We start from the raw sequence: 122,509 nt of genomic DNA, 5'->3' as shown, positions 1-122,509 counted from the left end.
TGACAGATTAACTGCTGTCATTTTATTTCAACCTCTTTGTGTTTCAATTTCCAATCTCTAAAGGTTTGATATTTATTTGTACTTTAGATGGCGCTCTGAACATTTTTGAAGCATCTTACAAAACAAGTTTGCACAAGTGCCAATTCTACAACAACTTGTATTATATTCTCAGGAAAATAAAAACCTATCTGGGAATTTCCTGTCATTTACACAATAACAGAGGTTGGAATTAGAATTTATCAGGTCTTTTCCAGATCTGACATGCCAGCACTCTAGGAAAATGAAAGCTACTTAGAAAGGATCCACTATTATTTTTTTCCTTTCTATCAGCACAATTCATGATGAAGCTGCACTGAGAGTAGATGAAACTGAGGAGGTAAGTTCAAAGCATTGGGTAAAGCTTGAGCTCTAATAAAACTAGCAAGTGCTTGAAACAGTACCATATACCAGAAATTTTCAAACTTCTCTGCACATCAGAATCACGTGGGGAGCTGTTAATTATCTTTGATGTCCAGGTTATACCACAATCAGAAACTTGGGGTGTGACATCTAGGCATAATTTTTAAAACTCTCCAAGTGATACCAATATGAAGTCTAGTCTGAGAACCACTGCTATATCATACTGTTTCAAACAGTTAATTCTAGACTTTTACAATTGTGTGTACCTTAATATTAAGTGTCTTAGCAAAGGTATGTAATTAATATTGATAGAGGTATAGAAAAGGAAATTACTCATCTCTTAGGTAAGGAACATTTCAAATTTTTTCATGTGAATGAATGACAGCTGTGGCAAACCCAAAATTTAAAGAAGAGGAAGTACAGGACTGTTTCTAATAGAATATGGGTACCTTTAATGATTCATAGCAATCTTCCAACTTTGGGATAGGTGACTTTAACTTGGTGTATGTTCAAAAGGAATAAAAATTAATCTTAATATTACCCCAAGCAAAATAAATGAGACCTGAAATAAAATCACTTGATGTCAAAATTAAAATATGCCTAGGCCCATATGACAGCAAAGATACCTGAAAGTCATTTAATTTTATTTGAGTATTAAGATATTAGCTTTGTGATTGGGAAGGAAAATTTTTTTGTGCTATAATTTTTTTTCAGCGGGATTTGTTAAGAATTTGACCATGAGAATCAGGCAAGATGCCTAAATCTGTATTATAATGTTATCTATAAAATGTATATGGACTATAGCCACTTCTCTTGATCTCATTTGTTATCTAGCCGGTCCTCCTGATTTCACTTTTGCTCCCTATATTAGTAGGATACATGTTTGACTGTTGGTCAGAGACCCAAATTAATGATGGCATAAACAAGATAGAAGTCTATTTTCTTTTCATGTGACAGCCAAAACAGGTAAGCAGTGCTAAGTTGATATGGCAGCCCCACAGTATCATGGACCTGGGCTCCTACTAGTTGGTCGTGTGGACATCCCTAGAGTGTTGTTCTTCTCTTCATGATCCAAGATGTTTCACCGCCATCATATTCTCAGCAAAAAAGGGAGAAAACAGAGACCATTTCCTCATAATCTTTGAGAACAGTTCAGAAAGTGTATATATCACTTATGCTCACTTCCTATTGGCCAGAACTTAGTCACGAGACAATATATCTAGCTACAGAGGAAACAGGGAAAAGTATTCTTTATCCTAGATAGCCATGTGCTTGGGTAAAAATTAAGAGATCTATTACTATAGAAGAGGAGAATAGGTATTAGTGTATAATTTAACAATCTCTGCAAACCTCCTTATAATCTATTCTCCTTCCAGGAGAGAGTGGCCATTCTAAAACGTGAATCAAATCATGGCATGTACTGGCCACAAACCATTTAATGGCTTCTCAGTGCTCTGAAGATACAAACTAAAATCCTTACCATGGCCCCAAGGCTCTGCATAGTCTATAAGAGCCTTTGTCTATTGGCTTGTCTCATCTTGTACCCCACTTTCTGTTCTCCAGCCATGTCAGTTCTTTTTCAAGTCTACACACATCTTGTACTGCAAGGCCTTTGCATCTCAAGTTCACTTCCTCAGAAAAAACTTGTCCAGTGCTCCCTTCCCTGTCCTGGGCAGGCTTCCTTTGTTAAAAAGCTCTAATATAAACCACATATATTTCCTTCGGGGCACTTATATCACTTATTTGTGCACTTATTTGAACATCTTTCTTCTCCACAATACTGTAAGCTCTATGAAAACAGGTGCTATGACTGTTTTTGTGTGTAGTGTGTTGTGCTCCTAGTGCTAACCCAGTGCTTGCTCAAGTGGGCATATTTGGATATATGTTGCAATAATTCAGCTCATTCTTTTATGAGCTCCAGGATTTGGAAAAGTTTATCTCCCAGTGACCTGATACACTAACTGAAATTTTATTATTATTCAAACATTTTACTTTGTGCTCAAATTAGACATGAAAGAAACAGACTTTGGAGTTGTAAGCCTAACTATACAACTTAATTGCCTTGGCAATTTTACATTAAATCATTCATTCTTTTTCTGTTTCAGATCTCCCTCTACAAAATAGATATTAAAATCTTGTTAGGGGCAACATCTAGATCTTAAGCTACTAGGAGTGAAATACAATAATCTCAGAATAGAATCAGAAGTACTTGAATTCTTTAAAAAGAGTTGCTTGATTTTCAATGAAAATGTGCATGTGATTTAAAAAGTTAAAATATTTCAGATTTCTGTTTTGAAAAAATATATGTATCACTGAACAGGCAACAACTTAGGAGGAACGCTAGAGTAAAAATAACTGAGATTCAAAGATTTCAATTTTTTTTACAATGAGTTGCTGTAATTGATAATAGTATAATCATAACTTTAAAATATTCTTCATAGAAAACCACATTTTCACAAAACATTAAAATAATACAAAGACATTTTCAGTGTCCTAATAACATATTAATACACCAAATAATAATAGAACTGGATGGGACCATTATTTTTCAAATTTTACAAATAAGGAAATTAAGGCCAAGCAGTTTATGCAGCTTTTCTTAAAGTTCCACAGGGATTTAGGGATGGAGCTATTATAACCAGCTTTAAATCTGTTTTTCCTCCGCAAAATCTACTTTTTATTTCTTTAGTATAAAGAAAAGCAAAAACTTAGGGCTAAACGTGCTATCAACATAACAAAGTAAGAATGAGGGATAATATAGTCAGTAGTATGACCTGGACCAATAAATAAGTTTATATGTAATGTTTCTATTTTGGAGAGTTGGGTCAAATTAATATAATACAATATGACTTGACACAAATCTCAAATAACTGTAATTTTCAGATAGTCCACATACCTTGTTTTACTTATTAAATTTTAACATTTTTCCCTAAAATTCTTTCAGTACAAGCAGTTGATTATTGAAATAAACAGGAACCAGTAATAGATATTTCATCTCCCATCAATTTACCTTCAAATTCTTGGGTAGCAATGCATAAGGAAGGAAAAAGAGAAAGAAAAAAAGACAATGTACCTGAAAAGGTAACCAGTGAAATAGCAACCAGCTCGATTATAAACTTTATAAATAATTTTGGAATAATAGAATTGGTTATAATCTATAGTCCATATTAGCAGAAGGTATCTAGCTAAAAACATCAAATATTTTAGTGTTACCAGGTAAAGGTTTCAAGTTTCTTAAAAGTCCTTATCTTAATATGAGTAAAATGAATGCAGTATAATTCCAACAAAGAAATAAAAATGGCAGAGAGAACATGTGCTCAGATTCTTCCCTTCCTTTAATAGCTTACCAATGGATTTCAATGTGTATATCCCATGTGCCATATAAAATTAGAAACTTCAGAGAGAGAGACTGTGGTTCTCTGGTAGACTATGTAATATTTCTTAATTTAGTAATTTACTTGTTAGTGTGAAGGTGACATCACAGTAGTACATTTGTGTTGCTTTGGAATTAATGAACACATATTGCCACTTAAAGATAAGTTCTGATGGTAGTTTGCTATTTTTCTTAGGAAACTACCACAGTAGCTATCTAATTTTGTAACATCCAGAAATGTGGACAAAGATGTTTAACTCCAAATTTGGGTAGAAATGTTACTAGAACATAAAATAAATTGCCAGAGAATTTGTCTTTGAAAACCCTAAATTAAAAATAATGTTCATATTTCTCATTCAATATGAGAACAGAAATTATACCTGCTAAAGTGTATAGTTTTGAAATCTCAGCCTGAGGATTTAGTCAATAACCACTTAAGTATTATTTTTTCCCTTCCCCAACATTTATGTGGCACTAAAACTGAATTGTCTTATACAGTTTATTATAGCTAAATACAAAAAAAACCCAGATTTCTTGATAAAACAACATTCTTCAACCCATATGGAAAAATCATATTGGCTCATTTAGCAAGTACATGTAGGTCTGTTATAGGCCAAAAATATTAAAGACATCGAATTCATTCAAAATGAGATGGGTGACCAAAAAAGTTATTGTTTTAACTTCTTTAATAGTACACTCAAATTTCAACATGAGAAGGATTCATAGTTTTAATTAACATTTAAACCCACTTAAAACGAACAAAAGACTGAACACATTTATGAACAAACTGTAGCATCTGTCTTTAGGTTCGTGAGCTGCTCAACACATTTAAAATGTATAGCATGTGAAGTCACAGAACCATAGGGCTAGAAGGAAACTCCACAAGTTAACAGATTACTACAATCAGATTTATCTTAATACAGAATAGTTTTTAACTCATGTGATAGTCAAAGATGTACACAGATGTCAACCGCATAGATGTCACTTAAATAGACAACCAGAATAAAATCAATTCCCTTAGTTACTGTTTTATATTTCGAATATGAGCACTTAAATGTTAATTTGAGATAAAATTTCACTAAACTCATATTACATGTATCAAAATTATAAATGAATACAGCAAGAACATAGACATATTGTAGCTTTTGGCTTTAAGATCACACATTGGTCAATGCATTTAGAAATTTAAAGGGTATGAAGTCACAATAGGGAGTGGAAAACCATTAAGACAATTTAATTTAGCACTCACATTGTACAGCTGACCAAACTAAAGACCTGAGCAACTGGGCCATAACAACTAATGTGTGCTTTTGAAAATAACAGAAACTACCTTATTTATGAGAAATGCAGGTTTGCTACTTTAGAAGAATTTAATTGTCAAATTAGCAATTCGAAATTTCCCATTATAGGTGAATCAAAGTGGCAGGACGTTAAATGTTCATAAAAAGTTACTCTTCTAAGTCAGGATGCCTTATGCTGAAGCTTTATAACAAAAGTACACTTCACAAATAAAGCAGTGAACATAAATTATTATAAGTCAAGATAATAGTCATATCAAAGTTAGGTAAATTTTCTTGATTGACAAAAATTGTTTTGATGACTGTTTTAGTAATAAATTTAAAATGAAGTTTTTCAGCTCCAAATACAAGATGAACATAAAACCACTTAATAACTTTTGAGCTTAAGTGATATTTTTGCAGAAAAAAAGTTATTGATATTACCAACAAAATAATAAAATATCTTTAAGGCAGTGCTCTCTTTATAACCTGTAATAATTCCATTTTTCAATTTTTAATAAATATTATCTGGGCTATAAATTTTATGCAAACAGACTTCTACCTTGTTGTTACCCAAATTACAGATATCCAAGATACAGATGACATGCGTTCTATCCAGCTCAGTTACTGCTCTTAAAATATCACCTAAAAGTAAAAAGCATATGGTAAGTATTGTAAAATAGTTAAATATTTACTTGGATTTAGTATCATATAAGCTGACTTTTTTTTCCTCTTATAATATTAACACTGTCTTTCATCTTCTCCCTCTTCCCTCCACTCATCACACATATTCATCAAAGTTATGTTATAGTAACTTCTGCAGAAAATAGTGAATACATAAAACAGATGCTACTAATAATGTCAAGATATGGGATGGTACTCCAAAGCCATATTTAGTTATTTTTATTTTTATTTTATTTTAGTGGACCAAAGTAATATACACATTTTCATGGTAACAAAAAGAAACTAGTTTATAAAAAATGTTTAAAAGACGACACCACCAATGTTATCTTATAAGCCACCACATTACATTATTCTGTATCTATTTTTATATCTCAGTTTGGAATCACAGAAGGAATAAAAAAAGTTTTAAATCAGACAAATCTGTGTTCAAATCCTAGCTGTCATCATGCTGGTAAATCTGATCTTCCGTCTAATTATCTATAAATAGGAAGTAATGATGTTCACCTTGCAAGGCTTTTGTTAGGATTAGTTGTGACTTATGAAAATGCTCAGGCATAGTTGTTGGCACAGAGCTAAATGAATACCATTACTATTAATAATGCTATGTCATGAAAAACATGAAATGAATGACCTTGCTTTTGATTACATCACTCTTCTCCTCTACTGATTTTTGCCCTTCGCCTCCTAAATGTCAACTGCTTTGGCAGAACAGCACTAACAACTTGTAGGTGCCTGAGAATTTTGCCTTTTATTTTAATAATAACATATACATATAGAAGAAACGTAACAGAAGTGAATATTGTATGAAGCAAGAACATAAGTGAACAAATATTTAAACTACATATTAAGGCATGAATTAAGAAATGTGGAATTTCTGGAAGTCTAAGGAGCTGCAGTGTAAGAAGCAATACTGCAAGTGAGCTAATATGTCATTTCTAAAAAAGACTGGGGAAAAGAAACAAACTTCATCTCTTTAAAAAAAATCATTTTATTAGTTTCAAGTATACAGTACATTGGTTAGACATTTATATAGTTTATAAAATGATCCTCCTTATTGCTCTTTCTCTCCTCTGGCTTTCCACCTAGTCATTACATTAATGGTAACTGCATTCCCTATGCCATGCTTTCTTATAAAATTAGCTACTCATGTTCAGTTTGCAGTAACCATTAATGCTAAAAGTTAATCATCAGGCACAGCTCATAAAATCTGTTTAAAAACAACATACATCCAAGAGTTTCATCAGCATAGAAAGACCCACCACAAAATCCCAAGATAATAAAGGCTTTCTTAAAAGTGAATAAGATATATATACATACATTTGGTCTATTATGTATAAGCCTAAACAATTAGTTGGTTGAAGGGCTTCGCTATTGGGATTGCATACACTTTTAGCACTCCTCAAGGAATTTATTGCACAGCACATGAATAACTAAACGTTTACAAGAGAAAACAACTGTACTATGGAGGTATTAAAATTTTGGGCAATTATAAGGTGAAAGGACAAATTATCTCCCTTGAGTTAAAAGGAGAGAACAACAGAATCTGCACTGCTCCATATGCATACCACTTAGGTCTAACAAATACTTACATTTAGAATTGTATTATAAGAGAACATTCTTAATGCTTGCCTCGAATAGAAACCATTAATCCATTCAATTTCATTTAAAAATATATTCTCACTTATAGGTCTTGGTTATGTTTACCAAATGGGTAAACTGTATTAAATGTTAAGGTTAGAACTATTTATAAAATATCTTAAGGTTAGGAATGTTTACAATATTAATTAATTTTAATTTCTGAATGAAAAGAATAACAAGGTCGTCTTACCCGCAATTGCTCTTGGACCTGGCACCCTTTCATTACCATTTACTTCCTGTGGATATACACAGCTGTGATTCATGCAGGTTAATAACGTGTCTATTTGAGATGCTCGGATATCTTCTGGACAATACATGGGTAGGAATGCAACATCAATTGCTATCTCATGGTTCAGACCTGTTATTGAAAAATTACACTTTATTAAAAGTTCAGTGGGTTAGTACGTGGTGCTAAGGAGGACACATTTGCTGGTTTGATCCTAACATATGCCAAAAAGCTTCATACCTGTAACAAACTGTGTTTCAAAACTACAGACTAAACCCTTAGCTGTGCAAACATTTATGAATACGTGCTATTGGTTGAAAGAGGAGACATTTCAGCACAATGTATCGCTATTGCTGGAAATAACAATCCAAAAAATTCTCCCTACTGATGAGGAGTTGAAATCTTAATATCCAGAGGACGGCCTGGTCACATAAATGAAAACATGTAGAGTGCTTTCTTGGTCATTCTTGACAGATGCCATTACAAGATAGGCAAATTCAGAGAAGTATTGCTTCCCTTATTGCCATTTGGACTTAAATATATATGGTACAGTATGTATAGTAGCAACTAGGTTCCATCTGTCCTCAAATATACAAGACAAGTGTCAAACACTTATCATTAGGACTATTAAAAGCTGCAATAGAAAAGGGACTATTGGGAAATAACCAAAGTGAATCCTGACCTATGACTGTCGTCTCTTTACATGGGTCAATGTCAGATAAGTTGGATGAAAGGCAAAGGTTTGGGCTGGGTACTAAAGGCTGAGTAGAATTTAAATAAACAGGAGGGTATTTCAGGGAGTAGCCAAAATGGATGACCAGAGTAAGGAGCCCATTGTGGCTGGAGAAAGGGTAAACAAAAGAGCAAAGCTTTAAAACTCTATGAATTCCACCCAGTCACCCAAACCAGAAACCTGGGAGCTATCTTTAACTCCTCCCTTTTGTTCTTCTCTGACATTGTTCACCGTGTCCTATAGATTCCATGAACTTAATATCTTTCCTATTCATCCCTACAGCAATTCTTAAGTACTGAGTATGGGTCAATTATAGGTAAGAAAAGTCCTTCCTGTAGAGCTATAAACTAATTCAGGAAAACCAAGTTCATTCTTTCATTTTTTATGGGAAAACGATACTAAATTCCATAGCTTTAATGTGACATACAACTAAAGGCTACTTAAAGATTTCTAAAGTTACTAAAATTTGGTATTCATAAAATAAAATAGTCATGATATCTAGAGTTTATGGAGTATTATGACTCAGTATTATAGCAAGTATAATTACCCAATGAATTTTAGCAATGCTGCAAAACTCATGTGAATGTGCACATTCTGGTATCTTATTTCCTTGATTCCAAGACTAAATTTAACGCTAAGGTATATAATCTACTGAATAAGTTTGTTTTAATAAAAAGGAAACACTGAATTACATGTACCCACTGACCATAAGATGCATTCCAACTTGCAAATGTGAAAAAAATATATAGTATGCCTTATAATTGAGAAAATATCGGAAGTTGAAAATCCTGATATTTTCAGAAAGGTTTACTATCAGCATGTCATCGATGGTACTTTTTGAGTTGCTCTCTAAATTGTAAAATAAGGTGGTCTATATTCAACATTATTAATAACATTTGCTGTTAATAACATTTGCTGTTCTTTAGTTAAAACTAGAGTTCAGAGTTGTGTTAGAGAAAAAAATGTCAGGTTCCCATATAATTCAATTTCTATGTTTCCAGAAGATCTCATGATTTCAATGGTTACATTTTGTGATATATGGGAAATCTTTGCTGTAATTTTTGTTTCCTAGATATAAAACCAAGATTAGTAAAGTACCCAAAAAGAACAAGTCATTCAGTCTACTGCAAAGAAGCATTTGAAACTTAGGTCTAAGACTGTCTAACAAAGTCAGTGGAAATTCATACTTTTCATAGATTATACACATATACACAATCACACATATGTACATATTTATGTGTAAAGAGGGAGTAGGAGAGTGGGAGTAGGAGAGAGTAAAGGGGAAAAAGGAATCTTGATAGAGGTCAAGGTAATTCATGCCAGTAGTCTAGATATAAAAATCTATAAACTGCATTTTCTTTCAGGCAGTAAATTAATTTACAAATGATTTTTCCTCGTTCTTTCATTTTAAAACAATGAAACCTTCCTTTAAAGCACAAATACAATTTTTTTCCTTGACTTTGAGATTAGCTCATTTTGACTAAAATTTTGTTAAAATGATTTTTTGTGTACATTTTCCCTCATTAAAAACAAATTTAAAAATTAATATGTTTAAAAATGTGTTGACTCCTTTAAATTTCTGTAAGTTCATTAGCTACTTCTAGCTTTTGAACAACTTGAGAAAATCAGCTCATTTTCCCTTATCAGACATGAGAAGTTCATTCAGTGGCTTCTTTCTGTTGAACTTGAGTTACCTGAGAATTTTATTTTCTTCAGGGCTAAACAGATTTATGTTCACAGGAGCTTCTCTTGATTAGGACCCTTTCCTCTTTAACCTATATTTTACCTTTGAATGGTTCAGGTGCTCTGAGAAAGAGGCAGATAATATAGGCCGGAAACTGAAGGCTAATGGAGAACAGAATCAGTTTCAGTTTCAGAAGCAGTCAGACAGGGGTGAGGAAAGTTCTGTAGATTCCCAATCTTTTCTCCTCAAATACTTTCTGAGGACTTGCCAGTGTTCAAAAGCCCACAATTAGAGCTTAATGTACATTATTCCTTTGGTTTGAGCCAAATAGGAGTTCTTATTGGGCTTAATTTGTGTGTGTGTGTGTGTGTGTGTGTGTGTGTGTGTGTGTGTGTGTGCGCGCGCGCGCGCGCGCGCGCGCGCGCGCACGGGGGGGGGGTAGGGGTGCTTATTTTTTTTAATCAAAATATTACCGTCTCTATTTAAAATATGCTAAATTCATAATATTCAAAGAGAAGAACAGTTGACTTACCTAGGATGGTTATTTCAAAATGTCCAAGGCTTCGGGCACTTTTAAAATCATTAAGTTTGGGGGGCCTTTCTTTTGGTGGTATATATTTTGCAGGCTGAGAATTATACTGCTGAATAAGAAAACTTTTGTGTTCGACAGTAAATTTCCGTGGAATACTTTCAGGATAAACATAGCTGTAATGTAGGTGATCTAGTAAGCCAAATTTTTTCTCTCTCCACAGCTGACTTTCCCACCCATGACTTATAGTTTTTCTGGCTTTCCCCTGCATACTAGTGCTTATGCTTTCTCGACCTATTAAAGACACAATGAATAGACACAATTGACATATAAACTAACCAAGTCAAATTATTCACTTCAAAAAAACACAGATTAATGAGGAATAGTTTAACTTTAAAAATCAAACAACCACTCAGAAAAATGTAAATTGAATGTCCAAAAGATAATTCTTATTAAAGTAAGGAAAGAACTAAATTCACTTTAAAAATAAATATACTCCAAAGTATTAAAAAGTGATAGTTTTCTCTGTAAATAGCTTTATGGAGATTTGTAATTATCTTCTTTACACTTTTTCTATATTTTCTAAATGCTCTTAAATAAACATGTATTCTCTTTAGAGTCAGTGACGAATTCAAGTTAAGTCAAATTCATGAGAATAATACCCTTTAGAAATGGGACAACTGCTCAATGTTGGTGAAATTTAAGCTTAAAACAAAACTTTGTTAATCTTTGCTAATAGTAACCTGAATAAATACAAAACAGTCTTTTTCTTGGATATAACTCACATTCAAAAAGACCATTAATTTATTATATGTTATACTACTTTCAGATATAAATAGCATATGGAAAACAAAGAGGGAATTAAATTGAGATGAAAGATCAATTCTTGATTGTTCAATTCATTTATGTACAATTTATCTAACACATTTAATTTTTAAGGCAGAATATAATTTCTCTCCTACACATTATGACATATTCAGAAAATAATTATTGAGCACCTATTTTGTACAAGATACCATGCTAAGGAATTTTGTAAAATAATATTTTAATTGAGCAACATACCACAGGAACTGAATATATATGGTAGAATCAGAAAAAAAATAGGTTTTGGAACAAGACACTCATGTTGTCGGTTCTGCTAGCAGAGGCAAGCTGACAACAACTCTGTTTAAGAGTGTACCATGGTTGCTAAATTGCTTCCTTGCACGCTGCTTATTCTTTAGTGTTCATTAACAGAAAACAAAAACAAACAAACAGAAAACAAACAAACAAAAACTTGCTGAGGCAAGAGGGACCATCAACAGTAAGTTTTCAGTGTGGTTAATATACTACTTCCCCTTTCTTAACTTTAGTCCATATTCCCAGACTACTTTCTTGGTTCCTTAAACCTAAGAAGAGACTTACTGAAAATTTATTACAAGGTGAAATACTAGACTGAATTGTAAGAAAAGATGAAGCAGTTGAATACATACTTGTTACTCGCCAGGGATGCAAAATATTGCAATATTACAATTTAAACTCAAAATTCAGTTGATGAATGCACTTAATTTCCTATAATCATGCTTAATAACAAAAATAATAAAACATTTAATCACACATAAAAATGCAAGGAATCAACCAAAGCCAAGAGAAACATTCAAAGCTAATAAGACTAAACTAAAGATTGGGCAATGATTTAATCTTTCTATCTTATAGAAATAAATCTCCCTTCCCAAAACTAATAAAATAATATAGACCAGTGATAATTAGCTATTACAATGACCTAAGTTACACTGAGAGTTCTTCATCAATGTGTTGTAAAATATAGCATGCAAAGAACAAGTTAGAGGTTATTTCAATTTTTAAAAATTAAGTAATTATATTTAGCTTATAGGAAAAAATATCCTATGATTGACCCTGCCAGGAATAAGTTGAAATGCTTTCTACGCCTGTTTTCTTATTTGAGTGTTAATATTAAGAAATGGCAAGATATAAATGTTTATATGAAGAATTCCTCTGAAAAATCATGCTTTGTTTTTTTTTTAATTTAGTAACTTGGGATTGTAATTACCTATCCCAATTATATGTTCATAATTAATATAAATGAGTGTAAATTCAATACAAGAAATATTTGCAGGCACTCATTGTGACCAGCAAGATTTCAAAGGTAATAATTAGGAAAACGACAAAATATATTTAGAAATTGGGTAAGATGGAAAATCATGACCTAGAATTCTTTTATTTTTAAGCTTGAATACTACTAAATTACCATATAAAACACATTATGTTTTTAAGCCCAAGGCATAACTAAGATATAGGTTAATTACCAAGAAAAATTATACTTGTGTGTGTGTGTGTGTATATAATTATATATTGTAAGTATAATCACTGTTATTTTAATGATTCATTTTACCCTTATTTCTGGTGAGAACTAATTTATATTTTAATGAGGAAAAAAAACAGGAGCAGACCATATTTAGGTTGTGAGGTATAAAAAGACACCGTATAAATGCATGTATATAGGCAGTGATTTTTTTCTTCAGAAAATCTACTCTGAGCACTTTATTATGTAGATAAGACAGATAGGTAGGGGTGTATGGAACATGGGTGAGGGAGAAGAGACTTTTTCCCTCTTGCTTCCACTGACCCCACCATGGAGCAAGGTCTATAAGGCTAGAAAAGAACAGGGTATTCCAGTTAGTGATCAGGTCTATAATTAGCAGCAAGTAGATAACAGACTTTTTAAAGGATTGCATAAGTCAGAGGCTACCAATAACATCTTTTGATCTCAATAGTACTGTTATTGTTTATTGTTAGCTTTCAATGTATGTTTTATCTACTTATCTAAGTTACCAGATATAAAGAATAAGATTTTAAATTTTGTAGCCTTCAAAAAACCCAGCACAATCAAACCATTCACACAAATTCTATACTCATAAATGAGTGACTTTTAAGTTTACAGACCTAGTAATTTCCAAAACTATCATGAAACATATCTGGGAATACATGAGTAACTATGTTAACAAATATAAATCTAATTCATTCATTAAAATTGCAACATAATAAACAAGTGAGACTACATCAAACTAAAAAGCTTGTGCACAAAAAAGGAAACCATCAACAATATGAAAAAGCAACCTGCTGAACAGGAGAAAAAAAATTGCAAATCATATATCCTATAAGGGATTAATATACAAAATACATGAAGAACTCATTCAACTCAATAGTAAAAAAAAAATCAAACAATCTGATTAAAAAATGTGCAGAGGATCTGAAAAAACATTTTTCAAAAAAAAGACATGCATATGGCTAACAGATCCATGAAAAGATGCTCAGCATCACTAATCAAGGGAAATGCAAATCAAAACCACAATGAGATATTACCTCACAGCTGTCAGAATGGCTTTTATCAAAAAGACAAGAATTTACAAGTGTTGATGAAAATGTGGAGAAAAGGGAACCCCTGTGCACTGTTGGTGGGAATGTAAATTGGTGTAGCCACTACAGAAAACAGTGTAGAGGGTCCTAAAAAAGTAAAAATAGAACTACTGTATGATCCAGCAATTCCACTTCTGGGTATTTATCCAAAAAAAATACACACACACACACACACACACACACACACACACTAACTCTAAAAGATATATGCACCATCATGTCCATTGTAGTATTATTTACAATAGCCAAGACATGGAAACAAACTAAGTGTTCACTGATGGATGAATGGATATGTATAAATGATATACACACATAATAGAATATTATTTAGTCATAAAACAATTAAATCTTGCATTTCCAACAACATTGGGCAGACCTTAAGGGCATTATGTTACGTAAAATAAGCCAGGAAGAGAAAGAGAAATACTGCACAATCTTGCTTACATGTGGTATCTTAAAACGAACAAACAAACAAACAAAAAACACCCTGAGCTTAGAGATACAGAGAAAAGATTGGTGATTGCCAGAGGCAAGGATGGGGAGTGGGCAAAATAGATGAAAGGGTTCAAAAAGTACAAACTTCTAGTTATAAAATAAATAAGTCATGGGGGTATATATAATGTAAAGCATGGTGGCTATAGTTAATAATACTGTACTGTATATTTGAAATTTACTGAGAGCAGATCTTAAAAGTTCTCATAACAAGAAAAATGTGTAACTATGTATGGTAATGGATGGTAACTAGACTTATTGTAGTGATCATTTCACAGTGTATCTAAATATCAACACATGTATACTTGAAACTAATATGTTATATGCCAAATATACCTCAACTCAAAAAAGAAAAAAATAATGAATGTAAAAAAGCTTTGTAAATTAGGAAGGACCATTATAAATTTCATTTATCGGCTAATTCTTGAGAAACTATCTTGTAATAGAAATGCCATTTGGGAGCTTGGTACACTAACTGAATAGGTTTTGGCTTCTGCTCATTGAGGAAGATAACATGTAGTCTAGTTATATTTCTGTAGAAGAATTTTTAATAATTAGGACCATTTAATTATCAGTGTCTTCAAGATTTGCACCAAATCACTAAAAATTATCAATGTTTTCAATATTAATAGTCAAGGAAAAATGTAGAAAATGAGAAATGAAATATAAAGGCAATTATCTACATTGGTTGAGCAAAATCATTTAAAAAATCTACAGGAAGTTAAATTCATATTAGTATTGCTATACTACCTTTCCTTTGTTTAGTATATGTCCAGTGTACCTTTTGCCATTTCTTTATATTCAACCTTTTTATATAAATTTGCTTAAGTTTGTCTCTTACACGTAGCATATAACTAATTTAAAAAATCATATCTGAAAGTTTAACATGTTTACATTTATTGAAATTGATAATGTATTTGGAAATATTTCAGTCATGTTATTTTGTGTTTTAATGTTTTTTTCTTTGCATTTTTTCCTCTTTTTTCTGTCTTCCAATGCCCTGATCAAATTATCATAATTCTTTTTTTCCTGTGCTACTTTGAAAGTTATAACTTTTTTAACTGTTGTTTCAGTATGTCCTAAAAATTTTAACTTTCATGTTTAAATCTAGAAAGCCTATAATTTATCTTCCCACCCATCTCATTTTAAATTGCATTCCAGTTTTACTTTGTTTCAAATCCATGGAATTATTTATGACCACAGTTATTAATTTTTACTGCCTATGTTTATTTATATTTACCAATATTTTACCAACTTCATTGTTCATCATTTCTTCTTGTATTCTACTTTTTAATTTCATTTTCCTTCTTTCAAAACTCTTTTGTAGCTCATTCATTGAGACTCTATCAGTAATAACTCACAGTCTCTGAATATCTAAAAATATACTTATTTTACCCCACTCTTACAGTTTGTTAGTTAGATATAGAATTCTAGGTTGAAAAATATTTCCTTTCAACATTTTTAAGACATTATTCCATTGTCTAAGGCATCTATTATTGCTGAAAAGAAACTCTCTTATCTGATTATAATTCCCTTTGAAATAAATATGTATTTTCTTCTCTCTGGCAGATTTTAAGATATTTACTATCTCTGATGCCCTGTATATTCACTATGATACATCTGAGTACAAATTTATTTAATTTTTCTGTTCAGGATTCGTTGTGATCCTTCAATCTAATGATTTATATATACCTTTAATTTTGAAAAAGTATATATTCAAATATTGCTTCTTCCTGATTATTTTATTCCATCCTTCTGGAACTTATATTAGAAATAAATTGGGGACTGGAGAAACATGGCAGAGTGAGAGATACCCAGAACTCTCCCCTCGTAACATCAATAAGCTGAACATCTAAAACTCAACAAAAAACAGCCAAACAGCACACCAGCATGTCTTAGCATGGGATCTGTGCATAAGGGCAACCACAAATCAGAACTCTAGGTGACCAACGGTGGACTGGGAGAAACAAAGAAGGTGCCTCTCGCGGCTGCCAGAGCTCCCTGTAGGAGGAGGGGGAAGGGGGAACATGTGGTGAGTTTCCTGAACAGCCCTGCCTGCGAGTGCTGTGAGCTCCACATGGGTGGAGGCAGGGCCCAGTCATCAGGGCAGAAAGCAGTGAAACAGGACAGCAGAGAAACAACAGATGATTTTTACCAGCTGTGGTTTCAAAACTGAGACTTAGCCACAGCCCCAAACCCCCAACCCAGAGGGCCCCTCCTCCATATCCTCTGAGACTGAACACCATGAACCACCTGGGGAATCTGGGAAAACATTACCAAAACTGTTACTAACACTGACAGGGACTGAGACTGAGGGTAGCGAGTATGATTAAGAAATACCAAAAAAGGCATTATTATGGCTTTATATAAAGCAGGGATCCAAAAGGCTTAGATGCTATCGATGGAAACCAAAAGAAAAATGCCTTCTTTGCAATAGGCTAGACAGACTATTATATAATAAAGTTTCTTTCTGGAAAAACAGCAGAATACATTTCCATTAATGCCCAGGCAGAGAAATAGCCCATTAAACACCATGAACAACCAAGGTGACAAGGCATCTCAGAAAAAAATAGAAAAATCTCCAGAAAATAAGCTTACAGACATAAAAATATGTGACTTAAGTGACAGAGAATTTAGGATGTTACTTCTGAAAAAATTCAATGAGATGCCAAATGATTCATATCAACAATTTCAGAAACTGAAAACAACTAGATGAGCTGAATGAGTTCTTAAGCAAGGAGGTTGAAACCCTCAACAAGAAACAAATAGAACTTCTGGAAATAAATAATACACTGCAAGAAATGAAAAATGAAATAGCAAGCTTGGGAAATAGAGTTGATTAAATGGAGGAAAGGATCAGTGATATCAAAGACAGAAATCTAGAAATAAATCAGAAGGAAGAAGAGAGAAACTGAAGAATGAAAAATAAAGAAAGAGAAATACAAGAACTAGCTGATACCATCAGGAGAGAAAGCATAAGAATAATGGGCATTATTGGGGAGGAAAAGAAGCAGGGATTAGAAAGCATTTTCAGACAAGTAGATGACGAGAATTTCCCAAATATAAGGAATGAGCTGGAGCTTGGTATTCAAGAACTCAAAAGTATACCCAATTATCTCAACGCAAAAAACGCTTTCACCAAGACACACTGTATTATAGTTATCAAAAATCAATGACAAAGACAGAATTCTCAGGGTAGCCATGGAAAAGAAGACAGTAACCTATAAACAAAACCCACCAGGTCTTTGTCAGACTTCTCAGCACAAACATTACAAGCCAGAAAGGAGTGGAATCAAATATTCAAACTATTACATGAAAGGAATTACTAGCCAAAAATAATGAATCCAGCTAAGCTCTGTTTTAAATATGAAGGAAAAATAAAGACCTTCCCAGACATACAAAAATTGAGGGAATACTCTACTACGAGGCCTGCATTATAGGAAATACTGAAAGGGGTGAGCTTACCTAAAACAAAATGATTTAAAAAAATGCATAATTAGGAGTAAGGTGACTAGCAGGTTGATAGAAGTAGAGGGGTGCAAACCTTACTAAGAGCAGAATATTATAAGCTTAAAATATAAGAAGAAATTTGCTATACTAAGATACTAATGAACATTCAGCATACATAGGGACGAATTGAGACAATAATGACTGAAAAGGGGAGGATTCAAAGAGCCAAGTTCGCAAAGGGAGATGGAGATAAGGCACACGCAAAAGAAAATGGATGACTGTATATTTATAACTATACTTTTACATATTTGTAATAGTAATAATACACCAGAGATTCAGAACTGAAGTATATAACATAAAAGAAGAACCAGAGACAAAACCCACAGAAGCCAACCAAAGTAAACAAAACAGAAAAAAAGGACAAGGAAACAATGGAAACACCAAGCTACTAGAAAGGAAAAGATAAAATGGCTATAAGAAGACCTCATATTTCAATAATCACCTTAAATGTCAATGGACTGAACTCACCAATAAAAAGGCACAAAATTACAGACTGGATCAAAAAACAAAATCCAACAATATGCTACCTCCAGGAGACACATGTCAGTTCCAAAGACAAATACAAACTCAAAATGAATGTTGGAAGATGATATTTCAAGCGAACAGCATTCAGAGAAAAGCGAGAATATTAGTACTAATATCAGATGAAATAGACTTCGAAATAAAGAAGGTAAAGAAAGATGCTGAGCGACACTTCATAATGATAAAGGGAATCATGCGCTAAGAACTCATAACACTTCTCAATATCTATGCTCCCAATCAGGGAGCCCTGAAATATGTAAAGCAATTACTAACAGAACTAAAGGGAGAAATGGACCAAAACACTATCATAGTAGGAGACCACTGTTGGATAGGGACAGATCATTCAAACAGAAAATCAATAAGGAAATAACATCTTTAAATGACACATTAGTCCAACTGGACATAATTGACATTTTACAGAGCCTTTCATCCCAAAACAGCTGCTTACACATTCTTCTCAAGTGCACATAGAACGTTTTCAAAGACTGACCACATACTGGGACACAGAGATAGTCTGAACAAATATAAGAGGGTTGAAATCATATCAACCACATTCTCTGATCATTATGCTTTGAAATTAGGGATCAACTGTAAAAATGATGTGGGAAGGACAACAAATACATGGAGATTAAACAAGATACTACTGAAGAATAATCAGGACAGAGAAGAAATAAAAAGAGAGATCAAGAGATACACAAAAATGAATGATAATGATAGTACAGCGTATCAATACTTTTGGCACATGGCAAAAGCGGCCATAAAAGGAAAGTTCATATCATTACAGGCCTACATTCAAAAACAAGAACAGGCTCAAATAAACAAACAAATGTTTTATTTCTAAAAACTAGAAAAGTGACTACGGCCATGCTACCCTGAACAAGCTCGATCTTGTCTGATCTCAGAAGCTAAGCAGGGTTAGTACTTGGATGGGAGACCACCTGGGAAGACCAGGTGCTATAGGTGTAAAAAAAAAAAGGGATTGTAAGCTGACAAGGACCTTGCAATCTGTGTGGTAAACCAAGGGTTGCCTTGCCTAAAAATAAAATAAAATAAAATAAATAAAATAATAAAATAAAATAAAATAAATAAAATAAAATAAAAAATAAAATAAAATATAAAATAAAATAAAATAAAATAAAAACTAGAAAAGGAGGAACAAATGAAGCCTAAAGTCAGCAGAAGGAAAGAAATCATCAAAATTAGAGCAGAAATAAATGTAATTGAAAACAAAACAAACAAACAAAAACAATAGAAAAAACAAATGCAACAAAGAGCTCACTCTTTGAGAAAGTTAATAAAATTAACAAACCCCTAGTTAGACTCTAAAGAAAAAAGAGAAAGAACACAAATAAACAAAATCAGGGATGAAAGAGGTGAAATTACAACTGACATCGCAGAAATACCAAAGATCATACAAGAATACGATGAAAGAGGTGAAATTACAACTGACATCGCAGAAATACCAAAGATCATACAAGAATACTATGAAAAAGTATGTAACACCAAACTTAATAACCTCAAAGAAATAGACCAGTAATTAGAAAAATACAACCTTCGTAAACTGAATCAAGAAGAACTGGAACTGATCAGCATTATGGAAATTGAAGCAATCATCAAAAACCTACTAAAAAGTAAAAGTCCAGGACCAGATGGCTTCACCAGTGAATTCTAGCAAATATTAAAGGAAGATTTAATACCTGTTGTCCTCAAACTCTTCCAAAAATTTGAAGGAGGCAATACTTCCCAACTCATTTTATGAGGCCAGTATTACCCTGATACCAAAATCTGGTAAAGATAAAGCAAAAAAAAAAAAAAAAGCAAACTACAGATGAATATCTCTCATCAATACAGATGCTAAAATCCTAAATAAGATACTATCAAACATGTTCAAAAGATTATCCATCTCGATCAAACAAGCTTCATCCCAGGAGCACAGGGATGGTTCAACATACACAAATTGATTCCTGTCATACACCACAGAAACAAATTAAAAATAAGAATCATATGATTATGTCAAAAGATGCAGAAAAAGTACTTGACAAGATACAGTATCAATTATGATCAAAACACAACAAAATTGGTGTTGAAAAAACTTAACATAATAAAGGCCATATATGACAAACCCTCAGCCAACATTATACTTAATGGTGAAAAACTAAAAACCTTCCCTGTAAGATCAGGAACAAGGCAAGGCTATCCACTAAAACCACTGTTGTTCAACATAACTTTGGAGGTCCTAGCAAGTTCAATCAGGTAAGAGAAAAATATAAATGGCATCCAAATAGGAAACGAAGAAGTCAAACTGTCACTCTTTGCAGATGATATGATTCTCTATATAGCAAACCCTAAACACTCCATAAGAACACTACTAGAAACAATAAGTGAATACAGTAAAGTATCTGGATACAAAATCAACATTCAAAAATCCATAGCATTCCTATACTCTAATAATGAAGTGTCAGAAAAAGTGGAAATAATAATTCCTTTGCAATTGCAACAAATAAAAATAAGGTGCCTAGGAATAAATCTAACAAAACATGTGAAAGACCTATATAATGAAAACTACAAGACCCTATTCAAAGAAATGGAGAAGATACAAGGAAATGGAAGGATATTCTGTGTTCTTGTATTTAAAGAATCAACATGGTTAAAATGACCATATTACCTAAAGCATTATACAGATTTAATGTAATCTCCATCTAAATGCCATAGGCATTTTTTAAAGAAATAGAACAAAAAATCATCAGATTTGTATGGAAGCACAAAAGACCCTGAAATACCAAAGCCATCCTGAGAAAAAAAAAGAACAAGGCTGAAGGCATCACTCTGCCTGACTTCAAATTATATTACAAAGCAACGGTAATCAAAATAGCATGGAATTGGCAGAAAAACAGACACATGACCAGTGGAACAGAATTGAGAGTCCAGAAATAAACCCATATTTATATGGGCAATTAATTTTCAACAAAAACCCAAAAACATACAGTGGAGAAAGGAAAGCCTCTTCAATAAATGGTGCTGGGAAAACTGGAAAGCCACCTGCAAAAGAATGAAACTAGACTGTTGTCTATCACCACACACCAAAAGTAACTCAAAATGGATTAAGGCCCCGAACATAAGACCTGAAACAATAAAGTGCATAGAAGAAAACATAAGAACTAAACTGAAGGACTGTGGACTTAAAGAGGATTTCACGAATTTGACCTCAAAGGCAAGGGGAGTAAAAGCAAAGATAAATCATGGAACTACATCAAGCTAAAAAGCTTCTGTATGGCAAAAGAAACTGCCAACAAGATAAAGAGATAACCATCTGAATGGGAATGTATGTTTGCAAGCAATGCCTCCCTCTGAGGAGGGCCTAATATGCAAAGTATACAAAGAACTCATATAACTCAATAACAGCAAAAAAAAAAAAAAAGATCAAAAACTGGGCAGAAGACCTGAACAGACACTCTCCCTAGAGGACATACAAATGGCTAATAAATATTTGAAAAAGAGGCTCAATATTGCTAGCTATTAGGGAAATGCAAATCAAAACCACAATGAGATACCATCTCACACCTGTTAGAGTAGCTTTAATCAACAGGACGAGTAATAACAAATGTTGGAGAGGATGCGGAGAAATAGAAACCCTCATATACTGCTGGTGGGACTGCAAGTTGGTACAGCTACTACAAGAAACAGTATGGAGGTGCCTCAAAAAACTAAGAATTGATCTGCTGTATGATCCTGCAATTCCTCTACGAGGTATTTACCCCAAAGACTTGAAAACCCATGTCCGAAAAGATATTTGCACACCAATGTTCATAGCAGCATTATTAATGGTTGCCAGGACACAGAAGCAACCAAAGTGTCCTATGATAGATGACTGGCTAAAGAAGCTGTGGTTCATACATACAATGGACTATTACCCAGCCATAAGAAGAGAGAAATACTGCTATGTGTGACAACATGATAGACCTCGAGATTATCATCCAAAGTAAAATAAGCCAGACAGAAAAAGATGAAAATTACATAGTTTCACTTATAAGTGGGATATAAACGTAAAATCAACAAATGAACAGGACAAACAAACAGAGACTCATGGACATGGAATACTGATTATGGTTACCAGAGGGTTGGGGTTAGGGGAGGATGGGAGAGGTGGACGGGGTAAAGGTGGTCAAACATGTGGTGACAGAAAGAAATCCAACTATGGTAGGTGAACAACAGTTTAAGTATATATATATATATATATATATATATATATATATATATATATATATATATATATATATATGCCTTACTGTTAAAGTGTACAGGTGAAACTTATTGGATTTTGTTAACCAATGTCACCACAAAAAATAATTAATTAATAAAAATGAATGAATGAATGAATGAATGAATTGGACTTTCTTAGTCTATGCACTATGTCTCTCAACTTCTCTTTCACCTTCACAATCTCTTTACCAATCGTTGGTATGATTTTCTCTGTATTTATCTTCGGAATACATTAATTCTCTCTTTATCTGCATTTGCTTACTCACTCTTCAACTCATTATATATATTATATTATTTATTACTCATATATCATGTATATTTAAAATATACATTATACAGATATATTATGTATGTACACATATACATATATTCATATATGTCCATTTATAAATATGTGTAAATATGTATATATGTATATTACACAGTCCTGGAATTCCAATATGCAAGTACTTTTTCATATTGATCTGTTCCTAACTTATGGTTTGTATTCATTTATCTTTTAAAAAAAAATTTATTGTATTAGTTTCAAGTATACAGTACATTGGTTAGACATTTATATACTTTATAAAATGATTCCCCTAATTGCTCTTTCTCTCCTCTGGCTCTCCACCTAGCCATTACATTAATGTTAACTGCATTCTTTATTCTGTGCTCCCCATCCCTGTGACCATCTATCATCTACTAATTTGTACTTCTTTAACCTTTCAACTGATTTTCCCAGCCCCTGCAACCCCCCTCCCCTCTGTCCATCCCTAGATTGTCCTCTATATTTGTGAGTCTGTTTTTGATTAGTTTGTTCTTTTTGTTCCTTAGATTCCACATATAAGTGAAATCATTTATCTTTTAAAAATATTTATTGTAAAACCTCTTTCCAATTGGTATAGTATTTCTAGTTCTTGGTGTATAAATTTTCCCAAATATTACATCTGATCACATTGCCTCAAGGTAGTTCATTTCCCTGGAAAGTCTGTAATTTTTTTAACCATGAATTTATTTTCTGTAAATGTTTTCTAATGGAGTCCCAAATACCCTAGGTTATAAGCCTCTCTTTAAAACCTTGGGGGTTTCTCACTGATTTCAGACCAGTTATTAGCATTAATTCTTTAGCTCACTGTCCTTCTCATTTCATAAGTCATATGAACTGTGATCACACATCCATACTACACAGTCCTGGGATTCCAAATTTTCTTGGGTGACTTTTTCCTACCGATTGCCCAGGGGATATAGGAAGTGTTTTGATACTTTCCCACGCTGATGGGTATAAATTCTCTGGCCATCCACAACCTTCCAACTTTATATTAGTTCTATTTCACATAGGAGGCCTGTGGTCTGGACCCTCCTTTCCATGTCATTATTATACTTCAGCCTATAATCATTTAGGTTTACATGCAGTTTTAGTTTTAGTTACTAATCACTACTAAATTTAAATTATTTTGTTTCTGGCATCTAAGTATTGTTCATTCCTGTTTTAAGCTTGGTTACACATTTATACTATAATTATTTCCCCTTTATTTTCTTTATTTTTGGGGGGAGGGGAGTGCAGATTCCAGATACTTTTGTGAGTTCTTAATCTGTCAGAATAACTAGAGGTCAATCTCAAAATAAGAATAATTCTAAAAGCAAGAAGAACATAAAGTGGTAAAAAGTCTAGTCCAGAGAAATGACTCCTTATAAGATCTGATTCAAACCAAATAACTCTAAGGATAACCTACCAGAATTAAATTGTTTTATGAAATTACTTCAGAAGTGAACCCAAAATTTAAATCAGTCAACCTAATAGAGAAGAAAGGAACTATATATTTTGAGCTTTACCTGTATTTATTGTCGAATTAAAATTTTTCCAATAATTAAAAATAGTACATTTGAAGGAATATGCTACCAAAGACACAGATTGATAAGTATGTGTTTGTTCATATTTACGTTCGCTTTGCTGATACTACCATATTGTTCTAAAGTTGGGATTAGTATCTTTGATAAGGACCTAAGTTAATATAAATGAAAACCAGCAAAAAAAATAACTAGTTATATATCTATTTAAAGTACTTATATTATGCTAGTGGCAGGCATGACACAAAAATTGCAAAATCAAACAGTTTTCTGTATATAATAGTGTTTCATAAAGATTTCATTAATACTACTACCAGTAATAGTTAAAGCAACATACGTTGGAAGATGCTCGGAATGCCTGATTTATTTCCTTTTGTTTGTGAAGAAAAGTCTGACTGAGGTACAGGAACTCTATGAAAGATGAAAAAATAACCAATAGTTATAAAAAGAGACTTGGATGAAAAAAAAGTGAATTGGTTCCATTCAGAATTTATTCTAATTCAATAAATTTAGAAAATAGGCTTTTTTTCTTAAAGTAATGCATTAAACATATAAGGAAAATACATTCAAATTATGAACAAATATCCATATACAACATAATTCAAATATTGCAATAGATTTAAATATTTTTATAAGAAGTATTCCACAGAAAGAAGTATTCACTTTATTAAATATCAAATAAGATGGGTATATATTTTTTGTTCTCTACAATAGAAATTTAAAAATTAGTTCAGTGGCCTATTTTCATGTTTGCTCTATTCAAATTTTCTGGAAAATAACATGACTTAACTCTCCAACCTCATTTCAGCATTCTAGTTTTTTTTTTATAAGCCTCATGGTGTTTCAAATCTTCATTCATGCTTTTCTTTCTTCCTGGAACAATCCTATGCCTCTTTTCCTTTGCCTGGTTAACTCTCACTCATCTTTCATAATTTAACTCAGGTATTATTTTCTATAAGAAGCTATTACTGATCTTTAGTCAAGGCTCACTGCTCCTCGTATATGCTTTCACAGCACCATGAATACACTTCTATCATAGCATTCATCAGAGTGTATTGAAATCCAAGGTTTACTAGTCTGTCTCTTCTACCTGATTCTGCTATAAGCTCTACGTAAGTATAGACTTCATTTTACTTTTGTCTATCCACATAATATCTGTTAACTAACTTTTTATTGAACTGAAATGGATGGAGGAAAAGGGAAGTATCTTATTTTGAGGCTAAGGAGAAACTTGCTTCCATAAGGAAAGATTTCCATCTTATGGTCTTTTAGCATATTTCTATGATGAGTTTTTTTCTATTGTTGTATTCCAAAACTAAAAGCATAAAACAGAAATGCCATATTGTAGAATGCCACATATTGGTCAACTTATTTTATCAATAGATTGCTCTTATAAGAGTAGTATTTTTCATTTTACTAGTAGTTATTAATGAAATAAAAAGTAGGTTTCACAAAAAATGCATCCATTTAACTACAGAACTCCAGCAAATAAAAACATATTTTACGGTTGCAGTGTTAATTTTTCGATTATTGAAAACATCATATTTCTAGAAATTAGTAAATTAAAAACATCAATTTTGAGAGAAATGTAAATAACTAAAGTTAGTTAAATTGTATGTATTTTGAGATAAACAGTATATTTATACTTTTAAATGCATGTAATTAAAAAATAACTTTTTTTCATTTCTGAAATAAATTATAAGAATTAGTTTTCCAAACTCTAACAGCACCATTACATTGTACATAATTTTGAAATGTGCCTTAGGAGATTTTTACTGGAATCTGTAATCATTGTATGACTTAATGTCTTAAAGATGCTGAATGACGTATATAATGTCTACGGGTATCAACTGAGAAAACTGAAAAAAATTGGAGATAAAAAAATGAAAACATAAGAAGTTTTGAAGGATAACTGAGGACAGAAAGGGGTAAGAGGGCTAAAAGAAGAGAAGATAAAGATACATATGGTGGGTAGTGGCTGAAAGAGTTTTGAGATGCATAAAAGACAAAGCCTCAACTGTCTTGAAGAGAATTATGGTAGAAATATAGATTTTGAAGGAAAATCTGTTGAGGGCTCAGAAAGAAGAAAGCTATAGACAATAGCTGAAAGAATACACATATTGTCATGAACAAATTATTACTAGAAATATGAATGTAAAAGGAGCTTCTGGTGAGATCTCAGAGAGAAATAAAGAACATGCTATTGGAAACTGGATGAAAGGTGAGCCTTGCTATATAAAGCAGTAGAGGATTTGGCTGAATTGTGTTCTGTTGGATGTAAAGAAAAACTTATATGCAATGAACTTACATATTTAGTTGAACTTTCTAAGCAATGTTTTGAAGGCACAATCTGGTTTTTCCTTGCTGCTGATAGTAAAATACAAGAAGGTAAAGAGAGTTTAAAAGAGAAAAAAAGGAACGAGAATTTCAATACTTGAAAAATTCTCAGCTTATTCATATTGAGAGAGAGAGAGAGAGAGATGCTCTGGGGAGAATGCCAAGAGTGTTGTTGGACAACCATTAGCCCAAGAGGTTAGGCTTGTGACTTGTGGATCCAATAAACCAACTTAGGAGGCATGCTGCTCTCTTAGACTGAAAGGAACATAGGCGAGATGAAATGAAGAAAGATTGCTGGACTTCTGGAATTCTACAGTCAGGAAATGAGCCAAGAGAGATATCTAGCTGTGATCATGTGTTGTCCTTCAAAATAAGGGAAGAATGTCTATAGCCATGACACCCTGAACAAGCCCGATCCTGCCTGATCTCAGAAGCTGAGCAGGGTCAGGCCTTGTTAGTACTTGGATGGGAAGCCACCTAGGAAGACTAGGTGCTGTAGGTATAAACAATAAAAAATAAGGGATTGTAAGCTGGCAAGGTCCTTGTAATCTGTGAGGTCAACCAAGGGTTGTTTTGCCTAAAAAAAAGGGGGGGGGGAAGAATGACCCTGACACTGAAGCCTTTTCCTCAGGTCCAGAAGATGACAGGGTCACCTCCTCAATTCCAGAAGGCAGGGCCAAGGGGGTGGGGCTGCCACCTTGGTAGACCCAGAGAACATAGTATCATGTGAGAAAGAATGATTTTGGAGCCTGAAAATCTAATGGAATTAGCCCTGCTAGGTATCAGATTTGCTTGTGACCCATGATCCCTTTTCTCCTTCCAATTTCTCCCCTTTGGAATGCCTGTCCCACCATTGTATTCTACACAGATAACTTGTCTAGTTTCACAGGTTCACAGATGGAAAATAATTTTGCCCCAGGATGAATCACCCTGCATCTCATCCATACATGATTTAGATGAGATATAGATGAGATTTTGGACTTAGAGTTAATGTTGGTATGAGTTAAAACTTTTGGGGATGTCGTGATGGGTGAATATATTCTGCATGAAAAAATATGCATTTTTAGAGAACAGAGGGAGAATTATGGATTGTTATGGGTTGAATTATGTCCCCACCAAATACCAATATGACTACCAGTATATAACAAATTACATCTTCAAAGACCTTCAATCTGTGACCTTACTTGGAAATAAGATAGTCGAAGATGTTAATTGGTTAACAAAAGGTAATATAAGAGATGACCAGTACTCCAGTACAATATGGCTGGTATTTTTACAAAAAGGGGAAATTTGAATTGGATGTGTCCCCAGGGAGAATGCCATGTGAAGATGAAGGCAGAAATTGCAGTAATGCTTCTACAAGTTAAGAAATGCCAAAGCTTGCTACCACTAAATCAGGGAAAGACATGGAATAGATTCCACATTACAGCTCTCATAAGGAACTCATCCTGCCAATATCTTGATCTCAAACTTCGGCAGCCCTAAAAAACTAATACAGCTTTTAGTGCCATCACTTATTTTACAGGATAGAAACAAATCAAAAGATTAATCTGCTTTGTATACAATTAATACAACTGACTTACAGTTTGTCACATGGCCCTTGCACAATCCTTTTTTTCTTGGTAGGGCTCGAACTTGTGTATGTAGTTGGACAACATTGAAGACTGACAGGACCATCCTCTTGATGCTGTTTACCATCTCTTTCCTGACTCTGACTTTCTCTTCCAGCTGCTTGGGATGTTGAGGGTTGATTAGCATTCTAAAACCAAAATTTAGAGAAAATGTTTTAAATTTATAAAAATTACTTTTCTCTTAAAAAGGTTTACAATTTTAGATTACCGATTTTTCATAATCTTAAGAGTTGTGACAAAATGTTGCAACGATAACAGTACTTTTATGAAGATGATTTATACTAATTGATCTGCTATACAAATATTTTTAAAGGGAAAAATCCCTCTTATATTAGTATAGCTGAAAAATTGAATCAGATGCATATTTCCATATGAATAATAATCCAAGAAATAATTTTTAAAACATAGACTCATGGGGAAACATGGCAGAGTGAGAGACATCCCTGGATCTCTCCCTTTGAAACAACAATAAGCTGCACATCTAAAACTCAACAAAAACACCCAAACTAAACACCAGCATGTCTGAGTGTGGGATCTGTGCAAGAGAGCTACCACAGGTCAGAACCCCAGGTGTTGGGTGGTGGACTAGGAGAAATAAAGACGCTGACTCTTGCAGCCTCAGGAGCTCTCTGTAGGAGGAGAGGGAGGGGAGAAGATGCGGTGACTTCCCTGAACAGTCCTGCCTGGAAGTTCCACGCAGCATGTGGCAGGGCCCAGTCATCAGGACAGAAAGCAGAGAAGTGGAATGGGACTGCAGAGAAACAACAACTAAATTTTACTGGCCGAGGATGCAAAACTGAGGCTGAGGCACAGCACCCAACTCTCAAACCAGAGGGCCCCTCACCCTAAACCTCCAAGACCAATCACCGTAGAGCCCCAGGGGAATCAGCAAATGCTGCTGGAGACTGTAGCTGACACTGACAGAGACTGAAACTGAGGATAGTGAGTGTGATTAAATATCTACAAGAAAATTAAAATGGCATTATTTAGGCTTTATATAAAGCAGGGATCCAAAAGGCTTAGACGCCACCTAATGGAAACTAAAAGAAAAGCACCTTCTTTGTAGCATACTAAAGAGAAACCTTTATATAATAAATCTTCTTTCTGGAAAAACAGCAAAATGCATTTCCATTAATGCCCAGGCGGAGAAATAGTCCATTAAACACCATGAACAACCAAGGTGACAAGGCATCTCAGAAAGAAAGAGAAAAATCTCCAGAAAATAAACTTACAGACATAGAAATATGCAACTTAAAACAAAGAGGATTCGGGATGGTACTTCTGAAAAAACTCAATGAGATGCCAAATGATTCATATCAACAATTTCAGAAATTGAAAAAAAAAAGAACTAGATAAGCACAATGAGTTCTTTAGCAAATAGATTGAAATCCTCAACAAGAAACAAATAGAACTTCTGGAGATAAAGAATACACTGCAAGAACTGAACGATGAAATAGCAAGCTTGGGAAATAGAATGGACCAAATAGAGGAAAGGATCAGTGATATTGAAGACAGAAATCTAGAAATAAATCAGAAGGAAGAAGAGAGAAACTGAAGAATGAAAAATAAAGAAAGAGAAATACAAGAACTAGCTGATACCATCAGGAGAGAAAACATAAGAATAATGGGCATTCTCTAGGAGGAAGGGGAGGAAAAGGAGCAGGAATTAGAAAGCATTTTCAGACAAGTAATTGACAAGTATTTCCCAAATCTAAGGAATGAGCTGGAGCTTGGTATTCAAGAAGTCAAAAGTATGCCCAATTATTTCAACACAAAAACGCTTTCACCAAGACACATTGTATTATAGTTATCAAAAATCAATGACAAATACAGAATTCTCAGGGTGGCCAGGGAAAATAAGACAATAACCTATAACAAAAAAACCATCAGGTTTTCGTTGGACTTCTCAGCACAAACATTACAAGCCAGAAAGGAGTGGAATCAAATATTCAAACTATTAAATGAAAAGAACTACAAGCCAAAAATAATGAATCCAGCTTAGCTCTGCTTTAAATATGAAGGAGAAATATAGACCTTTCCAGACATACAAAAATTGAGGGAATTCTCTACTATGAGGCCTGCATTATAGGAAATACTGAAAGGTGACAGCTCACTTCAAGCAAAATGACAAAAAAAAAACATAATTAGGAGTAAGGTGACTAGCAGGTTGATAGAAGGAGAGGGGTACAACCCTTACTAAGAACAGGGCATTATAAGCCTAAATAATGAGAAGAGAATTGCTATAGCAAGATAGTAATGACTGTTCAGCATACATAGGGACAAACAGAGATAACAATGACTGAAAAGGGGAGGACTCAAAGATACAAATTTGCAAAGTGAAAGGAGATAAGGTATTTGTAGGAGAAAATGGACAACTGTATATATATATATATATATATATATATATATATACACATACATACACACACACACACACAGTTGTATATACATACTTCAGAATGAAAACTAGAAGAACCAGAGTAAAAATGCACAAAAGCCAACCAAAGTAAAGAAAACAGAAACACAAGGACAAGGAAGCAATGGAAACACTGAGATACCAGAAAACAAAAGATAAAATGGCTATCACCCTAAATGTAAATGGACTGAACTCATCAATAAAAAGGCAGTTGCAGAATGGATCAAAAAAACAAACCCAACCATATGCTGCCTCCAGCAGACACATCTCTGCTCCAAAGACAAATATAGACTTAAAGTGAAAGGGTGGAAAATTATATTTCAAGTAAATGGCATTCAGAAAAAAAGTGGAATAACAGTACTAATATCAGATGAAATAGACTTTAAAATAAAAAAAAATATGTAAAGAAAGATACAGAGGGACATTTCATAATGATAAGGGGAATCATGCATCAAGAACACATAACACTTAATATCTATGCTCCTAATCAGGGAGCCCCAAAATATGTAAAGCAATTACTAACAGAATTAAAGGGAGAAACAGGCCATCGCAATATCGTAATAGGGGACCTAATTACCCCACTGTCCGATATGGACAGATCATCCAAACAGAAAATCAATAAGGAAATAACATCCTTAAATGACACATTAGTCCAACTGGACATAATTTACATTTACAGAGCCTTCCATCCCAAAACAGCTCCTTATACATTCTTTTCAGTGCGTGTGGCATATTCTCAAGAATCATTGAACCACATACTGGAACACAGAGATAGCCCGAACGAATATAAGAGGGTTGAAATTATACCAACCATATTCTCTGATCATAATGCTTTGAAACTAGAGATCAATGACAAAAATAAATCAGGAAGGACCACAAATACATGGAGATTAAACAACATGCTACTGAAGAACAACTGGGTCAGGGAAGAAATAAAAAGAGAAGAAGAAGATATACATAGTAACAAATGATAATAATAGTACAACATATCAAAACTTTTGGGACAGGACAAAAGCAGTCATAAGAGGAAAGTTCTTATCATTACAGGCCTACCTCCAAAAACAAGAACGAGCCGAAATAAACGACCAAACGCTTCATCTTTAAAAGCTAGAAAAGGAAGAACAAATGAAGCCTAGAGTCAGCAGAAGAAAAGATATCATTAAAATTAGAACAGAAATAAATGAAATTGAAAACGACAACAAACAACAATAAAAAATAAATGCAACAAAGAGCTGGTTCTTTGAGAAGGTTATTAAATTGAGAAACCTCTGGCCAGAATCACTAAAGAAAAAAGAGAAAGGACACAAATAAACAAAATCAGGGATGAAAGAGGGGAAATTATGACTGACATCACAGAAATACAAAGGATCATTCAGGAATACTATGAAAAAGTATATAACAGCAAATTTAATAACCTAGAAGAAATAGACTAGTACTTAGAAAAATACAATCTTCCCTGACTGAATGAAGAACTGGAAAATCTGAATAGACCGATCACCAGAATGGAAATCGAAACAATCATCAAAAACCTTCCAAATATTAAAAGTCTAGAACTAGATGGCTTCACCAGTGAATTCTACCACACATTAAAAGATTTAATACCTATCATCCTCAAACTCCTCCAAAAATTTGAAGAAGAGGCGATACTTCCCAATTCATTTTATGAGGCCAGTATTACACTGATATCAAAATCTAGTAAAGATAACACAAAAAGAAAACTACAGACCAATATCTCTCATAAACACAGATGCAAAAATCCTAAATAAGATATTAGTGAACTGAATACAGCAACGTATTAAAAAAGATTATACACCACAATCAAGTGGGCTTCATCCCAGGAGCACAGGGATGGTTCAACATATGCAAATTGATTAATGTGATACACCACACAAACAAATTAAAAAAGAAGAATCATATGATCATATCAATAGATGCAGAAAAAGCCTTCAAGATACAGCATTCATTTATGATCAAAACATTTAATCAAATCGGAATAGAAGGGAAGTACCTTAACATAATAAAGCCCATATATGACAAACCCTCAGCCAACATTATATTTAATGGTGAAAAACTAAAATCCTTCCCTCTAAGATTAGGAACAAGGCAAGGCTGTCCACTATCACCACTGTTATTCAATTTAATACTGGAGGTTGTAGCAAGTGCAAGCAGACAAGAGAAAGATATAAAAGCCATCCAAATAGGAAATGAAGAAGTCAGACTGTCACTATTTGCAGATGACATGATTCTCTATATAAAAAACTCTAAGGATTCTACAAGAACACTACTAGGAACAATAAACAAATACAGTAAAGTCTCTGGATACAAAATCAACGTTCGAAAATCCATAGCGTTCCTATACTCTAATAACGAAGTGTCAGAAAGTGAATTGGAAAAAAATAATTCCTTTTGCAATTGCAAGAAAAAGAATAAAATACCTAGGAATAAATTTAACAAAACATGTGAAGGACCTATATATAATGAAAACTACAAGACCCTTTTAAAAGAAATTGAAGGTCTATGGCCATGCCGCCCTGAAAGTGCCTGATCTCATCTCATCTCAGAAGATAAACAGGGTCGGTCCTTTTTAGTACTTGGATTGGAGACCACCTAGGAATACTAGGTGCTGTAGGTGGTAAGAAAGAAAAATTATGCATGTTTAGTATGAAAAAAAATAATAAACTGGCATTTAACTAAAAAAAAAATAAAAGAAATAGAAGATACAAAGGAATGGAAAGATATTCCATGTTCTTGCATAGTTAAATTGGCCATATTATCTTAAGCATTATACAGAATTAATGCAATCCCCATCAAAAATCCCACTGGCATTTTTTTTTAAAGAAATAGAACAAAAACCCATAAGATTTGTATGGAAGCACCAAAGACCCCTAATTTCCAAAGCCGTCCTGAGAAAACAAAATGAGGCTGGAGGCATCACTTCCTGACTTCACATTATATTACAAAGAGACATGGTATTGGCAGCAAAACAAACACACGAACCGGTGGAACAGAACTGAGAGTCCAGAAGTAAACCCATATTTATATGGGCAAATAATTTTTGACACAAAAGCCAAAAACGTACAGTGGAGAAAGCAAAGCTTCTTCAATAAATGGTGCTGGAAGAACTGGAAAGCCACGTGCAAAAAAATGAAACTAGACTGTTGTCAATCACCACACACGAAAACTAACTGAAAATGGATTAATGACCTGAATATAAGACCTGAAACAATAAAATGCATAGAATAAAACACAGGAACTAAATTCAAGGACTTTGGACTTAAAGAGTATTTCATGAATTTGACCTTAAAGGCAAGGGAAGTAAAAGCAAAAATAAATGAATGCGACTACATCAAATTAAAAAGCTTCTGCCCAGCAAAAGAAACAAGGTAAAGAGACAACCATCTAAATGGGAAAATATATTTGCAAGCAACGCCTCTGATAAGGGCCTAACATCCGAAATATACAAATAACTCATGCGACTCAATAACAACAAAAAATGATTCAATCAAAAATGGTCAGAGAACCTGAACAGACACTTCTCCCTAGAGGACACACAAATGTCTAACAAATATTTGAAAAGATGCTCAACATCACTAGCTAGTAGGGAAATGCAAATCAAAACCAATGAGATACCATCTCACACCTGTTAGAATAGCTATAATCAACAGAACAAGTAATAACAAATGTTGGAGAGGATGTGGAGAAATAGAAACCCTCATATACTGCTGGTGGGACTGCAAGTTGGTACAGCCATTATGGAAAACAGTATGGAGGTTCCTCAAAAAACTAAGAATTGATCTACCATAAGATCCCGCAGTCCCTCTACTGGGTATTTACCCCAAAGACTTGAGAACTCATATCTGAAAAGATATTTGTGCAATGATGTTCATACCAGCATTATTCACAGTGGTCAGGACATGGAAGCAACCAGTGTCCTGCGATAACTGATTGGCTAAAGAAGCTGTGGTACATGTATACAATAGAATATTACTCAGCCATAAGAAGAGATGATATACTGCCATTTGTGACAACATGAATGGTTCTCAAGATAATCATGCTAAGCAAAATAAGCCAGACAGAACATCTCATGATATTACTTATATGTGGGATATAAACTTTAAAACAACAAATGGACGGGAAAACCAGAGACTCATGGACATGGATAATGGACTAGTGGTTACTGGAGGGTAGAGAGTAGGGAGGAGAGAGGAGGTAGACAGGGAAAAGGGATCAAATATAGGTGGGTAGGGGGAGGGTGAAGTGAGTAAAGGGGATCAAATATATGGTAGCTGAAGGAAATTGAACTTTGGGTGGTAAACACACTAGAATATACAGATGTCAAATTATAATGTATATCTGAAAATTATAGAATTGTATTAACCAATGCTATCCCAATAAACTTAATTGAAAAAATAAACTCATGAAAAATTAACTTATCTGTCTTAATTGTGCCTAGATTTCAAAAGTGGTGTCTTCTAGTACAGCATTTATTTTGAAGAGTCATTGCTAACTCTTATAGAACCTGAGTAAGACTGCCATGCTAGATATAGAGGTAAAAATTTCCTGCGGAAGTGTTTCTACAGTTCTGGTCTAAACAAGAAGTAGGAAAAGGATATACCGGCATACCTTGTTTTATTGTGCTTCACTTTATTGTGCTTCACAGATATGAGTTTTGTTGTTTTTTTTTTTGCTTTTTCCCCCCAGTAGGCTCAGATAATGGTTAGCACTTTTTAGCAATAAAGTATTTTTTTAATTAAGGTATGTGCATTTTTTAAAGACATATGTATTGCACACTTAATAGACTATAGTATAGCAGTAAAATAACTTGTATATGTACTTTTATATCCACTGGGAAACCAAAAATTTCATGTGATTTGCTTTATTGCAATATTCCCTTTATTGTGGTGGTCTGGAACCAAACCCAGAATATCTCTAAGATATGCCTGTAATCATATATACCACCTGGGAATTTAAATAATGACAATTATAATAGGCTCAAATTATGCGGAAAGCAAAAACAAGATACCAAGTTTTCTGGGCCCTGGAAATTATCAGAGACTGTGTAACCTTCAGCCCAGCCAGCTCCAAAATAAATGACAGAAAAGGAAAACTAACAAAGCAACAGTTTTTTTCCTCTTAGTTTTACATCAGTAAGAATCAATAAAATGAACAAGGTACCAATTGTAGTTATGATCACAGTGCTTTCAGAGATATACTGTTAATTCTCTGGCACCATACCTGAAGTGTTTCTGATGCTGAGGCACTTTCAGTTGCACTGCTATGGGGGATATACTTTATAACCGTAATTATCCCCTGAATTGCAATGCGCTTTTGTTCCCTATACTGCAAGTCTTCAATCTCCTTCCTCACTTCACTTATAGCTGTCAAGAGTGACTCAACTGCAAAAGAATAATTCCAAGGAAACTGTAAGTTTTAAAGAACTGAAATGATAAAAATAAGAATTAGATTTGCAATGTAATTTTACAACATGAAGTTATAAACTTGCTACATAACTCAAATTTGTGAGACTTTGTGTTTATATTGGGCATCCTCTTACGTAACTTCTGTAAAATATGCAAAACATATTTATCAGTTAAATGGTGCTAGTCTTCTAGTCTGGAATTTTAATTTAAAACAGAAAATTTACATATTGAATATAATTTATATATATTTCAGACTATAAATTGAAATAATTACATAGCCACTTAATACAAACACACATTTTAACATTTTCAAACATATACTACATATTGATGGCATTATAAAGTACAACAGATGCCAATATTTAGATGATAAAGGACAGTATTACCAAGTTTCTCCTTTTCTAAAATCATGCAATTATCCCATAGCTTCTTAAAAATAATACACTTACATTAAAATTTTCAACTGTCATATCTTAATTGTACTAAAATAATATTAGGTCTTTCATCAGTACTTATTCTGCATCTCATTTACCTTTGTGTCATTTTTATTTAAAGGTAGCACTCTATTATGTTACATATAATATATATCACTCTACAAGAGCAGCATAATACAGTTGTCGGCATCTTGATTGATATCAGATTGTTCAGTATCCCCTTAGATAGCTTTAATCTCTCTATGTAATGTCAAAAGAGTTGAAATCTACTAAGGTCAGATTTGATCTTATCGCCATTAAATCAAGATATTATCACTTGTCTTCATCTATGTTCAGTCTAATAAAATAAAAATATTAACCTTTAGGAGACATAACATGTATTTTTAGGTCTTCATAATGAGACAATTATTACCAATGAATGTTGACACACTTTGATTCAGTCCCATTAAACTCTTTAAAAGAATAAAGATGACTAACTGATATAGCATATACCATACACATAATATATAAACATCATAAAAACTAGCGATTGTATTCATACCTTTAACAGAATTTCTATACTTTGAAAATGTCTCTGGCACTGGTGGAAAGGGGTAATATCCACCAATAACAGCATTCTTCATTTCTCCAGAATCAGTCTTCGTTTTAATCCAGCGAATAATTTTTTTTACTTTGCTATCATTAGCACATAGCTGGCTTCTATGACCTGTTTGCAAGAAGGTTAAATAAAGTCAAGGGAAAAAAAGAAAAAAAAATTCACTGTAATAAACTGCATGAACTTTTTTGTGTAAAAACAGTTTAATATTAAAAGTTTCTTATGTCACCAAAAATAAGTCAAGTTCACTTATTCTCTATGTAGCATTAATATGCATACAAAAATTATCAAAAAGAGTAAGCAAATTCTAAGTCAAGAAGGAAATCAGACTTATTAGAGTTTTAGTGGACTAAATGGTAGCTGTCTACAGGATACTCAAAACCCAGAAGAAAAAGGAAACTCAAAATGGACTTTTTCTAACTATCCAAATGGTTGGCATCTTCTTAAAAAATTGATTTTTAAACCATGTATTATCTTGAAGCTATAGTATCGTGTATGAACTAAATTGCCTGTGAGTATAGCTCAGCATTTAAATTCATGTTTTTAAAACATACTTAAAAGTGCTATTTACATCTGATATTATTAGTATATATTTATATCTGATAGTATTAGTATTTATAAAATGAGGTATTGATGAAGTTGTGTGTTATACACTTGCTAGGACTCCTCTTTTGACACATTTCTTAATTATCTATATGGTAGCATTCTAGTTAATATACTGTTTCACAGTATTCCCTCACTCATCTGCAAACTTTTGTCTTTATTGTTTTGACCCTGTTATCAAAGAAAATAGAAAAAAAATAATGTACTGATAGGTAACTAGTGAAACCCTTCTTGTTCTATAAGTAAAATGAGAGATCCTGGGGCCAAAATTTGATTTACGTTTTTGTTCTTTCTATCTATCTATCTATCTATCTATCTATCTATCTATCTATCTATCTATCTATCTATCATCTATCTATTTTTGTTTTGTTATATTTAGCATTATTTTGTTTTATTATTTTAAAATATTGCTAATTGAATCCATATTGTGATATAGATCCTGAGTCTTCAGTCAAGCAACTTATGATTATGTACTTTACATAAAGCAGGAATTAAAGTTAGCCAAAGGATATAAACACAATTCTCCAATGAGTCACAAAATTATTGCTTCGATTACAAATAATATACTTCACAGGTTAAATATTCTTGGTTAAAACATTCTTATAGTGATAGGAATGCTATATTGTGGTTCAATGCTCTAATGTAAAAGTTAATTTAATGAAGAGAAAATATATTACATTTCCGATAAAGTATATGCAAAGAAATTGCTCACCAGTAATAACCACTCGACTCTCATTTGTAGTCGTGAGATAAAGCAGTTTAGGTACTCGAATGTTATTTCTGAGAACTTTCAACTGTGTACACATGAAATATGTCACTGTAGAAAATGAAAACACTCAGGAAATTACTTCTGTATTTCAAAGAGGACATATCAAGATCAAGATCTAACACAGGGCTCCTGAAACTTTAATAAACACAAGAATCAGCTGAATCAATTGATAAAATGCAAATTAAGATTTACTAGTTTTAGGGTGGGGCCTGAGATTATCCATTTCTAATAAACTCCTAGATGATACTAGTGCTGCCAGTCCCTTGACCACACTCAACAAGGATTTAACACTTACCTTTTCCTTTAGATAAAGGATCTAAAACTTACTTTTCCTTCAGAAAGTACCACGGATGTACCTAACTGAAGTCACTGTTTGCTACACAGTAGAAGAGTGCAAGAGTCTTTCTAATGGAACATACAATTGAATGTGAATAGTTATTTCCTACAGAGAAAAAAGCTTAGTTTTTCCATGACGCTTTCATGGATTAACTCAATCTAAGACTAATCCGTCAATTACTCTGACTTCTTCTACCGGATAGGGGTATGCAGTGTTAATTTGAATTTGCTTATGCAAGTTTTACATATGTTCATCTTAATTAGACTTTAGGCCTCAATGACGAGCTTATACCACCTATCTTTTTCTGTTCCCCTTGCTAAGCAATTTGATAGAATAAAAAGAATTCCTGAAAATAAGATAATAATGTCTTCAGACTTCAATTACTTTCAAGAGCTATCAATTGTTCTTAATTATCTATCAGGTTATTTGGGAACATTTCCTTAATCCAACAATTTTTAAATATTTCAACTCATTACATGCCAAAACAGTTATGGTCTTACAAACCAAGAAATGAAGAAATAAATGTAAAAAAATACTTGTAATCTCATAATAACGGTAAGTTCTCATTTGAGAATATTTCCCTAGAGCATGAAAATAATTATAAATTCATTTCCTATATCATTTCCTATTTACTAGACCTTTATTAAGAATAATTATCTTAATTTATATCACTTTTTCTTTATTTCCAAAACTACAAATATGTGAGTATTCATGGTTAAAGATGTTGATATAGGAAAATTAATGAAATCTCTAGTTCTAATATTATGGCTGTTAAAAATCAGACATTCATATCTAACACTTTTAGCTGTTTAACCCCCAGAAAAAATTACTTAACTCCTCTGGACCTCTGTTTCCTCACCTGTAAATTTGTAAAAACTCTTTAAAAGGGAACTGAGAGTATAAAATGAGATAACATCTATGAGCATCTGGCACATAGTAAACACTTGATATTAGTTTCCTTTAGTTTTTTACCTTCCTTAAAAGTAAAAAAGATAATGTATTACCAAAGGATTCTGGTATTATTCCAGAAAACCCTTGATTGTGTTTCTCTTCATAGGCCTGAAGCCCCTTTAATATCATTCATTTAATGATTTTTTTTCACTCTTCAAAAGATTAAAATAAATTCTGATTGTTGTCAACTACTGTATTAGAGAAAAATCTCACTAAAGTCCATGCAAACCTTTCTTAGAAAATTATTATTTCATATTATTGCAAGAAATAAAACATGCATGTTTGGCAACATTTCTGTGAAAAATAATTATCCTACATGTGTGTCAGTTTGTTGTTTAAAGTGGCTACAAAGAGAGAGGAACTTGGCCATAAAATCTATCTAAAATGAGGTAATGGGATTGTTGTCATCAGACGTCATTACTGCCATTCATTTATGCCCTCAGAAAAGTTATAAGAGGCCTGCTCACCTTGGCCTTGGTTTTGGCTAAAACTCTGCCCTTTACCTTAATAGATGGGGTGAGGTCTGGTTCTATTTAGATATATTTAAAATATTAATTTCACAAGTCGAGAGTGGAATCTAATGAGGTATTATCTGAATGGTGTTAATGCTGTATTGTAATAGAGAACAGCTTGGTATATAGTCTTTAAATCTTCTGATGTTCCATAATTTCTACCATGTTGCTGATTTTAAAGTAATTACATGTAGTCAAGACTGGGAGTTACCCCAATGTTGACAAGCATATAACAACTAGTATTTTATTCATATAATCATTTTGAAAATAGTAAAATAGCACACCATATCTAAAATAATTTTTGGTACAAATTCAAAGAAGGAAACAATTCGCTGAAGTTGTTAAAAAGTATTATGTACTTTTTTCTTATAATAAATCTGAAGACTAATGTGATATAAAATGTATAATAAGGCATACCTAAAATGTTTTCAAATAAGTAAAGTTAGTAGACAAAATAGCTATAAATCTGAATGAATGCAAGGGTAAAATGTCAATGGCAAAGTAGGTAAAATATTGCCCAGCTGGTATAACACCACCAACTTAATATCAATTTGATACTCAAATGGAATCATACTTATCATTGTCAGTATTTAATTATACAGCCTGCCAATTCTCTACCAATTAATTTTATATTAGTAAAGTCTTCATTGTCTTTTATGGGGTCTACTTAGTCAATTTCCAAGTGGATACAAAGGGAATCGGCTATGTATATTTTAGTTTCACTGAATCATAAGCTTTTATGCCTGAAATGCTAACAATGAGAAATGATGAACACCTGCTTTCTGAAAAAGTAGTTTCATTCCAAAATTAATTCTGAATAGAAAATCAGAAGGTGGTTAATGTCTGTAATACCAAATATAATATTAATGCAGAAACAATTTAAACATTATCAGAATGTTTATATTTGTTAACTCAATATCATAACACTCCATAATTAAGGTTTGCCATTTTTTTAAGTTAGTGTCCTCACTTCTAAAAATAAAAAAAAATAAAAATACTGGAACTTAGTACTTGGACAAATATTTTCAAAGATTTCTGGCTGAGATGTAGAAAATAGTTGCACTATAAATGGATGTTGTGAAGTCCCATCAGCAATGTGAAGCCAGCGATATGACCAAAAATCTTCACGGTTTTCTATATGGATAGAGAATTAGAATAAATGAAGGTAACTATGCATATATGGACACAGAACTAATCACTGAAATACTTTTTTTGACTTTCAATTTCAAAAGCTTACCTTTCTTTTTTGACCGCTGGACCCTTCCTACAAAAACTAAAATGCCAACAACATCACAGATTTGCTTTTCTGCCATATTATCCAGTTCTGATCTAAAAAAAACCCAAATTTGTTCAATAGATATTATATCTTTAACAGTGAAAAAGCATTTTGTAATTATGATTGTGAAATGTACATTTATGTAATTACTACAGCAAAATTTGGGGTAGATTTTGAGCAAATTACAATATAATATTTCAGTAACTAACATTGAAAATTCTTTAAGATATTTTACAAGAAGCTATTTTACCTTGTGACAAAGCGGTGATTTAGTTTTGGCAATCTCCATTCTGGTTTCACCTGCCTTTCAGGAATTATTATTATATTAGTTGGGGGATCTCGAAGGTTCAGGCAGACTTCTGAAAAACAAATATATTACTTTAATATTATATTTAGTACATATAAAATAATATTCATATGTATAAATTACACAGGAAAATAACAGACTGAATGCTTTTGAGCCCAACACTAAACCTAAGAACTAGACCATTATCAATAGCTTTCTTCCACCTGTTACTTACTACATTGTCATGTCCACTTATCTCCCCACCAATGGTTAACCGTACTTTAAATTTTGTGTTTTATCATCTACTGACTTAAAAAAAAATTAATTACTATGTGTTTTTGCCCAAACAAAATACTGTTAAGCTTTCTTTGTTTACGAACTTTAATGAATGGAATCATATCATACATAGTATTCTAGGGCTACTTTTTCCGCTCAACATTATGGTCCTAAAATTCATCCATGCAGCTATACTTATTTTTTTTTCACGTCCACTGCTGAATAATATTCCAGGGTGTTGACATACTTCAATTTTATTTACCCATTATCATGTTGACGGAATCTGAATTATTTCCAGTTTTTGGGTCACAAACACGGTCACTATGAACTTTTTGTACACGCCTTCCTGTGTACACAGGCAAGAGTTTTTTTAAGGTATTATACCCAGGAAAGAACCCTTGGATTGTACAATATGCAAATGTTCCACTTGACAGGATAATTCAAAACTATTTTAAAGGACCTATTTATAGTTCCATCAACAATGTGTAAGAATTACCGTTGATCTATATCTTCTCCAAATTTTGGTATCGTCAAATTTCTTTTATATGTCAGTCTAGTGACATAAAATCACAATTTGTCATGGTCTTATTTTACAGTGCCATTATTGCTAATTATGTTGAACACCATTTTATATACTTATGGTTCATTCATGTATCCTCTTCTGTTAAATACTGGATTGTGTCTTTTGCTCATTTTCCTATTGGATTGTTTTTCTTTTTCTTATTTATTTGTAGGGCTTCTTAATATAGATTGGATACTAATTCTTTGTTGATTATATCACTACAAATATCTTCACTCACTTTGTGATATTTTTTTCATTCTTTTTATGGTTAGCTGCACTCAAAGATAGATATATATATATATGTATGTATATATTTATATATATACACACACATATATATGTGTATATATATGTATATATATATAAATTACAGTTGACATTCAATATTATATTAGTTTTAGGTGTACAATGAAGTAATTAAGACTTTATATAACTTATGAAGTGATCACCCTGATAAATCTAGTAGCACCCATTTCATACCACATATTGTGCTTACAATATTATTGACTATAGCTCTTAATTTTAACGTGGTTAGCTTTATGAATCTTTGTTTTTAGTTACTATTTCCTGTGTCTTATCCAAGAAGTCCTTCCTTATTCCAAGGTCAAAAAGATACTTTTCTGTTAAGTTCTTCTAAAAGTTCTGTCTTTCATATTTAAGTATTTGATATACCTGGAATTCATTTTTTATATGGTATAATAGGGATATGATAGGGATATAATGTCAGTTTTACTCATATATATCATCAAGTTTCCCAACGCTATTTATTGAATGGTTCCTTTTTCCTTGATGATCTGTACAGCACATTGGTCATATATCAAAATTATATATGTCTAGAGTTGTTCCTTGACTCTGTATTGTGACTTGGTGATCAATTTGTCTATACTTATACCAATACTGCACAGTCATAAATACTTTGTAATGATTCTTTATATTTCTAGGATAAGCCTTTACTCTCTCTTCAGCCCTCTACTTTTTGTCAGAAGTGTACTGACTATTCTCAATAATTATGTGCTTACACACAAATTTTAGAATCTGTTTGTCAGTGCCCCCCCGAAAAAAAATCTGATACAATAGCATTAAATATACAGATCAATTTGGGGGATTTGACATACTTATGAAATGGAGAATGACCTCCTACATAGGGACATGAGAAATTTTTCCATTTAGGGATTATTTAAGGTCTTTCAATAAAGTATTACAATGTCCTCCAAACAGGTCTTACATATTTTCTGTTAGATTTATTTCTAGATACCTTATAGTTATCATTGACAAGGTAAATTATGTTTTTAAAATTATAATATCTAACTATTACTGGAGTATACAAAATGAATTTTACACTCCAATAACAAAGAGTTAGAAACTATTGACCTTATAGCTGGCTTTGCCAATATCTTATTATTTTTTAATACTTTGTGTTAATTTGTATTTTCTTTGTAGAAAAATCTAATTTGTAAATAATGACAGCTTTGTTTTTCTTTAAAATTCTTATGCCTTTAATGCCTTATGTCTTTGCACACGGCTAGGACAGCCAGTAGAATATTAAATAGAAATAGTAATAGGTGGCATCTGTGTTCCCCATTTTAAAAAGGAGTGTTTCTAAATTTTCCCCACTAAGAGTCGTGTCTGTTGGTTTGTTTTCATTTTGTAAATATCCTTTGTCAGGTTAAAGAAGGTTCCTTCTCTTTTTGTTTTCTATTTAAAATTTATAAATGGGTGTAAAATTTTAATGAATGCCTTTTGAGATTCTATTAGGATAACCATTATCTTCTTTAAGCTGTTAATGTGATGAGTAAAACTTATAAATTTTTACATGTAAAAGCAACTTTGCATTTCTGGAGAACAATCCAACTTAGTTGCAGTGTGTGATCATTTTTTACGTTTAACTGAATTCAGTTTGCCAATATTCTATTCAGAATATCTAAGTATATGTTCATGGCTGAAACTAGCCCTTTAATTTTCCTTTCATACATTCTTGTTTGGTTTTGATTATCAAGGTTATATTGGTAGCAAAAATGAGTTAGAGAGTATGCCCTCTTAGTCTTTTCTTCAGAATAGTTTTGGAATGGTATATTCCTTGAATGTTTGATAGAAATTGCCTGTGAAATGGTGCACCTGGTATTTCCTTTGTGGGGCGATTTTAAAACTCTGATTTAATATCTTTAATAGTTATAGAACTATCTGGGCTGCCTATTTCTTTTTTGCCAGTAAGTAATGTTTTACTATGAATTTTCTGTGTAGCAAACAAAGACTAAATCAGGAGGAAGATACTTGATTTCCCATCCTATTACTAGAAAATTTATTTTGTCCTTATGAATCTAGGTCTTTTAATACATGAGTAAGGCAAGTTTGTATTATATAATATTGTCTTGCCCTTAGAAAACAGTTTGCATTTTACAGTGCTTTTCATATTATAGTTACTCTATTATATTGAAGGTCCCTTCTAGTTCTGAAATGCTAGGATTTTGAATGAAATAAATAGCCTGTTCCCTCCAAAGTCCAAAACACTCACTGCTATTATCTCAATATGTATTATGCAATACAGTCTTAAAAGCTCAAGATTTAAAAACACTTATTATTTGGATATACTAACTGAATACCATTTCGTAAAAGGTAGAACAGAATGATATACAAAATGGCAATAAACAAAGTCATACATTACTAGCTAATAATTTGTCCTTTCTTTTAAAATATAATTATTTTCATAGGCTTCCATGTATTAAGTCTTTTAAAAAACACATCTTAGCTGGTTTCTGGTCAAGATGATGGAGTAGGTAAATGCTGTGCTTGCTTCCTCTCACAACTACATCAAAATTACAACTAAACTACAAGAAAGCCATCATTGGGAGTCACCCGAAGTCTAGTTGAACAGATGTTTTACAACTGAGAACACTACAAAAGAGGCCACCTCAAGACTGGTAGAAATGAAGGAGATGTGAAATGCGCTTGTTTCACACCTGCGTGTGGCAGTTGAACAGAGGGAGAATTATTTTGGCTGTTGACGACCCCCAGGAGAGCGACGGGTCCCAACACAATACTGGGCTCCCCAGCCCAGGATTCCAGTGCTGGAAAGAGAAGTCTCCATAACTTCTGCCTGTGAAAGCCAGTGGAGATTGCAACTGAGTAAGACGGATGGCTGAGGGAGTCTCAGACATTCCTCTTAAGAGGCCTGTGCACAGATTTACTCAGTGATGAATTCAATCGCTCTGAGCTTCAGCTCTGGGGCAACAGCTCAAAAGGTGCCAGAAATATACAAGGACAAACTGAGTCGTCTGGCTTCAGGGTGAGGGCTGGAGAGGCATTCTCCCAGACAAAAGTGCTGGCAGAGGGCATTGTTCCTTTGGTGATCCCTTTCTCACCTGGCTTGCAGACCCAGGCAGGCACCATATCAGAGTCTCTATTAACCTAACACTAGTCACCTAGCCCTGGTGATTCCCCTGGGACCCTGACCCTCTAAAAGTATGGGCATACCCAAGCTGCTGTCAGTGGGTTTTCCATACAAATGGCCTGTCTTGGCTCATGCTTCAAACTTTCCTAAAATCTCTCAGAAGTTCACAAAACCTAAACAACCAGCATCTGGCCTAGGGGTGCCCAGTAATTCTTGCTGAGAAGCCCCAAGACTGGCACAAGCAGCAGCCAGCTTCAGTTTGCATTTTGACCTCTCAAGGCACATCCAAGCCCAGTGTGGGTGGCGGCCATCTGCAGATTGCTTGATGGCTCATATCAGGTAGCCCTAGAAAGGGCACAGGCTGCAGGTGAACTTGGCCTGTGGCAGGGCCTGTCCCAGGAGGCCCTGGCCAGCATTCCCAGTAGCCAACTTTGGTCTGAGCCAAAGCACCACTTGGGAATGACAGCTTATGATAACACACCCAAAGGGCAGGCTAGGCAAGCACCAGAGCCCCGCTAAAGTGAATCCTGCTCTGTAGAGTAAGCCCTTGCACAACAGCTCCTCCATGAGTCATGGCCAATCATCATAACCAATCAGCCTGAGGGTCACTCCCTCTGATGAGCAAACAGCAACCCAAACTCAACTATAATGGGAGGGAACACACATCCCATAAAAGGGACATACTTGGAACACCTGGATCAGGTGACCAGGGAAGACTGTACCACTGGGACCCACAGCACACTTACTATATAAGGCCACTCTACTAAGACTGGGAGACATACCAGCCATATCTAACACATAGAAACAAACACAAGTAGGCAGCCAAAATGAAAAGACAAAGAAACATGTACCACATGAAAGAACAGAACAAAGCTCCAGAAGAACTCAACGAATTGGAGACAAACAATCTATCAGATGCAGAGTTCAAAACAGTGGTTATAAAGATGCTCAATGAACTTAGGAGAAGAGTAGATGAACTCAGTGAGAACTTCAACATAAAAGTGGAGATAGTAAACATAAAAACAAACCAGTCAGAAATGAAGAATTCAGTAAGTGAAATAAACAATACCTTAGGAGAAATTAACAGTAGATTACATGAAGCAGAGGATTGAATATGCAATTTAAAAGGTAAGGTAGCAGAAAATACCCAATCAGAACAGCGACAAGAAAAAAGAATCTAAAAAAAATGAGGATATTTTAAGGGGCCTCTGGAACAACATCAAGCATACAAACATTTGTATCATAGGGATACTAGAAAGAGAAGAGACAGAGCAAACGATTTAACCTATTTTAAGAAATGACGGAAAACTTCCCTAACCTGGTGAAGGAAATAAATATACAAGCCCAGGAAGTGCAGAGTCACAAACAAGATGAACCCAAAGAGGCCCACACCAAGACACATCATGATGAAAATGTTAAAGGTTAACGACAAAGAGAGAATTTTAAAAGCAGCAAGAGAAAAGTAGTTAGTTACCTACAAGGGAGCTCCCATAAGACTGTCTGCTGATTTCTCAACAGAAACTTTGAAGGCTGGAAGGGAGTGACAGGAAATATTCAAAGTGATGAAAAGCAAGAACCTACAACCAAGATTACTCTACCAAGCAAAGCTAACATTTAGAATCAAAGGACAGATAAAGAGCTTTCCAGACAAGAAAAAGGTAAAGGAGTTCATCATGACCAAGCCAGTATTACAGGAAATGTTAGAGGGACTTTTTTAAGAAAAAGAAGAAAAAAATAAAAAATATGAATAATAAAATGGCAATAACTTCGTATCGATCAACAGTTACTTTAAATGTAAATGGATTTGATGGTCCAATCAAAAGATAGGGTGGCCGAATGGATAAGAAAACAAGACCCTTACATATGCTGTCGATGAGAGACTCACTTCAGATCAAAAGACACACAGACTGAAAGTAAAGGGATTAAAAAAGATGTTTCATGAAAATGTAAAGAAACAAACAAAAAGCTGGGGTGGCAATACTTATATCAGACAAAATGGACCTTAAAACAAAGGCTATAATGGGAGACATAACCATAAAAAATAATGAAATCTTGCCATCTTCAACAACATGGAAGGTATTGTGTTGAGTGGAGTAAGACAGACAGAGAAAGACAAATGTCATATGTGGAATATAGAGAACAGGATAAACAAACAACAGAAACAAGCTCACAGATACAGAGAGCATCTTGATGGCTGTGAAACTGGGTGATAGGGAATGGGTGAAGGCGGAAGGAATTAAGAGATATAAATTGGTAGTTACCAAATAGTCATGGGGATGTAGAGTATAGCTTGGGGAATATAGTCAGTAATATTATAATAACTATGTATGGTGTCAGATGAGTACTGGATTTATCAGGGTGATCACTTCAAAAGTTATATAAATGTCTAATCACTGTGCGTTGTACACCTGGAACTAATATTGTTAACTATAATTGAAAAAAATAACAGTATAAAATATTTTTAAAAGAGTGCCTACTCTGTGTCAGACAATTATTTTGCAAACAGTAGTAATAACAGCACAGTTTTAGAATGGTAATTTCTTAGTTTAGTGAAAACAAAACTAAAGTATACTGGAAGTATAAGGACATAAAAAACTGGATCTTTAAAACTAAAAAATGCACACATCTTAGTTTCTATAACTTGGAACTACATATAAATATTAAAAAATAAACTAAGATAAATTACCACAATAGTTTGTCTTCCAACATCGAAACCTGGAAGGCAGCGATGGTATCACAAATCCATATTCTCTTACTAATCCACATCAGCACCAGTTGTGTACTTGCCTCATTTACATTGCCCATAACATTTAAACAGTCCTGTTATTATTCACGACACTCAATTACACTTTCTTTTATCCAACCCATTCTCCTACTCTCCTGGCCATTCGTCCTTTCCTCAACTAAATTTGTATTCATTTCCTCTCTCCTTTTGTACATCATATTTTCTTACTGTTTACTGTCATTAGTCTTCATTTTACTGTAATTTGTTCATCTTACATATCTATCATTCCATTAGACTAATTTTTAAAAGTAAAACTCTATATTACTTATCTTTTCTTATCTCCTGAGATTTACAGAACTGCTTTTTTTTTCTTCAAAAGATCACTAATCAGTTTGAGATGGGTCATTATTAAAAATCATAAATCAAAAGTCATCTGAGTTTTAATGACATACCAATGTTTTGGTTCCCTGACAGTAATTAAATCAGATTCTCAGAGGGTGGGGTGCCGGTGGTTCTTTAAAGCTCTCCAGGTGGTACAAATGTATAGCCAGGATTGAGATCTACTTATACATTTAGGCTCAGCAAATGACAGCCTACAGATAGCTGCCTGGTTTTTCAAATAAAGTTTTACTGTAATACAGCCATGCCCATTCATTTACATATCATTTCTGGCTTCTTTCACTCTACAAAGGCAAGGCTGAGTAGTTGTGACAGAGACCATATTGCCTGCACAGTCTATAAAATTTACTATCTGGCTCTCTACAAAAATAGCTTACTGACCTCTGATAAAGAGGGAAAACATACTATTACCTATCAAACAGTTACAGGATAAAATCGAGACTGATGCTAACACTAATAAGTAAAACTGATTTATATGCTAAAAAACATATTTTCAATATATTCTCATCAAGGCTCTCATTAAAAAATATTTTCTATATTTGCAGTTATTTACTTGAAAGTATAAATAGCCTCTCATATCTTAAAGAGAAAGTTACCATTATGGAAATCTAGCCATATAATTCTACATAGAAGAAGTAACACCAGTTCTTGAATCATTTCAGTGTTAAATTTTAGTAGCTGTTATTCAACTGACTACATGCTGTCTATTGTTTTGCTTTCTATGTTTTTAAGGTTTAGAAGCAGCTGTTAGTATCAAACACATTTATAGATTTTCCCACAGCCATGTAAAAACTCGTTCAAATTAATTCTTTTACAACAGAAAACAGTGTATCTAGTAGAAAGAATACTAGGTTAGGTATTAGTAAAACTAGATTTTGATTTCCATTATGCCAGTTATTTATTATGTGACATCTACAAAGTCACTTACCTTATCTGTTACTGACAAAGGATGTCTCAGTTTTTGCTAAGCTATTTTGTCGCCTGTATATGCTTAGTTGTGAAAAAAAATATAAATTGGTAGACATAACAATAGATGTTGTGAATGAGCTTCCACTTGCCAAATTTTATTGGATTTTCTTAAGTAAGTCCCGACATCAATATCGGTTTAATTTCTCAACTTTCTATAATAAAGAGTAATGAGATAAATGCACTAATTGTACCAAACTATCTAGGGTAATGACTTGTCCATCGAGCAAGATGTGATCGATGCCTACTAAATGCTGAAGATTTTAATACAGAATCACAGGAAGTTTTCCAAAATAACCATATATTTAAGGAAACAATGAACAAAGGCTACATTGTCTGAACATTCTCTAAGTAATTAAGCTTAATAGATTAGCTAGGGAATTTAGAATACATAAAAAAACAGTTCCAGTATAAAACTATTATAACCCCAAAACAATACTTAAACTTGCTGAGTGATGTAATCTATAATTTTGAAAATGGAAATGCAAAAAAATATCTTATCAATCTCTTAAATCAATCACTTAATATATTAATTCTAATGCACGCAAAAAAATTTAGGATGATGCCAAGATGTTAAAACTTTGATTTCAACAGTAATTAGAAGAGCCCTTTCAAAACTGCAGCAATTGGAAACATTTTACTATTAGCCATAGGTTAGATATAACGGTATTGTACAGTATTGTATTAAGTTTTAAATTTCCTGATTTTGATAACTGTACTGTGATTATGTAATAAAATGTTCTCATTTTTGGAAAATATAGACTGAAATTTACTGAAGTGTTTAGAGATAAAGGGGTATATATATAATGGCTACCATTTACTCTCGAATGGTTTAGAGGACAAAATAAAGAAATACATATACACACATATATGTAGATCAATGGAGAGAGGAGAAGAGAGAGAGGGAGAAAAAGAAAATGATAAAGCAAAGGTAAATGTTAACAATGGTTGAATATGTGCAAAGGGTATACATGAGTTTTTTATACTACTTTTACATTTTATGTAAGTTTGAAATTATTTCAAAACAAGATGTTGACCAAAGCCCTTTTGATCTGTAGCACATAGTGACAGACAACTATATTTAAGTCATTTACTTAATATTATAATACAAAAAAACAAAAGATAATAAAAATAAGTATACACCAAGTAGAGCTCATTTATTAATCCACAATAAATATCTCAGATAACTTTTTAATAATTGCAAAACAAATAAGTATATTCTGTAAGTGATTGTTTGAAATTTTTATAGATATAGGAATTTAAAGATTTGTCAGGTTCTAACAGCTTGAGTAATTTTTAAGAGCCTATGGCTGATATGGTACTTTGCAAATTTATACAAACAAAATAACAATAAAAGAAATAAAAAAATATCGAATACTTAACCCATAGTAGAAATTAGTTTGATCTGCGGATCCACAGGGAGAGGCTGCAACCTGAATGGATAACTCCTTTTAACAGAATAATCTTGAAGGAGAAGAACTAAACCAACCCGCAGACTTTTATACCACTCAGGACACAAGGCATTCCACATAACTACTGACACTGTGCCTGAACTGTCAGCAACTTCCAAAAAGGTCTAAAAAAAAAAGAGTAAAATTACATTCATATTTGTTACTTTTATCTATAGGATGTTAAAGTTTTACAAATGAGGAAGTAAAACTATCAGGGAATGACTAAATAACTTATGATATCATATGACAGAAACTGTAACTATAAAAACTATGAATGAAGAATTTTTAGTGATATAAGAAAATACTTAAGAAAATTTAAGTGATACAAAATCTTATGTACTATATATTTGCCAGTTTGTAAGATACTTTAATACATGACAAACATAGTCATATGAATATGACATGCATATATACACTAATGGATATGATATATATGATATACGTATGATATCATAGATATGTACACATATATAATACATATGTGGGTAGATATATGATATATACACACCAAAACAAGGAATAAAGCAAACAATGTTAAAAGTGGTTCTCTGATTGGTATGATTTGGGGTGAAATTATTCGTCAGACTTATTTGTTTAGCTTTCCATATTTTCCAAATTCCCTAAAAAAAATACATAGCTTTTATAATAAAACCTTAATAACTGCCTAAAGTAATTCTTGATAACATGTGAAAATACAGTAAAATGTTAAGTTAAAAAAGGACAGAAATCAAGAAAGTTCTCATCAGCATTACATGACAGAGAAAGTCAAGATAACAGAAAGGTAAGTGACATCAGAAACAGCAAGTGAGAGACATCCCCAGATTTCTTCCCTTGAAGCAACAAGCTGAACAACTAAAACTCAACAAAAACACACCGAAACTGCACAACATGTCTGAGCATAGGATCTGAGCATAAGAGCTACAACAGGTCAGAAACCCAGGTGTCAGGCAGTAGACTTGGAGAAACAAAGAAACTACCTCTCACAGCCACTGGAGCTTCCTGTAGGGGGAAGGAGATGGGAGAAGGTGCAGCAACTTTCTTGAACAGCCCTGCCTGGGAGTGCTATGAGTTCCCTGTGGCCAGAGGCAATGCCCAGTCATCAAGGCAGAAGGCAGAGAAAAGGCGATGACAGAAAAGCAGGCACGGCAGAGAAACAAGTTAATTTACACTGGCCGAAGTTGCAAACTGAGACTGAACCGTAGCTTCCACTCCCAATCCAGAGGGGTCTTCTCCCATACCCTTCAAAACCGAAGGCCATGGAGCCCCAGGGAAATCTGAGCAAATGTTACCGAAACTGTTGCTAACACTGACAGAGACTGAAACCGAGTGCGATTAAACATTTATAAGAACCAGAAAAGGCATTAGTAAGGCTTTATATAAAGCAGGGATCCAAGAGGCTTAGACTCCACCTACTGGAAAGCAAAAGAAAAACATCTTTACAACAGGCTAGGGCCTGTTTTATATTAAATCCTCTTTCTGGAAAAAAGAAAGTTAGAATATACTACCATTAATGCCCAGCCAGAGAAATAGTCCATTAAACACTATGAATGACCAAGGTGACAAGGCATCTCAGCAATAAAGGGAAAAAAAATCTCCAGAAAATAAACTACGGACATAGAAATATGCGACTTAAATGACAGAGAATTCAGGATGATACTTCTGAAAAAAATCAATGAGCTCTGAAATGAATTATATCAACAATTTCAAGAACTGAAAAAACAACTATATGAGTAGAATGAGTTCTTTAGCAAGGAGACTGAAACCCTTAAAAAGAACAGTATAGATCTGAAGATAAAAAAAACACAGTGCAAGAATTGAAAAAAATGAAATAGCAAGCTTGGGAAATAGAGTCAACCAAATGGAGGAAAAGATCAGTGATATCAAAGACAGAAATCTAGAAATAAATCAGAAGGAAGAAGAGAGAAAACCAAGAATGAAAAATAATGAAAGAGAAATACAAGAACTAGCTGATACCATCAGGAAATGAAACGTAAGAATAATGGGAATTCTCGAAGGGGAGGATAAAGGAACAGGGATTAGAAAGTATTTTAAGACAAATGGTGGACAAGAATTTCCCAAATCGAAGGAATGAGCTGGAGCTTGGAATTCAAGAAGTCAACAGAACACCCAATTATCTCAACCCAAAAAGGCCTTCACCAAGAAACGTTGTATTAAAATTATCAAAAATCAACGACAAAGATAGAATTCTCAGGGAAGCCAGGGAAAAGAAGATGGTAACTAATAAAGGAAAACCAATTAGATTATCGTCGGACTTCTCAGCACAAACATTACAAGCCAGAAAGGAGTGGAATCAAATATTCAAACTATTAAATGAAAGGAACTACCAGCCAAGAATAATGTATCCAGCTATGTTTTCCTTTAGATATGAAGGGGAATTTAAGACCTTTCCAGACATACAAAAATTGAGGGAATTCTCCACTACGAGACCTGAACTACAGGAAAGACTGAAAGGTGTCAGCTCACCTAAAACAAAATGACAAACAAACAAACAAACAAACATAAATAGGAGTAAGGTGACTAGAAGGCTGATAGAAGCAGAGGAGTGCAACCCTTACTAGAAATAGAACATTATAAGCTTACATAATAAGAAGAGAATTGCTATAGCGAGATAGTAAGGAATGTTCAGCATACATAGGGACAAATAGAGACAATGACTGAAAAGGGGAGGATTCAAAAATCCAAATTAGCAAAGGGGAATGGATATAAGGGACATGCAGAAAAAAGGGATGATTGTATGTGTGTGTGTATATATCTTTCTCATATTCATAATGGTAACAACACACAGAAGATTCAAAACTGATACATAATATAAAAGAAGAAGAACTAGAGGGAAAACCCACAAAAGTCAACATAAATAAAGAAAACAGAAACACAATGACGAGGAAATAATGGAAACATCACACTATCAGAAAGCAAAAAATAAAATGGCTATAAGAAGAACTCATATTTCAATAATCATCTTAAATGTAAATGGACTGAACTCACCAATAAAAAGGCACAGTTGCAGAATGGTTCAAAAAACAAAATCCAACCATATACTGCCTCTAGGAGTCATATCTCAGTTCCAAAGTTAAATATAGACTCAAAATGAAAGGGTGGAAAATAATATTTCAAGCAAATGACATTCAGAGACAAGCAAGAGTAGTGGTACTAATTAATATCAGACAAAATAGACTTCAAAATAAAAAAAAAGGTAAAGAAAGATCACTTAATAACGATAAAGGGAATCATGTACCAAGAAGTCATAACACTTCTTAATATCTATGCTCCCAATTAGGGAGCTCTGAAATATGTAAAACAATTGCTAACAGAACTAAATGAAGAAACAGACCAAAATGCTATTGTAGTAGCAGACCTAAATATCCCACTGTCAGATATGGACAGATCATCCAAGAGAAAATGAATAAGAAATAGCATCCTTAAATGATACATTAGACTAACTGGACATAATTGATATTTACAGAGCCATTTATCCAAAAACAGCTGCTTATACATTCTTCTCTAGTGCACAGGGAATATTCTCAAGGATTGACCACGTACTGGGACACAGAGATAGCCTGAACAAATATAAGAGGGTTGAAATCATACCAAGCACATTCGCTGATCATTATGTTTTGAAACTAGAGATCAACTGTAAAAAGAAATTGGGAAGTGCAACAAATACTTGGAGATTAAACAACATACTACTGAAGAATAACAGGGTCAGAGAAGAAATAAAAAGAGAAATCAAGAAATACATAGAAAAAAATGATGATAATACAAGATATCAAAACTTTTTGGACATGGCAAAACGGTCATAAGAGGAAAGTTCACATCAGTACAAGCCTACCTCCAAAAACAAGAATGAGCTCAAATAAACAACCTAACACTTCATCTTTAACAACTAGGAAAGGAAGAGCAAATGAAGCCTAAAGTCAGCAGAAGGAAAGAAAGCATCAACATTGGAGCGGAAATAAATGAAATTGAAAACAGAAAAACAGTAGGAAAAAAAATGCAACATAGAGCTGGTTCTTTGAAAAGGTTAATAAAATTTACAAACCCCTGGCCAGACTCACTAAAGAAAAAAGAGAAAGTACACAAATAAACAAAATCAGGGATAAAAGGGGAAATTACGACTGACATCACAGAAATACAACAGATCATACAAGAATACTATGAAAAAGGATATAACACCAAATTTAATAACTTAGAAGAAATGGACTAGTACTTAAAAAAATACAACCTTCCTAGAGTGAATCAAGAACTGCAAAATCTAAATAGACTGATCAGCAGTATGGAAATTGAAACAATGAAAAACCTACCAAACAGTAAAAGTCCAGGACCAGATGGCTTCATCAGTGAATTCTACCAAACATTCAAAGAAGATTTAATACCTATTCTCTTAAAACTCTTCCAAAAATTTGAAGAGGAGGCAATACTTCCCAAATTATTTTATGAGGCCAATATCACCCTGATACCAAAACCTGATAAAGATAACACAAAAAAACTACAGACCAATATCTCTCATGAACACAGATGCAAGAATCCTAAATAAGATACTAGTGAATCGAATACAGTAACATATTAAAAAGATTATATGCCATGATCAAGTGGGTTTCATCCGAGAGGCACAAGGATGGTTCAACATATGCAAATCAAATAATCTAATACACTACATAAATTAAAAAATAAGAATCATATGATCATATCAATAGATGCAGAAAAAGCCTTCAACAAGATACAGCATTCATTTATGATGAAAACACTTAAAAAAGTCAGTATAGAAGGAAAACGCTTTAATATAATAAAGACCATATACGACAAGCCATCAGCCAACATTATACTTAATGATGAAAAACTAAAAACCTTCCCTCTAAGATCAGGAAAATGGCAAGGCTGTCCACTATCATCATTGTTATTCAATTTAATACTTGAGGTCCTAGCAAGTGCAAACGGACAAGATAAAGATATAAAAGCCATCCAAATAGGAAACGAAGAAATCACACTGTCACTATTTGCAGATGGCATGATTGTCTACATAGGAAACCCTAAAGACTTCAAAAGAACACTACTAGAAACAATAAACAAATACAGTAAAGTTTCTGGATGCAAAATCCATGTTCAAAAATGCATAGCGTTCCTATACTCTAATAATAAAGCATCAGAAAAAGAAGTGGAGAAATAATTCCTTTTGCAACTACAACAAAAAGAATAAAATACCTAGGAATAAATCTAACAAAACATGTAAAGGACCTATTTAATGAAAACTATAAGACCCTGTTAAAAGAATTCAAGGAAGATATATTCCATGTTCTTGGATTGGAAGATTCAACATAGTTAAAATGACCATATTACTAAGGCATTATACAGATTAAATGCAATCCCCATCAAAATCCCATTGGCAACTTTTAAAGAAATGGAACCAAAAAAATCATCAGATTTGTATGGAAACACAAAAGACTCCAAATTGTCAAAGCCATCCTGAAAAAGAAGAATGAGGCTGGAGGCATTACTCTGCCCGACTTAAATTTTGGTACAAAGCAACAGTAATCAAAATGGCATGGTATTGGCAAAACAGACACAGGGACCAGTGGAACAGAATCAAAAGTCCATATTTATATGGGCAAATAATTTTCAACAAAAAAAGCCAAAACATACAGTGGAGAAAGAAATGCCTCTTCAATAAATGGTGCTGAGAAAACTGGAAAGCCACCTGCAAAAGAATGAAACTAGACTGTTGTCTATCGCCACACACCAAAAGTAACTTAAAATGGATTAAGGACCTGAATATAAAACCTGAATCAATAAAATTCATAGACGAAAACATAGGAACTAACTCAAGGCCCTTGGACGTAAAGAGTATTTTATGAATTTGACCTCAAAAGCAAGGGAAGTAAAAGCGAAAATAAATGAATGGGACTACATCATATAAAAAGCTACTGCACAGCAAAAGAAACCGTCAACAAGACAAAGAGACAACTATCCAAATGGGAATATGTATTTGCAAGCAACACCTCTGATAAGGGCCTAATGTTCAAAATATACAAAGAACTCATACAACTCAATAACAACAACAAAAAAAATAACAAATGATCCAATCAAAAAATGGGCAGAGGGCACATTACCCTAGAGGACATACAAATGGCCAACAAATATTTGAAAAGATTCTTAATATGAGGAAAATGGAAGTCGAAACCACAATAAAATACCATTTCATATCTGTTAGAATAGATATAATCAACTGAACAAGTAATAGCAAGAGCTGGAGAGGATGCGGAGAAATAGGAACCCTCATATACTGTTGGTAGGACTGCAAATTGGTACAGTCACTATGGAAAACAGTATGAAAATTCCTCAAAACTAATAATTAATCTACCATATGATTCAGCAATCTCTTTACTGGGTATTTACCCCAAAGGCTTGAAAACCCATATCTGAAAAGATATTTGCACAATGGTGTTCATAGCGGCATTATTCACAGTGGCCAGGACATGGAAGCAACCGAAATTTCCTACGATAGATGATTACCTAAAGAAGCTGTGGTCCATATATACAATGGAGTATACTCAGCTATAAGGAGCAATGAAATACTGTGATTTTCAACAACATGGGTGGACTTTGAAATAATCATACTAAGCGAAATAAGGCAGGCAGAAAAAGTTGAACATCACATGGTTTCACTTTTATGTGGGATATAAACATAAAAGCAACAAATGAGCAGGACAAACAGAGACTCATGGACATGGACAATGGACTAGTAGTTACCAGATGGTGGGGGTTGGGGGTAAGTGGGAAGTAGATGGGGGAAAATTTTAAATCATTTCTTCAATTGATAAATTAATTAATTAATTTGAAAAAGATAACAGAAATGTGTCAGATAGATTTGACAATTACCAGGTCTCTAGTGAGTGATCAGTTGAAGAGAAATACCAGACTAATTTGTCGAGAGGTAAATGGAAAGCAAGAAAGTGAAACCATCTAGTGTAGCTTGCCTGAAGAGAAGGAGACAGGAAATAGAGGGGTCCTCAGGTCAAAAGATATTTATTTTTTTTTCCTTTTTTAAAATGGAAGACCAGAGTATGTTTATATGTTGGTGTAGAAGAGTAGAGTAGAAATAGCTGAAGATATTTTAAAAAGTGGGAAGAAGACCAGCTGAATCAGGAAATTAAAGGTTGCCAATGTAGTAAAAAAATATTTTTATATAAAAAATTACATAGACAAATACCTTGAAATATAAATTTATAAATGTTATTTAAACATAAAGTATCCTAATATGGAGTCATGTCTGTAAGTTATAAGCTATAGCTGTTAAATTAACATATAATATTAATATATTATATGTTACTTATACCTGGTATGGCTCAATCATTTTTTTATCAGGTTTTCCATAGTATCGTAGTCTTGATTTGTGCAAGATTCTCACAAGCAAAGCAGGAAAATTCTTTCTATTATTCCAGGTCATTTCAAGATGAGAAAGGGAAATTATTCTGGTATCTAGAATACAAAAAAAAATCTTCCTTAAGATGTCATGATAATTCTAAAAATTTATTTTCACGGTTAAAAATAGTAGCCAGATCATACCCAAAGTAACTCCTTTTTGCCTATCTCTTCTTACATATAAAACTTAGTAATACACACTATGCCTAATAATAATGACACATATAGACATGACTTTCTATGCACCTGTAACATAGGTAAATACCTATATTAATTAACACATTGTTCCATCTAGAATGCCTGTCACCCTGTCGAACTGTGTAATTACTGCCTAGAAGACTTGGATCTAAACTCACCTCCCTCAAGAAATTTGTGGAAAACACTCAATGCTATGGATTTTCCCACTGTGAAGCACTTACCTATTTAATTTATAGAACTGTTTTATGATATATTTCTGTATTGTCCTCACCTTCTTCTGTTATGTATATGTTCTATCTTTCCCAAACATGCCAGACATGGTTCAGTATCAGGGTCTTTGCACTTGCTACTCCCTCTGTCTGGACTGTCTTCCTCTTAGATATCTAAGTGACTTCCTTTCCCACTCCAAGGTTTGCTCAAAGGCCACTTTCTCAGTGATGTCATCCCTAACCACCCTATTAAAGACCGATCCCTTTACTTTCCCCCCATTCCATTTTTTCTTTTTACATAGCACTTATTATCTTCTTATGCTATATAATTTACTTTGAAATGTTTTAATCTTCAAGCCTGCTAACGAGTACAAAAATTGCTTAAAAGCTATTTGCCATCTTTAAAAGATTAACTCGTATTTCTGATTTTATTCTTCCTTCATTTAAGAAAGGTTCCACCTTCAATTCTCTCCACATTTTGTTCTCTAATAGCCCAGTCTCAACTTATAAAACCTGCATTTTTATTTGTTTCAATATTTATTTCGCTAAGGCAGCCTCCATGTCCATTTTTATTTACATAATGTAGCACCTACTTAACATTTTGGCATGAAAACCATATTTGTAATTTCAGTATGAGTTTAAATGGTATTTTATCATTATACCTGTACCATTAAACACACACACAATTATTTTTAGTATTAGAATTTCTAGTGTAATTTTTCTTACAGATTCTCCCTGTACATTACTAACCCAGGATCACAGGTCCTAATATTTGACCTGATATAATTAAGTGATTTCCTTTTTAATATTGGTCAAATCATGGATCAGCTCTGAATTATCTGTAATGCATGTGGAATACTCATGAACAGTGAAGGCACATATGTCTCCTTTATTGGCTGGAATAAATTCGAGAGCTACATGGTTTTGTAAAACAGAGTTCTAAGAGCCATTATTTCTGCTATAATTAGGTCCAGAGAGTTAGCTGTGATCAGACATCTGGCCAGTTATTGTTCTCCCAAGTTTGGGTTTTTTACTCACAAATTTTATAGCATACACATAGCTCTCCAATCCAAAAAGAAACTACAGGCTATACATAGATAATGAAGAATCTGTAAATTCACAGAAAAAGAAAGAATGAATACAAACTAGATTTTCAATATAAAAAGTAAGTAAACAATAGAAGAGTGATTCTCAAACATTTTGGTCTCAGAACCACTTTACAGTCTTAAAAACTACTGAAGATCTCAAAAGCTTTTGTTTCTGTAGATAATATCCATATAATATTTATCATATTATAAAAACTAAGAAATAAAAATTATTCATTAGTCCCCTTTAACAATAAACCTATTATTATCATATAAACATGTATTTTTTGAAAAAATGACCATATTTTCCAAAATAAAAAAATATAGTGAGAAGAAGGGCATTCATTGTTTCATTCATTTGCTGGATAATCATATTTTCTTTGTCATTCTGTCTGCTTCAATGTCACATGTCATGTAGCCTCTGGAAAACTTCACTATATATTTTTGAGAGAATGAGAGTGAAAAAAGGTAAATAAGACCTTAGTATTATTAGTTCTGATGTTGTGAATTCCCTGAAAAGGTCTTGAGGACACCCCTAGTGGTCCTTGAACCATACCCTGAAAAATGCTGCAAAAGAATAAATATAAGGAATGCAAAACGGAATACAGATAAAAGCTGAAAAAAATTAGGAAACAGTAGAACTGCTAAATCTAATTCCCTTGAAAAATTAAGAAAAAGGTAGACCTTTGACAAGTACAATCAAGTACAATATTTAGAATGTGATCAACTGTAAAAATAGAGAAAAACTTTTATAAAACTTATAGCAATATCTAAATCAGAATATATAAGGAGAAATATAAGGAGAAATGAACAAAACCACAATCATAAAGAAGCCAGTATTTCTCTCCAAGAAATGGGCAAATAAAATAGATCGAAAATAATAATGTGAAATATTTTAATTAAAATTAAAAAACTTGGTACAATAAGAAACTTCATATCTAATAAGTAAGCTTTTTCTAAACTTCTGGGGGCTAAATGGGAAATCAAAGTTAAAATCACAAAATATGACTAATGAGTTAGAATAAAAACTCTATGTTTCAAAACCTGGGGGGATGAAGCCAAAGCAGTACCCATGGGGAATTTTAGAATTTTAAAGGCTTTTGGAAGAGCTAAACAAAGAAATAAATGAACCATATATTCAACTCAAGAAAGTAGCACAAAAATATAATGAAAAGAAGGAAAGGCATTAAAGATGATAGCAGCTATCATCTCTCCACTATAGACTTCTTAATTAGTAAAGCCAAGAGTCTTTTTTTTTGAATACCAATAAAATAGACAAACCTCTGGCAAGGCTGGTAATGGAAAATGGTGGACACAAAAAAATTAGGAATGTAAAAGGGTATATAACTAAGACAGATAAAAAAATGTAGACTACTATGCACAATATTCAGAACTAGGTGAAGTGAGATTTCCAAGTGAAATATCAACTCTCAAAAATGGACTCAAGAAGCATAATTGGTTTCATTACTTTTTTACATAAGAAATTGATAGGGAGTCATTCTCCCAATCCCCAATACTGGAACAAGGTCCCAGATTCACATACTATTAGGAGTAAATTCTACCAAACCTTCGATGAATACATGATTTCTGTAAACACAGAAAAATGGGAAAGCTTCCAAAGTCATTCTACTAGGCTAATATTAAATTAACCTGATAGCAAAATTGGACTGAAATAGTTCCCTCCTAAAAAAAAAGCAACAAAACCCATGGACCGAATTCATTTGAATATACAGAATAAAAATAACAATCACAACCAAGTAGAGATATAAAAGTGACTCGACATTAGAAAATCCATTAATGTAATTTATTTCACTTATTCTTTTAAGCAATAAATACTTACTAAATGCCTACTTTGTGCCAGACATTGTTCTGGGTAAAGGGGAAGTGGCCCACAAACAGTCAAAAACCAGAGCCCTTACCCTCATGGATCTTATAAACTAATGGGAAAACAAAGAAAAAAATTCAAGTGTTATCAATTTTATGTGTGGTGATGTAATAACAACAAATGGGTAGAAAATACATATTTAAATAGCTCTTTTCTAATATATTTTATATACTCGAGGATTCACTGAGGATGGAAGGATCTTTCCAGAAATATGAAACAGCAGGGGCAAAGTACCTGAGGCAGGGAAGAGTTTGGAGGTTTGAGTATCAAAAAGAAGTGTGGTATTGTTGAAACAAAATGGTGGAGGAGAGAAGTTAAAGGAGTAAGGGCTTGCTGTCTCTTTTTATAAATAAAGTTCTAAACGCAGTCAAATCCATTCATTTACATATTGTCTATGGCTGCGTTTGCTTTATGGTGGCAAAGCTGAATAGCTGTGACAAAGACTTTATGACTGGCAAGCAAAGACAAACATATTTATGATCTGGCTCTTTACAGGTGTAGGGCCTTGTGGGCCCTGGTAGGAGGTCTGGATTTTCATCTAGTTGCAATACAGAGCCACTGGAGAGATAGGCAGGAAAGTGGGATGATGTAATTTCCATTTTAAAAAGCTGTCTTTGAGATCACAATATTGGTTACCTTCAGAGTTGGGTATCGACCAGGAGAATGCATGAGGGAGCCTTTTCGGGAGCAGAAAATGTTCTAGATCTTGATCTGGGGGTATGGTTACATGGATATACATGCCCTTAGAATCCCCTTAGTCATTTCTCTAACTCCTCTCCACCATTTTGCTTCGGCAATACCATGCTTCTTTTTGATCCTCAAACCTCCAAGCTCTTCTCTGCTTCAGTTACATTGCTCCTGTTTTTTCGTATTTATGGAAAGTTCCTTCCCATCCTTAGTGAATCCTTGAGTATATAAAATATATGAGAAAAGAACTATTTAAATATAGATATATATATAAAGATATGTAAAAAATTTATCAAACTATTTTTAAGACTTGTCACTTTACCATGTACACATTATACCTTAATAGAAAAGTTTTAAAAGCACAAAAAATGCACCATAAACAAAGAGAAAAGGGACAGAGTATGAGAAAATAATTTACAATATATAGCAGACAAAAACTTAATATCCATTAGTAAAGAAATCCTTTCAATTAGAAAATTATATGCATATATAATTGTATATATAAAATTATATGTATATATAAATATAAATAAATATATGTGTTTTATGTGTGTGTGTGTGTGTGTGTGTGTGTGTGTGTGTGTAGCCCTTGGAATGTAAATTAGTACAATCTTTTCCGAAGATGATTTGTCAATATCCATTAAATAAAAATAAAATCAAACAGAAAATCGATAAGGAAATAAAATCCTTAAAAATTAAAATACTCTTTAAACCAGCAATTTTACTTCTAGAAATCCAACCATTCAAGAGAAATACTTAAACAAAGTGAACAAATATGTGTATATCCTAATGATGTTTAGCCCTGGATCTAACACAGATAAACAGTAACTGCCTAAAGTTATGAATTACCTATTCGGATGGGAATGATTATATAAATCACCGTACATTTATACCATGGACGAGTGTATGAACATTAAAGATGCTTAAGATAAGTGGAAAAAGCAAATCATGCAACACCATGTCATTAACTTTCTTCAAAGATACAATAAACGGCTGACAGTTTGTTGGAGTTTTGAGAAGAAAGCTGAAGGCATAGGAGAAGGTAAAAGGGATCTTTCACTCCACCCCAACATTTTATTATTAAAAATTTCAAACAGCAATCCTGAAAGAACACCATTATATTCACTTCTAAATTTTGTTATCAAAATTTTATTATACTTGGTTCTTACATTTTTAATACGATACAGTTTTCTAAACTTTTGGATTTTTTAGCACGCGGGCATTGCTTTTTGTAATAAATATATGGTTTCAGTAGTGAATGGATATTACTTTCATAATCAGAAAAAATAAAAAAAAAATATTTTTACAAATTATTATTCCCCTCTTAATTCTAAAGTAGCAAATTTTCATTTCAATATTCAATTCTAAAAATAGAAATGATAGAGTAGTAATGCACTGCAGTCTTATTCCACTCTTGAAATGAAAAAATCATTCCATTATTTCATCCCTGAAATTATCTTTTTTAAAGCTTATATTATTTAAATCATCCTTCACTTACATATCTCTATAACATCTTTTTCTCCTTACAACTGGATATTATTTTAATTGAATATTTTTGACTCAGTTATCTTAATTTTCAAGATTATTGCTTTTACATGTCATAGTAAGATTATCTATAGAATTATGATTGCAATGTTTAAAAAAACCTGAAAAGCAGTAATTGTAGAAAATAATCTTTCTCCCACCAGCACTTTCACTTTATTTTTTTGCATTTTATTTCTTCCCCATTTCATGCACATACATGCCTATAGTGCTATCATTTCCCTGACCCCATCTTTTGATAGGTAAAATATATTTTAGAGCAGTTGCTGATGACTAACAGGCATTTTCGGGTTAACTTCCTACTTCTGATACAGAAAAACTGAACTCAGGTCAGAATTGCCCGTGATAAGAAATTCCAAGCCTTCCCACAATATCGTCCATTCAAACAGCTATACTTACATAACTGCTACACTCAGACAAAAAAATGGCATTTCATTACTATAAATTATTAAGGAATAAATCACAAAATATCCCTTTTTGAATGAAGGTTAAAACACGCGAACCCACAAAGGTTTATAACTTTTACGCGGAATTCAAACCTATACACTCTTCGACCAACACAGAAAGTATTATTTCCACAACTGAAATAGGAGTGAAATTAACGCTAATTCCACTGTAGTCAAAAGTATAACAAACACATGATGAATACTGACTGCAACACCGGTATGTTTGTCAGATAAAATTTAAGATGCATTGAGACCCTTTCTGAATGGCCACTTTATACATTCAAAGCAAGACACAGGCTGTGCAAATTTCATTAAGTGTCTCTGTCACTCGTGAAAAATAGTCTACTATCATTCTCAATGAACAATACCAAAGCACCTTCGTTTCCTTTCCCATTATTGCAAGATCCCGAAAACTATTGTTTAACCCCTCCGTCTTTCCCTCCAAGTACTTACTATTAAAATTGTGTTCCTCAGGTTGCTTGTTGGTTAACCAGATATCTCCATATGGATCTTCATTATTCCACAGGGCCAGGTAGTGACTCTTCCCGCCTCTTAAAGGCCTCTCTGGTATCTCCTCGTGCGCACTATTTCTGAAGGGAGTTTCTACAGAAATAGTGTCCAAAGTCTCCCCACAGTGGACGTTATCTATGCACAGGATTCCCTGGCCTAGCCTTTTCTCATTGTAAATACATGAGACTCTGAAAATTTTCATTTCTATGCCAACTTTAAGAATATTTTTATATACAAGAAAGTTCAGGCTGGGGTCTAGGTAGCACTTCTCCTGGTACACCCCGTCCGAAATCGTCACATCATAGCAGTAAAAGGGAGGTTTGAGTATCCTGTCGCGGGGCTCATCCTCTAAAAGGTACCTTTGGACAGCAAGCACAGCGACGGGCACCACCTCCGAGGGGGTGACGGACTGGAGAGGTGAGTCCGTTATTTGCTCAAGAACCTTTTGGATCCAGGACGTGGGCCCTTGGGTCCCGGCCCTTCTGATCACTCCTCCCGGGACTCCAGTCTCATTTCTCTCAGGGTTCGGGAGGTTCAGTCCAGTACGTGAGGGGCCGGCCTGAGGCTGCTCTAACTCACCAGACATTGCGGGGATAATGCGTAGCCTCTTCACTCCCAAAAGCTAGTGTGCCCCGTCCAAAGCTGAAAAACTACGAAACCGCGTGCTTGAGTGGCGAACGTTACTCAACCCCCGCGGACTAGAAAGACTCCGCGCCTATCCAGACTGCAAAGACTTTCTGCGCGCGCGCACTTCGGCTCTCTCGCCCCGCCCCCCGCTTGGCGCTCTTCAGGCGCGGTTGCTAAGCATCGCACACGTGGTTACGTAGCAGGCTCTCGGACCCGGTGCTAGCGGGTTTGCCAGGGGAGGAATAGGGGGAAAAAAAAAAGCCTTGGTTGCCATGGTTCCCAAAGCGCAACAAGAGGGAGGGGAGGAGCACTCGTAGCTCTTCTAAAGAGGAGAGTGCCGAGAGGCAATGGAAAAGAGAGTGACTGGAAGTAGAATGTAAGTAATCATAGCTTGGGGGTTTGGGGGGTTTGGGGGGTTTTGGCCTCGGACCAGCAACAGAAAGTAAATAAGAGTTGGTTTATATACATGACTATAACATAGGTCTCCTGTAGTATAGATGAAACCAGACAATATATGCACAGCCTTCAGGACAGTCCCTAGAACAAAAAGTACCCCTATAAACGTTAGTAGTGATTGCTGTTAGTATTAGCATAATTGTAGTGGCTCCCTGAGTGCAGGGTGGGTGAATTAGTGATTAAGTGCAAATGAAAACAAAATTATAGAAATTGGTTTGGTTAAGAGCTGCCTTTAGATTATACTTCTTAAAACGTATTTATGTTTTATATAATACCTGGCTTAACATAAAACTCGGTTATAGAATTTCAGAAACTGCGTTTGTAAGCTGTAAGGAATGTAAAGTGGAAAAGCTGATAAGAAGCCAGAATCGAAAATAAAATATTTGTACCCAGATGTGTATATGTACCCAGATGTGCCAGTATACACAGAATGTAGTAATTATCGTTAATACATTTTAAAGATGGTTATAGGCTTGTTTTGATTATATTAATCTTACTTTGCTGTTTATTTCATCATTATTTATTTATTATTTATGAAGTCCCTACTATGAGGCAGCCACTGTTTAAGACCATTGGGGATAACAGTAGTCAGGCTCCTTTAGTCAAACTTCTTTACATTGCTTGGCCTGAAAAAAACCCTGCCATTATTAATATTTAACTAATTCACTCATTCTACACATATTTCTTAAATGTCTGCTCTGAGCCAGGTACTGTCTTGTTATGGAGACTAGAAAACAAAGGGAGAAAGGGAGCAGAGGAGGCAGGAATTGATATTTTATATGCAGTATGATTAGTGAATAACCTTGTTTTGGGTATCTTTATTTTGGTTATTTTTACTTGAACAACCTTATTTGATATTCTCATTTATTTAATTATCCTTTCATTTATTTGCCTCGGATAGGCAAATCAGCATCATTCCCTGGCCTTGGACATTGAGCATTGGAAGTACACTTTTAGGTTCACTGAATTCATAAGATTATGACAATGTGTGTAGAGATGTGAGGGAGGAGGAAAAAAGTGGCATGACTAGTTGGTGCTAAAAGGGTATGAAGTTCAGATGCTATCTCAAAGAGTATTTCAGTAAGCTCTCCAACATCACCACGGTAACAAAAGAGGGCCTGAGGTGGCTGCCTGGCAACCAGAGCACTACGACCTCCAGTTTAGTGCTGCCCTTTTCCAACATCTTTCTCTTTTAAGGTCGCTCTTGATGATTTCATTAACTAAATTCCCTTAATAGACAAGAGCGGATCCACACAGTTTATAATATCCCCCTACCTCTTTGGAATCAAGGATATTCTCATGTTACCTTTCTGTCAGATGTTGAACATGTTTTGATTAATTTGTTGGATGTATATAAACAAAAGTGTAACACAGGTTCACCATAACAGTGGTTCTGGACTCCTTAGTAAGTCAAACAAATGCTCATATTTTCCCCCATGCCTTTGCTGATCCTGAGAACATATTAGATGTATGGTGATGGTTGATTGATGCTATTTCCCCCACTTATCTTCTGTCCACTCAAATCCTATTTTTCATAAAGATCTCAGTGTGTTAGCTTTTCTCCTCTCTCTATATATATGTGTGTGTGCATACATATATATATATACACACACACATATATGTGTATATATAGGTATACATATATATGTAAGGTACTGGATTTTATATATATATATATATATATATATATATATGTAAGATACTGGATTTTAGAATATAGATGTGATCATTTTTAATTTATATATATGTAAGATACTGGATTTTAGAATATAGATGTGATCATTTTCAATTTATATATATGTAAGATACTGGATTTTAGAATATAGATTTGACCATTTTCAATTTATTAAATCTTTGTTTCCCTGATTATTAGAGAAATAGTGACTGCCAGTAAATTCCCAGGATTCTACACATTAATTTATTTCCACTTATCCTAATTTATCGTCCTAATATGATGTATTTAGCATGCTTCAGTATTTATATTCTTCCTCTCAAGAATTTTTGTTTGTTGAAATATGTGACTAAAATTTGGTGACTTTTTGGAAATCCAAAAACCAGTCCGTATACTGGGTTGCCTTACTTGAAATAAAACTGAGCCAGAAAGTTTGTTTCCAATAGGCTATTTATCTAAAGATGATTATGTTAATTTATTTTTAAAATAACAACTTTATTGAAATATAATTCACAGAAAATACAATGCACCTTTTTAAGTGGAGAGAATTCAGTTGTTTTTAGTATACTCAAAGAGTTGTGCAACCATCACTAGAATCTAATTTTAGAACATTTTAACATACCGTAAAGAAACCCTAAACATATTATCAGCCATTCCCAGTTCCAACTTCCCATCCCAGACACTGGCAACCACTATCTAATTTCTGTCACTGTGGATTTGCCTATTCTAGACATTTCATATAAATGGAAATGTACATTGTGTCTGGCTTCTTACACTTAGCATAATGGTTTTAAGTTTCATCCATGTTGTAGCATATTTCATTATTTGTTTTTGCTAAATAATATTTCATTTTATGATTCTATAACATTATGCTCATCAATTCATCAGCCGATGGACATTTGGGTTGTTTCCACTTTTCCATATTATGAAGAATGTTGCAATGAATATTAATCTATGAGATTATGTGTGGACATGTTTCCAAATCTCTTGAATAGACATCTAGGACAGATTGCTTGTTCATATGGCAACTCAATGTTTAACTTTTTGAGGAACTGACAAACTATTTCAAAGTGTTACACCGTTTTACATCCCCACTAGCAATGTACAAGAATTTCAGTTTTTTCACATCCTAGCCAACATTTACTATTGTCTGTATTTATTGTAATCATCCTAGTGGGTGTGTAGTGGTTTTTACTGTGGTTTTGATTTGCCTTTCTGTAATGACTAATGATTTTGACATCTTTTCATGTGCTCATTGGTAATTTTTAAGTCTTCTTTGGAGAAATGTCAATTCAGATCCTTTGCCTATTTTTAAATTGATTTATTTCTTTATTATTGAATCAAAAGATGCCTATATATAATTGATATATTATAGATACAAGTCTCTTATCAGATATTTGTTTTGCAAACATTTTCTCTGATTATGTGAGTTGTCTTTTTACTTTCTTGATGATGTCCTTCAAAGATTAAAAGTTTTAAATTTTCATATAGTACTATACATATACATACATACATACATACGTACGTATGTACATACATACGTAGTACATACATATATGTATATATATATATTTTTTTTCCTGCTTGTGCTTTTGGCGTCATACCTAAGAAACCAAACCATTGCCTAATCCAAGATCACTAAGATTTACTTCTATGTATGTAATGAAAAGTATTGTAGTTTTAGCTGTTCTATTTTGAGTTAATATTTTTATGTGGTGTGAGGTAGAAGTTGAACTTTATTGTTTGGCTTGTGGGTCTAGGTGTCCCATTGCCTTTTGCTGAAAAGACATCTTTCCCCATTCAATTGTCTTGCCACTCTTGTTCATAAATTAATTGACCATAATTTTAAGGTTTTTTTCCTGGACTCTCAATACCATTCAACTGATTTTCAGATTGATTCTTATGCTAGTGCCAAACAGTCTTGATAGCTGTAGCTTTGTAGTAAGTTTTGAAATTAGAAAGTGTCAGTGCTCTAACTTTGTTCTTCTTTTCCTTTATATTATTTTTAATTTTATTTATTTTTATTTTTTAATTTAATTTAATATTTATTTATTTATTTTTTATTTTATTTATTTTATATTTAATTTTTATGGTGACATTGTTTAATGAAATCCAATAAGTTTCATCTGTACATTTTAACAGTAAGACATATATATGTTTACACTGTGTGTTCACCTCCCATAGTTAGATTTCTTTCTGTCACCACATATTTGACCCCCTACCATCACCCCCTAACCTCTGGTAACCACTAGTCTATAGTCCATGTCCATGAGTCTCTATTTATTTGTTCTGTTCATTTGTTGCTTTTAGGTTTATATTCCACATATAAATGATATTATGTGATTTTCAACTTTTTCTGTCTGGCTTATTTCGCTTAGCATGATTATCTTGAGGTCCATCCACGTTGTTGCAAATGGCAGTATTTCATCTCTCCTTATGGCTGAGTAATATTCCATTATATAATATGTACCACAGCTTCTTTAGCCAATCATCTATCGTAGGACATCTATCTCTGTGTCCCACTATGTGGTCAATCCTTGAGAATGTTCCATGTGAACTAGAAAAGAATGTATAAACCACTGTTTTAGGATGAAAGTCTCTGTAAATGCCTGTTATGTTCAGAAAGTCTCTGTAAATGCCTATTATGTTCAGTCTGTCCATATCCGACAGTAGGGTATTTAGGTCCCCTAGTACGATAGTGTTTTGGTCTGTTTCTCCCTTTAGTTCTGTTGGTAATTGCTTTACACATTTCAGGGCTCCCTGTTGGGGAGCATAGATATTAAGAAGTGTTATGACTTCTTGGTGCATGATTCCCTTTATTATTATGAAACGCCCCTCCATATCTTTCTTTACCTTTTTTATTTTTAAATCTATTTAGTCCGATATTAGTACTGCTACTCCCACTTTTCTCTGAATGCCATTTGCGTGAAATACCATTGTCCACCCTTTCACTTTGAGTCTATTTGTCTTTGGAGCTGAGATGTGTTTCCTGGAGGCAGCATATGGTTGTTTTGTTGTTGTTGATGCAATCTGCAACTCTGTGCCTTTTTATTGGTGAGTTCAGTCCATTTATATTTAGAGTGATTATAGCCATTTTATCTTTTGCTTTCTAGTAGCTCAGTGTTTTAATTGCTTCCTTGTCCTTGTGTTTTTGTTTTCTTTACTTTGGTTGGCTTTTTGGGTTTTCCCTCTGGTTCTTCTTGTTTTATGTTATATGCTTCAGTTCTGAATCTTTGGTATGTGGTTACCAATAAGAATATGAAAAGGATATACATAGATATATACATATCTATAGATATAGATATATATACACATATACAGATACAGATATATCTATATATGTGTATATATATACACATATACACATGTATAGATATATAGATATATACATATCTGTATATGTGTATATATATGTATATATACGATCGTCCTTTTTCTTCTGCACATGCCTTATCTCCATTCGCCTTTGCTAATTTGGATCTTTGAATCCTCCCCTTTTAAGTCATTGTTGTCTCAATATGTCCCTATGTATGCTAAATGTTCATTACTATCTTGCTATAGCAAATCTCTTCTTATTCGTAATAAGGTTTGCACTCCTCTGCTCCTGAGGCTGAGAGAGTCAGCTTCTTTATTTCTCCCAGTCCACTGCCCAACACCCGGGGTTCTGAACTATGGTACCTCTTATGTGTAGATCCCACACGCAGATGTGCTGGTGTGTAATCTGGGTGTTTTTCGTTGAGTTTTAGATGTTTAGCTTATTGTTGTTTCAAAGGGAGAGATCTGGAGACATCTCTCACTCCACCATGTTTCTCCAAACTCTTTTCCTCTTTTTCAAGATTGGTTTAACTATTGTGTTCCTTGCATTTCCATATGAATTTTAGGATCAGCTTATCAATTCCTGAAAAAATGGCAGCTGTAATTTTGTAGATGTTAGTTCATTTACAGTTTTTCCAGCTTTATTTATATAAAATTGATACATAACATTGTTTAATTTCGGATGTATAATTTCATAATTCAGTACATGAATATATTGCAAATAATTACCACAATAAAGTGAGTTAACATATCCTTCACCTCATGTAATTATAATTTTTTTTATTGATGTTGTCTTGGTGAGAACATTTAAGATTTGCTCTCTTAACTTTCAAGTATTCAATACAATGTTATTATCTATAATCACATGCTGAACATTACATCCTCAGTACTTATTCCTATTATAATTGGAAGTTTGACCAACATCTCATATACCCCACCCCACGGCCACTGGCAACCACCAATCTACTCTCTGCTCTATGAATTTGGCTTTTGTAGATTCCACATATAAGTGATACCATATAGTATTTGTCTTTGTCTGTTTTCACTTAGCATAAAGCGCTCAAGTTTCAACTATGTTGTCGCAAATGACAGGATATCATTCTTTATATCTGTGTGTGTGTGTGTAGATATACATATATGTGTGTGTACATGTATATATACATGAATAATGCTCTGGTGAACATGGAATTGCAGATGTCTCTTCGAGATTCTGTTTTCATTTCCTTTGGATAAATACCCACAAGTGGGACGGCTGGATCATATTGTAGTTCTATTTTTAATTTTTCGAAGAACCACCATATTGTTTTCCATACTGCTGTAACAATTAGTAGTTTCACCAACAGTTCACAAGGGCTCCCTTTTCTCCACATCCTAACCAGCATTTGTTGTCACTTGTCTTTTTGATAATACCCATTCTTACAGGTGTGAGGAATACCTTACTGTGGATTTTTATTTTCATTTCCCTGATGGTTAGTGATGTTGAACACCTTTCCATGTGCTTCTTGGCCATTTGGATATCTTCTTTAGAAAAAAATAATGTTTATTTAGGTTATTTTCCCACTTTTTAAATGATTTTTTTTGCCATTGGGTTTTATGAGTTCCTTATGTATTTTGAATATTAACCCTTATCAGATACATGGTTTGAAAATATTTTCTCCCATTCTATAGGTTGCCTTTTCTTTTTTTTCTGTCTTTATTGAAGTATAATAAATAATTAGTTACTTGTATTTACATTGTACAATTCAATGAGTTTTTTCTTCAATTATAGTTGGCATATAATAATATACCAGTTTCAGTTGTATAGCATATTGATATGAGATGCACATACCTCACGAAGTGATCACCCCATTAAATCTAGTACCCTTCTTCCCTCTTACATATTTATTACCGCATTATTAACCATCTTCCCCATGCTACACTCTACATCTCCATGTCTGTTCTGCAACTATCCATTGGTACCTCTCAACCCCCTTCTATCTAGTATCCCTCTAAATATTCTCTGTATCTATGAGTTTATTTCTACTTTTGTTGTTGTTGATTTTGTTCTTTAGATTCCACATGTACATGAAATTATGCAATATTCAGCAAAGCTATCATTTAGAGTGGAAGGACAGATACAGGTTGCCTTTTCATTTTTTTTATCATTTCTTTTGGTATGCAAAAGGTTTTAGTTTGATTCAGTCCCACTTGTTGATTTTTGCTTATGTTGCTGTGAGTTTGGTATTATATCTAAAAAATCATTGCCAGGACCAATGTCAAGGAGCTTTTCCTCTATGTTTTATTTTAAGGAACTTTATGTTTCAAGGTCTTCCTTTGAAGTTATTAATTGATTTCAAGTTAATTTTTGTCAATGGTGTAACATAGGGGTCCAATTTCATCTTTTCTGCAAATAGGTATCCAGATTTTTCAATACCATTTATTTAAGAGACTATCCATTCCACCATTGAGTATTCTTGGTTCTCTTGTCAAATATTAGTTAACTTTATATACATAGACTTATTTCTGGGCTACATGTGTATCAGTTGTAATGTCTCCTCTTCTATTTACAATTTAATTTATTTGAGTCTTCTCTCTTTTTTAAAAAAATTAGTCTATGTGTTTGTCAATTTTGTTTATCTTTTCATAAAATCAGCTCTTAGTTTCGTTGATCTTCTCTATTGTTTTTCTAATTTCTATTTTATTTATTTCCGCTGAAATTTTTATTTATTTTTCTTCTGCTAACTTTAAACTTAGTTTGTTCTTCTAGTTTCTTGAAATGTGAAGTTAGATATTTAAAATTAGAAATCTTTATTCTTGATGTAAGAAATTATCACTATAAAATTTACACTTAGAACTGCTTTTGCTATGTCTCATAAATTTTCATACATTGTATTTAAATTTTCTTTTGTATCAATATTTTTTTGTTTCTCTTTTGACATTTTCTATGACCCATTGGTTGTTCATAAGTGTGTTGTTTAATTTTCATGTATTTATGAATTTTCCAGTTTTCTTCCTTTCCTCCTATTGATTTCTAGTTTCATACCATTTTGGTAGGAAGACAGTTGATATGATTTCAACCTTAAAGTTTTAAGACTTGCTTTGTGATCTAACATATGATCTATCCTGGAGAATGTTCTATGTGTGCTTGAGTAGAATGTGTATTCTGCTGCAGTTCTGTATATATTGTTAGATATATTTGGTCTAAAGTATAGTTCAAGTCCAATATGCTCTATTTTTAACTTTTGAAAATTTGATTATAATATGTTGCAGTGAAGACCTCTTTATCTTCAACATATTTCATATTATTTGGGCTTCATAAATCTGCTTTTTCTCTCCTCTTCCTTATTCATTTTACTCATTCTTTGCCATCTTCATCTTAAGATACTGAACCTCTTCAATGAAAGCATTATTATCATCTTTGATAAGTTTTCTTGTGTGATGTCCTACTGATCCTCAGACTCAGAAAATGTGCTCTGCTTCATTTGCAGTTAAAATAGCTTCAGCAGTAGCATCTAGGGATTCTTCCTCAGGAACTTCAAGAGGATAAAAGCAATTAAAAAGGGATTATATACTCACTTGATTGGAAAAAATAAAAAAATCCTAGGATGACCAAGTGTTGGAAAAGGTGCTGACCAATAAACTGCTGGTGAGAGTGTAAATTTGTTCAACTAGTTGTAAAGTTGAACGTGTGCACACCATGTGATTCATAAATTCTTCTCGTATACATGAGAATAGTGTTTGTCAAAGGGGAGAATGATACTAATACTTTGTGGGCAAATTACAGTGAAAGGGAAACATTGAGATGAGTCTTTCTCCCCTCAAAGAATTGTCCAATTCATAGTGTGTAGCATCAAGGCCAAATAAAAAGCAGCAATTAGAGCTTGTGGCACTTTTGCTGGACTAGGAAGACCAAAATTAGAGGTCACAGCTACCAAGTGGCTGGGATTTGAATGGCTAAGTCCCCCGATCCCAAAATAAAGGTAGCTGTAAGAACAGTTTGATCAACATTCTACATGAACTTTTCCCTTGAGGTATTAGCTGACTTTTAATGTGCGCCTGCTCAGGGTGAGAGGCAAAGAAATGGAGCGTAAGTCTGTTACTAAAATGCTACAAAGCTAAACTGATTCAGTAATATTACAGTGCTGGGAAGGCAAAAATAGGAATTCAGGAATCTTTCCAAGGGACTTTAGTGAACAACTTTGGTTTTTAGTTGAGCCCCAGGAGGGATTGCACCATATACGTAGGATTAAACTGGCAATAGACCAGCCACAAGTGCATGAAGATGATCTACCCACATTCTGTTTGTTGTTTAGAAAAAAATACATTTCATTATTTTCTTAGAAAGATAACATAATTCAGAACCACTATAATTTTCTATACACAAAGCACACAATTCAATAAAAATATAACAGATATGCTAGGAAACAGGACCAAATGACCAAAAATTGAGGAAACAAACAATAAAAATGCACTCACAGATGATTAAAAAGTTGGAGTTAATAGATATGGCCTTTAAAATAACTATGACTAATATGTTCAATAAATAAAGGGAATGATGAATAATTTTACCAGAGATAGGGAAATTATGAAATACAATCAAATAAAAATTCAAGAATTAAATAATAGAATAACTGAAACTAAAAATTCAACAGATGCATTTAACAAAGATTAAATAGAACAGAAAAAAAGAGGATTAGTGGACAGGATAATAGGTCACTATCCAGACTAATGCTTAGAGAGAAAAAACATTGGAGAATACAGAAAAGAGAATGAGAGACATAGATAACACAGTGAAAAGGTTTAACATATATGTAATTGAAATCTGAGAGGAAGAGAAAAAGAGGGCAAAAACACTATTTGAAGAAACACTTGCCAAGGATTTTCCCAAAAAAAAAAAATGTCTCAAGTTACATGTTCTAGAGGCTATACAAATCTGAAGCAGAATAATGACTGTGCAGGAAAAATAATGTACCCCTGAAGATGTCCATATTCTAATCCTCAGAACTGTGAATATGTTTTGTTACATGGTAGAAGAAAATTAAGATTGCAAATGGAATTAAGGTTGTTAATTAAATGAATCTAAGATGAGATTATTTAGATGCAGGTGGGCCCTTAAAAGTGGAGTAGGAAAGCAGAAGTTTTGGTTAGTGAAAGGTGTGACATGAGAATACTTGACCAAATTTTGGAGGCTTTAAATATGGAGGAAGGGGGGCATGAGCAAAGGAATTCAATAGTCTTCTAGAATTTGGAAATGTCCCTCAGCTTCAGATAACAAGAAAACTGGGCCTTCAGTCTGCAAACACAAGTAGTTAAATTCTGACAACTTGAATGAGCAAAAAAAAGTGGATTTTCCCCAATGCCTCCAGAATGAAATTCATCCTGTTGATACCTTAATATTAACCAGTGAGACATATCCTGGACTTCTGACCTACAAAACTGTAAGATAATAAATTTGAGTTGTTTAAATCACTAAGTAGTAACTTCTTATGGTAAAAATAAAAAAGCTACTATAGCAAGAAAGGAAACCAGACATAAATCCATCAAAGTAAAACTGATAAATACCAGAAACAAAGAGAAAATTTTAAAGTAACTAGAGAACAAAGATATGTTATTGTTGCAGGAGCAACAATAATCTTGGCAACTGAATTTTCAAAATAATGAAAAAAGACAATGGTCTGACATCTTCAAAGTGCTGAAGAAATATTTTCTAACCAGGCAAATTTTTTTTTTCAAAATAAAGGTGAATCGAAGAGGTTTAAGAGAAACAAAAATTGATGGAATTTATAACCATATGACATGCACTAAAAGAAATACTAAAGTGGGTTATTTAGGCAAAAGGAAATGACACCAAAAGGAAACAAGGTAATTCAAGAAGGAGTGAAGAACACTAAAAAGGGTTAATATAAGTAAATCTACATGAATATTAGCTGTTCAAAACAACAACAATAACTTCTGAAGCTTAAAATATATGTAATTAAAAGACATGATAACAGAACAAAAGGAGGGAGAGTGTAAATGGAATTCAAATGTCACAAAGTTCTTTTCCTGGGAAGTAGATACAGCACTATTTTAAGGTAGATTAAAATATATATATACACACACATATTTCAATTACAGTCGACATACAATGTTAGTTTCAGGTGTACAACATAGTGATTAGACATTTATGAAACACATGAAGTGATCAACCTCATGTCGAACCTAGTACCCATCTGTCATCATGCATAGTAATTACAGTATTATTGACTTTATTCCATGTGCTGTACTTTACATCCCAATAACTATTTTGTAACTACCAATTTGCATTTATTAATCCCTTCCCCTTTTCACTCACCTCCAACTCCACTCCCATCTAGCAACCCTCTAAATATTCTCTGTATCTATGAGTTTGTTTCTGGGTATTGACCCCAAAGACTTGAAAACTCATATCCATCTTGATGTTCATAGCAGCATTATTCACAGTGGCCAGGACAAGGAAGCAACTGAAGTATCCTACAATAGATGATTGGCTAAAGAAGCAGTGGTACATATATACAATGGAATATTAGTCATTAGAAAAGATGAAATACTGCCATTTGCAAAACATGGATGGACCTCAAGATAATCATGCTAAGTAAAATAAGCCAGATAGAAAAAGTTGAAAATCACATAATATCACTTATATGTGGGATATAAATGTAAAAGCAACAAATGAACAGGACAAACAGAACAGAGACTCATGGACATGGACTATAGATTAGTGATTACCAGAGATAGAGGGTGGGGGGAGGAGAGAGGTAGACAGGGTGAAGTGGGTCAAATATGTGGTTACAGAAAGAAATCTAACTATAGGAGGTGAACACAGTATAAATGTGTATATATATATATATATATATACACACACACACACACACACACACACACACACACATATATATGACTTACTGTTAAAATGTACAACTGAAAGTTATCAGATTTTGTTAACTAATGTCACCATAAAAATAAATTTAAAAAATAATAAATAAACAAATGATAATTGTGTGTTCTTATAAGAAACCTTAAATAAGAAATAGAAAGTTAGAAAGTAAAGGTTTTGAAAAATGTATATCATGTAAACATGAACAAAGTAAAGGTGCTATAGTTATACTAATATCTCACAGAATAGACTTTAACAGAGGACACAGCATGAGAGATATTAGACATTTCACAATGAAAACAGTGAAAATTTAAAGAAGTACAAATTAGTAGTTGATAGAGGGTCATAGGGATGGGGAGCATGGCATAGGGAATGCAGATAGTAGTAGGGTAATGGCTATGTGTAGAGCCAGAGGGAAGATGAAATATTCAGGGGGATTGTTTCATCAACTATATAAATGTCTAACCAATGTACTATATACTTGAAAGTAATAAAACACCTTAATTGGTATGCATAAAATAAAATAGCTCCAAAATGCATTAAATGAAAATTGACAGAACTCTAAACATAAATAGATAATTCTACAAACATGTGTGGAGATTTTATCATACCTCCTAAAATGACTGTCAAAATAAGTAGACTAATAGAAGGTATAGTTATAGAAGAATGGAAAATAAAACCAACAAATATGCCCTAACATATTTATAACATTGTTTGCAATAAATGTAGAACAGACATTCTTTTCAAATGTTCACGGACTATTTATCAAAATTGACCATATACTCTGCTATATAACAAGTCAACTTTTTTCAAATGGCAGAAATCAAAATATTTTCTCTGATCACAGAATTAAGATTAAAATCAATATCAAAAGATAATAGAAATTTCCAAATGTTGGAAAGCTAAGCAGTGTATTTCTAAATAACCAAAGTAGAGAGATTCAAAATTGAAATTATAAAATATTTTGAAATAAATTTTTATAAAAATATGACATTACAACTCATCCAATGCATCTAAAGCCGTGCTTAGAGAGAGCTTCAAAGCCTTTTATGTATATATTAGAAAAGAAGAAAGGCTAAAAATCAACAATGTAAACACCTACTGCAAGAAAGTTAAAAAAATAGCAAATTAAACTTCAAGAAAAGGATGAGGGAAATGATAAGACCAGAAACCAAAGAAATAGAAAACAGGCAATTGAGAAGCTCAACAAAGCCGAAAGTTGTTTTTTTTCAAAAGACTAAGGAAATCAATAAATCTGTAGCAATACTTATAATAAAAACAGGGAGAAGTCACAAATTATAAGTATCAGTAACAAAAAGGAACATCAGTACATAATCTATAAATAATAAAAAGTGAGGGAATAGTAATGAACAATAAAGTTGATAATTTGTATGAGAAGCACAATTATGTAAAAAAATACAACTCACCAAAACTGATTTCAAAGATGTAAACAAAATCCCAATAGTTTTATACGTATTAAAGAAATTAGAATTTCTTCCTAGTGAATTTTTCCTAATGTTTAAGGAATATATAACACCAATCTTACTTGAACTCTAATAGCAATTAGAAAAAGAAGAAATTACACATTTTCCTACTTGTTTTATAAGGTCATTAGAATCTTAATTCTAAAACTTGTCAAGGACATTATAAGCAGAAAATTCTATAGACCAAATCTTTTGTGAATTTTGCAAAAACCTAATGAAAAATATTAGCTATGTAAATCCATTATAAAGGTAATATATTACAACGAAGTTGGATTTATTATTGGAATGGAGGAATGTTTTGACATTTAAAAAGCGATAATATGATTAATCACATTAACAGAAAAGTAGAATATATGGTCATCACAATAGAGGTATAAAAAGTCTGTTATATTCAACAATTATTCATGTGAAAAACTCTCAGAAAACTAGGCATCGAAGGAAAAATTTTTAACGTGTTAAAGGGTTTAAAAAATCTAATGCATGGCATATTAATGGTGAAATATTGATAGCTTTCCTTTCAAGATCAGAAATGAGACTTTGTTATCTGTATTACCATTTCTAATTAACCTTCTATTGGATATTCTAGACAATAAATTAAGGGAAGAAAGAGAAACAGATCTTACAAAGATGAGGAAGAAAGAAGTGTTTCATTATTTATAGATAACAGTTGTGTGTTTAGAAATTCCAAATGTTTACGAATAACTTACTATAATTAATAAATAAATTTAGCAAGTTTGCCAGATATAAGATTAGTATATGTATTGGTCAAGGTTATCCAGAGAAACAGAACCAATAGTATAATATACAAGAAAGGATTTCTTATAAGGAATTGGCTTATGCAATTAGGGAGGTTGAGAAATTCCACAATCTGCCACCTGCATACTAGAAACTCAAGGAAACCAGTGGCATAATTCAGTCCAAGTCCCAAGGCCTGAGAACCAGGAGCAGCAAGGGCAGGAGAAGATTGATGTCCCAGCTCAGGCAATCAGGCAGGAAGAGCTGATTTCTTTCATCCTCTGCCTTTTTGTTTTATTAAGACCGTCAATGGAATGGATGATGCCAACTCATATTACGGAGGAAAAACTGGTTTATTGGTTCACCTATTCAAATGCTAATTTCATCCAGAAATGCCCTCGCAGACACACCCAGAAATACTTTTTAGCCAAATATATGACAACCCTATAATACAGTCCATTTGACATATATTAATCGTCACAATATAAAAAAAGATTTGTATTTTTATATATTAGCAAAGGTAGAAAATAAAATGAAAATACCACATGCATTAGTTTAAAAAATCATCAAATATCAAGGATTAATATTAATAAAAGATATGTAAGACAAAGAAAACTACAAAATGTTTGATATTAACGTAGACCTAAATAAAAAGATAACTCTACATGTCTGCTTTACACACAGAAGGTCCTGGGTTTGAGCCCCAGCTGAGTCATGGCGCATACCCCAGGTGCGCCAGGCCTTCAGTGCTCTGGGTCCTGGATGTGCAATGAGAGCGCATAAGAGTACACGCCCCGCCTTCAGAGATCCAATTCTTAAGGGGAGACGGCAACATCTGTAGGTCAGGGGTGGAAGTGGGAGAGGATTAGAAAAATAAAAAAATAAATAAGATAATTCTACATTGGATAAACATTGGAGGAATCTATATTTTAAATATGTTAATTTTCTTTGACTTGATCTTAGTTTCAAAATAATTCCAGTAGGCTTATTTTTTTATGGAAATTGACAAATTAATTCTCAATTTTACATAGAATTGCAAATGGAAAAAATAGCATAGAAAGGCTTGTAGAAAAAAGTTTGATGATTTATAAAAATCAAGATATTTTATAATGTCTACAGCCATGCCACCCTGAACGTGCTCAATCTCGTCTGATCCTGGAAGCTAAGCAGGGTCAGGCCTGCTTAGTACTTGGATGGGAGACCATCTTGGAATACCAGTTGCTGTAGGCATTTAAAATAAAAGATATTTTACAAAACAATAATAATTAAACCAATTTCTTAATGTTGCAAATATACAAAAATAGAACAATAGAAGAGTCCAAAAACAGATCCACACGTATACCATCATTTAAGTTGTGACAAAGAATCCATAACAATGCAGTAGTAGAAAATGGTCTTTTTGATAAGTGATTTTGGATTAATGGGGTTACTAAATTGATTCAAATGATTCTTTGTATCTATTTCAAACAAAATTTAATTCTAAATAGATTATAGATTAAAAGTAAAAGGTGAAAGAAATAAAAGTTATTGAAGATAACATAGGATAATGTCATAATGACCTTGATGTAGTCAAGCATTTCTTTAAAAGGACACAAAAAGCACTGATCCTAAAAAAAGTAAATTCTCCTTCATTAAAATTAAGACATTAAGAGAGCGGAAAGGCAGGCCACAGAATGGGAGAAAATATTTGTAATACTTGTATCTGAGAAGGGCTTATGTTCCAAATATATACAAAACTACAAGTCAATAAGAAAAAGTCTACTGAATTATTTTTAATGACAAATCTTGAACAACTCCATGAAAAATAGGATATCCAAGTGATCAATAAGACAATAAAAAGGTGCTCAATTTTGTTAGTTATAAAGTAAATGCAAATTGAAATCATGATCAAATAATACTCCACAACCATCAAGAATGCTAAAATTAAAGGGACACTCTGGATATTTCCTAGTTGTGTTGCCGGTTTGTAAACCTTAAGGCCCTTGAACAAATATCATTTATTTCTAAAAAAAATGTTAAAAAATAGACATGGGTACTCTAATACACTGCTGGTGGGAGTGTAAACTGATATAATTACTCTGGAAAACTGATGTTCTGTATATATTAGACCTTACCATATTCCTTAGTAGTTCTGGTCAGATATATAGGCACAACAGAAATGCCAAAAGAAATGTATGAGAATGTTCATACCAACATTATTTATAGTAAATAACCCAAATATCTATCAACAACAGAGTGAACAAATTATGTTATATTAAAACATTAAAATTGTAGCAGCAATGGAAATGAATGGAGTGCTGTTACAAAAAAAACATAGATATATTTCACAAATATAATATTGAGCATAAGAAGCTAGATACAAAAGAATATGCATATATGATTCCATTTATATGAAGTTCTAAAATAGGCAAAACTCATGTATGGTGATAAAAGTCAGAATAGTGGTTTACATCATGGAACTAATGAATGAAAGGGACATAGGGGAGTTTCTGGGGTGCAAATGATGTTTTATATATTGATCTGGGTGTTGGCTCAATGGGTGCACTTATTTTGTAAACAAAAATACAAAGCCGTACATCTAATATACATACACTTTACCATATGACTGTTATAGTTCAACAAAAAATATTTGTACAAAAAACTGGTAATATCCAGAACCAGAAAGGATGTGTAGAAATAGGCATTCTTGTACATTTTTATTGAAATTTGATTGCTATAATCTTTTTGAACATAAAGAATTATATTTGTGGAAATTTCAAATATGCCTATCAATTGGCCAAGCAGTTTCACTTCTGGGAACCTGTCTGTGGTAGTCAGTGTCATTGTTTGCCTAATATTTCTGGTTCCCACTCTAGATGTGTGGTTGGATTATTCTCAACCTTTTTGGATTTAGGCATTGCCATTGACTGGTTTTGGCCAATGAAATTTGAATGGAAGTGACATTCCCACAAACAAAATAGAAATGACCAATGGTTAAGTAAAAAACGGCCCCTCCCTCCAATAAAAAACAAAAAACAAAAAACAAAACTTATTAACAGTTAGGTAAATCCAAATAATAATAATAACGCAATTTCATTTTTCACCTATTTGGATTTACAATTTAGGAAAAGAAAGACCTAACACAATGTCAGCCATGGGGCGAAGAACTTGGCACTATTGGGCTCATGTCCCAAGTCACAGAGCTAGGAAGTATTTCGGGGAAGCCCACATCAAAACCTACATGTTTGTATTCACGGCAGATGGGCCTGCTCTCCCTATCATTCATTCTCCACTCATGGTCTACCATCTTTGTGGCAGACTCCTTGAAAGTTGTATCTTCATAGACCATGCTATATATTGTGTCATGAGCTACATATCAAATCACTAATTCTCTCTCTTCCAGCTTTCTGTTTGAAAAGTAGAAATTACAAATATGTTGAAGCCATACCTACAGCTTGCCTTGCTAGCTGGCAAGAAATCAGACTCTGAATCACCAGTAAGCTAAACCACCATGTCTATAATGCAGTCTTTTGGGATTCAGGGAAAGTTCTTCTACCATGAGTGAAAAATAAGGAGAGTGGTGTGCAACACAATGGGGGCAATTTTTAGTGCCATTATTTTTTTCCCACAAAAGGTATCATTTAACTATGATATACTTGTTTTTGTTTCTTTTGTATAATTTGATATCACTCCATATCACTTCATAGAGTTCAACCTCAATTATTTTATCAGCCAACTTTAGTATGTGTGTATGTATATAGGTAATATACATCATGCAGTATCATAACTGCATGATGTATGTATGTGTATGTGTGTATGTATATAGGTAATATACATCATGCAGTATCATAACTGTTAAGAAAAGAAATTTAATATCTTCTCTCTCTCTTTCCTCCTTATTCTCTCTCTTTATTTCTCCCTTCCCCTCCACAGTCTCTCTTATCTCTACTTGAAAAGCATAGAAATACTGATAAGTAGCATTTGCTGAGCAGGGCTAGTCATCTACATAGGTAGATGACAAGGAAAACACCCCCAGGAGAGTCAGACAAGTAGAGACAAAAGATATATAGATTGTACTGCTCAGCTATGGAAAATTTCATTCGTAACTAAAGACAAGGATGTATATGTATGTGTTCACGTGTGAGAGGCTATGGTGTGTCTAATACAATGAGATATATCATTTTCAGTTCCTTTTCCTATAATTATAATACTGTGACCTGAAGAGAGAGACGATAAGAGAAACACACTCAAAACAGTTATACAACTCTTGATATGAGTTACATATGCATCACTTTACTCCCCAGCCCCATGACAACTTCCATCCTCACCTAATGATAAAGCTGTGTGTGTGCACGTACACGTGCATGCACATGCACGTGTGTGTGACAAAATGGGGTAGGCTATTTTCAGCTTCAATTTTTTTTCTGATTATATTAATGCTTATTGAAAAATCTTTAAAAATCTGAAAATTATAAAGAAGGAAATATTTGTAAGCAGTAATCATATCACCTGAAAACATTTGGTGTCAATGTTTAGGTCTATAAAGTTCAACATATCTATTCTATTTGTTGTGGGTTCAATTGTATCCCCTCAAAGGATATGTTGAAGTCCTAACCCCTGTTGACTGTGAATATGACCTTTGTGGAAATAAGGATTTTGCAGCTATAATCAAGTTAAGAAGAGATAATTTTAGATTAGGATAGACCCCGATTCAGTATGACCAATGTCCTTATAAGGAAAAAAGAAGAGATGCAGAGATAGAGAAAAAGAAGTGAATGCCATGGGAAGACACAGATGCAAAGAGAGAAGGCCATGTGAAGACAGAGGCAAGAGATTGGAGTGATGCCTTTACAAGCCAAAGAATGCCAAGAATTGCCAGTAACCACCAGAGACTAGAAGAGGCAAGGAAAAATTCCTTCTCTAAAGCCTATAAAAATAGCATAATCTTTGGTTTTGGACTTCTCGTCTCTGTAACTGAGAGAATAAATTTTTTCTTGTTTTAAACCACCTAGTTTGCTGTGTTTTGTTATGGAAGCCCTAGGAAATGAATACACTATTGATAGATTTTTAATAAATGATTTGAAAATGATTAACCCCTCCAACATATTTAACATCTTTCCATGCTCACATTGTTATAGCATTATTTTGTTAATCAGTTACAGAGGAATAATTTCTGCATATCTTCAAATTTTAAATTTTATTTACTTTTCTGACCACAAACAGTATATGTTTTAGATATGCAAATAGTAGGAAAAATGATTGAAATAAGATTTAATTAACCTATGACCTCATTCCTAGGTTCCTTTCCAAAATATTATCTATACCCTGTTTTAGTATATATTATTTAAGAAATTTTTTCACATCAGATACAGTACCAAGAGAAATTTAACTCTCTTTTTCTCTCTTCTTCTGTCACTGTGAAGTGCATATGTTTATCGATATAATATATTAGCATGAGAATGCTTATTGAAGCATTAGCTATAATGGCAAAATATTCTAAACTAATTGAATGCCTGCCAATGTGTAGAAGCTTAAACAAATTGTATATTCGTAATAGAGTTTTTCTTCAATTAGTAGAGAAAGAATAAATTATATCTATATTAATGACTTGAAGAGCTATTTATGATATATTAAGTGAAATAAGCACTTAATATTGAGAAAAGCATGTAATAATACATAGTAGGTTATCTGGAATTTGGAGATGAGGAAGGAAAAGGTGTGTATGTATGTGAAATTATGTATATATATATATATATATTTTAATGAAATCATATTATTTCATTCTATTGTTTTTAGTGAACAATTTAACTTAATAATTCTGGAAGAATATTTAATCACGGATTGAAAAGTATATAAATTTGGAAACTTTTAGTATGGATAATCAGTTGAAAAATATGCTATTACTATCATTTATTATAAGCTTAAAACTTATAATAGACTTGTTACCTCAAAGAAAATATAATATATTATATGAACCCTGAATATTTAGTGCCATGGACATTAAAATATGTTTAACTTATGACTCCTTCCATGGAACTCTCTATTTGTAATATACACTTCTTTCCTTACAAGGGCAAAAACATCATTCTAATAATGTGAATTATGGAATTTTATTCATTCAAAAATCCTCATTGATTACAGATAAAGTTCAGATAAAATTACTTAGAAAGTGTTGTAGTATCATACATAGAAACCAGATAAAAGGATGTTACAAACAGCGCTTTTGAGTGGCTGACTCTTCAGGGTCATCTACTTGCTCTTGCTGTGCATTTCCTTTCCAAATTTCTATTTCAGCATGTAATTCTGGACCAGTGCCTGATTATAATAGTGACCATTTTTCTACAAAATGTGTGACATTTTAGCAAAATGAAATAGCCTCTCTCACATTAATTTTCTTCTTGTCAACACATTGCTCTCATCATGCTCTTCACCCTCATTTAATGTGGGGACTATAAAATTGTCAATATTTTCCCAGTCTGTTAAAGACTGGTAAATTCCAGAGGACTATCATAACGTGTATGTTGCAACTGGTACTGCCGTGATGTCCCTGAAATTATCTGTAGCAGACTTTACTGTTTGTGATCACAGCTTAGTGGATCATAATGTCTTTATGCAACACACATTATATAGAGTAATTAATTGAATGCTTTCTGTGTGTCAGAAGCTGTGCTAAGCATTGAACAAGCATAATATCATTTAAAGTAAATAATTATCCAATTAGATATTATTATCAGTACTTTAAACCAAGGCTCAGGGTTTAAGCCATTTGTCAGGTAGCAAGTAGCAAAGCTAGGGCTTGAATTTAGGGTTTGTGACTCCAGGTACACTTTTTATCTATAAGTTATACTACTTCCAATAGTATCCGAGGTATACATTCCTAGACTTCAACAATGTCTAGTTCTCTTCCATTTTATGCACTTTGGAAGGGTATATATTTTCTAACCCTCTTATAATTAGTCAGGACCTTTTAAGTAGTTCTTGCCAAGGGGCTGTGAACACAAGTGACACACTTTGTTTCCAGATTGAAATATTTAATTACTAACATGCAATGTGCAACTTTTTTGCCACCTCTCTTTCCTAGCTGCAGCAACAGAAGAGGCCTTGTGTTAAGATGCCAGAGCTTCAAGTTTGAAGCAGCTTGATTACTTAGTCACATATACAAGGAAGATATTCTGGAGAGTTATCTGAATTCACAGTGTAATTCATGTGAGTCAGAAGTATGCGTCTGTTACATTAAACCACTGATATTGTAGAACTTTTTGTTAGTATAGCCTAACTTAACCTATCCTGATTAATACATAAACTGGTACTGAGAGTGGAATATTGCCATAACAAAAACTTTAGATATGACATTGGTTAAATGTTTTTGTGGTTGGATTTTTCAGTGACAAAAATTTGGTGAAACTAACTTGCAATAGAACAAGATAATATAATTAGGGGATTTGTAATTCTAAGAGAAGAGGTTAGAAAACAATGCTTATAGGGAAATATTATAGGGGAAGAAGCTAGAAAATAAAATTTTAGTACTGTTCGTAGTAGTGATAGTAGTGTTTGTTGATTGCTGATGGCTTTGATTGCTGTGATGGTTGATTCTATGTGTCAACTTGAATAGGCTAAGAGATGTCTAGATAACTAGTAAAACATTATTTCTAGGTGTGTCTGTAAGGAAGCCTCCAGAAGAGATTAGCATTTGAATCAGTACACTAAGTAGATTGCTCTCATCATTGTAAGTGGGCATCATACATTCCACTGAGGGCCTGAATAGAACAAAATGGGTGGAGAAAGGGCAATTAATTCTCGCTGCTTGGGATGAGACATTCATTTTCTCCTGACCTTGGATATCCTGGTGATATCCCAGTTCTTGGGCTTTTAGATTCAGACTGGGAATTATACCATCACCCTCCTACTCTTACGCCTTTAGACTAAGACTAAATTATATTGCCAGCTTTCCTGGTTCTCCAGCTTGCAGATGGAAGATCAAGGGACTTCTTGGCCTTCACAATAGTGTGAGTGAATTCCTATAATAAACCTACATTTATGTATATCTATATATGTCTTATTCTGTTTTTCTGGATAACTTTGATTAATACAATTGGCAAGAATAATACAAAAAAGAGGTGAGCTTAGGAAAGAATTAGCTGGTTTGTAAATCAAAATAAAAGGAAATGGAGAGCACAAGAATTTCATGTATTTTATGGTTGGAAAAGCCAACTGGGTTTTAACCTCAAACTATAAAAATAAGATTGAGAGAGATTTGGAGGGACAAATACCCAATAAAATGTTCCAGCATATTAAAATTAGACTAATGGTGTGAGACTCTGTAAAACTTTTCAATTAAATAAAATAGCCAGGGCAAAGATTACCTTAGTGATGTGGTCTTTTCACTGAAGAATGACAACCTCAAGTTAATCCTCATTAAAAAAGAGGAAGATATGGGACAAGAAAGAAAGAAAAAAAACAAGGTACAGTAAATCTGAGAACTATGCCTGCAAAAGAAGTGTAGGTATGGTTATTGGAGCATGTTGCTGGTTGAAACCAAGCCTAAGTTTTTGAGACAATTTAACTATTAAACAAACCACAAACTGGAACTAAGAAAACCTATGAAAAAGACTGAAACCAATCCTAGGGTCAACAAGATTAAAATAATCTAGGCCATCAGATTCAATTTAGGCCATAAGCCTTAAAATAGTCCTTATATGCCACTGAAATTCTATAAATAAGAAGCAGGCTGAGAAAGATGTGTACCCCTAAAGAAAACATATTTCATAATTCTCATTTCAGATATAATTGAGGAAGACAACAGAAAAAGGTTAGGGTGAATCATGGGGCCACATAAAACAGTGAGGAAGAGAACTTATATAGAGAAAAGAATCCTTGAAAGTAGCCCTAACCATGCTACAAAATGTGTCATGAGCTATATTTCAAGTCGCTACTTCTCTCTCACTCTCCCTTCAAATTTCTACTTTAAAAGTAGAAATAACAAATGTGTTAAAGTCAGAACTACAGCTTGCAGTGTTAGTTTTCAAGAAATCAGACTCTGCGCCACCCTTTAACTAATTATGAGGTCATGTGAGCCCATAGTGAGGTGGCAGCTATCTGCAAGCCAAGAGAAGAAGCCTCAGAATAAAATCTACCTTCATGATCGGATATTTCCCAGCCTCTAGAACTACAAGAAATACATTTCTGTTGTTGAAGCTACCCAGCATATGCTATTTTATTATGGCCCAAGCTAAGACCTTCAGATAGGCACACATTAGTTGCACTGACTGGAACAACTTCACCACCAGTTAATACAACTGGCCCTTGGCAGCTACCCACATTCCGGTCAACCATTGGGTATCAAATTTGAGCTATGTAATAGTGGAGTCTATTTTAACTAATTGAAAAGAATACTGGTATATGGAAGGGGCAACCTCGATTCTGGTAGGAGGGGCTAAGACGTGAAATGGGCTGGTCCCACACCTGCGTATGGTGGTTAAAAATCAGGAGGAATATCTTGGCTGTGGAAGTTCCCCCTAGAGGAGCGAAGGATCCCAGCCCCACACTAGGCTCTCCAGCCCAGGTTTTACTTCAGGAAGAGAAGTCCCCACAACTTTTGGCTATGAAAACCAGTGGATTGTGACTGAGTAAGATAAAGGGCTGCTGGAGTGCCATGTAGCAGCCCACAAATGAACTTACTGATGGACTCACTAGACCTGAGCTCCAGCACTGGGAGAGCAGCTTGAAAGATGCTAGGGAGATATGAAGAGGAACTGAGTTGTCTGGCTTGGCTGGGCAGCATTCTCACAGATAGAAGTGTGGGTAGAATTCATTGTTCCTTTGCTGAACCCCCCACCCATCACTTGGAGTACAGACACAGGTGGCTGTAATATCTGAGTCAACATCAACCTGGCTAACTGTGGTTGTCCTACTTTGGTGACTCTGAGACAATGCCCAACCCAACTTACTGGCCCACCCAAGCTGCTTCCAGGGGTTTTTCCATACAAAACAGCCTGTCTTGGCTCATGCTATGGACTTTCTTAAAATCTATCAAAATTTCACAAAACCTGAACAACCAAAATCTGGCCTTGAGGTGTCTCATACCTCTTGTTGAGCAGCCCAAAATGCAGCACTAGTGGCAGCCAGCCTTGGTTCACAACTTGGCCTATCAAGGCATGTACAAGACCAGCGTGGGTGGCAGTGATCTGCAGACTGCTTGGTGTCTCATGCAAGGTGGCCCGAGGCAGGGCAAAGGCTGTGGCTTAAATAGGCTTGTATCAGGGTGACTCCCAGGATACTTTGGGGCTTGCATGCCCTGTGGCCAGCTTCTGACCAAGCCAGTGCCCCACCTGGTCCCTTCTGTGGACAACACATGCAAAGGGCAGACTGCGCAGGCAACAGAGACCTGCTAAAGTGAATCCTGCTCCTTAAGGTCAGACCTTACACAACAGCTCCTCCACTATAGTCATAGCCAGTCCTTGCAACCAGTGAGCCTGATGGTCAGTCTCTCCCACTGATGTGCAAACAGCAACCATGGCTCAACTAAACAGTAGGGCACTCACAACCCATAACATACCTGGAGCACCCAGTCCAGGTGACCAGAGAAGACTGCACCATTAGGCCTCACAGAACAATGACTATATAAGACCCCTCTACTAAGACCAGGAGACATAGCAGACCTACTTAATACATAGAAACAAACCAAGTAGGCAGCCAAAATAAAAAGACAAAGAAACATGTCCCAAATGAAAGAACAGAACAAAGTTCCAAAAAAAGAACTCAACAAAATGGAGATAAGCAATCTACCATATGGAGAGTTCAAAACACTGGTTTTAAGGATGTTCATTGATCTCAGGGAAGATTAGATGAACTCAGTGAGAACTTTAATAAAGAAATAGAAAACATAAAAGTTGAGATAGAAAACATAAAAAAGACCTAGTCAGAAATGAATAATACAATAACTGAAATGAAGAGTACCTTAGAAAGAATCAACAACAGATGAGATGAAGCAGAGGATTGAATAAGCAATTTAGAAGATAAGGTAGGAGAAAATACCCAAACAGAAGAGCAACAAGAAAAAGGAATCCAAAAAATGGGGAGAGTTTTAGGGGTCTCAGGGACAACATCAAGTATACCAAAATTAGCATCATAGGCATACAAGAAGGAGAAGAGAGCAAGAAATTGAAAACTTATTTGAAGAAATAATGATGGAAAACTTCCCTAACCTGGTGAAGGAAATAGACATACAAACTCAGGAAGCACAGAGAGTCGCAAACAAGATGATTCCAAAGAGGCCCACACCAAGAGGACCTGAACAGACACTTCTCACTAGAGGGTATACAAATGGCCGACAAATATTTGAATAGATACTCAGATTGTTAGCTATTAGGGAAAGGCAAGTCAAAACCACAATGCGATATCATCTCACACCTCTTAGAATAGCTATAATCAACAGGACAAGTAATAATAAATGTTGGAGAGGGTGCGGAGAAAAAGGAACCCTCATACACTGCTGGTGGGACTGCAAATTGGTACAGTCATTATGCAAAACAGTATGGAAGTTTCTCAAAAAACTAAGAATTGACCTACCATATGATCCAGCAATCCCTCTATTGGGTATTTACCCCAAAGACTTGAAAACCCATATCCAAAAAAGATATTTGCACACTGATGTTCATAGCAACATTATTCACAATGGCCAGAACATGGAAGCAACCAAAGTGTTCTACAATAGATGATTGGCTAAAGAAGCTGTGGTATATACATACAATGGAATATTACTCAGCCATAAGAAGAGATGAAATACTGCCATTTGTGAGAACATAGATAGACCTTGAGATAATCATGCTAAGTGAAATAAGCCAGACAGAAAAAGTTGAAAATCACATGGTATCACTTATATGTGGGATATAAACCTAAAAGTAACAAATGAACAGGACAAACAGAGACTCATGGAGATGGACTATAGACTAGTGGTTACCAGAGGGTAGGAGGTGGTGGTAGGGGGAGATAGACAGGGTAAAGCGGGTAAAATATGTGGTGACAGGAAGAAATCTAACTATGGGAGGTGAACACACAGTGTAAATATATATGTGACTTATTGTTAAATGTACAGCTGAAACTTATTGGATTTCTTAACCAAGGTCACCATAAAACAAACAAATAAACAAACAAAAACAAAAAGGCCCACACCAAGACACATCATCACGAAAGTGCCAAAGGTTAAAGACAAAAAGAAAATCTTAAAAACAGCAAGAGAACAGCATTTAGTTACCTACAAGAGAGCTCCCATAAGGTTGTCAACTGATTTCTGAACAGAAACTTTACAGGCAGTAAGGGATAGGCAGGAAATAAATAGTCAAAGTGATGAAAAAAAAGGAACCAAAATCAAGATTACTCTACCCGGCCAGTCTATCATTTAGAATCAAGGGACAGATAAAGAGCTTCCCAGACAATAAAAAGCTAAAGGAGTTCATCACCATCAAACCAGTATTACAAGAAATATTAGAGAAACTTTTTTAAGAAGAAGAAAAAAAGATCAGAAATAGCAAAAATTACACATTTACCAACAATTGCTTCACATATAAATTGATTAAATGCTCCAATCAAAAGAGAGGGTGGTTGCCCATTGACACCAGTGGACAGAACTTCCAGACTAAAAATCAACAAGGAAACAATGGGCCTAAAATACACATTAGAACAGATGGATTTAATAGATATTTTCAGAGCATTTCACCCCAAAGCAGAAAAATATACATTCTTCTCAGGAGCACATGGAACATTTTCGAGGATAGACCACATGTTAGGACATAAATCTAGTATCAATAAATTTAAGAAGATTGAAATCATATCAACCATCTTCTCCGATCACAATGGTATGAAACTAGAAATCAACTACAAGAAAAAAAAAACTGGAAAATACGGAAACACATGGAGGCTAAGTAACATGCTACTAAACCATGAATGGATTAACAACAAAGAAGAAATAGATATCTAGAGACAAATGAAAATAAAAACACAACTTAAAATCTATGGGACACAGAGAAAGCAATCCTAAGAGGAAAATTCATAGCAATACAGTCCTACCTCAAGAAACATTAAGAAGCTCAAATAAAAAAATCTAAACTCATACATAAAAGAACTAGAAAAAGAAGAGCAAAAAAAGCCTAAAATGAGTAGAAGGGAGGAAATAATACAGATTAGAGTGGAAATAAACAAAATAGAGTCTAGAAAAACAACACGAAAAATTAACGAAACCAAGAGCTGGTTCTTTGAAAGGATAAACAAAATTGGTAAACCCTTAACCAGACTCATCAAGGAATAAAGAGAAAGGACTCAAATAAATAAAATCAGAAATGAAAGACGAGAAATAACTGTGGACCCCACAGAAATACAAAGGATCATAGAAAAATACTATAAGCAATTATATACCAACAAATTGGACAATCTGGAAGAAATGGACATGTGCCTAGAAACATACAATCTCCCAAGACTGAGTCAAAAAGAAACAGAAAATCTGAACCGACCAATTACCACCAAGAAAATTGAATCACTAATCAAAAAACTCCCAAAAAACAAAAGTCTAGTATCAGATGGCTTCACAGACGAATTTTACCAAACATTCAAAGAATTAACTCCTATTCTTCTTATACTACTCCAAAAAATTGAAGAAGAGGGTAGGGTCTCTAATTCCTTTTATGAGGCTATAATTATCTTAATTCCAATACTGGACAAAGACATTACACAAAAAGAAAACTATAGGCTGATATCTCTTATAAATATTAACACAGAAATTGTCAACAAAATATTAGCAAACTGAATTCAGCAATACATTAAAAATACCATACGCCATGATTAAGTTAGATTTATTCTGAGATGCAATGTTGGTACAATATCTGCAAATCATTTAATGTGATACACCACATTAACAAATCAAAAGATAAAAACCATACAATGATATTAATAGATGAAGAAGAAGCTTTTGACAAAATCCAGCATCCATTTATGAGATAAACTCTCAGCAAAGCGGAAAAAGAGGGAACATACTTCAACATAATAAAGGCCATATATGACAAACCTATAGCTAATACCATTCTTGATGAGGAAAGGCTAAAAGTGTTTTCCTCAAGACCAGGAACAAGACAAGGATGCCCATTTTCACCACTCCTCTTCAGTATTTTACTTGAAGTCCTAGCCACAGTAATCAGACAAAAAAGAGAAATAAAAGATATCTGAATTGGAAAGGAATAAATAAAACTCTTGTTATTTGCTGATGACATGATACTATATATAGAGAACTCAAAAGATTCCACCCAAACTGTTAGAACTGATCAATGAATTAAAGTAGCAGGATACAAAATTAATATTCAGAAGTCAGTTGCATTTTTATACACCAATGATAAACTTTCAGAAAGGGAAATTAAGAAAACAATCCTATTTAAAACTGCATCAAAACTGCATCAAAAACAATAAAATACATGGGAATCAAATTAACCAAGGGAGTAAAAGATTTGTTTTCAGAAAACTATAAGTCACTGAAAAAAGAAATTGAAGAAGATATAAATGGAAGCATATACAGTGCTCATGGATAGGAAAAATCAACATCATTAAAATGGCCATATTACCTAAAGCAATTTGTAGATTCAATGCAATTCCTATCAATATACCAATGACATTTTTCAGAGAGATAGAACAAATAACCATAAAACATATGGAACCATAAAAGATCCCAAATAGTCACAGCAGTGCGGAGAAAGAAGAACAGGTATCACACTACCTGATATCAAACTATACTAAAAGGCTATAGTAAACAAAACAGTATGGTACTGCCATAAAAACAGATACATTGATCAATGGAACAAAATAGCCCAGAAATAAATCCACACCTATATGATCATTTAATATATGACAAAAGAAGTACAAATATACAATGGGTAACGACAGTCTCTTCAATAATTGGTGTCGAGAAAATTGGGCAGATAATTGAAAAAAATGACAATGGGCCACCTTCTTACACCATATACAGGAATAGACCTTAAATAGACTAAAAACTTAAATGTAAGACCTTAAACCACAAAAATTCTGAGGAAGATTTAGGCAGTAATTGCTACTAGGAATTTCTTTTCAGACATATCTACTTGGTCAAGGGAAACAAGAAAAAAAATGAACAAATAGGACTCCATCAAACTAAAATTTTTTGCAAAGGCAATCATCAACAAAACCTAAAGACAATTTACTGAAAGGAAGAAGATATTTGCTCATGATACATCTAATAAAGGGTTAATATTCAAAATATATATAAAGAACTCATACAACTCAACAACAACAAAACAATCAATTTTAAATATGGACAAAAGACCTGAATAGAAATTTCTCCAAAGAGGAAATACAGATGGCCAACAGACACATAAAAAGATGCTCAAGGTCACTAATCATCAGAGAAATGCAAATTAAAACCACAGTGAGATATCACTTTACACTTGTCAGAATGGCTATCATCAATAAATCAAATAACAACAAGTGTTGGTGAGGATATGGAAAAAAGGGAACACTCATACCCTGTTGTTGGGATTGCAAATTGATACAGTCACCATTGAAAACAATATGGAGGTTTCTCAAGAAATTAAAGGTGGCTCTACCTTTTGACCCAGCAATTACAGTTCTGGATATTTCACCAAGAAATTTCAAACAATAATTCATAAAGATCTATGCATTCCTCGTTTCATGGCAGCACTATTTACAATAGCCAAGATATGGAAGCAACCTAAATGCCTATAAACAGACGATTAGATAAATAAGTTATGGTTCATATATGCAATGGAATATTACTCAGCCATCAAAAATGAATTCCTACTATTCACAACGACATGGATGCACATAGAGGTTATTATGCTGAGTGAAATAAGTCAGACACAGAGATAAATACCATATGATTTCACTCATATGCAGAATCTAAGGAACAAAAAGAACAAACCAAAAATAGACTCACAAATAGAGAAGAAAATATGGTGACTGCCAGAGCAGAGGGGTTTGGGGCGGGGAGAAAATGGTGAAGCATTAAAGAAGCACAAATTAGTAGTTGATAGATGGTCATGGGTATGGGGAGCACGACATAGGGAATTCAGTCAGCACCAATGTAATGGCTAGGTGAAGAGCCAGCAGAGAGAAAGAATAATCAGGGAAATTATTTCATAAACTATATAAATGTCTAACCAGTGTACTGTACCCTTGAAACTAATAATAAAATAAAATTAAAAAAAAAGATATTGTGGTTGAATGGATAAGAAAACAAGAACCTTACATATGCTGCCTTCAAGAGATTCCAGATTGAAAGACCCACACAAGCTGAAAGAAAGGGATGAAAAAAGGTATTTCGTGAAAATGGAAATGAAAAAGCAAAAAAGCTAGGGTAAGAATACTTGTATCAGAGAAAAGAGACATTAAAGCAAGGGCTATAACAGAAGACAAATAAGGACCCAGTAATCCCACTTCTGGGTACTTACCTGAAGAAACTCAGGATACTACTTTGAAGCGACATGTGAATCTATATGTTCATTGAAACATTATTTACAATAACCAAGATATGGAGGAATCCGAGCTGTCCATCAATGGATGAATGGATAAAGAAGGGATGGTATATATATATACACACACACATACATATATACATATATATATATATATATATATATATATATATATATATATATAAAATGGAATGTTACTGAGTCATAAAAAAAAAGAAATCTTGACATCTCCAATGACATTTATGGGCCTAGAGGTTATTGTAGTGAGTAGAGTAAGTCAGACAGAGATAGACAGATGCCATATGATTTGATTTACATGTGAAATCTGAAGAACAAAATAAACAAAAAGAGATACAGAGAACATTTCAAGGGCTGCCAGATGGGAGTGGAACTGGGGGGTGGGAATAAAGGGGAAAGGATTACACAGTACAAATTGGGAGTTACAAAATAATCATGGGGATGTGAAGTATAGCAAGAGGAATATAGTCATATATGGTGTCATATGGGTGCTAGATTTATTAGAGTGATGACTTCATACATGTTATACATGTGAAATTAACATATTGTATGTCAACTGAATTGGATTTATGAAATAAAAATATGATTTTTTGGTATTTATTTATTTATTTATTTATTTGAATAAATGATTTAAATTTTTCCCCTGTCTCCTTACCCCCTTCCTTTCACCTCTGCCCTGTAAAAAATATTAAAAGGGGAAAAAGGTACTGAGTGCATTTGTCATGAGTTTTTAAAAATGAAATCACAATTTTATTAATAATTTTGATTTAATTGATGCAGAAAAACATAACATCATCAGGAATGTATCATATATTTTACTTCATTTAATCTTTAAATGAAGATTATAAGTTAAAAGTAATGAAAATTTTATATTATTGGGAGATTTGTGAAGATTTAAAGGAATAATATAGAATTGGTTATCAAAGACTCAGTCGGAATCATTAAATAAATGTCAATACAAATGGCCAACAAATATTTGAAAAGATGCTCAACATCGCTAGCTATTAGGGAAATGCAAATGAAAACCACAATGAGATACCATCTCACACATGTTAGAATAGCTATAATCAGCAGGACAAGTAATAACAAATGCTGGAGAGGATGCGGAGAAAAGGAACCTCATACACTGCTGCTGGGCCTGCAAATTGGTGCTTACACTATGGAAAACACTATAAAGGTTCTTCAAAAAAAAACTAAGAATGAATCTACCATATGATCCAGCAATCCCTCTACTGGGTATTTACCCCAAAGGCTTGAAAACCCATATCCAAAAAAGATATTTGCACACTGATGTTCATAGCAGCATTATTCACAGTGGCCAGGACATGGAATCAACTGGAGTGTCCTACAAGAGGTGATTGCCTAAAGAAGCAGTGGTACATTCATACAATGGAATATTACTCAGCCATAAGAAGAGATGAAATATTGCCATTTGTGACAACCTGGATGGACCTCGAGATAATCATGTTAAGCAAAATAAGCCAGACAGAAAAAGTTCAACATCACATGATATCACTTATATGTGGGATATAAACTTAAAAGCAACAAATGAACAGGACAAACAGAGATTCATGGACATGGATTATAGACTAGTGGTTACCAGAGGGTAGAGGATGGGAGAAGAGGGGTTAGGTAGACAATTAAAGGGGTTCAAATAAAGGGGCTTAGGGGGAGGGTGAAGTGGGTAAAGAGGATGAAATATATTGTAGCTGAAGGAAACTGGACTTTGGGTGGTAAGCACACAATAGAATATACAGATGTCAAATTATGATGTACATCTGAAAGTCTATAATTGTATTAACAAATGTTACCCCAATGAAGTTAATAAAAATAAAACTTGGAAAACGTTAAAACTGTAAAGAAGAAAAAATTTCAATAACGATAATTTAATATTATCCTTATATTTAATATTTTAATAATCTTTTAAAGAATGAAAACATTGAAAATATAGAATACTTGTCTTTTTTGACATCCTACATAAGGTGAGTGAAGTAAATTTGTTTCTATATTTTTTGGTAGACATTGTTTTTCCAACCAACTTTTAATGAAATCACTATGGTTCTCATTCTATAATTCATTGTCTTGTATGAAAACAATCCTACATTCCATAGCTATGCATTAACAAAATTAAAGGCCATCCACTCTAATATTAAAGTCTTTCCCATGGTCCAACAAACATATATTAACCCTTAATAGAATAGGCAAAAATATGTTTTGTCGTATGTTGGTACACGCATGTGTTTGCACATTTCTGTGTATGGTTATGAAAAGGTAGGTTCTGATTTTATTTTATTTTTTATTTTATTTTTTGAAGTATTTATTTTAATTACTTACTTAACTAATTATTTTTTTAAATTTATTTTTTATGGTAACATTAGTTTATGAAATCCAATATGTTTCAGCTGTACACTTTACCAGTAAGGCATATATTTATTTACACTGTGTGTTCAACTCCCATAGTCAGATTTCTATTTGTCACCACATATTTTATCCCCTTTTTCCCGTCTGCTTCCCCCCTTCTCCCACCCTCTACCCTCTGGTAACCATTAGTCTATAATCCATGTCCATGAGTCTCTGTTTGTTTGTCCTGTTCATTTGTTACTTTTAGGTTTATATCCCACACGTAAGTGATATCATGTGGTTTTCAACTTTGGCAGCTGGCCTCAGTTTATGGTATAGCCTTTTGAGGTAACTATAAGCACAGCAACTGTGGATTACTTGCTGATTTTTAACAGGTGGCCCTGGAGAGGCACAGGCTGGGGCTAAATTTGGTCTGAAGCTAAACTCTCTCAGGACTGTGCCACTGCACACCTACCATACAAAGAGACTTAAGAGCTGTGCTTAGTAGATAGAAACAGACACAAAAAGGCAGCCAAAATAAGAAGACAAAGAAGCAGAAACCATATGAGAGAACAGAACAGAAACCCAGAAATAATGCAGTAAAGCAATCTAACAGATGCAGAGTTCAAAACACTGGCTATGAAAATGATCAACGAACTTATGAAACGTAGAAGAATTCAGTGAGAACTTTAACAAAGAGATAAAATAAAATAAAAATAGAAATGGAAATTTAAAAAGGGAATCAGTGAGAAATGAAGAACACATTATCTGAGATGAAAAGCATGTTAAATGGAACAAACAGAGGGACTAAAGAAGAGGATCAAATGACCAATCTAGAGGATGGGAAAGCCAAGCACACTCAATCAGAATGGCAAGAAAAAAGTAGCCAAGACTATAATAATAATTTAAGGAGCCTATGGGACACTATTAAATGTAAAAATATCTGTGTCATATGGGTACCAGAAAAAAAAAAAAGATGTTGAAGAGCTATTTGAAGAAATAATGATGGAAAACTACTTCCATCATTTGGTGAAAGAAATAGACATAAAACCCCAGGAAGCTCAGTGAGTCCCCAAAACCAGGAACCCAAAGACACTCACACCAAGACACATCATAATTAAAATGACAAAGGTTAAAGACAAAGAGAGAATCTTAAAAGCAGCAAGAGAAAAGCAGTTAGTTACCTACAAGGGAGCACCCATAAGACTGGCAGCTGATTTCTCAAAAGAAATTTTGCAGGACAGAGGGGTTCGACACAAAACATTCAATGTGATGAAAACCCAGGTCTACAACCAAGAATACTTTACCCAGCAAAGCTATTGTTTAGAGTTGGAGGACAGATAAAGAGCTTCCCAGACAAAAATAAGCTTAAGGAATTTATCAATACTAAGCCAGTATTATAGGAAATATTGGAGGAACTTCTTTAAAAACAGGAATAAAGAATGGTAATAATTACATTTCTATTAATAACTATCTCAAATGGAAAATAATTAAGTGCTCTGACCAAAAGACAGAGTGGCTGACTGGATCAGAAAACAAGACTCCTACATATGCTGCCTACAAGAGACTCACCTCAGATTAAAAGACACACACAGACTAAAAGGAAGGGGATGGAAAATGATATTGCCTAGATGGACCTAAAGGGTATTTCACTCAATGAAATGGGTCAGGTAGAGGAAGACAAATATTGCATATCACGTACACGTGGAATCTAAAGAACAAAAGTGGAAACAAACTCATAGATACAAATAATATTTAGAGAGATTCTAGTATGGAGGGGGGCTTTGGGAGGACAAAAAAGGCAAAGGGATTAAGAGGGACAAATGGATAGTTGCAGAATAGACATGAAGATGTAGAGTGTAGCATGGGGAAGATGGTTAATAATGTAATAAATATGTAAGGGGAAAGAGAGGAACTAGATTTAGTGGGGTGATCATTTTGTGAGTTATGTGGATCTCTGATTACTGTTTTACAACTGAAATTAGTAAATTATTGTACGCCAGCTATAATTGAAAAAAAATCTCATTATATTGTACAATGTAAATCCAAGCAACTAATTGTCTATTATATTTTAATAAAGATGTAAAAAAAGCTAGTGAAGGAAAATTGAGAGATAACAATGACAGAAACTACTCACTACACAGTTCTGAATGAGTTGCAATATATTATGTTCCTTTAAAGTTTGTTTCTTATTTTTCAAAAAAAGTTGGAATTTTTATAAGAATTGCACTGAATCTGTAGAGCAATTTTGGGAGCACTGCCATCTTAACAGTATTAAATCTTATAGTACATGAACATGACTGTCTTTCCTTTTATTTAGACCTTTAATCTTTTTCAACAATTATTGGTAGTCTTGAGTGTACAGTGTTGTACTTCTTGGGTTAAAATTCTTCCTATTATCAAATTATTTTTGATTCTATTGTACATGGAATTGTTTTTTAATATTATTTTCAGATTGTTCATTACTAGTGTGCAGAAATGCAACTGATTTCTGTACATTTATCTTTCATCTTGCAACTTTGCTGAATTTTATTAGCCCTAACAGCTTTTGGAGCTTCTTTAGGTTTCTTCTATATATATTATGCCACCCGTGAATGAGATAGTATCACTTATTCCTTTATAATTAAGACACATTTTATTTATTTTTCTTATGTAATTGCCTTAACTAGAACTTCTAGTATAATGTTGAATGGGAGAGGAGATGATATCAGCATCACAGCAGCATAAGGCATCTCTCCTTTTCATCTCCTCTTTTAACAATTAAAATTTGGTATCCTTCTTTGAATAAAATGTCTCTGTGGGAGCTGTGGGATCCATTTCCATATGCTAAGGGAATAGGAATGAATCTCACCATCCTTTGGACTGGATAATATGCATATAGACCACAGAATGGGCTATGAAACCAACCAGAACCTGTGAACCAGCCTCAGACCCTCTTGGCTACTGTCAGGGAACACCTGGAGAACACTGACTTGGGGAGACCGCAACGGAGAGAGCCTTTGTAGTAGCCCAGGTTTCCAGAGCAGTTTCAGCATTCTTCTGGAGGAAAAAAACCCAAACAAACAAACAAACAAACAAACAAACAAAAAACCCGTAACAGTTTGGATGTATTGGAGAAGGCAAGGGAATATTTACCAGGACTGCCCCTCTTCTAAGGTGGTACAAGATGGGGCTGAACTAGCCAGCAGTAACTTCTATGAAGAGAAAAGAGAGTAGTGCACAAGTGCTGGCTTCCCTGTTGTGCAGACCATTGCTGGGGAAACTCATTTTTATCCCATGACACCCAGAGTATTGAAGTGGGACCTACACAACTAAGGGGGAGGGGATCAGAAAAGAGGCAGACAAGAATATCAGAGGTCATTAAAGGGACACGATTCTTCCTGACTGTGTCCTGAACTCCAGGAAGAAGTCTGCCCATGAACTACAGGAAAAATCTCATTGGAGGATCTCCCACCTGGCTTGTGAATACTCCCTATGCCCTAAGTGCCAAACCCACACCTGTTATACTCTGAAGCCATTTCCTTATGTGCACTCTAAAGGGGGGCCTTATGTGCACTCTAAAGGGTGAAAGCAAGAGCAAGCTCTGGTAAACAGGGAGTATGCTCATAAAAGAGGCCATGGACTATGGCAAGGGAAATACCACAAACTTGAGCTGTAGCACCATCTATGGGGATAAAGAGAAGCTATCAGCAGCTGGCCTAGAGTGTTTCAGAATTGAGACATGACATACAAGGTTAAGAATTTATCCACAAGAGGGAGCAAGAAGTGTGGAGCAGGTATATTCACCCAAAGTCTGAGAAAGCCTCAGAATCTGTAGCAGGACTGAAAAATGGTATTTTCCCATGAAAGCAGTAAAATTAGAGGAGGTGTCTGCAAATGTGAAAATAACAACACAAAACTCCAAGGTACATGAAAAATCAAGGAAACATGACATTACCAAAAGATTACAATAATCTTTCATCAACAAACCCAAAGACATTGAGATCTACTATTACCTGATCAAAAACAAAACAAAAAGCCTTAAAATAACTGTTTGGAGGAAACTCAATGAGCTACAACAAAACACAGAAAGACAATTCAATGAAATCAGGAAAAGACTACATGAACAAAATGACAAGTTTGACAAAGAGAAAAAATTATAGAAAAAGAACTATATATGGAGCTGAAGAATTCAATGAATGAAATAAAAAATAAAATAAAATAGAGAGCATCAATAGCAGAATAGACCAAACAGAAGATAGAATAATTGAGTTAGAGAACAGAAACTTTCCAATAACTCAGTCAAAGGAGAACAAAGAAAAAAGAATGCAAGAGTGAAGGAAGCCTATATGAGCTATGGAACAATATCAAAAGAACAAATATCAGAATCATTGGAGGTTCAGATGGAGAAGAGAGAGAGATGGGGGAAGAAAATTTATTTTAAAAAATCATCGCTCTGAATTTCCCAAACCTAAAGTTAGACTTGAACATCCATGTTCATGAAGGTAATAGATCAACACATTATCTCACTTCAAAATGACTTTCTTCAAGACACATTATAATGATACTGTCAAAAATTAAAGACAAAGGGAGATTTCTAAAAGCAGCGAGAGTTAAAAAGATTGTAAAACACAAAGAAACCCCTAGTAGGGAGTCAGTGGATTTCTCAGGAAAAACCTTATAGACCAGGAGAGAGTAGCATAATATATTAAAAGTGTTGAAAGAAAAAAAAAGAAGCCAGCCAAGAATACTCTATCTGTTAAAATTGTCCCTCAGGAATGTAGAATAAATAAAGACTTTCCCAGATAAACAAAAGCTGAGGGAGATCATCACTATGAGATCTGCCTTACAAAAAGTGCTAAAAGCAGTTCTTCAAGCAGAAATGAAAAGAGAAAACACTAATTAGTAACATGAAAACATACAAAAATATATACAGTCAGGAAAGTAATATACAGCCATATTTAGAAAACTCTAATTTGGTAATATATTGGTGTGTTAACCACTTAACTATAATATAAATTTTAAGGAAAAAAAGTATTAAAAATAACTACAGCTATAATTATATAAAAATTACATAACTATAATTCATTAATGAATACACGATATAAAAAGAGGTAAATTGTGCATCAAAAACATAAAAGGGGGAGTATAATGAGGGAGATTTTCTATGTGATCAAAGTAAGTCACTATCACCTTACAGTAGACTGCAATAAATAAAATATGTTTTATGTAAGCTGTATGGTAACTACAAAGCAAAAATCTATAGTAACTTCACAAAAGATAAAGAGAAGGGAATCAGGACATACCAACATGTAAAAGCAACAATTCACAAAGGTGACAGGGAGAGAGAGAGAGAGAGAGAGAGAGAGAGAGAGAGAGAGAGAGAGAGAGAGAGAGAGAGAGAAAAGAAACAATGGAACTATAAAACAGCGAGAAAATAATAACATGACATTAATAAGTCCTTACATATCAATGGTTACTCTAAATGTAAATGCACTGACTTCTCCAGTCAAAAGGCATGCAGTGGAAGGATGGATATAAAAAAAAAGACCCAACTATATGCTGCCTACAGGAAACTCACTTCAGCTTTATGGACACATATAAGTTCAAAGTGAAGGGATGGAAAGTGATATTCCATGTAAGTGGAAACCAGGAGAAAGTAGGGGTAGCTATACTTACATCAGACAAAATAGACTTTATGCACTAAATGGTAACAACAAACAAAGAAGGTCATTATATAATGATAAAGGAGTCAACTCATCAAATAGATATAACAATCGCAAATATATATGCAAACAGAATACCTAAATATAGTAAACAAACACTAACAGATCTGAAGGAAGAAATGGAGAAAAATACAATAGTAGGAGACCTCAATAACCCACTTTCAACAATCAATAGATCGAGAAAGAAAATAAAGAAGGAAACATTGGGCTTGAACCATACTTTTTACCAGTTGACCTAATAGACAGATATAACACATTCCATCCAACAGCACCAGATTACAAAATCTCTTCAAGTGTACACAGAACAATTTCCATAAGACAAAGGTCCCCACCCTCACGACTCTTATTCAACATAGCACTGGAAGTCCTAGCTAGAGTAATAAAGCAAGATAAAAAAATAAAAGAAGAGTAAAATTGTCATTATTGGCACATAATATGATCTCATATATAGAAAGCCAAAAGACTCCGCAAAAAAACTATCACTAATTCATGAATTCAGTAAAGTTGTAGGATACAAAATCAATATACAAAATCAGTTGCTTTTCCATACATTAACAACAAAATATTTGAAAAAATAAAACACTTCCATTTACAATAGCATCAAAAGCAATAAAATACTTAGGGATAAATTTAATCAAGGCAGTGAAAGTTCTGTACAATGAAAACTAAAACATTGAGAAAAAAAGGGAAGAAAACACCAATAAATGGGAAGATATTCTGTGTTCATGGATTGGAAGAATTAGTATTGTTAAGATGTACATACTACTCAAAACTATCTAGAGATTCAATGCAATTCCTATCAGAATTCCAATGGCAAGTCTTAAAATTTGTATGGAATCACAAAAGACTCACAATAGCCAAAGCAACCCTGAGAAAGAACACAGCTGGAGTCATCACACGTTTGATTTCAAACTATTCTACAAAGCTATAGTGATCAAAACAGTATGGTACTAGCATTAAAAATAGATATGTAGACTCATGGAATAGAACTGAGAACTCAGAAATAAATCTATGCATACACAGTCAACTAATATTTGACAAGGGATCCAATAACACTCAATGAAAACAGGATAGTTTCTTCAATAAATAATGTTGGGAAAACCACATGCAGAAAATTGAAATTAGACCTCTATCTTGCGCCACTCACAAAATTTAACTCACAGTGGATTAATGACTTAAATACAAGACTTTAAACCATATTACTCCTAGAAGATAAAATATAGAAGAGAAACTCCTTGATATTTGTCTTGGCAATAAATTTTTGAATGTGACACCAAAAGCACAAGCAACAAAAGCAGCAATCAACAAGTGGAACTCCATCAAACTAAAAAGCTTTTTCACAACAAAAAAAGACAATCGATAAAATGAAAAGGCAACCTATGAAATGGGAGACTATATTTGCAAACCATATATTGGATAAGGGGTTAATACCCAAAATATATAATGAACTCATACAACTCAATAACAAAAAGCCAAATGCCTTGTGCACAGTCTTTTGCCTCAGATGACTGTGGGTAGTAAACACTCTTAAATGTTTTTTATCAGTGCTGCTTGTGAGACTGCTTCAGCCTTGAGAGAGTTCTGAGGGGGGGGGGTCAAAAAAAAGGCAAGTCTCTGAGCTGATATTTCAAGTAAACATCAGAGAGGTCAAAAGGCACAGCTACCATTCTCTGAGAAACAAGTCTATATTTATCCCTCTGGTACCAGCAAGCTGCACCAGGAAGACGTCTGCCACTCCCACAACCATCACCAAGCAGTGGAATATGGATGACACAATTCTTCCTGAAATTTAAAAACTCTTTTAACATCAAGCAGCCTTCTGTTTATCGAAAGTTTTTATTTTATTTTATTTTTTAATTAGAATTCAGAGTTCCAAAAAAATTGATTCTGACAGGTTTGACATTCTTAATGTTTGCTTCAGTGGAAGAATACATTCTTGGAGCTCCTTACACTACATTTTTGGTGACATCAATTTTTAAAATTAACTTTTAACACTGATTCCATCCACACTTATTCTAGCCTCTATTGTGTGGCAGGATGCCATGATAATATAATTCACTCCACTCAAATTCCCAATGTTTTTTGCCTCTTCACCAGTGAGAAGCCCCAGATATCCAAGTGGCAGTCTTAGCTTCCAATTAGATGAAATACTGTCTTCTTGAGAAATCATTTCTTCTGTTTGTAAAAAAAAAGTCTCTAAAAACAAACAAACAAACAAAGGCCTAGTATTATAGGATATTAGCAACAACTTCTCCTTTCCTTTATGGAAATCTTGTTTATTCTTAAACTGGACCAATGTGAATACAGCCTAAAATTAATTTCTGCTCTGGCTTTTACATTTTTTTCCTATGTAACATTTTTCAAATCCTGTAGCTTTTTTCAAAGCCTCTATGTTCTAATATATGAAATGGCGAAGTAATTCTTAGCTTAAATTATTGTTCTGAAGAGGCGGCTAGTGCAATACCCATTACCAGGGCTTAATATAAGTTAATTTACCTTTCATAAATCCCTCATATAAAAGTTCCCCAATGATTCTCATCTAAGAATTCCTATCAGTAAAAATGCCCTAAAAGAACTCAACTGATCCAGGCATCTAAAAGAAGAAAACGATATGAATTGTCTTGTTTAGTAAGAAGTGTTAGGAGGGCTCAGAAAGGAATACCAGATGGCAATGTCATTTTGCAGGTAGACAAAATTTAGAGATTGGAAGTCTCGAAGCAGATACTTTGCAGAGAACCAGAAAGATCAGCAACTAATCCAACATATCTTCCTGATGTCTTTTCACCTATTCTATCTTTTTACTAGCTATTTCTTAGAATTGGTAGTATGAGGAAAGCAAAATAGAGACCTAGAAAATGAAAATTAGGTGTAAGGTGGCAACAGAAGCAAGGCAGAATTCCTTAGTGAGTCAACATCTAGCAGATATACTAATGATAAAGAGTCATCAAACTTCTAAGCTAGGGTTTCTTAGAGTCCTATAACCAGGAATAGAGTGGATCTTAAGCCTTGGTACAGGTCCAATGCCTCTGACTCCAGATCGCAAGACAGGTAAATCTTCAATGGGACGGCTGGCCTTCTCATATGTGGGCAACAGGCCCCGCAGTTACTATCTGGCTAGCAAAGCTCAGGTGAGTCGGTGCAGCAGAAAATAAGTTGTGCCATTGTTTAACTATGCCACCAGGGGACACAGGTTTGGAAGTTTTATTTCTACACAGTCTTTTCCTGTTTCTTCTGCAGCGACTGTCTATAGCTGAGAGCAGACCTTGCTCTGTGTGGTATACCAGGAGTGAGTATGGACTGAAATCAGTGTCGGAAGATCTGAGCTTTCCACTGCCTTGCTGCAGGACATGTGCGCCTGTGACTATTCCATGTGTAAGCTGTGCCCAGTCCTCTTAAGTCTGAGCAGTGGGTGTCAGGCAGTTAGAACAATCCCTTAGGTTCAGGACTGGCATTTAACATTCATCTCTGAAATCTCAGTCCTGAGTGTGGTACCTTCCACACAGTGGGAGCTCTGCCTACGTTGTTTGGTTGAGAAGAAACAATGTCACAGCACAATTACCCTCTATCAAGTCACTGTCTGTCAAAATCTCCTAGTGGCTTTCTAGTTCTCTCAAGGTAAAGTTGTACTATTTAACCTGGCTTCCAAGCTCCACCATAGACTGTAGTCTAGGCTTACCTTAAACAGCCCACATTCCCCCAACCCCCACCCCTCACTTAACACATGCACATTCTTAATGTAGTCCTGAAACAGTCAGTGTAAGGAATCAGATTCTTCATGTTGTGCTCTGCACACAGTAAATATTCAGTCAGTGGAATTGCTGTTACTACTACTACTACTGCTGCTGCTGCTGCTGCTACTCCTCCTCCTCCTCCTCCTCCTCCTCCTCCTCCTCCTCCTCCTACTACTACTACTACTACTACTATGACTATTACTACTGGAGCTAGGAACTGGCAAAGACAAGATTGAACTCAGCTCCTTTGCAGCACATAGTTCGGTATACAGTGAATACTGAACAGTGAAATCTTTGATTCCACTCTCCTCTGCAGCTTCTGTTCTCTTTTGGAGTCCTGCAGTGCAGGAGATGGCACAGGAGATTTTAGTAACCAGAGGACAGGACTGGTTATCCTCTGAGCAAACATAGATGTGTGCAGCATCAGTAGTCTAGAGTTGGAAGCTACTTTTAACATCATATTCTCCAAGCCAATGTACAAATAATTTCTACTGCATCTGATAGAGATGCTCACCCAGCCTCTGCCTGTATGCACTGTTCCCTCAAAAGGTTCGCAACCCAGCACTGTTTGACCCTGATGAGGAGAACAGTCTTTTCTTGCTGCCTTTTGGCATTTTTGTTTCTGATTTTCATTTTGTCTGCTGAAAAGACACATTTTCTAGCGTGAACGTGGACGCTGCCAGCTCTGGCAAACTTTTTTCTTTTGTTATAGATGAAGGATCTGGCAGCTAAAGCAATCATTCAAAGTCCCATCCTTATCATTTTTTACTTTGTTCCTTTTGGCCTTGGTTTAGTGCATCAGCTTTAAAAATATCATCCCAGGGTTGATGCTGGGGGAAATGAGTAACTAAGAGTGCTTTGCTTTTGTAACACAGGGCATACACAGAAGGAAAGATTTTGCTTTCTGAGAGATGCAAGTGGCTTCTTGGGTGTGGCCCATAAATACTTTTTTTTCTCTTTGGGAACTTTGAACATCTTTATCAGTAAGCCAGAATCCCAAATGAGCTCCTATATCTGGGAGCCAAGGTCTAAGTGTCGCCATCCAATAATTGACTTCCTACTAGCTTCCGTGACTTTTAAAGAAAGAGGATTCTGTTGACAATGTGGAGATTGGGTAGAGCGGTAGAAACAGTGGGGTTGGGGTGGGAGAGATTGGAGGCAGCGTGATCTGCTAGGAGCTGATGAAGTAGTTCAGGGCATGCATTGAGGCAGTAGCAGTAGAAAGGGAGAGAAAAGGGTTTTGATTGTCATTTGAGAGTTAGTACTTATAGGGAATCATGGCTCATGAGATATAGGGAATGAGATGAAGGAAGTCCCTAGGATGACTCCCAGGTTTCTGGCATGGGAGTCTCAGTGAATAGTGATGTGATAGACTGAGATGTTGAATGAAGCAGAAGGAGTAGGCTTGAGATGACTTTACTTTTGGAAACTTTGAGATCGAGATATGTGCAGAAGATCCTGGTGGATGTATCTAATAGGCAGCTAGATAAATGGCTGGGAATTCAGGAGAATAATCTGGAATAGAGTATGTAGTTTTGTGAAATTCCTGGAAGTAGATTGTATTCCCCGGAAAGAGGATTGAGGGCTGAAGAAGGAGATTTGTCATGACTTCATGGATCTCTTCCTTCTACCTGCTCATATTCACAATCATTCACGATTCCACAACTGACTTCCTTACTCCGTTGCCTTGTACTCTTCCTGCCTCAGAACATCTTACACTATATCTTTTTGGATTCCTCTCTAATACTTAGAAAATAATACACATGGATATAAGAATAATAGTGTTAAGATACCTTCAACTTAGTAATGACTCGTTTGATGATATAATGGCTAGAAAAATCTTCTTATTGTTTAGAAACACTTGTGGTTCCATGCATTGGACAAATGCATGAATTTCAGCCCATTACCTTGTACAGGGGTCCATAAAGCACTACCCTTCTATTTCAATTAAACGTAGCTTGTGAAAATTATTATTTTTCCTTTTAGACAAAGTACAGAAATTCTCGTCTTATCTTGTATAGGTTTTATTTTAAAAAACCACCAAATTAAAAACACAAACCAAAATTCTAATCTATAAAAAATAATGTATGCAGATGAAGTGCTAGCTTTACCTAAGGATTTCTCCCTCTCCAAAAGGCTGATTCCAATAAAAAGTAGTTTGATTTTTTAAAATTTTTAATTAAGTTTATTGGGGTAACAGTTGGTTTATATAATTATATATTTTTCAGGTGTACATTATCATTTGACATCCATATATTCTATTGTGTGTTTACCACCCAAAGTTTGGTTTCCCTCAGCTACCGTGTATTTGATCCCCTTTACCTACTTCACTCTCCCCATAACTCCTATATTCGATCCCCTTTACCCTGTCTACCTCTCCCCTCATCCCCTGCCCCACTAGTAAACACTAGTCTATAGTCCTCTGGTAACTAGTAGCCTATAGTCCACATCCATGAGACTCTGTTTTTTCTTTTTGTCCTGCTCATTTGTTGCTTTTAGGTTTAAATCTCACATATAAGTTATATCATGTGATGTTCAACTTTTTCTGTCTGGCTTATTTTGCTTAACATGATTATCTCAAGGTCCATTCATGTTGTCATAAGTGGAAGTATTTCATATCTTCTTAGGGCTGAATAATATTCTATTGTATATATGTATCGCTGCTTCTTTAGTCAATCATCTATCATAGAACACTTTGGTTGCTTCCATGCCCTGGCCACTGTGAATAATGCTGCTATGAACATCGATGTGCAAATACCTTTTCAGATAGATTTTCCAGTCTTTGGGGTAAATACCCAGTAGAGGGATTGCCAAATCATATAGTAGATCAATTCTTAGTTTTTTGAGGAACCTCCATACTGTTTTCTATAGTGGCTGTACCAATTTGCAGTCCCCTCGGCAGTGTAGGTGGGTTCTGTTTTCTCTGCATCCTCTCCAGCATTTGTTATTACTTGTCCTGTTGATTGTAGCTATTCTAACAAGTGTGAGATGGCATCTCATTATGGTTTTGATTTGCATTTCTTAAATAGCTAGTGATGTTGAGCATCTTTTCCTATATTTGTTTGTCATTTGTGTGCCCTCTAGGAGAAGTGTATGTTCAGGTCCTCTGCACATTTTTTGATTGGATCGTTTGATTTTGTTGTTGTTATTGAGTCATATGAGTTCTTTGTATATTTTGAATATTAGGCCCTTATCGGAGGCTTTGCTTGTAAATATATTTCCCCTTTTGAATTGTTTTCTTTTTACCTTGCTGACAGTTCCTTTTGCTGTACAGAAACTTTTTAGTTTGATGTAGTCCCATTCATTTATTTTTGCTTTTACTTCCCTTGTTCTTGAGGTCAAATTCATGAAATCCTCTTTAAGTCTAAGGTCCTTGAGTTTAGTTCCTATGGTTTCTTCTATGCATTTTATTGTTTCAGGTCTTATATTCAGATTCTTAATCCATTTTGAGTTACTTTTGGTGTGTGGTGATCGACAGCGCTCTAGTTTCATTCTTTTGCAGGGGGCTTTCCAGTTTTCCCAGCACCATTCATTAAAGAGGCTTTCCTTTCTCCACTGTGTTTTTGGCTTTTGTGTCAAAAATTATTTGCCCATATAAATATGGGTTTACTTCTGGATTCTAGATTCTGTTCCACTGGTCCATGTGTCTGTTTTTCTGTCAATACAATTCCATTTTGATTTCTGTCTAGCCTTGTTCCTTTTGCTCAGGATGGCTTTGGCAATTTGGGCTTTTTTTGCACTTCCATTTAAATCTGATGATTTTCCATTCTATTTCCTTAATAAATGCTGATGGGATTTTGATGGGGATTGCATTAAATCTGTATAATGCTTTAGGTAATCAGGTAATTTTAACTATGTTGATTCTTCCAATCCAAGAACATGGAAAATATTTCCATTTCTTTGTATCTTATTTGATTTATTGTAATAGGGTCTTATAGTTTTCATTATATAGGTCCTTCACATGTTTTGTTAGATTTATTCCTAGGTATCTTATTTTTATCTGTTGCAGTTGCAAAGGAATTATTATTTCCACTTCTTTTTCTGACACTTCATTATTATAGGAATGCTATGGATTTTTGAATGTTGATTTTGTATCCAGATACTTTACTGTATTCACTTATTGTTTCTAGTAGTGTTCTTATGGAGTGTTTAGGGTTTGCTATATAGAGAATCATATCATCTGCAAAGAGTGACAGTTCGACTTCTTCGTTTCCTATTTGGATGCCATTTATATTTTTCTCTTACCTGAATGAACTTGCTAGGACCTCCAAAGTTATGTTGAACAACAGTGGTTTTAGTGGATAGCCTTGCCTTGTTCCTGATCTTACAGGGAAGGTTTTTAGTTTTTCACCATTAAGTATAATGTTGGCTGAGGGTTTGTCATATATGGCCTTTATTATGCTAAGTTTTTTCAACACCAATTTTGTTGTGTTTTGATCATAATTGATACTGTATCTTGTCAAGTACTTTTTCTGCATCTATTGACATAATCATATGATTCTTATTTTTGATTTGTTTATGTGGTGTATGACATGAATCAATTTGTGTATGTTGAACCATCTCTGTGCTCCTGGGATGAAGCCCACTCGATAGTGGTGTATAATCCTTTTAATATGTTGCTGTATTTCATTCACTAGTATCTTATTTAGGATTTTTGCATCTGTGTTCATGAGAGATATTGGTCTGTAGTTTTATTTTTTTGTGTTACTTTACCAGGTTTTGATATTAGGGTAATATTGGCCTTCTAAAATGAATCGGGAAGTCTTGCTTCCTCTTCTATTTTTTGGAAGAGTTTGAGGAAAATAGCATTAAATTTTCTTTGAATATTTGGTAGAATTCACTGGTGAAACCATCTGGTCCTGTACTTTTCCTTTTGGTAGGTTTTTGATGATTGTTTCAATTTCCATATTGCTGATTGGTCTATTTAGATTTTCCAGTTCTTCTTGATTCTGCCTAAGAAGGATGTATCTTTTTAAGTACTGGTCCATTTCTTTGAGGTTATTAAATTTGGTGTTATATACTTTTTCATAGTATTCTTGTATGATCCTTTGTATTTCTGAGGTGTCTGTCATCATTTCTCCTCTTTCATCCCTGATTTTGTTTATTTGTGTTCTGTCTATTTTTTCTAGCCAGAGTGAGTCTAGCCAGAGGTTCATAAAAAAAACGGTAAAGGTTTTATTAAACTTGAGAAGTTTTATTAAACTTCTCAAGTTTAATAAAATGCAGCTTTAATAAATGAAGCACTTTGTTGCATTTAGTTTTTATTGCTTTTTGTTGTTGTTGTTGTTGTTTCTAATTTCATTTATTTCTGCTGTAATTTTGATTATTTCTTTTCTTCTTCTGACTTTAGGCTTCATTTGTTCTTCCTTTTCTAGTTTTTTAACATGAAGCATTAGGTGGTTTATTTGAGCTCAATCTTGTTTTTGGAAATAGGCCTGTAATGACATGAAGTTTCTTCTTATGATCACTTTTGCCATGCCCAATAGTTCCGATATTTTCTAATATCATTATCATTTGTTTTTATGTATCTCTTCATCTCTCTTTTTATTTCTTCTTTGTTCCAGTCATTTTTCAGTAGTATGTTGTTTAATTTCCATGTATTTGTGGTTCTTTCCACTTTCTTTTTATAATTGTGCTCTGGTTTCAAAGCATTATGATCAGAGTATGGTTGGTATGATTTCAACTCTCTTATATTTGTTGAGGCTATCTCTCTGTCCCAGTTTGTGGTCGGTACTTGAGAATGTTCCACGTGCACTAGAGAAGAATGTGTAAGCAGCTGTTTGGGGATGGAAGGCTCTATAAATGTCAATTATGTTCAGTTGGTCTAATGTAGCATTTGAGTATGTTATTTTCTTATTGATTTTCTGTTTGAATGGTGTGTCCATATCTGATAGTGGGGTGTTTAGGTCCTGTACTACGATAATATTTTGGTCTGTTTCTCCCTTTAGTTCTGTTAGTAATTGCTTTACATATTTTGGGGCTTTCTGATTGGGAGAATAGATATTAGTAACTGTATGTCTTCCTGGTGCATGTTTCTCTTTATCATTATGAATTATCTCAGTATCTTTACCGTTTTTTTTGAAATCTATTTTGTTTGATATTAGTACCACTATTCCTGCTTTTCTCTGAATGCCATTTTCTTGAAATACCATTTTCCACCCTTTCACTTTGAGTCTATATTTGTCTTTGGAACTGAGATATGACCCTTGGAGACAGCATATGGTTGGGTTTTGTTTTTTGACCCAATCTGCAACTCTGTGTCTTTTTATTGCTGAGTTCAGTTCATTTACATTTAGGGTGATTATTGAAATATCATGTCTTATAACTATTTTATCTTTTGCTTTCTGGTAGCTCTGTGTTTCCATCGTTTCCTTGTCTTCGTGTTTCTCTTTTCTTTATTCGATTGTGTTTTGCGGATTTCATGCCTAGTTCTTCTTGTTTTATATTATATACTTCTATTCTGAATCTTTGGCTTGTGGTTACCATTAAAAAATGTAAAGGAGAGAAGCGCTGATATATGCTCCAACGTGGGTGAATTCTGAAAACATAATGCTAAGCGAAACAGACATAGCCGTCCATTTTCTTCTGTGCCTGCCTCATGCGCACTCCCCTTTGTGAATCTAGATCTTTGAATCCTCCCCTTTTCGGTCATCGTTTTCTCAATTTATCCCTATGTATGGTGAACATTCATTACTATCTTCATATAGCAAATACTTCTTATTGTTTAAGCTTGTAATTCCCTGTTTTTAGTAAGGATTGCACTCGTCTGCTTCTATCAGCCTGCTAGTTGCCTTACTCCTAATTATTATTATTTTTTGTCCTTTTGTTTTAGGTGAGCTGACATCTTTCAGTATTTCCTGTAATGCAGACCTCATTTTTTGAGTGGAGAAATCCCTCAATTTTTGTATGTCTGGAAAGGTCTTTATTTCTCCTCATTTCTGAAGGAGAGTTTTGCTGAACACATTATTCTTTGCTGGTAGTTCCTTTCGTTTAATAGTTTGAATATTTGATTCCACTCCTTTCTGGCTTGTAAGGTTTGTGCCGAGAATTCTGACAATAATCTAATGGGTTTTCCTTTATAGATTACCATTGTCTTTTCCCTTGCTGCCGTGAGAATTCTGTCATAGTCATTGATTTTCGATAATTTTAATATAATGTGTCTTGGTGAAAGCCTTTATGGGTTGAGATAATTGGGTGTTCTGTTAACTTCTTGAATACCAAGCTCTAGCTCATTCCTTAGATTTGGGAAATTCTTGTCCACTATTTGTCTGAAAATGCTTTCTAATCCCTGCTCCTTTTCCTCACCTTTGAGAATGCGCATCATTCTTATGTTTCCTCTCCTGGTGGTATCAGCTAGTTCTTGTATTTCTCTTTCATTATTTTTCATTCTTCAGTTTCTCACTTCTTCCTCCTGATTTATTTCTAGATTTCCGTCTTTGATATCACTGATCCTTTCCTCCATTTGGTCCACTCTATTTCCCAAGCTCGCTATTTCATTTTCAACTCTTATAGTTGTTCTTTATATCTAGAAGTTTTATTTGGTTCTTTTTGAGGGTTGCATTTTTCTTGCTAAAGAACTCATTCTGCTCATCTAGTTGTTTTTTCAATTCCTAAAATTGTTGATATAACTCATTTCAGAATTCACTCAGTTTTTTTCAAAAGTACCATCCTGAATTCTCTGTCATTTAAATCATATATTTCTATGCCTGAAAGCTTATTTTCTGGAGATTTTTCTCTTTCTTTCTGAGCTGTGTTGTCATCTTGGTTGTTCATGATGTTTAATGAACTATTTCTCTGCCTGGGCATTAATGGAAGTGTATTTTTTTTCTAGAAAGAAGATTCATTATATAAAGGTCTCTCTTTAGCCTGCTGCAAAGAAGGTGTTCTTCTTTTGATTTTCAGTAGGTGGCCTCTAAGCCTCTTGGATCCCTGCTTTATATAAAGCCTTAATAATGCTTTTTTTTCTTATAGATGTTTAATCAGGCTCTCTATCCTCAGTCTCAGTCCCTGTCATTGTTAGCGATTGTTTTGGTAGCATTTGCTCAGTTTCCCCTGGGGTTCCGTGGTGTTTTGTGTTGGAGGATATGGAGGAGGGGCCCTCTGGTTTGTGGGATGCTGGCTGTGGCTCAGCCTCCGTTTTGCAACCGCAGCTATTAAAAATCTACTATTGTCTCTCTGCTGTCCCTGCTTCTCTGCCTTACCCACTTCTCTGCTTTCTGCCCTGAAGACTGGGCCCCGCTGCCAGTCATGTGGAGCTCACAGCTCTCCCTGGCAGGCCTGTTCTGGGAATCCACCACACTTTCCCCCCTCATCCCTCCTCCTTCATGGAGCTCTGGCTGCAAAAGGCAGCTTCTTTGTTTCCCACAGTCCACCACCTGACACCAGGGGTTCTGACCTGTGGTAATTCTTATGTGCAGACCCTATGCTCATATGTACTAGTGTGCAATTGTTTGTTTGTTCGTTTGTTGAGTTTTAGACGTTCAGCTTACTGCTGTTTCAAGGGGAAAGATCTGGGGACATCTCTCACTCCACCATGTTTCTCATAGTGTATCTTTTTGAAACAATTATAGATGAGATTATTTACTTAATTTAAACTTCTGATGGTTTATTAATATATAGAAAGACAACCAGTTTTTGTATGCCGATTTTATATCCTGCAAATTTACTAAATTAATCAATCATTCCCAACATTTTTTGAAGGTGTTAGGATTTTCTATATATAATGTTATGTTGTCTGCAAATGGTGACTGTTTTACTCCTTTTCCAATTTGAATGCCTTTTCTAACTTCGTTTTTTGATGATTGACTGCTGCCATCTTGTAAGCCTCAGTTCTCCCTCTTCCCTTTGTGCTACACATCTTGGCAATCTGATAAGAAAATCAAGAAGTTCTATCTTCTGATGCCAGTAATAGGTTTAAATCATAGAAGCTTCTGCCGTATCCTCTTCTAACTTCCTCATGACCACATAGACTCAAACTGAGTCTTCTTTTTCTGTTTTATCAAGCTGTTTCAAAGCAATTTTGAAGTCATGCCCTGCTCTCACCAAAAAGCCTCATTATGTTAAGTAGCTCTGTGGGTGCACATTATTATCAGTTTTGTCATCTGAACCAAATTTTTGTGGGGTCAACCCTATGTCTACAAGATGTCCAAAACAGATTACTTCTCTTTTTGCCTGCTATATCCTGATCACAAGTCTATGAAGTTTCCAAGATGCATCTGCAGCTTATTGATCAATAAGACTTTTGCTGAGTTTCACGGCACACATTTGTTCTTTGGGGATCATGGCCTGCACACTACATAGTTCAGAGTTGTGGACTTAGTAAGCACTAAGTCCCTTAGTGGGTTATTGAGAATAATGTGACTGGGGTCACTTTTGTTTCCAACTTTTTTGTGACCTATAAATTCATCTTATTGGGAACCCACAATCACATAGAAATCTCTTAATTCAAGTCAATATACTGTGTCTTGGAAGAAGCAACCTATTATTTAAAGTATTACTTGTGAGCTGTTGCTTCAGGTAAACCTTAAGCAGGCCTATCCCATGTCATTTCATGATAACAGCTTCCAAGTTGCACTATATGTTTTATGATTTTTGAATCTAATGATCATGTGCCCAATTTTGTACTTCCTTTTATGTGAAATAGATTCCCCGGTCTAAAGTGATATTATGTGAGGTTCCATGGTGGTAGTAGATGAGGCCCTGAAAGCAAAAAAGGCAAAATATGTGTCTGTTCCAGTTAGAAAATGTCACTGGCCCTTCCAGAGTGTAAAGGCCTAATGCAGTCAACTTGGCTCCGGGTGGTCAGTTATTTTTTTCAAGGAATTGTGCCTTATTATGGTCCTAGTGTTTGGTGTTTGTTACCTGTAGCTTAGATATTTGTCAGTGGTAATAGCCAGATCAGTCTTGGTAAGTGGCAGCCCATGTTGCTGGTCACATGAAGAGCCTCTGTCTCTCCTGCTTTGGCTATCTTTTTAATGTGTACATCGTACTGGTATTAGGACACATGATAAGAATACGGCTGACATCATGTGGCCTAGTTGTTTTGTTTACTTGTTTGGTATTTTTCCATGTTACGTGCTTTCTAGTGGGTACTAACATGTGATACAAAGATTTTCACATTTCATACGTACTCCCATATGTTCATCCACTTGCTTCTACACTAGACCTCCTTGTTCCTGTTTTTCTAATCTTTCTTTTAACATGTTCTTAACTAGACTGATAGACCATTCACCGCTGCACATAAGTCTGTATATACTGTAACCATAGTCAATGCAATAAGAAAATACAAATGAGAAGTGTGAAGTTTGAAAAAGAGAGGCAAATTTATCATTTGTATTCAACATGATTTGCCATGTTAAAAATCCATTAAATCTACAAATACATTAATAGAATTAAAATGAGAGTTTGGTAAATTTGCTAGATACGAAATAAAAATATGAAAATAAAGCATCCTTACACCAGAACAATAAATTAGCAAACTCAATTTAAAAATGTAATTTACTATAGCAAGAAATGTATGAAGTATCAAATAACATATATCAAGATATTTATGGAGACAATTTTTTAATGAGATAATTAAAGTTAGATCAAAATAAGTGGAGAGATATACAGAGTTTTTTGAATTAAAATATTATTATAAGAGTGTAATTTCTTCCTAAATCAATCTATAAACAGTACAATTTCAATCAAACTCCCAATAGGAATTCTTATACACCAAGTAAAATTGACTGCAAAATCCATATGGAAAAATAAAAATTCATGAATAGCTAAGAAAATTGGGGGAAAGGGCAAGAGGGAACTTATGATTAAGTTATAGAAATTAGAAGAGTGACATATTGGTATACAGATGAGTTAGTGAAACAGAATAGAAATCTCAGAAACATATACAAATATAAAAAGAAATTTGGTATATGATAGTGCTATAAAGACAAATCTGTGGTGAAATGATAATCGGATCAATAATGATGGTGGGACAATGCATTCATCATGTGGAAAATAGTAGAGCCCTACCTCTCACCGTATAACAAAATAAATTTCAGATGGATCAGAGACTTAAATGTACAAATACTTTGACAGTATTAAAAACATAGGATAAACATAGGATACATTATTATATGATGGATGGGGAAAGGTTTTTTAAATAATAACAAAAGCAAAATACATACAGATAGATATATACTAGAAAATTTTACCTCAAGAATAAAACCTTATAATGACAAAATACATCTTAAACAAAGTGAAAATAAAATCATAAATAAGAATAGTATATTTGCAATAAATATATCAGGCATGGTGATATAATAAATGCCTGCAATAGTAATAAGAAAATGAATACAATCTGAGAGAAAAAAAGGGAAAAAATTTGAAAAATCATTGCTTGGAGAAAGAAAAAAGACTGTCTAATAAATCTATGAAAACTCCTGGTAACTGGATCCACCAAAACTATTAAAACAAAATTCCAGGAGGTAGGCCCTGTACACATATGCTTATTTGTTTTATTTTGTTTAGCTTGTTTTATCTTAATTTTAAAATCTTTTTTATTGCAGTACAATACATATACAGAAAGTGCACAAATCATAAGAATTTAGGTCAATGAATTTTAATCAAGTAACATATCTTTGTAATCAACACTCAGAGAACATTATCTATACCACAGAAACCACCTTCCTGCCCCCTTACAATTACTAACCCCAAGGTTAACCACTATCCTGACTCTTAACATCACAAATTAATTTTACCTGTTATTTTATCTTTATATAAATGGAATCATATAGTTTATACACCAAAATTCTGGCTTTTTTTCAGCACTGTATTCATGTTTATCTGCATTTTTTGCATGTAGTTATAGGTTATTCAGTCTCATTATTGGATGATATTTTGTTATATGATAATACCACATTTTATATGCCCATTGTACTGTTGATGGATATTTGGGTAGTTTCCAGTTTGGGGCTATTATGAATAGTGCCTCACTAAACATTCTTGTACAGGTCTTTTGGTGAACAGATGTAAACCCTCCTGTTGGATATACACCATGGAGTAAAATTGCTGGGTCATGGAGTGTGCATATAATCATCTTCCATATACATCCCTTTGTCTTAGCCTGAACATTGATTGTTGGCATTTTGCTGCATTTAGATTGACAAATTTCCCCTGGTAAAGATGTTGCACATTGTTAACATTGATTCCTCGTCCTCTGTAAGGCTTCCAACTCCTGCTTCTTGAATACATGATATAGTTTCAGCATCCCCTCCCCCTAGGAAGCCTTTATTTCCTATACCTTGAAAGAGTGTGGGAAATTCTTATTCTACTTTTCAGAGGGATTTATATTTACATTTTTAGCCTCCTTCTTTTTTCAGTTTTGGAATTCAGCAAATGCCTTAAGAGGATTTCTGGTTGTGTGTTTGAGTCCTGCCAGATTTTCAAATTTGTCACACCATTTTCCTGTGATCACCAAAAGCTCATCTGATTTATTTATTCCCTACCAGCCAACCTATGACATAATTGGCAAAATCTTCACGGGAAAAAACTTCTTCAGTGCACCCTGAAAAGGTTTTATCTTCTCTGGAATTTTGGTTCTTTTGGTCTTCATTGTTTCTACAGTTTTCTGATGCTGTTAAAACTAGAATTTAGTAATATACCTAGATTTTCCAGTTTTTTTATAGAAGCAATTGCTTACCATGAAATACCTCATTCAAATGGAAAGAAAAATGCATATATGTTCTTTAAAATTTCCCAGGTTATTTGCATGTGTACTCCAAGGTGAGAATGACCAACCTGGATTAAAACTTACACATATGCACTTAGAGACATGTATCATGAAGTTCACAGCAACAGTGTGAGAAGAAAAAACTGGAATTTTCAAAATACCTATCAATATGGGAATGTACAAATAAATTGTGGTGTATTCATAGAATAGAATATTGTTCAAACACCAAAATTAAAGAACTAAAGCTACATGTCTAAACAAGAAAATATTTCAAAAAGTATTACCTGATAAAAGCTAAGGCAAAGAACAAAATAAAGTATACTATTTACACATTTTAAGAAACTACACAAAACAATACTGTATAATTCACAGACTCGCAAATATAAAGTATAAAAATGTGGACCTGAAATAAATAAATCGAATTATGATAATCCTTACTTCTGGGAGAAGAGTGG

General features: G+C 33.9%; 1 protein-coding gene and 2 pseudogenes across 3 annotated transcripts; 2 read left to right on the top strand and 1 right to left on the bottom strand.

Moving 5' to 3' along the window:
- Positions 1-4,440: 4,440 nt before the first annotated feature.
- On the bottom strand, positions 4,441-66,635 carry RADX (RPA1 related single stranded DNA binding protein, X-linked). Of its 3 annotated transcripts, none has more exons than XM_016148429.2 (14): positions 65,848-66,635; positions 59,257-59,399; positions 51,838-52,030; positions 42,103-42,208; positions 41,814-41,905; positions 41,588-41,710; positions 38,720-38,824; positions 37,351-37,515; positions 36,191-36,351; positions 28,492-28,667; positions 24,909-24,982; positions 10,547-10,837; positions 7,562-7,729; positions 4,441-5,694 (listed from the first exon to the last, which is right to left on the bottom strand). In XM_016148429.2, the coding sequence occupies exons 1-14, from the start codon at positions 66,488-66,490 to the stop codon at positions 5,564-5,566; spliced, it is 2,571 nt and encodes an 856-aa protein (XP_016003915.2). In that variant the 5' UTR covers positions 66,491-66,635; the 3' UTR covers positions 4,441-5,563. The 3 variants fall into 3 exon arrangements, with proteins under 3 accessions (XP_016003915.2, XP_016003902.2, XP_016003933.2); XM_016148416.2 differs by having other exon boundaries at positions 42,103-42,211; positions 65,848-66,634; XM_016148447.2 differs by lacking the exon at positions 4,441-5,694 and having other exon boundaries at positions 7,595-7,729; positions 10,547-10,719; positions 42,103-42,211.
- LOC118607982 lies at positions 33,469-33,587 on the top strand (annotated as a pseudogene).
- Positions 66,636-82,178: 15,543 nt separating the features above from the next.
- On the top strand, positions 82,179-82,297 carry LOC118608447 (annotated as a pseudogene).
- The last annotated feature ends 40,212 nt before the right edge of the window (positions 82,298-122,509 follow it).

This window comes from Rousettus aegyptiacus, unplaced genomic scaffold, assembly GCF_014176215.1.
Source record: "Rousettus aegyptiacus isolate mRouAeg1 unplaced genomic scaffold, mRouAeg1.p scaffold_m13_p_9, whole genome shotgun sequence".
Taxonomy (NCBI): Eukaryota; Metazoa; Chordata; class Mammalia; order Chiroptera; family Pteropodidae; genus Rousettus; species Rousettus aegyptiacus.
The sequence above is the reverse complement of the archived record's forward strand: the minus strand, read 5'-3'. Positions and strand labels throughout refer to the sequence as shown.

Excerpts from the sequence above, each read along its gene's own strand:
- RADX (XM_016148416.2), bottom strand. The coding sequence starts at position 66,490 with ATGTCTGGTGAGTTAGAGCAGCCTCAGGCCGGCCCCTCACGTACTGGA. Across the intron at positions 42,212-51,837 it reads CAAACTAATTTCTACTATGG|AAGTCTGCCTGAACCTTCGA; the intron begins GTTAAGTATTCG and ends TTTGTTTTTCAG. Across the intron at positions 38,825-41,587 it reads CTTTGAAAATATTTGTCCAA|TGACATATTTCATGTGTACA; the intron begins GTACTAAGTTCC and ends CATTTTCTACAG.